Source organism: Anguilla rostrata, chromosome 17, assembly GCF_018555375.3.
Source record: "Anguilla rostrata isolate EN2019 chromosome 17, ASM1855537v3, whole genome shotgun sequence".
Taxonomy (NCBI): Eukaryota; Metazoa; Chordata; class Actinopteri; order Anguilliformes; family Anguillidae; genus Anguilla; species Anguilla rostrata.
Genome location: NC_057949.1, coordinates 14,876,272 through 15,020,450, shown reverse-complemented (window position 1 = coordinate 15,020,450; position 144,179 = coordinate 14,876,272). Strand labels below are relative to the sequence as shown.

The following is a 144,179-nucleotide window of genomic DNA, read 5'->3' as shown; positions in this document are numbered from 1 at the left end:
AAGAGCTAGCTCCTCACTGGTGCAAAAATGTAAGCATTAAACTGCAATGTCACACTTTCGACTGGAAAAAATAGACATAAAATACTATAAAAATTTCACAAAGGGGCAGGTCTTGGCACTTTTACAGAAGAACAAAACACGCTGTGGGGGGGGGGGGGGACATCAACCGCAACACGAATAAGAGACAGAATAACACCAGTCTGTAAAAAGTTATAAAAATAGAGACGCCAAAGACAGCAGATCAACAATAAAGGAGATCATTTGGACGAAATATTCATTGTTCTGATGAGATTCCAGGTAAGCCGGTCTGATTGTTGATACATATTAGATGGTTTGCGGCTACAAAATGAGAGTAGCCTATGTACCTTCTAACGCCGTGGTCTAGCTGCACTGCTGTAGACTCACATGAATTTCCACCAGAATATGCAGTGCACCATCCGCTGGAGACAAGCGCAGTTTAACCTGTTTTCTTGGGTCAAAAAAAAAGACCTGTTTCGAGTTTAACAGCAGTGAAAAACCCCTACATTTAAATTCAATGATTTCCTTAGAGTGACCCTACCATGAGGAAAGCTAAATAATTCCTTTTTATATTTTGATAAAAGCGGTATGCTATCAGGGTGCAAAAATGGTCTTCTAGTTCTTTTTTTTGTCTGTGCAGTCATGAAATCTGAATTCGTAATCAAAGTTGAGCACCACACTAGCATTACAGCGAAATAATCGATTGTTATGTAGTAAAATGAGCGACGTATGACTGAATAAATGCAGTCTCTTTGGACTGTGAAGTAGGAAAACGCAGTTATTTGCCAATTTGACGATGAGTGGACGGGTTCTTTCGTCTCGCAAAATAGATTTTGGGTTTAAAATTCGATGAAGAGGGATAGGGGTAGGGCTCTTTTCTGAGCCTGTGGACAGGGGGGTGCATATTATGAAGATTACACAAGCGTTAAACTTAAGATTTTCTATTGTTCCCAGACAAGAGCAATATTAAAACCAATTGCCACAGTCCCATGAACTCCGCATCGGACGAACCTCCTTCTGATTTTCAGTGTGCTTTTATGGCCACCTATGGGATGCTAATGTTGCGTGTAGCTAAACCTGCGGCTGGCCAGGGATTGCACAAGAGTAACCACGGCTGGCAAGGGAAAATAATTAAACTCTTTTTACATCTTGTGCCACAGATTTGTACGAAGCAGTATTCACTCACATAATAAAACATAATGAATAAGGTGTTTGGTGTTCAAGTTGTTCAAGTCTCCAAAAATGGTTAAATTCACAGTGAACTGGGCTAAATTCACAATTAAATGTTCTCACAAATGCCCTGCGATAGATTGGCGACCTGTCCAGGGTGTATTCCTGCCTCTTGCCCAATGCACGCTGGGATAGGCTCCAGCACCCCCCGCGACCCTGCTCAGGATAAGCGGGTATAGACAATGGATGGATGGATGGATGTTCTCACAAAAAGCAGCCTGAAATTGGCATTTTAAAAGCTAATCCTCTGACTGTACGTGCGCTACCATGACTGGCAGTGGCAGCAGTGAAACGTGGCGTGCCGACAGTTCCGCAGAGCAACGCACAGTCAGCTCCGGCGTCACCCGGGAGACGGGGGAGTTTCAGCCGGCCAAGATGACATCATCGCATCGCTCGCCAGTGACCCCTGCTGGTCCCCAGACGCCTGCCTGTTCGCCTGCACACGAGACGTCTTCCTCTTACTCACGTCTGTGTGGGCCAGGCTTGCAGACTGCTGTGAGGTAATAACAACTTCTGAGATCACGCTCTTCGGAGGAAAGCACAAGCTATGGGCAGCAGTGTAGTATAATGGGTAAGGAGTTGGTCTTGTAGTCTAAAGGCCGCAGGTTCGATTCCCCACTAGGCCACTGAAGTTGTACGCTTGAGCAAGGTACTTAACCTGCATTGCTTCAGTATATATTCAGCTGTACGATTGGCTGTAATGTAAATGCTATGGAAATTGTGTAAGTCGCTCTGGATAAGAGCGTCTGCTAAATGCCTGTAATATAATGTAATGTAATGTAATGATTGTCTGCAGAGGTTGGATGAATGGGCGCTGATGAAAATATGACTTTAAATTCCAGAATTGGGGAGAAAAGGGTAAAAGTGGATAAAAACATGTGCGGGGCTATGGGAAAGGATGAAGCGTACTAGCTGTTAGCAGCTCTGTGTTAAACACAAGTGTTGGTCTTAAACTGAGAGTACACTGTGGCAGAACATCTGGCCACAGTGAAAAACCACAAGCTAAAGAAAACATTAACGAAGTACAGACTCAGCGAGCACAGCCTGGCGACAGAGACAGGCCGACACAGGCAGACCTGGCTGCCCAGGGAGGAGAGGCTGTGCTCCCACTGCAACAAAGAGCAGGTAGAGACAGAGCCGCACTTCCTCATTAAATGTGAAAAATACAGAAACATTAGAGAACATTTCTTCCCCAGACTCACAAAAACAAGTCGCAAACTTCCCAAACCGACCCAAATCGCAGAGAATTCAATTTCTCCTGGGAGAGGAGAGGAAAGGTGCTGCCAAAATTTGTTTGCACAATGTGTGCCTATTTGTAATGTGTTTCCTTGTTCATAATTCATGACATTGCACTGTAGTTTGCATACATTGTGGTGTGTTTTACAAAGCTTTGGCAACACATACTGAAATACGTCATGCCAATAAAGCATTTTTAAAATTTAAATTTTGAATTTGAGAGACTTAGCGAGAATTGGGTCACTTTCCCCTCCTGCTGATAATTGAGCACACAAATTCTGGGTTCATTTGAATCAGGCTTCCAGCACTGCTACCAGCACAAGGCACTGAAGAGCAACCGGCTCCACCCAGAGAGAGACCCCCCGGAACAACCGGCTATCAAAAAACTGTTTTTACACGATATACACGAAAACACTACAACCACAATTGGCGCGAAGAAACTAAATTAAACAAAAATCTGGAAATGTACTGTATCCTAGGGAAGGGGAGAGGCAGAGCGAGGCAGAGTGAGAGACTGAAAGAGAGGTAGAGAGGGGGAGAGACGGAGAAAGACAGAGAGAGAGAGCGAGACAAAGAGAGACAGACAGATTGACAGACAGACAAAGAGAGACAGAGGGAAGGGGAGAGACAGAGAGAGAGAGAGAGAGAGAGAGAGAGAGAGAGGGGGACTGGAATACAGCATGGCTGCAGATGTCTGAGCAGCTGGTAGGAGAAGCGTCACGAGGAGAGGAAAGTGGGCCAGACGGGCGGGGCCTGCTACCCAGGGGCCCATCCATCCTGCAGGCCCCCAGCCGGGGCCCCGTGGGGACCAGAGATCCAGGGCAGTTTGCCGCACAGAAGCCACATTGGGGGTGGGGCACATGGCACACAACCTACCCCACTGAGAGGAAGCGAGCGACCTCACACTCCACCCCGACCTCCCAGAACCCGCCATCGGGGAATCCGCCATTCGTCTCAAGCAGCAGGAAGTGAGGTATGGTAAATAGGCACGCCGAGAGCATGCAGGGTGAGGAATCAGCATATCTCTGTCTGCAGCAGCACACGTGTGATGGCAGTGTAGCACAGTGGGTAAGGAACTGGGCTTGTAACCGAAAGGTCATAGGTTCAATTCTTGGGTTGTACTGCCGTTGTACCCTTGAGCAAGGTACTTAACCTGCATTGCTCCAGTATACATCCAGCTGTATAAATGGATACAATATAAATGCTATGTAAAAAGTTGTGTACATGCACTCTGTCTGTAGCTACACACGTGTGGTATATGTAATGTACATACTCTCTGTCTGCAAGCAGCGCACGTGTGGTGTATGTAATGTACATACTCTCTGTCTGCAAGCAGCGCACGTGTGGTGTATGTAATGTACATACTCTCTGTCTGCAAGCAGCACACGTGTGGTGTATGTAATGTACATACTCTTTGACTGCAAGCAGCACACGTGTGGTATATGTAATGTACATACTCTTTGACTGCAAGCAGCACACGTGTGGTATATGCAAAGTACATGCATTGTAGCCTTTCAAAAAGAGGCTGATGACTTTTCACAACTCTGTTTTCTGCCCAACTCTGCTGTGTGTGGTCGGGACCGCTCAACAGTAATGTCCTGTTATTCAGCCTTAAAAACAGCTGAATCACCCACCAGATAGTGCAACATTAAACTACCTCAGGGGACCAAAAAAATGACAACAATCCAAAGGCGAAAGTAAATTCTATTTTGAACACGTTAATTGAGCTCAAGCGCCAATTACGCGGTAAAAAAATTCCAGACGGTAGCGTCACCGTTTCCGAGACCTACGTTCAAAATGTTTTTTTTGTGGGGAAATATGTCATTCGCAAGATTTCTCACAAATGTTATTGTTGTGACAGTGGACAGCACCCCTTTTGGATTTTCAAACATCTGTAAAAGAGCATCGTGGGAAGAAGGTGTTTCAAACTCGGTCGCTTGGAGCGCGCTCGACGGGCTCCGGAGCGACTTCCCACCAGGTACAATTAAGCTGATTGGCTGAGGAACAAAAGGGACGCGGCTTTTCGGAGAATAAAAGCGCGGGGGGATCTCACACAGAGCTGAGACAGCGTGCTGCGCTGCACTGCTTAGAAGGGAAGTTATTTTTGGCCAAACGCCTCGGATTGTATTTCAAGGCGATGTGTGCGTGTGTGTGCGTGTGTGTGTGTGTACGCGCACATGTGTGAGTGCATGTATACCTATATCTAGCATATATATGTATATATATATATATATATATATATATATATATATATATATATATATATAGTCGCACTGTCGCCTCACAGCAAGAAGGTTTTGGAGTCTGTTATTGGTGTTTGTCTACATGAGGACCAGAGTTGTGACAATGAAAGTCAAGGAAGCCATTATGAGGCTGAGAAATAAGAAAAAAATATATAGGCCAAACCTTAGGTAACCAAAATTTCTTGGATCATCATAAAGAAGAAAGAGAGCACTGGTGAGCTCAGAAATCACAAAGAGCCTGGTAAGCCAAGGAAGACCTCTACAGTGAATACAATAAATTTACAGGCATTTGGTTGAACTTCAGCAGATAAGATTCTTCTGCACACTTCAGAATTAATTCTGCTTCTGCTATCAGCTGTTATATAATCAGTGCAGACAAGTGAGACAGAATCTGTGGCAGCCATATATGCCAAAACCAACCCAACCCCCCCCCCCCCCCAGGACATGGTGTTGGTTGGGGGGGTGCTTTGTTTCCTGGGCAGTTCCCAGTGGCTTCCATACTTTGCTCTTGCCATCACTCCGATGCACTCATATATCCTCAAGACCTTTTTCCAGAACTCTGCAGGCTCTTTTAGCTACTTCTTAGTAGACTGCAACCTGAATATCCTGTTTGTGCAGGAAACTAGTGATTTGCATCTTGCAGTGTAGCCTCTGTAGTTTCTGTTTGTGAAGTCTTCTGTGGACAATAGTCACCGACACCACACCTGCCCCCTGTGGAGTGCTTCTGATCTGTTGGACAGGTGTTTCGGTCATCAACAGTAGAGGTCATCCTTGGCCTACCAGACCCTTTGTGATTACTGAGCTCAACGATGCCCTCATTCGTTTTAATGATGTTCCAAACTGTTGATTTTGGTAAACTAAGCTCTGGCCTGACTCTTACTGTTTTTATTTTATTTTTATTTCTCAGCCTCATAATGGCTTCCTTGACTTTCATTGGCTCGAGTTTGGTCTGCATGTTGACTCCAGACAGACTCAAAAGGCAATCAAAAGGCTGAAAAAGGAAGCAATTGAACATACCTCATTTATCAGAAACACCTGTGATGCCTTTTATCCCAAATGTTATAATTCCATAAATTGGGGGGGACTATTCATAAAATGTGCGGTAATTTGTACATGGTGCAACCAAAATGTATAAACATACCCTTAAATGAAAGCGGAGAATGTGCATTTTGACCACATATTAAGTGTTTGATGCCAAATCTAAAATTGTTGTATGCAGAGCCAAATCAAGAAAAAAATACGCTCACTGTATATGCACATACACTGTTTATATACATATTGGTTTGATTTGGCATGTGATTAATTGGAAAACTTCCTATTGCCTTCTGATTGTTAGTAAACCATAGGAAGATATAAATAGCTGCATCAACTAGAGAAATATATTACAGATTTGGAAGTGATACTGCAATGAACGGGAAACTAATTTGCACACACGCTTGATGCTCTTTAGTTAGCCATGTTAGAATGCTCCTTCAGTACAGTACTTAATAGAGTGCTTGTGAAATAAGATGTGGCATCTTCCAGTTAAGTGAAAAGGGACGTTTTTCGCTAGATATGAGAATAGCTCAAGATAAACGTCAATCAGCTCGAGGCATTCGATGGAATGATGTGTCGACAAAATGGTTATGAATTCAAACTCTCGAATTGTACTGAAGTAAATCTGGCCTGCATTCGCCTTGAAAAGCAAGCCAATTACTGGTCTTTAAATGAACAATGAATCCAAGCACATTGGCTTCAGACAAATGGCAGATGGTTTGCCTGAGTTATTCATGAAGAGGATGTGTTCGAGAACACTTGCTCTAATCAATGGGGCATATTTGAATTAAATGGTAAGAATATTTGCAGTAGCCAATGGGGCATATTTGAATTACGCTCCCGTGGCTAAAACATTTCTGCCTGCCGAGAGAAATCTTGTTAGCGTCAGAGAGAAGTTGTTGGAATTCCATGAGATCTCCACAAGGATGAAGCATTCAGAATTTTTAAAAGCTCCTTTTAAGCCACTTTCCCTATTCAAACCGATGGGGCATGAATCCTAGCACACTCAGACGCTGCAGTCTCTTTTCCGCCTTCTGAAATATGTATATGTGAGCCTCAGCAAACATCTTTGAGGACTTGAGATATTGCACTCCGGATAGTTTATCCCACGGAAGATTGGATAAACTCAGGAGACACTAAACATTCTAAGATTTCAAATCTGGAATTACCTGTCATAGCTGTTCCTGATCATGCCTCCGTTCACTTCCAAATTCATATTATTCAGTACAAACACAATATACCTCTCTGTCAGTCACAATACGCACATTTTACCGGGCTGACAAATTATTACACCAAAGGCTGCGGCCGCTGTTTCCGTCTGCCTCCAATTACTTCCCCGAATTCTGTCAGCGTTCCGTCGATGAAAATTAAGCAAGAGATTAAATTAAAGCTAAAATTAAAATGAGGAGCCGCAATTAACGGGATTATCATGAATCACTTTGCAGCGGTGATTGAGTTTGTGAGAGGTTCTGTTCTGTGTCCCTAATTCGGGAAGCTCTTCCTGCCCCCGGTGGAGAGTAAAGGAATTGCACCCTCATTTCAGTTACAGCCAGACCCACTTCTGTCTGACCGTGCTCTCCCTCTTGCACTTGTATCCACCATTAGTGTACTTTCACGTGATTTTAATTGTCTCCCTGGACGCAATGATCTCACGGTTTTGTCTCGCACTCTGTTTGCAAAGTTATCATTTGAAAAAGTAACTACAATACTATCACCCCACAGTCTTCGTCAGTCAGTCAGCCAGTCAGCCAGCCAGCCAGTCAGTCAGTCAGTCAGTCAGTCAGTCAGTCAGCCAGCCAGCCAGCCAGCCAGCCAGCCAGTCAGTCAGCCAGCCAGCCAGCCAGTCAGTCAGTCAGTCAGTCAGTCAGTCAGCCAGTCAGCCAGTCAGCCAGCCAGCCAGTCAGTCAGCCAGCCAGCCAGCCAGCCAGCCAGCCAGTCATCCAGTCAGTCAGCCAGCCAGTCATCCAGTCAGTCAGTCAGTCAGCCAGCCAGCCAGCCAGCCAGCCAGCCAGCCAGTCATCCAGCCAGTCAGTCAGCAGCGTCAGCAGCCAGCAGCACAGGATCATCATCAGTCAGTCGCACTCAAGGCCAGTGCTAATACGTGGAAACGATGCTTGTTGTAAAGCGGTGCGTGAGGAGCCTCTTCCTCATGCTGTCTCGAACCCGACTCCCGCGGGATGTGATTCGGTAGGGCGTGCCGATTACGCCGCCGCGTTTTCGTTTCGGCAAAGCAGTTTCTCGGGCCGTAAAGGAGGCCGGCTCAAACCGGAATGCGCCGGCTACGGTTTAATTTGTGCAGAAACCGATGCATAATACACCGACTGAGATTGTGTTTATTTTGAGGGTGTGTGAATTAGCGTTAATTTGTTTGCTCGGTAACGATGCAGGGAGAATTAATTAGGGAAGCGTTGATGGGTGTGTTAATAAGTCTCAAGTGTGTAACGCTAATGAGCATCAGATACAGTGGGCTGACTTGTGAAGGTATGGGCTAGTCTGGGACATAATTAGCGAGCATCTCGGTCCTGTATCCCTGTTATTTATTTATGTCCACAGCCACAGACCCTACAAAGAGGGAGATTACATTGTCTCCGTTCATTTAGGTGGGGTTTAATATCGACTTATCCCCCAAGTCTGGAACCGAGGCTTTTTGAAAATGGAGATGTGCTTAGAGATTTTTCTGTGAGAATGGCAGGCTAGATTACAATGTTCCACACACAGGTACAGTACACTAACAGTGTTCCACACACACAGGTACTGTACACTAACAGTGTTCCACACACACAGGTACAGTACACTAACAGTGTTCCACACGCACAGGTACTGTACACTAACAGTGTTCCACACACACAGGTACTGTACACTAACAGTGTTCCACACACACAGGTACTGTACACTAACAGTGTTCCACACCACAGGTACTGTCACACATAACAGTGTTCCAAACAGGTACTGACACTAAGGTTCCACACAGGTACTGTACACTAACAGTATTCCACACACAGAGGTACTGTACACTCCACAGTGCTCCACACACACAGGTAGTGTACACTGACAGTGTTCTACACACAGGTACTGTACACTAACAGTGTTCCACACACAGGTACTGTACACTAACAGTGTTCTACACACAGGTACTGTACACTACAGTGTTCTACCAACTACACTAACAGTGTCCACACACAGTACTGTACACTAACAGTGTTCCACACACACAGGTACTGTACACTAACAGTGTTCTACACACAGGTACTGTACACTAACAGTGTTCCACACACACAGGTACTGTACACTAACAGTGTTCTACACACAGGTACTGTACACTAACAGTGTTCCACACACACAGGTACTGTACACTAACAGTGTTCTACACACAGGTACTGTACACTAACAGTGTTCCACACACACAGGTACTGTACATTGTGCGGTCCTAATGATTTCCCGGTAGTGTTGTTGTTGTATTCTATTGGCTTTTTTCCTGCGTTAAGTTAGCATTTATCTTTTTATCATCTTTCTCTTCACAAACTCAGTTTGTGGAGTTTTAGTTTTAGTGATGGCCAAACTTGTCAAACTGTGTAACTCTCAATAATTAATCTAAAAACCTTCTTAATAATTCATAACATTTGCTTTTAATCATTAGTCAAAATTAAGGACGCATTTTGAGTTCCTCCCATTCAGTCAACATTGATTGAAGCCATAGATCTCATTTTCACAAATGGCTTAGTTCCAGCCAATAGGCATCTACCCTTTCAGACTTACCCATTTCAACTGTCAGTCTATAATCTAACCTATTAAAAATGCATCCTCTTTCCCAAGTAATCAATCGTCATATAGCACATTACAGAAAACTAAAGAAGCAGGTGACTAATTAAAAGTCCAGGGTTATAAACAGAGGGGATTTTTTCTTCTTGGCAAGCGCCACTTTCTTATTCCAAAGTGGCTTCGAAAGGGTAAATCATCCTTCAGTGGGCATTACAAGTGTCTAAGAACAATTAACAGCTTATTACAATCCAGAAGGTTCCGCCTTATTTCAATATGCCGCACGGTGTTGAGGGAACTGACATTGCAACTCTGAGGCTGCGGGTTCAGATCCCAGGTGGGGCATTACCGCTGCGCTGTGCCCCGCAGGAAGGCACTCAACCCAAATTGCTTCAGTAAAATATCCAGATGTATAACTGGATTGTGTATAAAAATAATGTCAGCTGTGCAAGGGGCTCTGACTGAGACATTAAACGAAGCTAAACGCTTCGAGTGTAAATTTTAAAGTTTGGAACTAAACCGGCGTACACGTAGGGCCCCGGGACAAAGTCCGAAACTCCCCGATGCAGCATTTGTTGATGGCTGGGTTTTGTAATACATGCACCATAGAAGGTCTTCCCCAGGAAAATAGAAAGGGGGCCCCTGCACCTCTCTGTATTCCCCAGAAAGGGGGACCCTGCTTCTCAGTGCATTCTCCAGAAAAGGTGACCCCGCTCCCCAGTGCATTCCCCAGAAAGGAGAACCCTGCTCCCCAGTGCATTCCCGAGAAAGGAGGACCTTGCTCAAACAAAGTGTGGTGGGTTAGTAGATGGAGCACAGTATTCCAGACACACTGAATGGACACTGCAGTGATGCACTATGGGACGCATGTGACACCACCTACCGATGATGATGATGATGACGATGATAACGATGCCGATGATGATGATTAAAGCTGGATGTTTGTCACGGAAGTCTCGGGAGTCACGGATTCGAGATACATAATTTTTGCCATTATTTGACAGTTCTATGACTTTCCCTTTTTTTTCCAATGTCGTGATGTAATCTATTAATTCAGTTCATAAATAAGTGTGTCTTTCAACTCCGCGATTTCTTCAGTTTTCCGTGATTTGCTATAACGTTGCCGCGACTGCTCCACGACTGCAGCCAATATTTTCCGTGACAAACGCCCAGCCGTGCTGATGATGCAGGCGGTGTGTGCTGACACACACAGGAGGCTGAAGCCAATGGCACTCTCAAACGTGAGAGAGAATTACGGTCGGGTGGGAGGAAGGGTTTTAATCTGCACTGGCTCCTCTCTCTCTCTCTCTCTCTCTCTCTCTCTCTCTCTCTCTATCTCTCTCTCTCTCTCTCTCTCTCTCTCTCTCCCTCCCTCCTTCTTTTAACAGCCTCTTCTCCTCCTTTTTCACTTTTTAGTGAAAATTTGTTTTAAAAGTTGTTGGATTCTATTGATTATGTTTGCTTAGAAGTAGGTGAACTAGAGATTGCAATTTTTTAAGGTTGTTCAGGGCATACACTTGGATGGGGGGGGGGGGGGTGACATCCCTGCAGGTGCCCTGTAATAAGGGCTCCCAGTCGGTCGGTGACGTAGCTGCTGGGTGGAGTTTTCACTCGATTTACACCGGGCTTTCCCGCCAGCTTAGCCATAGAGCCAAGGGACAGGGTTGTGAAGAAAACAGTAGAAAACTGAAGAAAACAAAGGATAAAAACAACAGACCACACCATGTTTGTAAATCTGGAATTTGTGCAACCGTTCAGGAAAATGTTTTTAGCAAGTACTATGTCAGGAGATGCACCTGTAGCCAATAAGATGGCAGAGGTACAGCAGGCTAGTTATGGGACAGAGGAGTAGAGTGATATGTATGGGGGAAATGATGGTATAATGATGGATCCTTCCGTTGCCCCGGATCATGGTGAGATGGTAGCCTACATCGTATTCCTTGGAGGAGCTGAACTGTTTCCTTCCTTCCTTCAAAAACAGGGAAGATTATTGTTTTATCGGTTTATTTCCCACACTTGAGATCTGTGAAAGCATTGTTACAGGTCTAGAGGCATTGTCACCTAGGAAGAGAGTCAGACGTAAGAAATGGGCAACATCTGTGTGCAATGGATAAATGTCACAAGGGACAGATTCTTCTTCCTGCTTGGTTAGGTTCATCTTTCTGGTCATTTCTCCCTGTCTATCTAATGGTAGTTCTATCTATTGGCACATTTAATCTAAACAAGGGATACAGGAAAAGGGCACTAGCTTTAATAATGAGTTTATCAGTAATAAAACAGATTGGAGAATCTGCTGGAAGGGGGATTATGTACTAAGTCATGGGGCAAACCCAAGTGCTGTGGTGGCAACTCTTTTCTCACCAGGGTTAGACGTCAGCATTGTTTCTGTAACTGATGTTGGGCTGGGGCTTCTCTTAATAGTTAATGTAAAAAGGTAAATCTGATTTTATTCGTATTTATGCGCCAAATTCAGGTGGAGAAAAGGTACACTATTAGCATGTTAAAAAAAAGAATTGGTTAAATTAAATAAGGATAATATACTGGGGTCAGGAGGATATTTTAATTGTGCTGTTGATTTCACATATGATAAAAATTCTGAGGAGCCTCAATTGATTTTTTCACAAGTTCTGGAGAGACTGCTGGTGTAGCCTGAAATGACTTATATTCAGACAGATAAGAACCACACTTCTAGACAATATAAGTTGAATAAATGGTTTGGTGACAGGCTTAATGTTGTCAGGCTAGATCGGATCTATATGCAAAAAACAGCATAACTGTAGAATGACAAAATCTAGTATTGTACCATGCACTTTCTGAGACCACGTGCTACACAGTAAAATCTTCAGTGTTAAATCAACTTTTACCGAGTTCATACGGTCCCAATTGGACTTGTGTGTACTCCGATAGAGTTGAGTTAACACTGGACATTTCACAGCGCAGCACCTGCATGTCTGACTATTGCACAGATACAGCATCAATATTCATACTGGAAGTTCAACAATAAGTTACTACAGGATTTTTCTTTCTGCCAAGAAATGAGAATTTTTTTGCGATGAATAAAGAGGGAAGAAGGGATAGCATCAGTCATTAAGGCAGTGGTGGGACAATGGGAAAACACAAATAAGGATTTTCTGTCAGCAATATACATCTTTTACCACAAGAGAAATAGAAATACTGGTAGAGGGGAGAGGGGATTGCGAGGGAAAATTTGAACATAGCACAAAAAAATTATTGGTTATAATGAAAGAAACTTGCAGGACGATTTGTCACAGGTGAGGAGGGAGTTACGGTCTCTCTGGCGAGACAGGACTAATGGAACCATCGCTGAGGGCGCAGAATGCCTTTTTGAAGAAAACGGACGCTCCAACATATTCATTTCTGAACCCTGAATGGTGCATACGGGAACGCAAGTAGATGCTCTGTTTGCACCTCTCCGAAGGGAGGCTCTCGTGCGATTGGTGGGAAACGAGCGAATCAGCTGTGGACTTCCCTACTGAGCTGTTTAAGCGGGGGCAGTCTGCACCGTTCCTCTCTTGGCGAGGGGCGAAGGGCGGAGCTTGAAGCCGCAGTGGAACTACGGGAGCTCGCAGTGGCCTTTCGACAGATGGCGTCCGGGCATGCCTGGGGGCTATATGGGCTGCCTCCTGACTTTTATAAGAAGTTCTGGCGGCTGATTGGAGAAGACTTCTACACCGACCTTCTGGAATGCATAGCAGCAGCGGAAATGTCAGCGAGCTGTCGGAATGCAGGCCTGACACCGCTGCCAAAAAAGGGCGATTTTGTGTCTTTTAAAGAATTGAATACCCATAGCATTGCTATGCACAGACTACAAAATAATTCCCAAGGAGTTGCTCAACAGAGTGACACATCAGATTACTGAATATGGACCATATGTACTGGGTGCCTGGCCATCCTGTTAAAGACAATCTTTTCCTCATCCGTGACATGCTGGATATAGCCAAAGTATGTTGTTCAGACTTTGGTGTGGTCTCAATTGATCCAGAAAAAGCTTTTTGATCAGGATGCTTTGAATTAATTTGGATTTGTCATTTAATTCATTATTATTTAATTAATTTACAATTAAAAAGGATTTCTTCTCATGGGTGAAATTACTGTATAAAGGGGTGTCATGCATGCTTAAAGTTGGGGGGGAGGGGGTGGGGGGTACTCAGCAAGTCAGTAGCAGTGCAGCATGAGATCTGTTAGGGCTGTCTTTTGTCTGGTCACCTTTATGCTATGTAAAAAATAATAATAATAATAATAAGTTGTGTCTCTTCGGGGCCTTGTTTATTTGAAGAGTAGGGCGGGCCACTCAAGGAGGGTGGGCGGGACCTTGTTAATTTGGAGATTAGGTTGGCTTGTTTGTAGAGTGGGGCCTGTATGAGGTGGGGGGGGCGTTGTTTATTTGGAGAGTGGATGGGCGGGCCTTGTTTATTTGGAGAGTGGTGGTGGGGCCTTGTTTATTTGGAGAGTGGGTGGGCGGGGCCTTGTTTAATTGGAGAGTGGGGTGGGTGGGGCGTTGTTTATTTGGAGAGTGGGGTGGGCGGGGCCTTGTTTATTTGGAGAGTGGGGGGGGCTTGTTATTTGGAGCGGGTGGTGGGCCTTGTTTGTTTGGAGAGTGGGGTGGGCGGGGCTTTGTTTATTTGGAGATTAGGGTGGGCAGGGCCTTGTTTATTTGGGGAGTAGGGTGGGCGCGACCTTGTTTATTTGGAGAGTATGGTGGGCGCGACCTTGTTTATTTGAAGTGTGGGGTGGCAGCGCAGAGGCCGCTGTATCATCGGAGTCTGCTGGAAGGGAATAGCCTGTAGTCTGCTACAGGGAGCTGGGGGTCTGGGGCTGGACTGTCATCTGTTCCTAATGAAGCTGGACAGTTTAAGCATCACAGGCTTTTGCAGCTCTGTGTTGAAGGGCTTGGAGGGTTTTTTTTTTGTTTGTTTCCCGAGTCGGAGGATTATCCCCTCAGCCAGTGGGTTCTAGAAGAGCCCCTCGTTTGCAATCCTGTCCAACAACAGGACCCATTTGAATCAGAAGTTTTGGGGAACCAGTTCATTGACCCCTTCGGGTAGATGCTAATCATCGCCTAGATGTGAGCATCACAGAGACTTGGAAAAAGTTTTTTCTGTTAAATGGACGAACTACACGATAATGGTAGCACTTTGAAACTTAGTATTTGTAGTGTATCGTGTACCACTGAAGCTAGAACACAGAGTTTGTTGTTTCCACTCATAGTTTGGTTGATGGTGCACTGAATGTCTGAGGTGAGCAATCTCAGGACACCGGCATCCTGGCCACTAGGGGGCGTGTGTGAAGGGGGGCATCCGCAAGCCAGCTTACCTGCACAGTCCTGAGGGGCGGGCATTAAAGCCAGCTCAAGCTGCGGCAGAGCGGACTGGCCTTTATTCCTTACGGACCCCAGAGAGGCGATCAATGCCTTGCCTCATGGTGTCATGAAATACCTTGAGGAAAGTGACTTGAGGCCCCACAGGGACGAGCCCATCTCTGCAGCAGTGAACGTAACATCAGCGGTAGAGGAGGACGGGAGGCGGAGGAAGGGTGAGAAGTTGTAGGCCGGCTCCTCGTTTTTGCTTCCCCAGCTCTCTGAACTTTTGAGAACGTTGGGAAGAACGATCCACATTTGGTTTGTGCCAAAGTATCTCATGCGAATGATTAAGAAAATGTACCACAGAGCAAGTGACTGGGGGTCTTTAACACATCAGTTGCCGAATATTTCTGGAGGGTTCTTTATGAATACCCATTGCCTAAATGGTCAGTGGATCTTTAGTGGAAATTAGCACATAGGCGCGAAAGCATCAAAAGGGCCCCGGGTGCATTTTGACGCATTGTGCTGTGGGGAGTGTACCTTTTGTTCTCAAGTGGAAATGGTAGTTCCTCCTTTACAAGAGGTGATTGGTTACAAGGGCTGTGGCTGGTGTCGGAGGAGGTGCATAGGAAACAGGATAGTGTTTACTCCTGAACTTTTTGTGTATGGGCCTGGGTACTCTCTTGCACACAGACACAAATGCTGTTTAGTAAATTTCTTGTTTGGGCAAGCCAAGTTGGCTATATGGACAACCCAGCAGAACAAGGTACAGGGATCTGGTCCTGTGAACCCATAACTGCTTTTTAAATGTAATCTTTTATCTCGTTTATGAGTAGAATATTCATGTGCAGAGATGGTTCAAGACTTCAAGAAGGGTTTAAGAGAATCTGGTGTATACAGGAAGCAATCTGTGCTTATGATGGGGGAGGGGGGCACACATGTTTGCATTAAGGTGCTTAAGGTGTCAGGAATGTTTATATTTGTTTTTATTTTATTTTTGTAAATCTTTGTTTCTGTTTGTTTCCTCTAATATGTACTGAGGCCTTTTGTCTCGGCCAGTATTCTGTGATTGACGTGAGTGTATTAACCTTCATGCTCTGGGTGGTTGGAATAAAGGAGCATCAAAGCTCTCTCTCTCTCCCCCTCCCTTTCTCTCTCCCTCTCTCCCCGCCCTCTTTCTCTCTCTCTCCCACTCCCCCCACTCTCTCTTTCTCCTACTCCCCCCCTCTCTCCCTCTCTCTCTTTCTCTCTCCCACTCCCCCTCTCTCTGTCCAACTTTCATTCAAAATCTTTTTCCAGCTTCACCTTCATGCCTGTGCTGTATGATCAGGACTACGCTGCCCTGTTCGCACGGATGACTGTGATTGCATTCAGGGCAACAGCGCCAATATTATAAAAGCGAAAGGCTTTAATGAGTCATGGGTGATGTCACAGCAAGGGACTGGATCAAAGAGAGCAATAATAAAAGGGTAACCTCAGGTAATGAGAAGATGAGGATGAGGCATAAACTACGGCTAAATTTGATCAAATTGACGCGGAGTGTTCAGCAGCAGTGTTGGTTATTTATTCGCTTGTTTGTCTATATTTTAAGCAACTACAAACAATATTGAATGATGACTTTAAAAAAACAGAAGTAACTGCGGAGGTATCAAAGTAAATTCCCATGACAACCTGCAAAGTCTAAAAGACTGCTTTGAAAATGATGAATTTCTCTGTTCCCCGCTTTTACATAAGACAGTGTTCTCTCCTCATCCATGTAAACAAAGACAGATATATTTACAGGACGTCATGCAGATTTCTCTGGTCAAAGTTGTGTTGTGAGCTATGACAACCAGCAGGGCCATGCTGTTAAGTCCTGATGTTTTTTTAAGTAAAAACACACAAGATGTTACTGTCATCAGTGCCAATGTCATATTCAAATATACATCAGTGTTACTGTTTCAATGCCCATAGAGATTTTAGTTGTGGTGTGGCTGTTTTGGACACAGATTTATCGACAGGAAGCATGAGGAAGTGCAGAGTCCAAGAGCCAACATGGAGGATAATGAAGAGCCAACATGGAGGATAACCAACATGTACATATCTATTTACTCAAGAGAGGACTGTAAGACAACAATTGGAAATGAATGGAACAAAAGACAGCTTAAGACTTCAAATACATTTTATTTTTGTTATCAAGCCACACATCAACTGATTTTCTTGTTTGTAGTTCCTCTGTGTTTCGCTCACTTATTTTCTTCTTTTGCCGAGTGAACTGTGTGTGGAGAAAAAAAGAGAGAGACGGGGCTGCTCGTTTAAAAAGGGCGAGAGAGAGAATTCCACGGTGTGATTATTCAGCACGGCCCAAAGCCCCCGCTCCATCACGCCCAGCCGAAGACGGCCGCTCGGTGTCGAGCCGCGCGCCGCCAGCGCTAACGCGACCAGCTAGCATCTCACCCGGCAGCCGGAGCGCTGCTTAACCCTGCTGCGCTTTCACGCCGACAGGTTTTTCTCTCTCCTCATTTCGCCTCGTGTGTGCGGACAGTAGGTCTGGGGGTCAGCTCTATATTATAGAGCTGAGCGAGAGCGGCAAGCTAGCAACGTGTGCGCTCGGCCACAAAGCCGGCATTCGCCGATTGGTCAAATGCAATATTCCTGAGAATACATACAGGTAGCCAGCATTACATATGAAATCCATACGTGTAGCCCTTATTACATATGAAATACATACGTGTAGCCCTTATTACATATGAAATACATACGTGTAGCCCACATTACATATGAAATGCATACGTGTAGCCCTTATTACATATGAAATACATACGTGTAGCCCTTATTACATATGAAATACATACGTGTAGCCCTTATTACATATGAAATACATACGTGGAGCCCTTATTACATATGAAATACATACGTGTAGCCCACATTACATATGAAATGCATACGTGTAGCCCTTATTACATATGAAATACATACGTGTAGCCCACATTACATATGAAATCCATACGTGTAGCCCATATTACATATGAAATGCATACGTGTAGCCCTTATTACATATGAAATACATACACGCAGCCCATATTACATATGAATTACATACGTGTAGCCCTTATTACATATGAAATACATACGTTTAGCCCATATTACATATGAATAACACACATGCAGCCCATATTACATATGAATAACCCACATGCAGCCCATATTACATATGAATAACACACTTGCACATGCAGCCCATGCCCACCGGACCCTGGCACTGAGCCTTACCTCGGACCTCCAGCTTGCACTCCACCTCGTCCTCGCCCAGGTCGTTGATGGCCCGGCAGGTGTACTTGCCGCCGTCGAACAGGCTGGGCTTGCGGATGTTGAGGGTCAGCACCCCTTGGTTGTTCTGCATGAGGTACTTGGGGTCGTCCCCGATAATCATCTTATTCTTCAACCAGACGATCTTGGGCTGAGAGAGTGAGAGAGAGACAGAGAGAGAGAGGGGGCGGGGGGAGGAGAGACGGAGAGACAGCACGAGAGACAGTATGAGGCATTAATGATGGACCTATTTGGAAACAATTGTTAGAAAATCTGTACTGTGAGATCAGTCAAAAAACACACTATACTGTTATTAAAGAAAGCCTAAATAAATTGGAATCAACCATATAGGATAACCAAAAGCCACTTAGTAAACCTATCACCTACAAAGAACCGATCGAAAAGTTCCAGTCTCTAAAAAGCAGTAATCTGGGGAAGGCATTCCGTAGTATCCTAAATTCAAGAACTGTAACCTTCCTTAATGAGCACAATGTCCTGACTAAAAGTCAAACTGGATTTCTCCCCAATCATCGCTCCACCACCGATTATATTTACACCCAACACACCCTAATGAACACATCCACCAAAAAAGCAAAAAAAATCTTTGCACGCTTCACTGATTTCCAGATAACATTTGATTCGATTTGCCGCAAGGGATTACATTACAAAATTCTTCAAAGTGGTGCAAGGGGTAAAGATTCTGAGGTAATTAAAACAATTTACTCGGAAAATAAATGCAAAGTGAAAACTGGCAAGCGAAGAACAAAGTTCTTCACAGCAAAGCAGGGAGAGAGTGAGTGAGTCTAACACTTCGGCGTGTGCGTTAATGAGTTAGCGGTGCGGCTGGAACAGTCTCCAGCCCCGGGCTTTCTCCTACACGGCACGAAAATAAAATCCTTATTCTACACCGGGTACCTGGCTCTGCTGTCACTCGCTGAAGGAGGGCTACAGCAGAACCTAGCTCTGCTGGAGGATTTCTGTCAGAACTGGGCACGGACAGTCAATTTTAAAAAAGACAAAAGTAATGATCTTCCAAAAAAAAAAAAAAATAGCCAGATGTCAGGAAATAAGGTTCCAGTTTTTTCAAGGCAACCCCGCCCTAGAACACATATTAAATGACACCTACCTCGGTCTGAAAATGACAGGGAACTTTTCCAAGGCAGTGAATGCATTAAAAGAAAAAGCTTTAAGAGCTCTCTATGCTATAAAAATAGAACTTATATATATATATATATATATACATACATATATATATACCAATAAAATCTGGTTAAAAATCTTCCATACAGCCTATTGCGCTGTATGGAAGTGAGGTATGGGGTCCACTCGGCCAGCAGAGCTATTCTAAATGGGACAAACATCCAAGAAAAGCTGCAAGTCCAACTAGAAGGGCCAACAGCTCCAACAGCTCTTTACCTGGCTGACCATCAAAAAACATTATGAATTTGAAGTATTTGTTCACTTATTAATAATTTATTATTATTATTATTATTATTATTATTATTATTATTATTATTAGTAGTAGTAGTAGTAGTATTATAGTGGTTATTGTTGTTGTTACCACATTTAAACATAGAAACTATTCTGATTAATTTGCATTCATGCTCTGTTGTATTTCTGTACTTCTGTATGTACACATCGGCAATATTTAGTATTAGTGTATTTCAGCCGAATGAAGCATTTTTGTATTTGAAAGAGGGACAGAGAGAGACAGAGAGAGAGAGAGAGAATGAGACAGAGAGAGAGAGAGAGAATGAGGCAGAGAGAGAGAGAAAGAGAGCGAGAGAGAGATTGAGACAGGAGGCAGATCAAAATCTCACCTCACACACAACAGTACTCTCCTCTCTCACATTCTGTTTGTATCAGCGCACGTCGGCGAGATCAGTCGCTGCTCTGATCTTGTGCAGCTGGCAGCCCCCACAGGGCAACGCGCAAATTCAAACTCCAGGTTCATATTCATAACCGCAAAGTGGCGGCATCCTTATACGCTTTACATGTGACAGCATGATATATCACTCGTCATCCTAGATTAACCTTTGTGTTGACTACTTGCTTTGATTATTCTTGATTCATTGGTTAGTTTTGTGATAATATTATGATCTCTATGTCAGCAACACACATGCAGCTTGCCAGTGTATGAATCATGTCTGCATGTTTTGCCGGGTTCCTGTTTCCCCATTACAGGCATTCACAGGGATCATTTGAGTTTCCCAATCTGTGCTTCTTACTCCTGCATAAATGTGGCCAGAGAGGGGACTTAATTTGGTTATCCATACAAAGTGCAGAAGAAGATGGACCACATTTCCACACATGCCACACACACACGCATGCGCACACACACATACACACACACATGCATGCGCACACACACATACACACTCTCACACACACACAAACACGCACACACACACACACACACACACTCTCATACACACACACACACGCCCGGACCCACCTTGGGGAATCCGCGCACGGAGCAGCTGATGGCAGCGGTGTAGCCTGCAATGACGGTCCTGTCCACCAGGGGCTGCGTGAACTTGGGGGAGTGGCTCAGGTCCTGCTCCTTGAAGGCAGCCTGTTTGTGCACCAGGCCTGAAAGGGGCGGGGAACGGCAGGGGGGGCCGTGAGACGCCGTGGCGGGTGTAACCGCGGAAACGGCGGGCGTAACGGCGGAAACGGCGGCGCGGCGGGCGGGCGAGGACGCGCACCTGTCTTGGCGATGACGGCCGTGTTCTTGCTGAAGCCTGCCGATTCGCTGAGGCCGCAGATGTTCTCGCTGTACACGCGGAACATGTACTCGTTCCCCATGACCAGGTCGGACACGGTGCAGTGTGGCCGCCTGTTGTGCTCGTACACCATGAACCACTCCTGCGGGGGGGGGGGGGGGGAGAGGGGGGTTAGGGTGGGGGAGGGGGGGGAGGCACACAGCGGGTGGCACAGGCTGAGACTGCATGCATTCCTGATACTAGAACTACATACAAAAACAATCCAATCTTTATTTATACAGCACCCTTCAAAACAAAGTTGCTTCGCGAGTCAGAATTAAAAATAGCACTGCACAACAGGAAAGAAGGCGACATATGAAATACTTCAATATATACATACAGTCTTTTACCTGTTTTAAATTATTGCTTTCGTGATGGTTGCATTTGTCCCCATTATAATTTTTTTATTATTATTATTATTATTATTATTATTATTATTATTATTAACAATTGGATTGGTCCCACAAGGGTAGGCTGGGTCCTTGATACACTGGAAAATAAGACCGTGTACACCTGTGGTTTTCAAATTGTTCTGGGTATGCTGGTTTTTGTTAATATCTCCATTAGTTAAGGTTGTTGAAAACACGTTTTAATTTTCCAAAATAATTTTGCATTTTAACTATTTTGAGCGCAATCAATTTAAAAAATGTATTGTCTGTCTGAAGGGGTCATTCGTCATGCAGCACGTTACAGAAAATGAAAGCTTCCGTCGCTCCGACTGATTAACGTGGATTATTTATTCTTCATAACATAACGTGACCTTAAGAGGCTAACTCATCCGTCAGTAGACATTAACAGAGTAATTAAGAACAATTAACAACTCATTACTAGTCAAAGGTGTCAATTACGGTAGGAATGAAAGCGAGCGTCCACAGCGGGCTCCCAGGATTGAAACCCTCGTTATACGCGGTTGTTTTTGGAGTGCTGTGACGAATGAGTCACACTACTGATCGCGCTCTACGCGCTACTCTCAACAGCACCCCTCCAGTGCATCACAGGAATACGTTGTGAATAAAGTCAAACCCTTTCTCAGCCAATCAGCAAATTTCTTGATGAGATTTGTCAGCACTGGCCAGGAATCGTCCAGCAGATTGGAGAAAGCTGAGGACATTACCCTGCATGCCGCGCACCTGGATGTGCTGGACCGCCGTGGTTCAGCCCGGCCCCCTCGTCCTCCTCCTCTCACCCGTTCACTAGCCCCTCCTCCTCTCACCCATTCACTAGCCCCTCCTCCTCTCACCCATTCACTAGCCCCTCCTTCTCTCACCCATTCACTAGCCCCTCCTCCTCTCACCCATTCACTAGCCCCTCCTCCTCCCTCCCATTCACTAGCCCCTCCTCCTCTCACCCATTCACTAGCCCCTCCTCCTCCCTCCCATTCACTAGCCCCTCCTCCTCCCACCCATTCACTAGCCCCTCCTCCTCTCACCCATTCACTAGCCCCTCCTCCTCCCTCCCATTCACTAGCCCCTCCTCCTCTCACCCATTCACTAGCCCCTCCTCCTCCCACCCATTCACTAGCCCCTCCTCCTACCTCCCATTCACTAGCCCCTCCTCCTCCCTCCCATTCACTAGCCCCTCCTCCTCCCACCCATTCACTAGCCCCTCCTCCTCTCACCCATTCACTAGCCCCTCCTCCTCCCACCCATTCACTAGCCCCTCCTCCTCTCACCCGTTCACTGACCTTCACCGGCCAGCAGAGGGCAGTGTAGTTCTGACATATTGGCACAGGTCGGGTCCAGGAAGGAAGGGATGAATGCAGCGCACCCCAGAAGCGTCTGCGTGTAGCGCAGCTCAGAGCAGCTCGCGAGGCCCTGAGTGGGCGGCTAATCCGAGCCCACGCGCGAGCCGCAAACCTTCCCGCTGCATGCGCAATAAGCAGTAAGTCGCACCATTTGGTTATGAGGTCCAGACCAACAAGAACTTCTTGACCAAGAGGCCTTTCGGCACAACTGGTGCGACAATTTTAACCGTCCCACTAGAACACCGCTCTGTCCCGCAGCCCGGTCGCCGCATTATAAAAGTGCGCTACAGGGCGCTCCGTTAGCATAGCTAGCACCCGCTGTACACGTGTTGTTTTGTGTGTAGGAACATGAGGGTGGATAAAGATGGGGAGCTCCTCCGCGGTACGTTAGCTCCGGCGACACCGCCGTGTTTTTGAGGCCCGCTCCCCCCCCCCCTCGCTCACGTTGGTCTTCTTGTCGGCCTTCTGGACGGTGTAGCCGGTGATATCGGTGTTGCCGCTGTCCCGGGGCGGCTGCCATTCCAGGGCTGCGTTGAAGCCCCAGACGTCGGTCACTTTCACCGCTGTGGGCGCGCCTGGCTTCTCTGCAGTGGAGAGAGAGAGAGAGAGGGAGGGAGGGAGGGGCAGAGAAAGAAAGAGAGAGGAGGGGGAAAGAGAGGGAGAGGGAGAGAGAAAGGAGAGAGCGAGAGAGATGGGAGAGAGGGCGAGAGAGGGGGAGAGAGAGAGGGAGTGAAAGAGAGACAGAGAGAGAGAGAAAGGGAGAGAGTGAGAGAGATTGGAGAGAGAGAGAGACAGAGAGAGAGAAAGGGAGAGAGCAAGAGAGATGGGAGAAAGGGAGAGAGACAGAGAGGGAGAGCGAGAGAGGGAGAGAGAAAGCGAGCGAGAGATGGGAAGAGAGAGGGAGAGAGGGAGAGAGATGGGAGAAGGGGAGGGAGAGAGGGAGAGAGCGAGGGAGATGGGAGAAGGGGAGGGAGAGAGGGAGAGAGCGAGAGAGATGGGAGAAGGGGAGGGAGAGAGGGAGAGAGAGGGAGAGAGATGGGAGAAAGGGAGGGAGAGAGCGAGAGAGTTGGGAGAAAGGAAGAGAGAGAGAGAGAGGGAGGGGGGTCAGGTCTCTGATCCCATGTGCTGCTAAACGACGACGTGCCCACTCAAACGGCAGATTCAGATGGGCGACCGTAAGGCGCAGATCCCTCCTGTGCTTAAACTGGATCTGTACACACACACCGCTGAAATACTCCGGCTCGTCACTGTCCCTGATCTGACATTTTAGGGAGGGTCTCTGGGGGATACGCACTCCAAACAAAAAAGCCGCTAACGCCAATCTCCATCGGGGGCCCCCCCGCCTGCCCGCCGGAGGACCCTCAGCCAGGGAACGTCCCCGTCGGAAACGGTGTGCGAACAGCCGGTTCTGATCAGCGCCCGCGCGCAAGCGCACGTCCGCAGATCCGCTACCCCCGGGCCAGAGCGCCGAGGGCTTCGGTTCGACGCGGCTGGCCGTTTTCAGTTTCAGTCGCTCGCTGTTTTTCTCGCGAGGCCGAAACGGAGGAGCGCCGTGGATCTGCGCATTCGCCCCCCCCCCCCGGCGCCCGACGCAGAACCCGCCGATCCGCTCGGTGCGAAATCTCCAGCGATTCTCCCGCCTCAGCCTCGCGCGTACGATTCTCCCGCCCGCAATGCTGTTTTGCTACGCCGGCAGAAAAAGGGGTACTGTTGGGGCCTATTGTTGTTCTCTGAGCTGCAATTCCTATTAATGTTCCTTCACTGGGTCGAGTTTGCACCTTAGAATACTAATCTTGGTAAATGGTACAATGGGTGTACCTTTGATTGTACTGCCCCGATGACAAGCTACTGTGCCCCCTTAGCTGTAATTTTTTGCTGTAATTTTTCACTTTTATTTTTGCCAAAAAACCCAAATAATCTTCAGACGCAAGTTGTGTGTCATTGCTGGACATGCATAATCACTGCAAAGTAGGATATTTGATCGCTTAACGGTCCAGAAGGGCACTGAGTCAGGGCACAGAGTGAAGGCCCATTTCATACCGGCTTCTGCTCTTAATTACTGAGATTAGCCCGGTCGTTCAGGCGATCCGGTTACTACGGCTACAGGTCACGGGGCTGCAGCGGCAGGCTGTGCCCGCACACCCGGAAACGCTGTACCGTAGTCCAGCAGGCTGAAGGAGCGAAACAGCCAGTTAGAAAATGAAGAAAACCAGCCCTCCAGTAATGGAGGACCTCTGACACAAGGGAAGTCTGGGTAATGTAGTCATAAACCACACGGGAGACTCCCTGAGAGATACCAACCTACGACCAGGATGCGTATGTCGGCCTTGTCCTCCATGTTCTCGATCTTCACGGACAGGGTGTAGATTCCGGAGTGGTCCCGCTCGGCCGAGCGGATGAAGATCATGGTGTCGACCTCGGTGGTGCGCACCCCAAAATTCTTCTCATCGATGGGCTTCCCGTCTTTGTACCAGTTCACCACGGGGCGGGGCTTCCCCTGACGGGCGAGAAGAGAAGGGGGAGGGGGGGGGTGAGGCGACGCCGCCCGACCTCCACGGGACGAGGCTGCACGGTCGAGGGCATGCGCGACGGTCATGATGGTCGCTCACCTGGAAAGGAATGACCAGGTTGACCTTCTCTCCAACTTTCCTGATGTACTTGGTTCTCAGCTGACGAGGGAGACGGATCTTGGGGTGCTCTGAAGGAAAGAGGTGCAAAGAGAGAGAGAGAAACAATGAAACATTCAGACATCTTTGAAAACGACCATTAAAGGCACAACAGGTTATTTGAAACGGCATCTAGTGTCCACAATGGAGAACTTTGTGAGACACAAAGCCTCATGGAGAGAGCACCACCAGGGTGGGGCCAGAGTGATTCATGGGTTGATTAGCATACCTTGGTGTCCAATCACCATTTGGTTACCATCCAGGCCACATACATATGTAACAATGTCCATTTGTTTACCTGCCACCCAATCAAGTGCAGGAACCGTCATTTTATTTCAGGTGTGGGGTATAAAGCTGTAGCTTGTACCCATACAGAATTATTTTGTAATTGACCTGTCCTTGCTTTTACCCGGTATGTTTCATACTGTAAATATAGATACTATTAGTTGCTTTGTCGTCAAATTGCTCTTAACTTTAACTTTGGAACTACAAGTCTTACTTACAAGAAGGAAAAAATTCCTACTTTCAACTGTGAAACAGCTTTTTTGTGAATTTAATGCTTTCAGCTGTTTAGTTATCTTTTGACCGCTGTAATTGTAAACAAAACTAAAAAATCCACAAGAAAATTTAATAAGATTCCAGCTCCATTTTTATGTTCATCTAGTTAGCCTAACCTCTTGCTAAAGCTAGCTTAATCACGTAGATGTAGAAATGCAATGTTTTGGTGCAATAACCAGCTGTGACTACAGCTGTTGAAATACCATTCTGTCTCCTGTTAATTCATACCATGTAGCACCTCTCACATTTCATTAAGGATGGGCTCAACTGTAATCTGGCATTTCCAAATAATTGCAGTCAAGTTTTTGACTCGATCCATTAACTAAGCTCTACCATAGGTACGAGTGTGTGAGTGAACGTTGTGTGCGCCCTGTTGTAGATTGGCGGCCTGTCCAGAGCGTAGTCCTGCCTCTCGCCCCAATGCATGCTGGGATAGGCTCCAGCACCCCCCGGGACCTTGACCAGGATAAGTGGGTATAGATAATAGATGGAAGGATTGCAGTGAGCGCACATTATTTACAGTCGCTGTATGTGTGTCCCCAGCTACCACGGCAACATTTGGCACATGCACACAAGGTCTGCAATACCGCCAATTCTGGAAGCAAAAAGGAAAGGAGGAGGAGATTAAGTAACTGTCTCGATGTCGAAATACACGCCCACACCAGAGCTGCCCAACGGGAGCAGGAAGGACGATTCCAAGAGCCCCCAAAAAATTTAGCTGAATATATAAGCTATATGAGCTACCCTCTGTGTAAACACAGCTTTTAATTATGTTTAAGATTGCGCTTTAATATATTTTATGGCCCTTTTGTCCCTATACTGCGCCTGGCCCAGAGTAAAGTATTCTGCTTCTCCGTTTACATACTGTGGTTGAAGATGACGTGCACCTTAAACCTGACTCTATGCCCTTGGTGCCCTGTACTGTGCTGCTCGTTTGTGCCCTGATGGGATGGGAGCTGCTGCGCTGCTAGCTCACCTGATCTGCATAGCGTGGTGACGCTTCTGCGCTGGTGCGCTTAGCTGCTAGCCGTTAGCCGTTAGCTCACCCATGATCTCACGGATGGTGACACTCTGCTGGGTGTAGGACGGAGGGCTCAGGCCGGCGATGTTAATGGTCATCACTCTGAAGAGCAGCTTCTCCCCCGTGGGCAGGCCCCTCACCGTGCAGTGGTTCTTCTCCACCGGGTCCTTGGTGCCTCTGATCCACTCCGTGCCTGGGAGAGAGAGGGAGAGGAGAGGAGGAGAGGAGGAAGAGAGGGAGAGGAGGGCGAGAGGGGGAGAGTGAGGGAGAGGAGAGAGAGAAAGGGAGAGAGGTAGAGGTGAGAGAGAGAGAGAGGGAGAGAGAGGGAGAGGTGAGGGGGAGAGAAGGAGAGAGAGGGAGAGGTGAGAGAGAGGTGGGAGAGGTGAAGAAGAGCAAGAGAGAGGTGAGTGAGGGAGAGTGAGGAGAGAAAGGGAAAAGGTGGAAGAGTGAGGGAGAGGTAAAAAAGGTGAGGGAGAGCAAGAGAGAGCGATGGAGAGGAGGGAGAGAGGGAGCATGAGGGAGAATGAGGAAGAGGTGAAGGAGAAGAGAAAGAGGTGAGGCAGAGTGAGGGAGAGGTGAGGGGCGGAGCAGAAGAAAACAGCCGGTTGTGGAAAGAGGGAGGAGAGTGGAGGAGAGAAGACGGAAAGGGCAAAGAGAAGAGATATGATGGAGAACAGAAAGGAGGGAGGTCAGGTTGAAGTGAATTCTTTGAGGTCAAAGAAAAAGGGACAAGGAAGCAGAGAAATATTAGAGGAATATATTAATGTTAGTAATATTCTTGCAAAAACAAAGCGCATATATGTGTCCCTATAAATGTATAATCATACAGTATGATTCTGGGCTATGAAGAGGTATTGTTCATATTATTGGGGAGTAATCACACAAATTTTATAGCTATGAGGTTCATGTTGACTCTCAATGCATTCAGATACCAAGTACATTACATAGCACTTTACATGCTTATAGCTGATAATACTGCATGCGTAGTATGCTGGTAGGTATCATTGATATTGGTACAGTAAATGTGAACGTTCATGTCAGTATGTATGTATGAATGTATGTATGCATTAGGGTTGTGTTAAGTGTACTGTGAGCCTTCTTGACCTGCCTGCGAAGCAATTTCCCCATCTAGGACAGTAAAGGTATCGATCAATCGATTGAGGTCGGCGTACGAATGCATACCTCCTTCCACGCAGTACTCAATGATGTAGCCGTCAATGCCCCCAGCTCCTACCCTGTCTGGGGGGAGCCACTTCAGGGAGCAGGTGGTGTCCGTCACGTCCTCCACCGTGAGGCGGGTAGGCTCGCTGGTGGGGGCTGCGGGCAGGGCGGGGGGGGGGGGGGGGGTTGAGAGGGGGAGACATGTTAGCACGTGCTACAGCTGCTGCGCCAGTCTATCTCGGTGCTGTTTTACTTGGAGAGGACTGGAGGGAGAAGGGACCGGGGGGGGGGGCGCAGCACCCACCGATTGGCATGAAGGGTTTGGAGACAACGCTGGGCGGCGAGACGCCGATGCCGTTGACGGCAAACACCCTCATCTCGTAGAGGACGCCCTCGATCATCTTCTTGGTTTCGTAAGTAGTCGACTCGTAGATGTCGAAGTTCAGCTTTGTCCACCTGGAAGAGCCCTTCTTCTTCCTCTCCATTAGATAGCCTAGGGAAGAGAACAGCTTAGCGTGAGGAAGAGAACACAGACACAGTTTACAATGAGGAACAGAACAAAGACACAGCTTAGCATGAGGAACAGAACAGAGACACAACTCAGCATGAGGACCAGAAGAGACACAGCTTAGCATGAGGAACAGAACAAAGACACAGCTTACTATGAGGATTAGAACAGAGACACAGCTTAGCATGAGGAACAGAACAGAGACACAGCTTAGCATGAGGAACAGAACAGAGACACAGCTTAGCATGAGGAACAGAGCACAGACACAGCTTAGCATGAGGAACAGAACACAGACACAGCTTAGCATGAGGAACAGAACAGAGACACAGTTTAGCATGAGTATCAGAAGAGACACAGCTTACTATGAGGATTAGAACAGAGACACAGCTTAGCATGAGGAACAGAACAGAGACACAGCTTAGCATGAGGAACAGAGCACAGACACAGCTTAGCATGAGAAACAGAATAAAGACACAGCTTAGCATGAGGAACAGAACATACGTAGTTTACAATGAGGAACAGAACAGAGACAGCTTAGCATGAGGAACAGAACATACGTAGTTTACAATGAGGAACAGAACAGAGACAGCTTAGCATGAGGAACAGAACAGAGACACAGCTTTCTCCAGGCATTAGATCACACAGTTTCTCTTTCTTTAGTACACTATTTCCTTATTCCAATGAGTTCCTGTCAAAACTAGACTGTAGTGATGAGGTAGCGACAGCGTGTTATCAATAACTCACTAAGTTGAACCAGTTATAGTGGTTTTCCATAAGGAGGGAAAACATGCTAGTATGCTATATCAGATGAAAAGTGATTGACAGTACACGAGAGCTCCACCCATAATGGGGTTCGAAAAGCCTCACTTCCTCATCGCTGAAGGTTTAGATGCTTAATCTGAATTCATCCCATGTGAACAGAGAAATGGACGAGGTACCTTTAAGTGGTGCCCCCCCATCAAATTTGGGGGCTTCCCAGATGATCGTGGCGTAGTCCTCTCCCACAGCTGTGCATTTCACTGCCTCGGGGGGGTCAGGCACATCTGCGGTGGACAGAGAGGGTGAGACGGGGCCGAGAGCAGAAACTTGGTAGATTTTCCGTCCACGAGAACAACAAACAATAGTATTTATTATCTTTTCAATCAGACTCAATAGGATCTTTTTTCAACCATAATGCACACAAACTACGCAAGGCTAAGTGAGACATATTTTCTGAACAATTTATTAGCAACGCCTACATGCAGGATGGTCAAGAAAATAATCTGACGAAAATACAAATGTGATTCAATGACAAATGTGAGTCAATTTTATTTAAAAAAAATTTTATGACATTTTTATGACATTCTACACATGCATATGTATGAAGCTATGGCATGGCAGGGTTAGTTCAGGAGACGTAATGAATGTGTTCACCCTGTCTCAGAGAATGACATGATTTATAAATACACTGGTTAACCAACTAGCCTTTGAGGCTAACTCTAGCAAGATAATTGTTCTTGAAAACTGCTTCTTGACACCTCTTCCACATGCTCATTGAGTATTCACATAAATATGAATACATTGAGGTTTCTCAGTCCCCAAACATTTCCTGGAAGTTCTTCAAGGGACTACAACTGTTCAGTAAGTACCTCAACTGACTACAACGAATACAGCTTGCCATGTGCAAACTCATGATTCCATTGTGTCATTTTCTCCATGTTTGTGGTGAGGGCGGGATCGACACGGGAAACAGGAAACAGTGTCAGAGTGAAAGCAGAGGCAGAGGCAGGCAGGGTGCCCTGAGGTTGCCAGATTGGGCACCGGCATATCGGATGCTCTGATTCAGAGTCATACATTCTGATTCGCTAACTTCCCTAAAGCTTTAAAGGCACATTAAACAGACCTGTAGCAACACTGGGTGAAGCAAGGACAAATGTCTGCTCTACTGCAAGTAATCAACAGGCAGACAGAGCACTGAATCCATTTGTTTGAGGATTTGTCGGTGATTGCTGAATTCGCCAAACTGCGTTCGCAATGGGAAGAGAAGACTTGCATTTAATAGCAAGTCAATATAAAGGAAAAAGGATAAATCTAGACAGAATCCACAGCTTAATTCTCTGGCCAAGATTGGAGAGGGGCGGAGGGGGCGGAGGAGAGGGGGGGAGCAAGCTGGTTGAGAACTAATTTGGGAAAGGGTGTGAGGGGAAAAGACAGGACAGCTGCAGCAGCCTGCCAGTCAAATGAATTGGAGGGGGTCAAGACCGGCCCCCCAAGACCCAGACCCAGATATGTCCAAGACCAGCATTACCATGTACTGAGATGACTGAGACGGAGGTGGTGAATCTTCTGAAAAGGCAATGTTATGGCACAGATCAGTCACGGAAGCAGACGACAAGGCTAACCACAATGTCAGGGTTCTTATTTCAGTCTCTTGAGAACACCAAATGTGAGCAAGGCCCGCATTGGTAACAACACACTTAATTTTATAGGAATGGGGAGAGAGGGGCAATAGGGGCATACTCATCTTGCCCCGAAATCATAACCCTGACCCGGTCTGAGACACGGGGGCGAGACCGACGTCCAGCCCCCGGGTCAGGCTGACGCATTTTTCGGGAGGTCTCGAGACCTCAGGACGGAGACCCCAAACCCCCGGTACGCACCCACGATCCTGATGGTCAGCCGAGCCTTGTCCTCTCCGGCCGGGTTGGTGACGGTGATGCTGTACTGCCCTTCGTCGGACCGCTCCGCGCCCTCAATCACGAAGCTGCTCAGCGTCTTCCTGGTCTCCACGCGGACCCGCCCCTCCGCCTCCGACACCACCTAAGGGGGAGACGGAAGTTCGACGTGCCCCCTCGACAAATTTCTCGCGCTTTCTAGACTCGGTTACCTCATGCCCAGGCTCTGTCAGTAGAATCGGAGTGAAAATCAGTGGAAGATAAATCTTGCACTGATATCAGGAAGTTTTTTTTTAACCATACATAGAGTTGTCAAAAGCTGTGGTAAAAAAACTGAGGTTTAAATAAACGAAGCAGATGCTCTTATGCAGAGCAATTTACAGGACACTGCTATACAGTGCCCTTCAAAGTGATTGGCATGCTTGATAAAAATGAACAAGAAAAGCTACATAAAATAGAGTTAACATGCTACATTGTATATTCAAAAATGTTTAAAAATTGTATTCTTTCATACTAATACAACTGATCAGAGAAAAAAACATTTCTAACAAGAAATAATTGCATTTCCCCAAAATATCGATGTCATATTTTTGGGAAAGACACGACTGGGCCTTGGACGGTAGCCAAGTCTGGGAAAGGCGGAGCTATCTCACAGTGTCTCCCTTCATCCAGCAGACAGTGGGGGCGGGCTCTCCGGTGATCTCCACATCCAGGCGGAGCTTGTTGCCGGCGACGACCGTAATGGTGTTATGGGAGCCCACACCACTGGTGTCCAGGTAGATCTTGGGGGGTTCTGAGGCGAGTAGGGAGAGGGTGGCGGGGGGAGTTTACGACCGGAGAACAGAGAGATCAAGAGTCAAGGGGGTGACCGATTGGGGCACATATAATGATGCAATTTACCGTATGAAAACGATAATTTCTCGAGGGTACAGGACACAGTGAACAAACTTACCTTGGCGAGGCACGTAGTCAATCTTAATTTCTGAAAGAGGGAGAGAAAAAGACAGAGAGGTTAGTACAAACCAGTGATGATGTAAAAAAGGCAATGGCCACTTCACTTTACAACCCCCCCCCCCCCCCCAAAACCAACTTATTTATTCAGCGAGTCTGAGCCAAGCACTGAAAATAACCCATCATTACAAAGCACAGTAAAAGATGTTCAATGAATTCTGCTATTTTAAGATATCAGTTAAAACAGTGACGAGTCTGTTGACAGTCACATTTGCTAGAATTACCAGAGGAACAGAAAGCACATCAAATTCAAATTTGATCAGTTAAGGTCACAGCTCTGATGTTGATTTGAAGAGGCTAAGACAAGCCAGGTTGCTAAGTACGTAACTTTATCTCGCTAAACAACTAAATGACCTAACATTAGCTTGGTAATCTTATCATAATGAAATCTAGTTGGAGCACCCTTCAATTTGTGCACTGACTAACCACTGCTATGTGGTTGGCGATAACCTGTTAGCTAGCTGGTTGCACGTGGTGATGGGCGATAATACAATCTTCCTGCACGTGGTATTAATGCGAGACTGAACCCGGGTGTGGCAACTACAGTCAGCAGGTCTGTCCCTTATTGCATCCTAACAGCTGTCTAGTACTGCCAGGTTAATGTAAGACTTACTTAGTTACAACAGCGTTTGGCATTACTGTATATCCACACCTTGTGGGACAAGATAGAGCTCAAGGTATTCGGTGGGTGAGTTGGAGTAACAGAGACACTCAAAACATGTCTCCAGTATATTGACGTGACATAGCGTTTCCTTAAAAAAAAAATGTTTGAAACCCTCAGCACTGTAATGACCCCAGTGAATTTGGTATGACCCACACCACGGAGTGCAGTGCTTACGGTTTATTAACTCCCTGATGAACTCAGTAGCTCATCTTCCTCCTTTTTGCCACTCAGATAATATTGTCTGGGAATACCGTGCCCGGATTTGGCCGTCGGTATCTCACGGCTTTGAGAGAGTTCTGGACGGCGCGCGCTTCTCCGTCTCACCCAGGAAGTTGAGCTTGGCGGACAGGGACAGCGCGTATCCGTCCGGGACGAAGGTGTAGTCGCCGGCGTCCTGCGGCTTCACGTTGTCGATCGTCAGCTTGTGAAACCTGAGGAGAGAGGGTAAGGTCTGAGAGAGCCCTTCCTCCCGGAGGAGTGTAAGGGGCTCCTCGTGGCTCCTCCTCCCGGCTGTCTCACCTCCCGACGTGGGTCATCTTGAAGCGTTCGCTGGGCTTGACCTCCACCCCGTCCTTGTACCACTTCCCTGTCACCTTATCGTCCGAGACCTCGCACTTGAACATGGCCTGCTCCTCCGCCTTCACGGTGAGGTCAGCGATGCTCTGGAGCACCTCCAGCTGTTTGTCTGGGGGGGGGGGAAGAAGCAGTGAGATTTTTTTTTTCTTCATTTTTTCATTTTTTAAAATTTAAACTTTATTTACCCAGGGTAGGTTCGCAGAGCACGGATGCTCTTTTGCAACAAATTTTGACCTGAAATGCGCTGGAGCCTATCCCAGCATGCATTGGGAAAAGGCAGGAATGCACCCTGGACAGATCGCCTGGCCATTATTCTGTGACAGTTGTATTTTATATAATTTTATGATGATTAAAAACTAGTTTAGCAATTCAATTTACATCATTAACTCCCTGATGCTATTCATCAATTTATATACAGAGAGAGGGACAGAGAGCCAGAGGCAGAGAAACAGAGACAGAGAGAGCATATGACAGAGAGAGTTATGAAATCTGAAAGGAAAATGAGGACAATAATGATACATATGCATGTATATACGTATCTTATTGAATATCATGTTTGTTTTTCTCCCCATATTTCCATATGATTTGGTTATATATGTAAAATTTCGGAGGAAATAATGCACTTTTAAACTCAAATTTGCAATAGAGAAAGGGAGAAAGAGAGAGAGAGAGAAAGGGGGAGAGAGAGAGGGAGATAGGGAAGGAGAGAGAGAGAGAGAGAGAGAGAAATAAAGCGAATTGAATTGAGAAAGAGAGAGAGGGAGAGACAGAGACGGAAAGGGAGAGTTAGAGAAAAAGTGAGAGAGAGACAGAATGAGGAGAATGAGTTACCACACTGTCATTTGCATTGTTGTCATTACCACAATGTTGTTTGTATTTCATGTTGTTTGTATTCCTATTCCTGTTTCTGTGTGTACGCTTTGGCAATATCTACAAATGTATTTCATGCCAATAAAGCATTTTGAATTTGAATTTGAATTTGACAGAGAGAGAGAGAGAGAGAGGTCTGGGGTCCACTCAGTCAGCAAGACTACACTGCATGGGACCAGTTGAAACCCTACATACTGAATTCTGCAGAAATATCTTCCAAATACAAAGAAAACATCTAACAACGCATGTAGGGCAGAATTAGGCCGATTCCCATTGGTAATAAATATACAAAAAAGAGCTCTAAAATTCTGGATACATCTCAAATCAAGTCCCAATGACACGCTACAATCTAAAGCGCTAAAATCCCAAGAACTGACCCCAGAAAAGAGTCCCCTCAGTCAGCTGGTACTGAAGCCTACTAATTCTGTAACCCAAACTAACCTGCATCACGCTCAGACCAGCACTGCTTACCAGCCGTAAATCAGAATAACCCAAATTATGCAACAAACAAAAAATTTGTATTTGGAACATTGGGATAAAGAAATCAAAACACAAAGTCGACTAAATTGCTATCGAACCCTGAAAAAAGACTATACTCCAGCAGAGTATCTCTTCTCTGTCAGAGATACAAAGCAGAGACGGATCCTGACCAAATACAGACTCAGTGACCATACCCTTGAAATTGAAAAAGGCAGACACAAAAATTCATGGTTACCAAAAGAAAAACGAATATGTGGTCACTGTAAGACAGGAGAGGTTGAGACAGAGATGCACTTCCTCCTAAACTGTACAAAATATACAAATATAAGAAAAATATATTACCACAAATTTTCAGAAATTATAAAAAACTTCCATTCTTTATCAAAGAATGAAAAATGTGCAGTCCTTTTAGGACAAGGACCAACAGCCCCAATTGCGGCTCAATATGTCTCTTCCCATGCAAGACCTCCTTACTACGTGAGCTCTCAATCACGGTTGATGGCACCACAGTGACTGCCTCTCACTCTGCCAAAAGCTTGGGGGTGGTCCTGGCTGACCAACTGGACCTCAAGGAGCACATCAAGGCAACATCACAGTTGTGCAGATTCCTTCTGTACAACATCAGAACGATTTGACCATACCTGACGACGCACTCCACCCAGCTGCTCGTCCAGGCTATGGTGACCTATCGCCTTGATTACTGCAACTCTCTCCTTGCAAGCCTGCAAGCTTGTGCCATACAGCCACTACAGATGATTCAGAATGCCGCTGCCCGACGTCACTCCTCTGCTGCGATCACTCCACTGGCTACCGGTCACTGCCAGGATCCGGTCCAAAGCCCTGACCCTTGCCTACACTGCAGTCAATAGAACAGCCCCCATCTACTTGCAGGACATGATTCGATCCTATGTGCCTGCTTGACCACTCCGCTCTGCGGCAGCAGGGCACCTTGTAACCCCTCCCATCCAACCAAAGGGATCACAGAGCTTCTCCACCCTAGCTCCCCAGTGGTGGAACGAACTCCCCGTCTCTCTCTCCGAACCTCCCCCTCACTACCCATCTTCCGCCGTGGCCTGAAGACTCATCTCTTCAGACTATACCTAGACTAACTACCACCACGCTGTATATTTCACTCTAAATCCACCCCCCCCCCTTTTATGACACTTGTTATATGTTGCCCCATCCCAACACTTTTGGTAATTTGTATTTGTCCTAATACTGTAGCTCATTCTTCTGCCTAGTTGGCTTGGCAGAGGTTAGGTCAGAATAGTGTTCACTGTGTGAACTAAACTGTGTTCTTGGCTAGAAATAGCTGTACAAAATAAGTATTGTATCTTATTGAACCTGTGTTTAGCAGTTGTGTATGACCATGAAATGCACTTTTTGTACGTCGCTTTGGATAAAAGCGTCTGCCAAATAAATGTAATGTAATGTCTCAGCTTGAGTGACCATCCTACATAATTATATTTATTTATTTATTTATTTATTTATTTATTTATTTATTTATTTATTTATTTATTTATTCATTTATTTTTTATTATTATTATTTTCTTTAAATGCTTGTGCCGATTGAACAATATTGTTCTTGTTCTGTTTTTTTATTTTTATAGAATGTTCATTGTTATTAGTATTCCACTGTAAATATGTATTTTGAATTGATTTATGATGCTTTGGCAATATGTACATATGTATTTCCTGCCAATTAAGCAATTTGAATTTGAATTTGAATTTGAGAGAGAGAGAGAAAGGGAGAGAGGAAGGGAGGGAAGGAGAGAGAGAGAGAGAGAGAGAGAGAAGAACTCATAACAAAGTGATGTGCCCGGTCAGAGTTGAAGTCAGAGCTATACAGGGAGGTGTTAATAATCTGTATGAAGCATGAGGAGCATATTAACAGACATTCATATAGAAATGTGCGATAACATCACAGAGTTTTACACTCCACGCACAACTAAGAGCCTGCTTAGATCTTCAGATAAGCCCGAGCAGTAATAGACCTTTACTGCGAAAATGAGATTTTCTCTGTAAAAGTTGTAAGCTCCTCTGATCTCTTCAGGAAAATTGTTCCCAGGCCTGAGCCTCGCTTTTAAAAACTCGTTCCTAATTGACTGCTACACCCTTTTCACCGTTTTCGCTAATTCAAAGCCATTCTGCCATGTTTTCACGCTTTTAATTTGTCTGAAGTATTGTGCGGCCCTGTCCTTGCTTCGTTTCACCTCACGCTGTTTTTCTTACATTGCCATTCGTGTTCTTTTAAAAGGATTATTCACCTTCTGGGTTTAAAAAAAAAAAAAACCATTTCAGATTTAGAGTATGTCCTGAATTGGCCCAGACAGGTTTTGAGTGGGCTAAAGGATATTTAGATATATGCAGGAGTTTGTAACTCCCTCGTATTTCCCTCTGTGATTTCCGAGTCTCTGTGTGTGGCCTCCCATAACCCCCGAAGCCTTCTATTCCCACTGCTACTGTTCCACACAATGACCTGCAGTAACCTTTCAACAGCAGACCAGTGGCCGCATTAATGTGTGGACAGAGCAGGTGAGAATCTGCAGTCTATCCAGACGCCTCGCTGCTGGCGGATTCCATGTGGTAGAGCGGCTCTCTTGGCCTTGAATACCCAAACCCCAGGAAGGCTTTGGAAAAATAGCGATGTTTTGACAGCGTCCAAAAAGTGAACCATCCCTTTAACCTCTTGTGCACTTTTAGCTGCACATGTAGAAAAATGTGGCTAGATAGAACATTATTAAAGCTTTTGGTTGTTAAAGGGTAGAATATTAAATGGTACCTTCCACTTCCAGTTCAGCCTTGGACTGTCCCCCATTGGTGTATACGTAGTACATTCCGATGTCCTCCTTTTCCGCCTCTTGGATGATCAGCCAGTGCTTCTTGCCGTCCTTCTTGAAGCGGTACTTCCCGTCTCTCGTCAGCTCGACGCCGTCCTTCATCCTGAGCAACGGGAGGGAGAGAACGAGACAGAGAGCGAGAGAAAGAGAGAGACAGACAGAGAGACCGAGAGGGAGACAGAGAGAGAGAGAGAGGGAGAGAGAGAGACAGAGAGCGAGAGAGAGAGAGACAGAGAGCGAGAGAGAGAGAGAGAGCAAGAGAAAGCGAGACAGAGCGAGAGCGAGACAGAGAGAGAGAGAGAGAGAGAGGGAGCGAGAGAAAGGGGAGAAATGAGGGATTTGTGACGTCCGAAGACTGACGTAACAAGATGCGTTGTCTGTGGAAACTCGCCAGGCGTCAGGGGCGTTCTCGCGGCCGGGCGGATGGCGGGAATACTCAGAGGCTGTCGAGCTTACCATATGACGTTGGCGCCCTCCTCGGACACCTCCACCTCAAACTCCACCCTGTCTCCGACCACCACGTGCATGTCGTCCAGGAGCTTGGTAACGGTGACGGGGGGCTCTGGGGAGGGGTGGGGGGGGTGGAAGCATCAGAGACAGAGGTTTGGGAACTCACTTATTATGCTTCATCAACACAATTTTAAATCAAATGGAGCCTTGGTGGGATAATCAAAATTTGAGAGGGACGATCATTTTTTTGCCAAACTTTTTCTCCTGTTTTTGGAAATCGTGCTTTATCAGTGCTCGCTGCCGCAACCTCCATGACCGTGAGGAGACAGGCACATGTGACATCAACTGCCGCTCGTCATCATGCCGTAATTTGCGAGCGACGCTCACACAGGCATGAGGTGGAGGAAGACGTTACATGTGCTGACTTGCGGGGGCCCGGTCGACCAGCAGGGGTCACTCACGCGCGACGAGACACTACAGTCCCGGCCGAATGCGACCCTCCCAACTGTGGGCAACGGGACAGCCGATTGGGGGAACCAGACCGGAGTACTGAGCCAATCGAATGCGCTAAAACAGCGCCTTAACAGGACGAGCTGCCTAGAGGCTCCCTCTGAGTGTCAGTCGCTAAGCGTGCTGTGGGTGACGGCGTTGCGACTGATACCGTCGCCGCGACCGCTAAAAAAAAAAAGAAGGCGGAGGGAAGCGTTCCGAAACAGAAGGAGGGCCGTACCCTTGACGAAGACCTCCGTGAAGCTCTTGTCCTCGCCGATCACGCACTCGTAGGCCGCATCGTCCGCCAGGGTGCACCTGTTGATCGTCAGGGTCCTCTTGTTCCCCTGAGCCTCAAACAGGTACCTGACGGGACAGAGCGAGATCACGTTTGGTGAGATTCTGGAGAGGGATGGAGGTGCAGATTAGCATATAGCCAGTCGGGGAAGGGGGGGGGGTGGTGTTGGGGGCTTGCAGGGGTCGGGGGCTACGTATGGGAAATGTGACCTACTACTCGCCGACTGGGAACTGTAGTCCCCCTGACAGAAGTGGCTTTTTTTGGCCAAGCATTCAGGCCCAAAAAAAGGGACCGGAATGCTTGTCGGTAAGCTAACAAGCCTCAGGTGGCCACTTGAAAATACAAGGCTGGGTAAACAGATAAGATGAGAAATATCAGCTAGGGAAGTGGTCCAGGAGAAGGAAATAAATAAGGGCAGTGTCATGTTTATGGGCCAGAGCCCAGTCCCTCAGCAGCCCTGCTCTGACCTGCTGTGTGTGGCTGGAAGTGCTCTCCCACAGCTCCGCTGTTCCAGCCCTTTGACCTTAGTCACGTGATCCTTTGCTGCGGATGGACCCCCAGTGTGAGCGCTACACTTGGCTGCCCAAGCAGCTCTGCTCGGCTGGCCCTGAGTTACAGCACTGAACACCACCGTCTCACACACCAACACTCTCCTGAACGAACTCCCCTGAACACCACTGCCTCACACACCAACACTCTCCTGTACAAACCCCACTGAACACCACTGCCTCACACACCAACACTCTCCTGTACAAACCCCACTGAACACCACTGCCTCACACCAACACTCTCCGGTACAACCTCTCCTCTTACTGCAGTTCCCATTAGGACTGTGCTCATTCTTACAGCCCTAAACACACACACACACGTACACACACACACACACACATACGTACAGTACACAGACACACACACACACACACACACACACATTCTAAGCCTCTCACGCAGAGCACCGCTCCCGGTCCCAGCCTTACTTGGCGGAGGGTTTGATCTCCTGTCCGTTTTTCAGCCATTTTATCGGAGCGTTGATGTCGGCCACCTCCACGCACATCTGGATCCTCCTGCCCTTGTCCACAGTGTAGGCCGACTCCAGCTTCTTCAGGAAGGCTGAAATCAGCAGAGCATCACAGCTGCACATACTGACTCAGGACTCCTCACACCGTGGACCTGGCACACCACACGCCCTGGCTTCTGCTTTCAGTACAAAATTCCAACTGAAGTAATTAGGTCAAGTGAGTCACCTGCTGTTAATTTCCCCTCTCTTACCTGCCTATCATTCATGCAACCAATCACATTTCACAATGGATATTACTGTATTAGGGTCTTGAAATACTCACTCTCTCCTCATTTAAAACTTCATTACCCATACTACCTTTCTTTATGTATATACTTGTGTTTACTGAGTGACACCTGATGAAGTTGGTTAAAGGGAAGAAAGTATGCGTGCCTTCACAGTAATCTGTTCAGTTCTGCAAAAACAGTACGGAGAAAGAGCTGGGACAAAAAAGGGATTTAAGTTGAAAAATTCACACTTGTGAATGAAAAATGGTTTCTTTGGGGAGGGCACTTGTGAGGATGGAAGCTATAGAGCTGCACTCAGCTGAACCTGAGCAAATACATGACGCCCTGACCCTGCAAACCCCACGTATTCTCTACACCACCTACACTTACACCTACACCCTCCTATTCATTCACATATGCTATGGTTACACCCCCGCCACACCCACACATTCACACCTTCATATCCATCTGCACCCAGGTCCACACCCCTAACTCTCTGATCTACTTATCTATGTCTCTTCCAGAGCTATGCCTACGCCCAGGCCGACGCTCACATCCGCACCCGTGCCCGCCCTAACACCCACTCCCATGCCGAGGCCCGCGCCTCACCGTCACACTTTTTGGGCTCCACCCTCATCTTTTTCAGCCGCTTGAGCATGCCCCTCAGGTCCGTGATGCCGTACTGGAAGGCGATCTTCTCGTAGTCGCAGGGCTTGGCTTTCTTCAGGATCTCCCACACGTCCACTTCCTCCTTCGGCTCCTCCACCTTCACCTCCCTGGAACAGATCAATAATTACACGTTAATTACACGTTAATTACATGTTAATTACACGTTAATTACACGTAAATTACACATAAATTACATATAAATTGCATGTTAATTACATGTTAATTAATATGTAAGGGTGTCATAATTGTGTTTATTAACAACTGTCAGGGCTTAAAAATGAAAAGGAAAACCAAAAGCAAAAGGCATTTTTGCAGGAACAAAAATGAAAACCCGAAACAAAAAACAAGAAAAGATTCTGACAGCAACACCCTTTTAAAAATATAAGGCTGAACCGTGAGTACATTAATGCATTTTGAAGACAGATTTCCTTTGTCAGAACGTGAAAAAATCAACATCACTGTTCACGGACAAAGTCACCCGTTGGACGTGACTTGTGCAGTTTATAAAGCCAGTCCCGTATTTGACCTCTGTAGCTCCTGCTACCCTACACCATGTAAATTCTTGGAGTTCAGCAGCTTATTTGCTGTTCTGACGGGATCTCCCCCCTTAATTTCCCTGCATCGAAGAGCAGCTCCGATGTGGTTATTTTTTCATGGCGCTGTGCTGCATTTACCCTGCCAAGTTATTCAGCGCTAGCGCGGTGTGATATTGTCTGCCTGCCGCGTTTTTCCTCCTCCCCAGCATGCATTTCTTTTTCCAAACCGGGGGAGGGTGGTGATGGGGGGGCAGGCCTTCATGTAGGCAGTCGTAATTGAAACAGTCAAAGGCCATGTGAACCTTAGAGATCAACTGCTACACAACTAAAAAAAAAAAAAACTCTTCACTTTTCCCACGTTTATTATTATTTTCAGAAACATGGTCACAAAGATGAAGTTTTGAGCCAGGCTATTAGGCTGGTTTCAGTGTTTGGGAGGTGGGCGTAAAGGGTAGGAAATTAACAGGTTTTTATTTCGTTTTAACTGAATGATTATCCTCCTTATTGTGATTATTGTAATTATTATTGTTTGGTTATGTCAATTATTTCTGGGCATATTGTGTTGTATTTTATTTTTAATGTAATGCCTTTTTGTAAAGCTTTGGCAACACATGTGAGCAAGAAAGTCAAATCTTTCAGGAATCCATAGCCATCAAAAGCCAATAGCGCAGAACGAAAAGGATGAACTTGCTTTGTCACTTGGTTACCAAGCCTCAAGGGGGGAAAGGGGGGGGGGCGGAGAGGAGGGAGAGGGAGAGACAAAAGCAAACAAGCGACATGTCAAACAGACAGCCGATTTTGGTCATCCCACAGCGACCACGCGCGTTCATTAGCACACCCCCCTACAGTACAGCTAGAGAGCGCGCGTTCATTAGCACACCCCCCTACAGTACAGCTAGAGAGCGTGTGTTCATTAGCACACCCCCCTACAGTACAGCTAGAGAGCGTGTGTTCATTAGCACACCCCCCTACAGTACAGCTAGAGAGCGCGCGTTCATTAGCACACCCCCCTACAGTACAGCTAGAGAGCGTGCGTTCATTAGCACACCCCCCTACAGTACAGCTAGAGAGCGCGCGTTCATTAGCACACCCCCCTACAGTACAGCTAGAGAGCGCGCGTTCATTAGCACGCCCCCTACAGTACAGCTAGAGAGCGTGCTTCATTAGCACACCCCCTACAGTACAGCTAGAGAGCGCGCGTTCATTAGCACACCCCCTACAGTACAGTAGAGAGCGCGTTCATTAGCACACCCCCCTACAGTACAGCTAGAGAGCGCGCGTTCATTAGCACACCCCCCTACAGTACAGCTAGAGAGCGCGCGTTCATTAGCACACCCCCCTACAGTACAGCTAGAGAGCGCGCGTTCATTAGCACACCCCCTACAGTACAGCTAGAGAGCGCGCGTTCATTAGCACACCCCCTACAGTACAGCTAGAGAGCGCGCGTTCATTAGCACACCCCCCTACAGTACAGCTAGAGAGCGCGCGTTCATTAGCACACCCCCTACAGTACAGTAGAGAGCGCGCGTTCATTAGCACACCCCCCTACAGTACAGCTAGAGAGCGCGCGTTCATTAGCACACCCCCCTACAGTACAGCTAGAGAGCGCGCGTTCATTAGCACACCCCCCTACAGTACAGCTAGAGAGCGCGCGTTCATTAGCACACCCCCCTACAGTACAGTTAGAGAGCGCGCGTTCATTAGCACACCCCCCTACAGTACAGTTAGAGAGCGCGCGTTCATTAGCACACCCCCCTACAGTACAGCTAGAGAGCGCGCGTTCATTAGCACACCCCCCTACAGTAGGAGGAGGGGGTGGTGGCAGGAAGGGGGAGTGCCGATTTGAGAAAGCACCCCCGGGTTCTGCTGTTTCCTATTCTGAGTGAGTGGCACCGGTGACATTTGATGAGGCGTCTGAGAGCCAATCGATACAGCAATATGAGCGAAGGATCTGCACAGACCAGAGCAGAGGAGGATCTGGTGCGTTCTCAGAGACAGAGAGGGGATGGGTGGCACTGTGGGCAGAAGGGGAGGGGTGATGTGGAACTCTCACCTTTTCTTCAGTAAAGCGCTGAAGTCCAGGTCACCTGCATCCTCACTTGCGTCTCCCCTACCAGAGGAACCAGAGGGAGTTAATACATTACACACCGCACACGCGCATACACACCACACACACACACACACACACCGCACACGCGCATACACACCACACACACACACACACACACCGCACACCGCGCATACACACCGCACACACACACACCGCACACACACACACACACACACCACACCACACACGCACACACCACACACACACACACACACCGCACACGCGCATACACACCGCACACACACACACTGCACACGCGCATACACACACACACACGCACACCATACACGCACATGCACACGCGCACCTATACACACACACACACCGCACACGCGCATACACACACCGCACACACACACACACACACACGCACACCATACACACACACACGCGCATACACACATACACGCACACACCATACACGCACACGCACACCTATACACACACTCACACACACACGCGCACACATACACTCACACACACACACGCGTGCACACACACATACACAGACACATCACACACACGCACACACACACATACACGCGCACACACACACGCGCACACACGCACACACAAGCATGCACACACACACACATACTCACACACACTCATATATTCACACACCAAAAATTGGGTCAGTTCTTAGTTGAATACAGAACTGACAAATTCTAATTCAATTTTCGATATTGAATTCAAAATGATATAGTTCACAAGATATATCATCATTTGAAAGAAACTGCATTTTATTCAAAGATTTTTCAATGCTTAATATATTCCATTTGTCACACGAAACAAATGTGTGGCATTGAACATTTTAATGTATATATTCAAATAATTTTAATGACACCATTAAGATTAGCTTTTAGCACATAAACACAAATGCAGTTGCATGCAAGTCTGTTAATGCAGCAGACATATTAACACATTAAACCTAATAAGCTCTTACCCACTTTCTCCCGCTTTGCCTCTGACAATGAAAAAGAGTTTGAGAAGAGTGATGAATACTAAAGTACTGTACCATACCATACTGACTGTAGCCTGTGTGTACAGTAGAGCGTATCATACTGACTGTACCCTGTGTGTACAGTAGAGTGTATCATACTGACTGTACCCTGTGTGTACAGTAGAGTGTATCATACTGACTGTACCCTGTGTGTACAGTATAGTGTGTGTATCATATTGACTGTACCCTGTGTGTACAGTAGAGTGTGTGTATCATACTGACTGTAGCCTGTGTGTACAGTATAGTGTGCATACTGACTGTACCCTGTGTGTACAGTAGAGTGTGTGTATCATACTGACTGTACCCTGTGTGTACAGCATAGTGTATCATACTGACTGTACCCTGTGTGTACAGTAGAGTGTGTATCACACTGACTGTACCCTGTGTGTACAGTAATGTGTGCATACTGACTGTACCCTGTGTGTACAGCATAGTGTATCATACTGACTGTACCCTGTGTGTACAGTAGAGTGTGTATCACACTGACTGTACCCTGTGTGTACAGTACACCTGTAATACCGAATCAAACGCTTGCACACACACACACACACACACACACACAATAAGACTTCCATACTGGTAACATTGTGCATACGCATGCATGCTACGATCAGCCCAACAAGCACTCACCCTTTTCCGCAGACAACAGCAAGAAGATTTTAGCATCGGGAGTCGAGTGTGAACTATCGAGGGACCAGGCTGGCTTGCTGAGGTATGCATAAGAAGACACAGACGGCCTTGCACGTAAAAAAAAGCGACATGCACGTTCTCGCTGATACTCACGATCTTTTGAACGCTTCCAGAATGTTCCCGCTCCCCGTGTCTTCAGCAACTGACGAACAGAAGCAAGTCAAACGTTAAACGAGCAAACTGACACTCTGACACGCCAATATTCTGAATCGGGTTCACTGATTGGCTCAGTCAACCACTTTTTTTTCTGAATATTACAGGATAGCTACACACATTAACAGATTATTCTTATAGTGTTTATTCACAGCATCTCTTTATAAATCCTTCAAGTACTTCTTTCCTTGAGCAGCTACAACCGGAAATAACATGAAATCCGACAGCTATTACTGGAAATAACAATTTCTAAAATGCTAATTGTGTAATATGCACATACATATAGCCTCTTGAGGCTTAAGATTACTGTGCTGGAGTTACCTAAAGTGTGTTTTCTGAAGTAAATAATGAATGTGCTATTGCCCTTATAGCAGCCAATGTATAGCTCATTAAATATTAAATATTCTTTAAATATGTAAGATTTCCTTCATTGCAAAGAAAAAAGTTCCAGGCCAATCGAAAACATGCATTAAAACTGAAATAGAATTTAAAACCCCCAGAAAGTGAACTGTCCCCATTAAGTACTTTGCCGTAAAACAGCAGTGCCCCACCTGGGAATAAAACCTGCAGTCTCTTCTGCAAGCTCACTGGACTGACCATCACACAATGGTTCTGCAAAAAATCTGACCCAACTTGACTGGCATTCTGACGCTGGACAACTTATCTATATCAAATTATCTATATTAAAGTTTCAAAGACAATCTTTCATATTTAAAGGAAATATTTTAAAGTGGCCGTCCATGCAATTTCGTGACGTCCCTCGGCTCTGTGTGGAATTTGTGGGAAACACAGTTATTTTGTGGCACGTATGAGATATCGGCCTACTCAAAATAGTGTCTCCTGTTTATGGAAAGACGGACGTAACATTTGGTGAGGTCGGCCATTTTCATTCTGTGTATGGATGATAAAATAAAGATGAAATGACGATAAAACGATCCCCACGCACCTTCCACAGTCACTTCGAAGGTGCAGCTGTCGCACTTGTCTTTCGCAGTGACCTCACATCTGTAGCCCCCAGCATCCGTCTCCACGACCTTCATAATCCTCATCTCGTAAGTGTACACCTACAGGAACAGGGGAAGGAAGTGGGCCTTTACCCAGAATGCACCACTGACCAACACTGGCGCAAAGTGCAATTACTTACACTAAACATAGAGGCAGATATACTAGCACATCTCCAAAAACAGTGGCTGTGTGTAACCCCACCCCCCACCCAGCACACACAAACAGGAAACTTGCTCACAAACACCACAGCTGAATTAGATGCCCATTGTGCTTCAAGCCAGCTAAATAAAAGAGGACTGGAGAGGTGCTCAACAGCCAGGAAAACTAGAGAAAAAACTCCTTACACATCGGCGGCGGGTGAGGTGAGTTCCCCTTCATCGCCGTAAAACACTTTGAGCGTTCGGAAAAAGCGCCACATAAAACGCAAACGATTCGTTCGTTCACACATTCGTTCGTTCGTAAACTATGCGGGAGCTGATGATTCAGCCCTCACCTTGGTGTTCCGGTCGTAGGTCTCCTTGAACTGCAGGTGCTTCCCCGCCTTGCTGCCCAGGTCCAGCCACTTCCCCTTCAGCCATTTCATGGTCGGCTTCCTCAGCATGTTGGAGGCGTCCACCTTGGCGACGAACGTGATGTCCTTCCCTAACCGCGACGGACGCACAACCGTTAGCGTACAGCCGGCAACAGGCGACCGGACAGACCGGCCCTCCGTTAGCCGTGGAGGGCGCGCGCGGTACAGTTTACGGCAGTTGTTTACGAAAGAGGGGCGACTGGAGGTTAAAAAAAAAACCAAGCCGCTAGACGAGGATGGCGGTATGGCGGCGCCGGAGACTCACCTTTCGTGGCGGTGGTGCTGTCCGGCTTCTCCACGAACAGGCCACTGAGCTCCGTCTTCACTTCACCTGCGATTCAGGGGGATCACATGACAACACGCACTCTCCCCGATCTAGTCCTCTCTCCTAACAGTCGAGAAATGTGACTGATAACACATAACAGATCTTAATTTGTCATTATGTCTTCAACCAAAAATATTATTATTATTATGATGATGATGATGATGATGATTATTATTATCACCTCTGAGATTCTGAGGATGAATATTGGCATTATAAATGCATTAATTATTAGTTAAGCTGTATAAATAAACTAGAAACACAGGGTGCAAACCACCCTGTGATGCAGTGGAAAGTATCTGCAGATTAATGGAAGTTTCTTTATTGTTATTTAGCAGATGCTCTTTTCCAGACTGACTTAACCACTGTGTTCTGTTTACTGATTAGCAACTGTTAGCCTGGGTCAAATATACCCAGGAAGCAAATGCAGAAGATGCACAACAAACAGAAACGTAAAAAATAAATTTAGATGGGTGAAGTCACTGGTTATGAAACACATCTCTCAAAAGTGTCTTTCCTCTTTTACTAAAAGTTTAAAATGGCTCAATTTGACCCAAACCGAACACAAGAGCAAAAATGCAAACTCAATTACAGAGAAAGTAAAGCTGACATCATTATTCTCTGAAAGAACATTTTGCATCTTATAGTTTAGGTAGGGTGGGTCAGACCACATATTCATTTTTGGTTTTAAACCATGTATCACACTAGTTCCGTTTTAATTACATTATGTTGTACATAGAAATGCAATTACAATTGCATTTAATTACATTAATTACATAAATACTATATTTAAAGAGAATATGCTACATAACATACCATCTCTGGTTGGCATGGTTACTGTGCATGTCTATGTAGTGGTTCTGTTGTGTTGTTCTGTTTGCAGAACCTTAGTCTCAGTTAAGTAAAGAAGCTTCCATTGAATGACTGGACATAAGAGAAAGCCTGAAGCTCTCCACCCACTTATGACTGAATATTTCCTGCATCATAAATAAAGACATCTTCACATTCAGCTTCAATATCTGAGTTCCAAAAAGTATGAGTGATCAATTTAGTTTTTATTGAGAAATCTTTTCAGTGAGATCTCACTTTGAGCCCATTTGGATCTCACTCCTAAACCTTAAAAACTTAAAAATAAAATCAATCTTGGCAAATAAAGCCGTGTTTTGCTCCCACAAAATGTTAAAATTAAATTATTTAACTTCTCGTACTCCCTTTTTTTCATGAGGTTTCAGTTCTGTCGCTTACTTGCTTTTCACTTTCGTCCCAGGTCCTGTAATTTGTTTTGTCACAGCGACTGTGATATTTTAAATCAGCGTTTTCTGATATTTTCAAATATATGTGAAAAACTGCTGATACTCACCATCAGCAGGTCCATCTGAGAGAAAGAAGGAAAGAAGTGAAAGAACATATTAGGCACTATTCCTGCCAGACGCACACTCATCTTCCCCCTGGTGGAAAGTGTGAGGGTACGAACAGGCACACAGACACAAAATCACCATGACGATCCTCCGCCGGTCGTGGGTGTCGACTGATAAAGTGGACCAGCCACTTCAATGCTTGGAGCATTAATATTATTATTATTATTATTATTATTATTATTATTATTATTGTTGTTGTTGTTGTTGTTGTTGTTGTTGTTGTTGTTGTTGTTGTTGTTGTTATTATTATTATACATTTTGTAGTTTATAGTTTTACAGTTAGAGTTAACAATATAGGCATAAGGTAAATACGTATTGTACATATGTTTTAGCCACACTGATTGGCCTTTGAACAGCGAATGAAGACTTACATACTGTCCCGTACAAACCAAACTTCCAAATTCAGCAGAATTCATCGAGGAATTCCTGCTTGGAAAAGTTCATAAACAGCCAGAGGTCGATGAACTGAGGGGATTTGGCTGTTCCACGAATGTTATCGAAATGATATATAAAAAGACAACAAGCTATGATACAACATACAAAATACCAAATATATACCTGCATCATGTAATGAATATAAACTACTTCAATGATATATCACCCCGTTCTAGTGGTTAAAATGTATTGTTATAAGATAAGGTAAGGGGTTCAATAAGATATGCTTTATTGAACGCTGTGGGGTAATTTGTCCTCTGCATTTGACCCATCCTTAGTTACCTAGGAGCAGTGGGCAGCCACAGTGCAGCACCCGGGGACCAACTCCAGTTCTGAGGCAAGTGCCTTGGTCAAGGGCACCTGCAGGAGCACACCTAACATGCATGTCTTTGAGTTGTATGTTTTATAGTTTATATGTTGAATCACCAATATTGTCACATTTCAAAAATATACCAGCTGGATAGAGTAATTATTGATATATTTTTTGCATTTTACATAATTAAAAAAAAATGCAATTCTTAGTTTATATGAAAAGAACCTTTATTCAGCCATTAAAATGTGGGCAATCACGCGAAAGCGAGATTTAAGAACACAAATCGAGACTGAATCCTGAGTTTCCGCAGTCTGAACAGGGTGGGAGTCCGGGCAGTGGGGGAATGAGGTCATGTGACCCGCCACCTCACCACAGTTCCGCTCTCAGCAGAGAGTGCTCAGTCTCCGTCTGCTCTGCTGATGGCCCCGGGTGCCATCGGGGGGCGGGCCAGGCACGGAGACCCCCCACTTCATCTGTCTCTGTCTGACAGAAACACTGACTCCTGCTGACAGACGCCAGCCCTGCACGCGAGACCGGCAGGGTGACCGTGTCTGAGTCAGAGTCAGGGAATCCCACAAGCACAGACACGTATGTACTCATATACACACACACACATACCCACACACACACACACACACACTCACTCACGCACACACACACACCTACACACACTCACACACACACCTACACACACTCACACACACATGCACACATACACACATATACACACACACACACTTGCACATATTCACACATACACACTCACTCACACACACACGCACATACCAACACATACACATACACATACACACACACACACGCACACACACATACACATATTCACACTCACTCACACACACTGCTTGTTTTATCTCTTACTTTGCCCTCTTATCTGGCTCTCTCTGTCTCTCTCTCCCTCCCTATCTCTTCCTCCCTCTTTTTCCCTCTCTCTCTCTCTCTCTCTCTCTCTCTCTCTCTCTCTCTCACTCTGGCTGAACAGGAGCGTGGTAAACAGACATTAGCATGCAGTGACAGAGAGAGGCCTCACCAGCTGATCTGAGCGGAAGGCCTGAAGAGTGACTAAGAGGGACCTTCGGTCCCCACGAGTGGGGAAAACATGAAACTTACAGGAACACACACTCACTCGCAGTGCATGCCCCACATACACACATCGTGCATATGCATGTGACATGCCTGTGCATACACACACCCGTCAAGTGCGTACCGTACGGACATCTAGAGCGGCACAAACATGTGTGTAAACACACGGCAGCCCTCATAAGTGGCTCGAAACACACAAAGGCCTATCCGTACAGTCACTCATTCATAGATACAGAAACACACAGAGGCCTGTGCGTACAGTCACTCATTCATAGATACAGAAACACACAAAGGCCTGTGCATACAGTCACTCATTCATAGATACAGAAACACACGAAGGCCTGTGCGTACAGTCATTCATTCATAGATACAGAAACACACAAAGGCCCATACGTACAGTCACTCATTCATAGATACAGAAACACACAAAGGCCTGTGCATACAGTCATTCATTCATAGATACAGCAACACACAAAGGCCTGTGCATACAGTCATTCATTCATAGATACAGAAACACACAAAGGCCTGTGCGTACAGTCATTCATTCATAGATACAGAAACACACAAAGGCCTGTGCATACAGTCATTCATTCATAGATACAGAAACACACAAAGGCCTGTGCATACAGTCATTCATTCATAGATACAGAAACACACAAAGGCCTGTGCGTACAGTCATTCATTCATAGATACAGAAACACACAAAGGCCTGTGCGTACAGTCATTCATTCATAGATACAGAAACACACGAAGGCCCGTGCGTACAGTCATTCATTCATAGATACATTCATAACTAATGTTCAGACGCATCGCAGAAAACGTTCAGCATCTGCAGGCACACACTGAAGGAAATTAGCAGCTCTTTGACTGAAATGGACAGACCGACAACCACAGCAACCGACCGGACTCCAGATAGATGCAGTAACTGAAACCTGAAACCTGCATATCCCAGTGCATAAGTGCATAATCTCTGTGCGTGCACATACAATATTGGTATAAAAGAGTGTACATACAAGCACATATGCCTTACGTACACACACACACACACACACACACACACATATTTGTTCCCATGCCATCTTAGTGCACTGTGTCTCACCCTTTTTTGCAGGTTTTGTTTCTGATAATGAAATGAAAGTATTTTAACTGAGGGAAAGGAATCATTTGCAAACACAGCATAGATTAACTGTGTACAATACGTACAGCAGTAACTCGGGCAGGCACATAGCAAACGCTCACGGACACTAAAGACTCCACGGTGACTTTAGCACTGACTGACTGCCAATGCCTCTGAATCTGAGACATGCGACAAGCTTACTCCTGAATAGACACAGACATGTGCACTCTGCATGCACACTGAGATGCGCGCGCACACACACACACACACACACACACACACATACACACACACCACCTCTGTACACTGTACATGCCTCCCTTACCTGGCACTTCAGGTTTAGTCTCTAGTAATGAACAGAACATATGTTGTTGGACTGCAGCACATGGAGACTGCATTAACCTGTTTTTTTTAGACACTAATATGGAACGCTCGCATCCGTAGACACACAAACGCACGTGCAGTACCCCGTACGCACACCTGCACTCTCTCATACAGGCGTCTGCATCTCTGGTCCTGCAGAGCCACAAGCTCCGCCCGTTTCTGTTGTCCCCTGACAATCAGAACCCAGATCTGACCCTTCGTAACCAGGCGAAGTGAGGTAACCGTGTAATCGACCCCTCCGATTGGTTAATTAAGCACAGGGTAGAAAACTAGAAAGCCTGTGGCTCTCCAGGACCAGGGTTGTAGATGCCGGTGCTAATACTGTGTGTTCATATAGACACATCCACCACTATGCAGCACGCCTCTCTTACCTGGCTGTGCAGGTGTTGAATCTAATAAGGAAAGGGAAAGGGTTTTAAACTGAGATTGCAAAAGCATGCTGTAAAGTATGCATAAATCAATGCACACTCAGGCTAACAGATACCGTACTAATGCTGATTTCATACACAGACTGGCACCAATAGACTCGCTTACAGTTATCCAGATGGATAAGCAAACGGTATAATGCACACGCACATGTACACACACACGCGCGCACACACACACACACACTACCTCTGTACACTCCACTTGTCTCTCTTACCTGGAACTGCAGGTTTGAGCTCTGATAATGAACAGATAGTATCATTGTAAAGTTGTTCAGTATGAGGATATATATCACAGCGCATTTGCAGGCATATGCACAGAATTCATGTTGCAGGGATGCACATTCGTATTGACGCATACAGCACTTACAATACATAAAGTGCAAATATAAAAAGAAGTAATATTTTAGACAACCTTTATGTATGTTGTCTATTTCCAAAGGCTAATTTACCCATAACCCAATGGGTAAATGCACACCTTCAGGTACATTACCTGCTTTAGTGCAAATAAATCTGCATGATTACAGACACTAAATCTGCGTACTGCGCCGTTCATTTTGACATTATGTCAGACTACGAAACACTATGCGTTTACTGACACACATTCACATTACACAAAAGCACACTCACGCAGGACAGACCGTACGTAAATGTGCATAAAAACATGTTCATATTCAAACAGCACCCCAGTGCAAAGTGTATCATCTCCCTCTTTCTTTCTCTTACCTGGCTCTGCAGGTTTTGTGCCTGATAACAAAAGGTAAAAACAATACAGTATATAAATGTAGGTGTGGAGTTGAGTGTAGCAGCTGCCCTGTATATGCATAAAAGTAAACACACACACACATGCACACGCACGTACACGCAGATATAAACACACACACGCACGCACACACACATACACATACGGATACAAACACACACACACACATACAACACACATGTACACGCACGTACACACAGACATACTGTGAACACACACGCACACACAGACACACGCACACACTGATACAAACACACATGCACACACAGATATAAACACACACACACACACAAACACATGCACACGCACGTACACACAGACATACTGTGAACACACACACGCACGCACAGACACACGCACACACTGATACAAACACACATACACACATGCACACACAGATACAAACACACACACACACACATGCACACACACATACACACAGGTATAAGCACACACATGCACACACACACACACACAGATACAAACACACACACATGTACGCACAAATAAAAACACACACACATACACACACATATGCATATATACACACGCACGCACACACGCACACACGGATACACACACACATGCACACACAGATACAAACACACACACACACACATGCACACACATGTACACACATATATAAACACACACATGCACACACACACACGTACACACAGATATAAACACACACACGTGCACACACACAAACAACCATACAAACACCTTCTTGATTTCCGACTCATTTATCTTGACAAGGTCTTACCGTCTTCTGTTGGTGGAACTACTGGCACTGAAATATAGGATTGGGATATTGGAACTCATTTTGCTGAACTGACAAACCGTGTACAAAAATACACGCATTCACACAGGAACACTGGCACACACGATCTCTCATACACACCCCCACGTCACAAAACAGCACAGCAATGCAGATATGAACGTACATGTCTTAAAATCAACACATACAAATATCTTAAAGTCAAGTTTGCACGTCAGATTAGATTTTACCCTTTTCTAGAACTGAAAAGTCATTTATGACTTTAGAATTGTGGGTGGTTTAGGAACTGTGTGTAGACTGTAATCATCCACAGTTAAATGTGTAGATAAACACACATGAATCACTTTCTAATCTGCTACACAAATAAAAAAGGCTCCTGTTTCTTGATCTTGCCTTCTGAATCTGTTTCTTTCGCTAGCAAAAGGAACAAGAGAAATGCAGACGTTTTGAAAAATGGAATTGAAATCGCAATGAACGATTCACAGACACATGCCAAAACATAATCACACAGACGCACCCACACACAAACACATACACGCACACAATCAATGTGTAATAGCTGAAATGCTAATGTTTGAAGTGAAATTGCTAAAGCTCCGCTGTGGAGTTACTGCATCCTCTTAGCAGGGAGCGCAAATTAGCATTTCAATGTCAAAATGACACGGCCAGATAGAATAACCATGCAAATTAGCTTATTTGCTAACACTGTGTTCTAATCCATTGTTATTTCCATAACTTAAAGGGGCGGCGCCGTACTAAACTCTGAACGGAAAATTCCTCCGCTCGCTGTAGCCGCCTTCCTGAGACTGAAGGGAGAACGATAAATAAAATGGATATTACGACGCGGTCGTCGTATCAAAAGGCCGTTCTGTAATCACCTGGAAAGGGTTAGTTACGGCCCGTTTAATTTAACGAGGCGTGTAATAGAGCTTGTGTACTCGTGCGCTTGTGCACTCGTGTGCTCGTATACTTGTGTGCTCGTGCGCTCATGTGCTCGTATACTCGTGTGCTTGTGTGCTCGTGTACGCGTGCACTCACGTGCTGAAACCATGTCCGGATTTTTAATTTTCAAAACTGGTTTGGGATAATTGTTTGTTCTCGGCTATCCAACTTTCTTACTCGTTGGCTCAACTTTAATCAAAACGAATGCATTTCAAACCATATGATACGAAAATAAACATGATATAATTGGCAATCAAATTCAAGCAGACACACAGAGGAAAAAATAAGGAGTTCATTTAACCACAAGGTTAAGGTATACGCTAATACAACTGTAATTTGTCATTATCCCCCCCCCCCAAAAAAAAAACCACTAGAGAATGTAATTATTCATGTAACAATATTTTCAATCTGCAGCACATTCCCAAAAAAATGAGCCATAAAGGCTTTGTAATGCTACAATAAGGTATGATATTGTTATCAATATATTTATTAGGCAATCTAAAATGTAATAGTGCATTATAGGTAATTATAAATGGCATAAAGCTGTAATTATATGTGTACATTTTTAAAAACAAATAAGTCACATAACATCTGTCATAAGCAGTGATATGCTGTCATGACTGGATATAACAGGTGTTATATCGTGCTTACTACAGTGTAATGTAGGGTTTGTGGGATATGGCCCAAGCACAGTGTTTACTCTACTCTCACAGCAGCCTTCTAGAGAATTCCGCTGACATTAACATCATATTTACTCTCCCTGGGGGGTAGCCGGTTCACTACAGATGAGTTTGACTCGCGAGTTGGAAAACGGAAATGTCTCGCAGCGTGAGTCGCGTAGGTTTGATTTAGGGCATGCTCGGGGAGAGACTGACAGCCCTGTCAGAGTGACGTCGTCCCATTGGACGCAGAGCGTGGGGGGAAGGCAGGACGGAGGTAAACTGAGACCTGCCGCTGAGACTGCTGGGAAGAGAGGACAGAGCCTGGCACCGGGGCCATCGCTCTGTCTGTCTCCACTTTGTTCCGAATCCCAAGCGTTACAAACGCACGGTACGCACGTACTCTCTCTCTCTCTTTCACTCTCACTCATACACACACTCTCTCTCTCTCTCTCTCTCTTTCCCTCATACACACTGTCTTTCCCAGCCCTTATGAAAAAAACATCATGTGAAATTAAAAAATATTCAAACGTGAAAAAAGTGGACACTTTCACAAGTGAATGGCTTTTTTTCACATGCAAATAAAAATTTCCACATGTGAAAACAGAACTTGAAATCACGTGAAATTCCACAATTTTCACATGCGACCGACTTTTTTCAAATGTGAACTACAAGGGACACACTCTCTCTTACACACTCTCTCTCTCTCTCTTTCTCTCTCTCTCACACACTCGCTCTCTCTTTCTCTCTCTCTCATCTTTCTCTCACTCATGCACACATTTACATATATTAAGTCGTCTCCTCACAGGTACCAGTATGAATTGCATATTCATGAAATCTGCATGCTCCGCCTGACAGGTTCTTACCCTCTTCAGCAAGTGGCACTTCTGATGCTAAAAAGACAGGATTTCAATTTGGTTGGGGGGGGGGGGGGGCTGGAGCACGCACTGACACATTCATGCACTCACACACACATACACATGCGCACACACACACATACACGCACACTGACACAATCATGCACTCACACACAGATACACTCCCACCTCCCTAAATATACACGCAAACACAAACAGGCATATGCACAGCTACACAGGTACTGTACAAAATTACCAAGACGCAACAGAGCTGGGTATCGTAAGATGCCACACGATGTAAAAGATGTCCCAATAAAGGGATTTACAATGCAGATCACAACATAGGGGTTAAGATACATCTCATATCACGATACAGGGGTTACGATACATTACATATCCCGATACAGTTGTCCCAATACAACACGTAACCCAAAAAACCGAATCAAAAATCATTTATGAAAACATCACTAAGTACAGCAGCGGTTTATTGTGAAGAATCAAAGTGCTGTTGAAACTATACTTAAAGAATCCAGCCAAAAGCAACAAAACATACACTAAAGCCTTTGAACTTCAGTGGGCACCCGCACATTATGAACAATTATGAATACTTATGAATGCACCGCATTGGTTGTATAACTGCATTTTTCATGGAAATTAATTCCATCAACTATAACGCTATTTGATATGGTAATCAGCATAACAACACGTGAATTTTCAAGAGGTAAACTACGATATATATTCCAGTATTGCTATTTTGAGAACCACCCTAATATACACCTATCCTAAAGTCATACTCAAGTATTCAGGCGCACACAAGGTCTTACCCGCTGCCTCAGGTGGAGTTTCTAACGCTGGAAAGATGACAATGACAAAAATGTGCAAAAATACACAAGCCTGACCTGACTCACAGACTCACACTTAGTCAATCATGGAAATACATACGTTACACAAAAAGCTCTATTCATTGCCTTACAGTACCTTCAGTTTGAGGGTTCTTCTCTATCAATCAAAACAAATCATGAATTTACAGATTTTTGTATGTAGACATGAAAACATGACTAATTACAATGATTCATGGAGACCAAACACATGTGTCAAACACACATAAATCTGTTCAGCTGGCATAAATCAGCAGCATAGACCTGCTCCCAAAGGTGTTTCAGCTACAAGATCCTCTCGCAGATAATGAATGTGACAGTCCAGGTTATCATAAATGATTTGTAGATTAAATCCGTTTTAGTCAGGCTGTAATTCCGCATATACACTGTCTGAACTAATACAAAACTAAAGTAGCACGTTGATGCAACCATGGACTACATCCACTCAAAACTTTAGCCAGAACCTCACAGTATAACCCAGGCTCTGATGCACAACAAATAAAAAAACACTTTAACACGCTAAATTATAACCAGGATACTAATACTGTACAAAATGATGAGCATATTTGATAAACGATTTTCTGTTCCTAAGAGACACAAGGTGTCCAAATATTTTGCGAAAATTGTGCAACAAAGTGAAGGAGGAACCCTGAGGTTCTCTGGCAGAAGCTCAAAAAGTGTCCATTGGAATGGACAAATGGATCAAGAAGCATCCTTCCTGGTATTAATGCATGTTTCTGTTCCACAGAAGAAAAGAAACCAACACGTGCTTCTCTCCCTGCAGCAAGTGTCTGGATCGGCGGGAGATCCCTGACCATTAAGTTCTCACTCTCTTTTTTTGACAAACAGGAACAACAGGATCGCTGCTTTCAAAAGCCAAGATCAACAAATTGAAAAACAGAGCAGCTCGCAGAGTGGAGAAGAGACACAGGATTCAGACACAAAGATAAGCAGAAGGGAAGAACCCGGGATGGCTCAGATACTGGACAGGTCATGGCATCGTGCGCGTTTCAGAAGGCCATCCAAAGAAACAGAGAAGCTTCCAGAAGCAAGCGGTTTGTTTCTCATCGTTGCCGATGATGGGGGTGGAGCGGCGCCTTTACCACGGTGGTCTGTCTCCATCAGGAGAAGTCAAGGCCTCTGTCACCTGTCACCTTGCCAACCAAGAGAGCTGGGACCGCCTTCCGCCCAGCGAGTGGCAGAGATTGGGCGCTTTAGAAGACGCACTCTCCCCCTACTGAGCACACAGAAACCATGCCACGCGACGCCATGTCGCTCTCCCTGGTCATGCCTGCTCTGCTGGACCTAACTGCCCCCACGACTGAGGACACTGACACCACCGAGCCCAGAGACAGCGTGCCCGTGGCCCACAAAATGAAGGTCAACATGGAAGAACGGTCCGGACGTTTCTTAGCTCCAGACACTGAACGTTTCAGTCTCTGCTTACTTGCCTCCTGGATGTGACAGCAGCAAGTGATGCCATCATCGAGAATGATGATGATGATGATGATGATGATGATGATGACATCCAAGCGGTGCTAAAACAATCCAAAGGCTCCCTCTTCAGCGGCATCCAAGTGTACAGCAAGCTGAAGTTAAGGAGAACGTATCCAGAGATGTCAGGAGATGTCGTCATCCAAGAAGGCCCAATTCCAGCTCCTCACAAAATCCTCTCAGACTGCACATGCTTGCTTATTGCATGTAGTTGCAACTTCAGGAACTTCAAGGTCCACTTCTGTCTCAAAAATGTGTGTGAAAAATTAACTCATCTAATACAAGCAGGTAAAATGAGATAAACTGGAGTCCTTTAATTCCCTAACTTAGCCTAATCCGATTGCCATCAAGGCAGTATATGCAAATTGGGTTTGATACAATTCCCAATTACACACACGATTGTTGATAAAGACTTAAATGAGGCATATTGAATAGGTCTGGAAATGTAATGACTTTAGGCTGGTGTTCCTCTTTAACACATATTTCTACATGTGTAGAACTGAGAGGGCGAGAATGGCATTGCGTTCTGGTCCACTGATGTTTTTTCCAAAGCAGAAGCCATTTTCTCTGGATTTCCTAGCAACTCCAGCCTCACAAGCTTTTGTGGAGAAGGTATTCAGCCTCACAGGTGACCTTACTCAAGGAAAACCTAACAGAGCCAGGGTTCATCTCTAAAGAAATGAAATCCTGAAGCAGTAACTACATACAATAAGCGTGTATGTGTAGTCTGAGAGGAAAGACTTCTAAAGTGCACCTAAACTGGCCAAATCCAAATTATTGCTCACAACTACAACTGAGAAGCAGCAACAAGTAAGGTGCTCAGATCAGAAGGTAAATATTATATTTATTCTGTGCTGAATTATAAAAAAATGAGTGCTAAACAAACAGCATTCAGTTGAATACATTAACATTTCTGTTTTTTACTGATGTATGAGAATGGTGCACACAAACATTTTGGCAATTTGGCATGTGTCTAACAGCCCAAACATACAGCACACACATACAATACACACATATGGCCCACACACACAGCACACACATACAGCACACACTTACAGCACACACATACAGCCCACACATACAGTACACACATACAGCACACACTTACAGTACACACATACTGTACAGCACACACATACAGTCCACAGATAGCGCACATACATGCAGCACACAAATACAGTACACACCTACAGCCCACACATACAGTACACACCTACAGCACACACATACAGCCCACACATACAGCCCACACATACAGTACACACCTACAGCACACACATCAGTACACACATACAGCCCACATATACAGTACACTCATACAGCCCACATATACAGTACACACATACAGCGCACACATACAGTACACACATACAGCCCACACATACAGTACACACCTACAGCACACACATACAGCACACATACAGCCCACACATACAGTACACACATACAGCCCACACATACAGTACACACATACAGCCCACACATACAGTACACACATACAGCCCACATATACAGTACACACCTACAGCACACACATACAATAAACACATACAGCCCACACATACAGTACACACATACAGTACACACATACAGCCCATACATACAACACACACATACAGTGCTTGTATAGTGTGTGTGTGCATAACTAGACAGAGTGTATAATATTTAGGAGTCCTGATATACATGCAACATTGTACACTAACATCCTATCACACCCCCCCCCCATACACATACACATACACATGCACACACGCACATATGACACTGACACAGGAGATACCATTGCTGGTCATTTCATGTTCAAACACGCTGTACATAGTGAAATCCTGCCACAAATATTCATTTCCAAGTATTTTCAGATGGCTAACTGCCAGCATTTATACTACAGACACCTCCATAAAAACACACGCGTGCCAAGTCCGAGGAACGTCTCCCACATACAGAGTCTGACTCGCGCTGCTATACCGATCACAGACGGTCCTCACACTGCACCACAAACAAGTGCCGCATCACGTAGGACGGCGAAGCAAACGTGTGCCGTAACCAATAGGCTGGACATGCTTGCTAAAGACTGGTAACAGGGTCAGACAAGGCATTTCCAACTCCCACAGAAAGGGCCGTTTTTGAAGAGCAGCTAAACACAGAGAGGACTGTGGGAGGACAGGCATAAGACTGGAGAGACGGCAGCAGGTGCTTCATACTGAATTTTAAAACATGGCAGGACAGGCGAGTCCACAGTTACCCAAAATAGACGTTTCATGCTTTCGGTTCTTACCTTCTTCTGTCGGTTTTTCTTCACAGAAATAATAAATATGATTTTAATATTAACAAACGATCGCAAAATATACGGATTCTACTAGCAGGGAATGTTCACAAGTCACACACACGAACGCACACACACTCACACACACTACATTGCCACTTCTCTTACCTTCAGTTTGAGGCTGTATTACTTTTGTTCAAAAGAAACAATTGAGGCATTGATGTCAGTACATGTTAATGATATAGCAATGAAAACACACACATACACACGCTCACACACACACACACACACTCACGCACATATGCACACACAAACACTCGCACACACACACACACACATAGGCACGCACATAAAAACCAATTCACAAAGATACAGTGAGGCATACATACAGTTACATTTTTACATAAAACGATCACACTAATGCAACGTACTACAGTACATACTGCCTGTATAAAAAGACAGGAAACTGCATATGCGAGATTTTTTAAATCCTCTCACAGCTGCATTCCAACAACCTGAAAACAGACGTGCATTTGTCCTCTACCAATCTGCCAACGGCCCAGAACGCCCGCCAAAATTCCCCTCCCCTCAAAAACCCTTGAGCGGCCTTTCCAAAATTTGTTGGCATTTCTTTAGGGGAATTATTGCCTAGAAATAGCCACCCCCACGGGGCTCCTTCCTGCCAAACTGGCCCAAGCAGTTTCACTCTGCTCCACCATCACCCTCTTAGACCTGATTGGCTGACCAGAAGCACCATGAATCCGCCTGCCTACTCTACACAGGTCTGAGGGCTACTCAGCAGTTAGCCCACCTACCCTCTCCAAGAGGTCCTCCCCTGGCTGCTACTCACAGGAACTTCTTTTCTACAGGGGTACCTCAGGGCTTCATCTTCGGCCCGCTAATCATCAGCCTGAGAGCTCTGACGGGCAATGCTCAGGAGATTTGAAGACACACTCTCCTCACCCTCTCGATCACTTACGGAACTTCATTATTAATGCTGCAAACCCCAGCGGTGTGGTGACATCAATATCTCTCAGATTCCCGGGAGGGAGTGTCGGGGGTGGGGGTTGTAGGAATGCTACTTCACATGCTTTTTCTCTCCTATTCAACAATTTACCTGTGCCTTATAGTTCATATCTGATTCGACTGCAATCACATCACACCCACCTTCAGAGTAGATGTAATTGGTTAGAAAACTGGGCTGCATCCCAGAAAGTGGGTGGGCTTTATAATTCTGAACCATACCACTACGTGGGATCAGCTGTTCCTTCAAGCTCCTGATGGATAAGGTCTGGATACGAGCGCTGGAAACTGACTGTACACCAGTACTCCTAACCCAAGACACTTGATTGAAAGTGAACCTGAGAGTTTTGTGAATGTCTTGACAATCCTCTCTCAGAGGAAGTGACCAACACCTGCTTCTCCATGAAGAACACCCAAATAATCCACAGTTGCCCCTCCCATGGGCTCCCCCCCCCCCCCAAAATTACATGGCAGAGGCTTAGCCGCAAACAACCCAGTGCTATTATGAGCTGCCTACCTTCTCTATGGTACAACTGCAGCATCATCAGTACAAAAGCACTTATGCACTCTAAGACACTCTGGATGAGAATAGCTGCAATGTATTTGCATTTACCTACTCTGCAAATCCACCCCCAGACAGCAAACCCACTCCCTGTTTTCCACGTGCTTCCGAATATGAATATCGACTTGGCCAGGCAACTGGGTTTCACCGAAAATCTGTCTGTTGGACTGACGCTTGGTCTCTGCTGAAGAAGACTTTTGCGTATGGTTTAAATGTAATTTAGCTCAAAGGTCATTTGGTTTGAAGGGTTTTCAAATATATTTCTGCTAGACTCTGCTCATGTAAAATTGTCTGATGAACAAGTGTTAGTGAAAGATTGTGATTATGTGATTGCAATTGCCTCGGCGTTCATAAAACAGATTACACACGTGTGTCCTTAAAAGGACGTCCCACGTTAACGTGTGATAACACGTGTACACGCATTTATTCGATTTTCTACACAGATGGTGAATATGACTGCACCCCTCACTAAAAAAAATAGGACAGATCTCAATATTTTCATCAAAACTGGTCTATCTGCATTAAGTTCGCATATATAAGGTCTTAGGCTTATTTCAGTAAGTTTTAAAATATTCCAACAATATGGTTATTGCAGGTAGTTGATAAGTGTTCATTATAATTCATATCATATTTACTGAATTTTTTAGTAAGGTAAATGGAGTTCAGTATTCATTGCTGTAACCTTTTATCTCATTTTATGCACAATACTGTATTGAAGAAAATACAGTAAATTATTATTATTATTATTATTATTATTATTATTATTATTTTACAAAATGACATTAACATTTGGTAACTTCAATGTAGTTTTGATCTGTCATTGTTTATAAAATTTTCAATTTTGAAATATGAATCCTTGACATTAAAAAACATTTACTATGATACAAGTTTAAGTATGTATTCAATGTTTCAATGTTGGAAATATGACTGGAAATATGAAGCATCCTATTTCCAGTCATACTGCCCAAATAGCAGCATGCAAGCAGGGAAGTTTTATTCATTTTGAAACTATGCATGGTTGAAAAATAAAATTAGCATCCCGGTTCTTGCCCAGGACCTGGGAAAATTGTAAATTCTGCGTAGTTCGCCAGGCATTTCAACCAATCACAAAAGGGATTGGTTGGAGAACAGATGCAGCAAATGCGACAGCAAATCCCATAGCTTGCATGAGGAAACTGACTGACGTGTGCAGATCAGTTTCCCATATTTTTTAAGGAAAATATTATCAGTGTGTGCTTCCTTAAGCATACAGTCGACATGCTTCTGTCTCTCTCTCTCTCTCTCTCTCTCTCTCTCTCTCAATTCAATTCAATAAGCTTTATTGGCACGGTAAGGGTACACTTACATTGCCAAAGCACACACTCACGTGACAAACATAACAGACAGGCAATAACAATTTAACTACAATAAACAGAAAAATATGAAATCCAGACCACAGAAATAAAATTCTACATCTAGAAGATAACGTATACAAAATGGCAATGAACTATAATAATAATAGCTATCTCTCTCTCTCTCTCTCTCTCTCTCTCCCCCTCCCTACACACACACAAGCGCAAAACTATACTCTAAACCAGCATTCCTACAATTGCACATGCATACAGGTATGTCTGTATGCATGAACGTCAATTCTAAAATCACATCCAGCGCCTATCGGAAGTCGAACAACAGTGGAATCACACTGCCTTTCCATCAAATGCTCTTGGAAAAGAAAGTTTAGGGTCCTTTCAGTTTACAAGGCGTGTGACAGCACTCTCGCACGCGTACAAACGCAAGCTTAAAGCATGTCCGCGTGAACGCTTACCATCTTCTGCAGGCGGTTCCCCTGATAATAGAAAGATACGTTCTCAAAAAAAAAAAAATATTTTCAGAGATGCGCATAGAGATTCTGCTATAGATGTGCTTACTCCCTCCCAACACCCATGTTATCTGCTCTACAGCCTGTGTCCAATCGACGTTTGTCCTTAACTTTGACTTATAAGTAAGCACAGCTTTTCTTAAACTGGAAATTTCCAAACCCATGCTTCTGAAGAAAAATTGCTTTTAACTGAGTCAATGTAAAGGACGAAGGGGATGAATAGGTCTCTAAGAGAAGCTACAGGGGCAGCATGCAACCCCCACTGGGCACTCTCAGTCTATTTTCCACAGAAACGTAGTTTCTGTGCCTTGTCAGTGCATGCCCTTACCGTCGTCCTCTGGGGGTTTTTCTGAATGAATGAAGGAAAACAGTGACACACAAACGTTACACACAGACGTAATGCTGGGCCAGTCTGGTGATGATCGTGGAGATTGACGGACGGATGGACAGACAGGCGCGCTGCAGTCCTTTTCCTACCTTCCACTTTCTCTGAAAAAAATGAGAAAAATAAAATCCTTTAACAACAATAGCAAGAAAACTTCATTCAAAAAGTTTTTACGTGTTGATTTTTAATTGATGTCAATAATAATAATAATAATAATAATAATATCCTTCGGAAGTAATTTAAAAAGTGTTTTTTTTCCTGCTGATGCTGTTCTATACACTTACCAGGAGGTGGCGCTGGAGCTGTTTCTTCTTTCTTGGCCTCTAAAAGAGAGAAAGAGTTCAAATGTTTATCATTTATCATACAAGTTCATCACAGGGACAGGTTTATGTGTCAGAGTCAAGTACAGCTCTGTCAAGCACACTGTCACAGCCTTATCTGTTCGAACCCCTTTTGTCAGACCACTGGAGGATACAAAGACACACTCATCACACACTCATCCTGCTCATGATGCAGCTCACACATGGAATAAACTTCCTACACACATAAGAAACAGCAATACATGTCGTTCATTCAGAACTTACCTGAAAGTGTGGTTAAAAGACAACCAGATGTGTGACCATGTTCTGTAATATCCCAACATATGTGCTGTCTGTTTTATGCATAACGATATTTGTTTTAACGTATTTGTATTATGTCTGAATTTGTATTTTGTATTTGTTGTTTTTAATGTACCTGCCCAGGGACTACAGTTGAAAATTAGCAATGCTGGCTAAACTGGCACATTTACGGAAATGTTTATTAATGCGCACTGTCCCTGTAAAAATAAACTAAATAAAGTAAAGTAAAGACACTCAGCACACACTCAACACACACTAATCACACACTCATTATACACTCAATCTGCTCATGACACAGACACACTTATCACAGTAATAATAATAATAATAATAATAATAATAATACATTGTCCTTGTGAAATCATTTAAAAAGAATGCTTCTTTATTGTTGATGCGGTTGTATATACTTACCAGGAGGTGGCGCTGCAGCCTTTCCTTTCTTGGCCGCTAAGAGAGAGAGAGAGAGAGAGAGAGGGAGAGAGAGAGAGTTCAAATGTTTATCATTTATTATACGAACTCATCACAGGGACAGGTTTGTGTCAGAGTGAAGTACAGCTCTATCAGGCACACTGTCACAGCCTTATCTGTTCGAACCCCTGCTGTCAGACCACTGGAGGACACAAAGGCACACTCATCACACACTCAACCTGCTGATGACACAGAACCACTCATCACACACTCATCACACTCAACCCGCTCATGACACAGACACAGTCATCACACACTCAACCCGCTCATGACACAGACACACTCATCACAGGTGAGGTTCAGAGGTCAGACTGTGGGGTTCAGAGGTCAGACTGTGGGGTTCAGAGGTCAGAGTGTGAGGTTCAGAGGTCAGACTGTGGGGTTCAGAGGTCAGACTGTGGGGTTCAGGGGTCGAACTGTGGGGTTCAGATGTCAGAATGTGGGGTTCAGAGGTCAGCCTGTGAGGTTCAAAGGTCAAACTGAGGGGTTCAGAGGTCAGACTATGGTGTTCAGAGACCAGACTATGGGGTTCAAAGGTCAGGTTATGGGGTTCAGTGTGGAGCAGCAGTCAAGCCGTGTGCTGAGCAGCCTGCTGACTCTGCATTAAGGGATAACGGATGGGGTGAAACAGAGAGCCCGCTTCCTCCCAGCATCCATCACTCTGAGTTATAAGATACGGCCATTGGCCTTCACCAGCGACTCGCCCTCCGTGACCGGCTCCACCTCCTGCTTTAATTCTGACATACTGTGCGTCAGGCACCTCTATTTTTGGTAAGGTCTGTCGTCCAGGCGGCCGATCACTTAAGCGGCTTCAGTGGGTTTTTACGAGGCCTGGAAACAGAACAGACAGGGAGGGGAAAACTGGGTGACCAGGCCGCTGCGGGTGGATGGACATTAGGGGGGATTTCAGGGTGAGCGGACCCCTTTGTTCACCCTCGTTGAGGAGCAGGGGGACTCTCGAGGAGAGCAGAAGGCGTGAGGAGCTCGCGGACAGAGTCACGTCCAACTGAAACGCGCAGCAGCGATGGCTTTTGGGAGCAAGGGCTGCGTTGGTGTAAGCTTTTAAAGATGCAGAACCAGTCTGCAGACTCTCTCAGCAGGGGAGAGGGGGGGATTAACATTACTGCACTAGGCAACTTGACAACTGCAGAGTAAAATGTTCAGTGTTAGTTTAACTCTAACAGTTATACCCAGAGGGGCTTGCTGGTCCAAGAGGGTTCAGATTTACTCTAATGTACTGTCAGAGTTGACGTAGCTCTGAAACTTTTGGCTGTGCATGATCTGGGAGATCCTGCAACCCTGACCAGGAATAAGCAAGTAAAGATAATGGAAGGATGGATGGATGGATCTGGGAGAAGGAGGGGAGAGGGTACTCTGTGTGGCATCACCCCTAGTGACAGTGTTGCCACTTTCAGCCCTGGAGACGAAGGAAGAAGAAAAGGTGAAGGCTTGGAATCTCCATGGAAACCATCTCTCTCTCCTGTTTGAAACCCAGCCGTGGCAGAGCTAAACTGGGGTTGGCCTCTAGCTTAACATTTATACGTGCTTGTTTCTAGGGAACGATGACATGCTGTCCACGATTGTATGAAAGGCCATTTGGCAAGTGACATCAAACCAGACCAACAAAAACAAGGAAGGTGTGAATTTTACGAGCTCATTGTGTGAGTCTTTCCCACCTTCTCCGTGGCCGTTCAACATTCCAGCACCCTCCCCCCTCCCCATGCCCCCCCCCCCCCGCCTGCCCCCCCCCCTCTCTCGGGTTACGGCCTGTCAGCGCTCTCTCCGGCTCGCCTCGTACGTTGCCCCCTCGCCCCATTCCCAAGCCTCTAACGGCGGCGATAAGTCATTGCGCTAGCGCGGGGCTAACGTTCCGAGTCGCCGCTAATGCGCAATGATGCTCGATCACCGCGGCGCGCGGCTACGCTAACGATCGCCGTGCGTCTTCATTTGCGCGCCTGTCCACGCTCTCCGCGTCCGTTCGCGTCTCGTAATTGGCTTCCCGTCCCCACTGTCCGTATCCGCGTTGATCTTGTCGCTCCCTCTCACCGTCAGATCTGCCTAGTCCACTGGCTACAGCGCTACGCCCGAGAGGGTTTCAAAGACCGCGGTAAAGGTAACGCGTTTCCGCGGGGGCGCTAAGCTAGCTTCTCCCGCTATCTTCAGTGAGAGGGTGGGGTTCTGCTGCCGTGTAATGAGAAGCATAGAAGTCCTGTAAAAGTGGAGAAATGGATAGAAACAGGGACCCAGCGGAGAGGAAGAGTGGTGGGAGTGATGTGCGGCAAGGAAAGGAGAAAATTAAACAAGCACGAGATGAGAGAGAGAAACTGCTTAGAGACAAGATGGAGAGGGAGAAATTGCTTAGAGGGAAGATGGAGAGGGAGAAATTGCTTAGAGATAAGATAGTTGGGTATGTATTAATAAATTTGTAAATGGGGATATTCAATGGAGGTTGAAAATATCTAAAAACTCAGAAATCTAGAAAAATATTGTAAAATTTAAAACTTTTACATTTTTTTTTTTTTTGAAATCAGAATGCATGTACAATCCCTAGAACCCATTCAGTTTAAATAAATAAAAACCATAAAAAGCAATCAGCACTTCATCTTAGTCATGTGAGTTTCTATTGGCAGCTACAATTTTGGCTCCCGCTCACAAATTTTGTGTTTCATGTCAGCAGGGATTTCATTTTAATAGCCGGACACCCTCCTAATATTTCTCACCTGCAGGTCTCCGTATCTGGTGATTCGGGACACAAAGTTGGTGTACTGGACCATCTTCTTTCCACAGCGCACATAAAGGCTAAATTTCACCGCATGGACTCCTGAAATCTTTCCCGGGAGAACATTTGTGGCTGCACTGGTGTCATTCTCGCTGTCGTTAAACATTGAGGAACCGCCGCAGAGCACAGGCCAATGACAGGACGGAGCACTGAGACGTGAGGCCACGGAAAATGATCAAACACTAGATTCAAGCAAATGAAGCTGATGGACAGAATCAGTTTGGTCATTTTACTTCAGAACGAGGGGCACGGGTGGTAAGACGTCCCAGACAGCAAGCAACGTCGGGCCAACTTTTGAACCCAGCAGTGCCTACTTCGGGCCAGAATCGGCCCAAGGCTCCGGCCCGGAGTCGCTTGCTTGACCATACAGTCAGCAACAAAAGGACCACAATGGAAATAAGCTACTAGCTTTATTGTGTCTATCCTTGATAGTTTTTATTTTAAATAACGTGTATGAGAAGCTGGCTTCAGATGCATGTTTTTCTCTTTAAAAATTATCGAATAAAATCAACCAATCAATCAATCAATCAATCAATCAATCAACACAAACGATGAAGGCGTGACTCTGCCAGAGCTGGACTCGGAGTCTGTTTGACGCCGGCGTTTCGGAACATTGGGGAGGACTGGCTCCTGCTCGGGGCATACCGTAGGAGCGCGATGTCTCGGTTGTCATGCTCTCAACGACAGGACAAGGAAACTAACAGAACGAACGGGTAACAGGATCCCCCGAAAGAGCGTCGGCCACATCTCTGCGGCCGTTCGTCTAGGGAGGCGGGGAACAGGTTTAAGTACGGCGACCTTTCGTCAGTTAATCCCGGTTCTTGGGTAACGGACGCGATGTGCTCGGTTTAATTTAGTCAAACCGTTAAAAAAGCAAAGGCTTCGCACGTCTTAAGAGAACCGTGTGGCTTCATGCCACCACGAATAGAGGAACAATCAAAACAGTCTAGGCTGCTCAACAAGACGCCAGCTACGTGGGAAAGGGTCAAGTAATCTGTGCAAGGTGAAACCACGATTGCCATCTGTTCATAGCCGCTGGCACTCAGAATAGTACTGCAACAATGTATTTCTGCCATTTTAGGTGTTTCTTATCGATGCCTGCCAAAGCAGGAAATCCTAAGAGGTATCATGGCATTGTTTATTAAACCGACTAGTGATGTTGTACGTGTAGTTATGTTCATTTAAGTGACATAATCAGTTTTGTCTCAGTTTTACTCAAATGGCTTCAAAGTTCACAGTTTTACAATCCATCCTCGGGCCTCTCCAGTGTGTACTCCACTAAACAGTGGTGCAGAGGGTAGCACTGTATCAGCAAGAAGGTCACAAGTTCGAATCCAGACTTTTTGTGTGGCGTATACAGTGAAATCAGTGAAATTAGTGACAGTGTTTTGGCTCGCTAAACTCAATAAACATGTGCATCATACCCGTCCGTGCCTGTGTGGTTCTGCAGACTTGTTACAGAGACCAATTTTGTTTGGTGGTGTTGAAAAAATAAAGGCATGAAATAATGAATTTGGACCATTTGGCCATTCATTAGCTACCCCGATCTTTCTCGGCCTCAGCCTCAGCATTATGTTCCATTTACATGAGTTTCACACATTTATAAATGTACAAAATTTTGTATGAAACATTTAGCTAAATGTTTTTTTGTATTTAATTAAAAACATTTAGTTAATTTGTGAAATTACCGAAAATTTGTGAAATTTTCTTGAAACTAACTAAATTAGCATTTAGCTAAATATTTAAGTTGTGGTTTTATACATTTTGTAAATGTTCAGTAGATTTATCTAAATGCTTCATACATTTCATACATTTAGCCTAATGATAAAAACCATTTTATAAATTAATAAATGTTAATAAATGTGTTATTAAGGAGTCAAGGAGTTAATGGACTCCTTAATTAAACTCAAAGTTCCAATAGTCACTGTTGAGACTGAATATCGCTTCAGTAATGATTGTATGCTTATGAGAACTTCTGAAAATCTTTCCTTTCGTTGGAGCATCCATCATATTTTTATCATTCCAATATATTACAAGCATTAACATTTAAGCCATTTTCCTAAGTGCTACTGAAAACAATGTGAATTCAGATGATTAATTAATGCTTAATTAATAGTTTGTTAACACAATGCATATGCAGCACCAGAGCTGCATTGTAGCTCTAAACCATGCAGTTTTGATGTGCAGTTTATTAAATACATAAAGCACAAATTGATTAAAGCTTTTTACATCTGCTAAAGGGGATCATTTAGATAATCGCTATTGCATTATTTTTGATAGGTATCGTAATTAAATTTTTATAAGATGACATCAGGGAGCCATTGACATCATGAGGCTGCCCTCTGGTACCATTAGCCCGAGTGTCTTCAGCATCAGACAGTCTGCGCTGTGCAAACGTTTACATTGCCAGCTTTTCTCACTGACTGGCAAAGCAGAAGCAGTCTGCGTAAAGCACAGCATGCGGCTGTTTTATCCCAAACATAGGAGGATGCATTCTACAGGAAAATTCATTCATTTAATCGTGGCAGCAAAACCATGTCTCAGCACATGCAATGCCATCTGTTCCCTGTGCATTTCCCTGAAATGGGACTGTAAAGTATCACTTATTTATTTGCATTTTACACTTGTTATACTGTTTAACTTAATGCTTTCTCGTAGGAAAACTGCAACAAAATAAAGTATTATTATTATTATTATTATTATTATTTACTATTTTAACAAATAACCTATAGCATTGCAAACCTGTGGACAGAGCAATGTTTATGCCTGGGCTTAAATATCCCAAGAATCTGCTTCTCCCACGTCCTCACGAGATCCTGTACACATGAGCAGCCCTCTGCGTGAAGAAAATAGCATCCCGTTGCCGGTGCTGAATTTATCTTTATCGACATATCCACCTATGTCCCCTTGTTCTGCTGACAGATCAGAGTCTGAAAGATTTTTGTGTAATCCACTTTATTAATCCCTTAAATCCCTAATCCCTAATCCTGTCTATTAGACTCTGTGAACACAGTTTGGAACAGTCCTGCTGACTAAACTGACTGAAAAGCCAGTACTTGGTGGGGGGAAAAAAGTAGGATTTTGTGTACTGATCTGTCTGGTGTTGAATTCTGACTCAGCTGGTTCCCCCCCCCCTCCTTCACCCACCCCTCACTCCACCTCCATGGCTAGCATCCACAGCCAGCTTTGGCATTATTAGAATTCAAAACCAGCCAGCCGATCAGTACGCGAACCTTTAGGAGCCATATTCTATCCGGTATCACAACGCTACTATGGCCGCTGCTGTCGTGTTCGCAGCGTGCTAAATGCACTCGTAGAAAACCACGGTCCCTCCTCTTTCTTCCTCTATTTTTGCCTCCGCCTCTCCTGACCTTTCCCAATTCTGCTGACAGCCCCCCCCTCCCTCTCCCTCTCCCTCTCCCTCTCTCTTTCTCACTCTCCCTCTCTCTCACTCCCTCTCTCTCTCTCCTTCTCCTCAGTGTAACCTCTCTGGAATCTGAATTTACTTAAGCTCTCCTAAAACCCTTTTACCATCCAGGCTTCGATGTTGAAGAATGTCCATTTCTGTGTAGATGTAAAATAATATCTATTGAATATTTTTAAGATACGTAGGCATTTTGCAATGCACCGTATGTACGACAAATGGAGAAATATGTCATGGATTGTTATATTTCATAAGCCTGTTTCAGATGTGGGAAAGAATCTTAGTTTGCAAACTAGCCACATTTTCCTTCTATTTTGATAATATACACTCTTCCCAGGATAATAGACATTCTTCCCAGAAAATACAGTATGCGTGTGTGGGTGGTTTCAGTCCATAATTTGATAAAGTGGTTGAAATGTATATTAAAAATGTGCAACAATAAATCATGCTGCATTATTTTAAGCACTAATGTAACCCAATTCTAAGTCACCCTCAGTGATGTGTTAACAATCTGAATAGTTTGCTTCTTCAGTCTTAGTGTGTATCTCTTGAGTTAACACTATACTGAGAGGGGGATTAGTTAATATCTTGTGATGTCCATCCCTTGGCACGCCAAGACAAACTACCGCAGGCAGCAGGCTCACTAGATGAGGTCTGGGTTTATGTTTAGTTGATATGTTTAGCCCTCAGAAGGCAGAAACAGGTGCGTAGTTCAAATAACACACTGGATTCACACCGCCCTCTCATGACACACTTACTTAGCTTCTCACTCGCTAATGCAAGACAAATCAGCAGAAACATACACACACATGCACGCACACATAAACGCACACATGCAGGTGCACGCACACATACGCGCACACACACACGCAGGTGCACGCACACACACACGCACACACACACACGGACGTGCATGCACACACACACACACACATACACGCACGCACACACACATACACACACTCTTACAGACACACACACACACACATGCACCCCGCATGCACACACAAACACACGTGCACACACATAGAACATACACTCTCTATCACACACACACACACACACACTCTCTTACAGACACACACACACATGCATGCACGCACACACGCATGCGCAAATACACTCTCTATCACATACAAACACACACTCTCTTTCAGACACACTGAAACTCACACATACACTCTCTCTCACATACTCTTGTACACACACAGACACTTTCACATACTCTCTCCCACACTCTCTCTCTCTCACACACACACACACACACACTCTTACAGACACACACACAAACTCACACACACACTCTCTCTCACACATACTCTTGTACACACGGAGACACTCTCGCACACTCTCTCCCACATTCTCACACTCTCCCACACTCTCTCTCTCACACACACACACACACTCTTACAGACACACACACAAACTCACACACACTCTCTCTCTCGCATACTCTCGTACACACGCAGACACTCTCGCACACTCTCTCCCACATTCTCACACTCTCTCACACTCTCTCACACACACACACTCTTACAGACACACACACAAACTCACACACACACATACACTCTCTCTCACACATACTCTCGTACACACGCAGACACTCTCACACACTCTCTCACACTCTCTCTCTCTCTCTCTCTCACACACACACACACACACACAGAAGCACAAAAATAAACCCAGCACCCATGCCACATCAGGACATCTGGGCCCATTCCCCACCTGATACCGTAACATCGATAGGCTTTATTTGCAGTCCATTTGGATCACTGCGCTCAGCACATATTTGTGGGAAATTAGAAACGGTTTGTGCCGTGGGCAGCGAGAGAAACGGAATGAGGGTCTCAAGAAAAGCCTTGTTTGTGTTCCCTGTTGATTTTGTGAATCTGTAACCAATCTGAAGACAGAACAGAAGAACAGTTTTAGAAAAATCCTATTTCGGTATTGAACTCCGCGTGATTTTTGTTTGAATGAGAAAGCAACAGGATATGATAGAAGATGAATCCCTGGGATACAGGCTGAGGGTGCATAGTGCTTTTTTAGTAAAACGGTCACGGACGCAGGAAGGAATTTTCCAAGTGCGGCTAATTGGAACGAGCAAACACATCAGACGATTCAAAAAAGGAAGGCCGCAAAGTTTGATAGCGAGAGCCGCTATTTTTAACGCTTGGCGCGTGTAGCTTAGCGTTAGCGGCATCGCCGCTATTTGGCCGGCGTCCGCCCGAGGCTTGGGTTGGGGGGCGATGGAGTTTCACCGTTTTATGATGAGAGACGCAGAGGTGGGAGGAGAGCTGGCAACGAGGAGGAGGAGACACTTCAGCTGCTCCGTGTTTCAGAGCGAACTTCGGTCGGCCGGACCCAGCGAGATGAGCGATGGGTGATAAACAGGAGAGAGAGAGAGAGAGAGAGAGCGGAGAGGGAGAGCGGAGTGGGAGGGGTGAAGTGAGGGAAAATGTACCGGAGGAGCGGGTGGAGGAGGAAGAGGAGGAGAGCCAGGAGAGAACTGCCACGGATATTTATTTTAAAGTCAGTTCTGGTTATGAGCTGTTTCCGATGATTGTTTCTTTTTTTTATGCCGTACAGCAAATATAAAGTGGGGAGCGACGGGAAGAGCAATAACTATGTCCGAAAGAAAGGGAAGAGAGAGAAAAGAGAGGGAGCAGAACAGGCACATGTAAAGGGGGCATGCCCATTTTGCCTCTGATGGCTAGTTGCTCCCCTGGGACATACTGTAAATTTATTCTAAATTTATTTGAGGGAACTTTCGAAAAATCTAATTATCACTATCAACAAACAATACCAATACTCCTCACCACCCCCCATAAATTAAAGAAGCCAGTTCAGTCCTACACTTCTGAACTACTGCCCTCTGTACCTGGTTATGAGACTGATGGGCTGAAGTAGGTAATGTTAATCTATTAAATCAGTTATTGACCATCTAAATCTCTCTTGCTATCACTCTCAAGTTCCCATGATAATTATTAGAGCGATAACCAAAATGATATTCAGTATATGGATGATAAAATGGAATATCATAATTAACTTTTCGAGGTTTGCCTATACGTTTACTTTTCTAAGGTGCAAACTACGTTTCTTCAACAGAATCTTCTTTTTCTTATGGAGTTCTTCTGGACATACAACCTTTAAGGTAGATATAAAACTTCACTTCACCATAAGCCTCCCTGCTCCTGAAGTTGATCTCATTTAGCTAAACTAAACTATATATGCTTTTCATTATGTTATTAGGCTTAAGAGATGGCCTCTATTAACACTGAAAGTCTCAGAATGCTTCAGTTTCAGAGTTTCAAGAACCGTCACAATCATAAATGTTACCTGTCACTTGCTATGAACCTGATTTAAACTACAAACTGCAGTGAAAAAGTAATACTGTAACACCTCTACCAACGTTACCAAACTAATATGTGTGAGGGCATTTAACTTGCTGAAATTGTGCCATATTGGAAAACTAAATTGTTACAATGTAATAATCAAAAAAATAATAATTTTATTAGTCTGGTTAAACTGTACAAGTGATGCAACCTAAGGAATATTAAAAAACAAAACGTATACATAAACGACAGTAAATAAACATCTACACAAAGCATTTTAAAGTATATATCGTAAGTCATGAATGAAACAGAGACGAGCCCTTGATGCCTTTAGTTTAGTGACACACTCTGCTGTCTGGAACTGATTTCTGACTTGGGTCAAGTTCAGCTGGCATCAGGTTGCCATTGCTCAATTTAACTTGAACATAGTTTCTAGTTGCATTGGGAGATAACAATTTATATGCGAGGTTCATGCTGAATTCATGCTTTTTTTCTGTGAATCCCAGTGACAGATTGTACAATTGTATACAGAATTTGCATTAGACTCATTGGCCTCTAATTTCCTGAATGGACAATGCATTGCAGGTGATACGTGCTGCAGCTATGAGATAAAAAATGATGGATAGAACCTGTAGCTTTAGATGATAAAAAGGTGACACTGAAAAGAGAAGAGGAAATTCAAAATTGAGTTTCAAATTCCATAAAGCTATTTTAACCAGCATTTTAACCTGAATTAGAATTTTTAATTTAACATTTCGGGAGTCAGAGGGAGAGAGAGAAAAATGCAAAGGATCAGGAACACATGACAGGGAAATAGCGAAAGGGAAGAGGTATAGCATATCAGGAGATAGCTATATCCAACAGTGATAATGATGATAATTATGACAATGTGTACATTCCATCTGAGAAGAACCCCACCTTCTCACCTCTCTGACTGTGAAAATAGAGAGGAAAGGAATGACAGACAACAAACAGCTGACTGTGTAGGAAAGCAAGAGAGAAAGGGATGAGAATATGAACAAAGGGAGATTGACAAATTAATGTTAATCACCATAGGGATAAAGTAATATTTGTGAAAGCCTGTTTTACCTAACTGAAGGCAGATTATTTAAATTAGAAGTTTTTTTTGAGGTTTACAGGGATACAGGAGAAGCTTTTCATGCAGGGAAAAAACATAAAGAGGGAAATGGGGGTTAAATTAATTAATCTTTTTAAAAGGAGCGGGTCAGGCCTTTGTGATATGCTACTGTAATATGATATCCAAATGCAAGATGTAGCATTGATAGGACAAGGACAGATTGTGGTGGATAAGGAAAGGACTGATTGAAGAGAAGAGAGATGAAAGGGAAGGAGGGAGGAGAGGAGAGGAGGGGACTAAAATCTTTGGCTTCCTGGTTTTTTGAAAAATAATAATAATAATAATGTTCAAACCGTCGTAAGGAAAACTTGAAGAAACGGGGTGAAATGGTGACGGGAAACCCAGCGGAAGACGGGAAGAGCTGTCCGCGTCGGATGAGCGGCGCTTTAAGGCCGCTTCCTGGAGAGACAGCAGGAGAGCCAGCGAAGCGCTCGCTCAGCATCTGGCGGAGTCAGCCGGCACTAAAGCACCCGCTTTCCCGCCGCGAGGAGACGTCTTACAAGAAACAGCCTTGTAGCCGTTAGGAAACCAGCCTTGCTGAAAGGGGGGGGGGAGCGGAATGGATGGTGAAGGACCGTAAAGCGCGGGGACGACGGCCAGCGGCTGAAAGCGTCTGAGCGAGTCTGGAGCGACGGGTAAAGACATCTGAAAACGTTCGGCTGGCAAAGACGGCGGTGTGTCAGACGAAGAGTTTGCGAGGAGTAGACGTTAGCCTGCCTGGGGCCCTTCGGTGAAGCATGGTGGCGACGGTCTGGAGTGCAACATCAGCCAACGGCTGATGGGAAAAAAAATCGATGGAATTACGAATGCTGCAAAATATAAACAGGTCGATTACCTTCGAAAAAATAACTGATTGGAAAAAACTTTATCTGTCGGCATGACAACGACCCCAGAGACACTACAGAAACAGTTAAGATCTGCTTACTGTAGAGCTGAAGTCTACAGATGCTACTCTCACTGCAGCATTAGTCTGGCCACCTCAGAGCACCGACCTCAACAGACCTGGAGCTGTGTGGGATCGCTTGGGCAAGGAAAAGAACAAAAAGCAGGCAATCGAACAAAGAGTTACCCAAATCCCACAGGAAGCTATGAAGAATTTATCACAGGACTACTTGAAACAATTACACATCAGTCTACCAAAGCAAATAGCTTTTGGAAGGTTTTACATTCCAAACGACAGTGGCCACATGAAATACTGAAAGTTTACTTTTTTATAATATAATGTTGTTACTTTTCATTATGTTGATGTTTCTTTGTGTTTTCTTCAAAGTTATATAGTGGGGGGGGGGTTTCGGAACAATTAAACACTTACTCGTGTGGAGTCCAAACATTTGCATACCACTGAACGTTAAAAGGAAATTGTTAGACAAGCTGGCATAACATATGCAATACCCTGGGACCACTGCTTGGTCCAACACATTTACCATCATGACAAGAGCAATAAACTCAAAGTCAGACTCACTGCACGGAGCCAAATTTAGGTGAAGTGCACAGTTTGGAACCGATAATACAACAGAATGATCACAGACAGCGTTATAGCTGACGCCATAAATCATGCTAAAATGATGCAAATCCCCTGTAGGATCACGCTTAAAATATTATGATCATTCTGGACTTACAAAAGCTCATTAAACTAAAATGCACAGGAAGAGAATTTACGGTCATAAACAGATGTGAGGAAAAGATGTGTATTACTGTATATTCTTCAGCCTCAGTAAAAGAAAAAGGGAGGACTTGACTGAAGCTTTTATCATTTTAAAAAGATGAACAAAGGTGAGGCATGAAGGCTATATCGTGCTGGGCACAGAGCGGTAGATCGTGGGTATAAATCAATTACTCAGTTTCACTCAGCATTTGAAAGTTGTTGTTCAACCGGCGGGGCTCTTGCCCCAACCCTCGAGAGCGCTTCGAGAGCCGTCTGGTCTCCCCCACCTCTGCGGTCCAGCCCCTCCTTCGTCATTGCCTCCACCCTGCCCACATCTGCCGCCACCTGCTGTTCCCCATCACCGCCACCCGGCCCCACCCATCATCTGAGCCACATCACATATCATATCTTGGGCATAAACTGGCTGACATGCTGGTCACCAGTCGGCACCCTGAGCCGACCAGAGGAGGATGGGTTTCCCCCTTGAGCCTGGTTCCGTCCAAGGTTTCTCCCCATCTGCCACAGGGAGTTTTTCCTTGCCACTGTTGCCTTAGGCTTGCTCCTGTGGGGGTTGTCTGTAAAGCGTATTGTGACAACTGTTGTAAAATACGCTATACAAATAAAATTTGATTGATTGATTGATTGGTTTTTTTACACCCAGGGATTGATAAACAAACGCGCTAAATTTCTGTGATTTGCACTTGAGTCTGAGGGCATCCTAGCAGCTCAAAGCAGTGATATATTATTTCTAAGATGGACTGAGGTACCACGGATCACCGCATACGCACGCACGCACACACACAGTGTGCGGAGAGAAATCCCCAGGTTTTCAGGGAAAGCGCAGCGCAAGCGACGAGTCCTTCGCGTGTCTCAGAAACGTCAGCGGTGCTCGTCTGAACTTCGAGCCTGAGACCCGCTTTTACCGCCATCTTGCATGGTAATGAAACACATCAGAGAACCGCGCGGATACCATCAAGGGAGAAGTCCTGGGAGCTTAGCGTTAGCGCTTCGCGGCCCTACCGTTACACCTTCTCACGTTGGCTGCGTCAATTACAGACGCGCACGAGTGCTTCGTGGAGGAGGATGGTCTTTATGTCTGAACTGTCATCGGGGGAGAAGGTCGGCCCAGGACTCATCTGTCTGCGTGTAAATCCATCAGTCGTGAGGGCACGCCAGGACACAGAGATTCATCTGGATGAGGCGTAAGGCTGAACTTGCCAGGATGAAGCAGTGACGTGCACTGCTTCAGTGCATAAGACCACGTGGGTGTGTGTTGCGTCTCTGTGTGCGCGTTTGTCGGTGTGTGTGTGTGTGCGTGTATGTGCGTGTGTGTGTGACTGTGTGTGCGTGTGCGCCTGTTTATGCATGTGTGTGTGTGTGTATGTTTGTGTGTGTGTGGGTGTGTGTGTGTGTGTGAGCATGTGTGTGTGTGTGTGTGTGTTCATCATTTTCTGTCACGTCACACTGAGCTGCAGTCTCATTGAATTTTCCTGCTCACCCAGTCATAAATAACTTACATCACACAGCTCATTGGATCATAAAGGTCACAGAGATGAGCTGATTGGTCCATTAAAAAGTTAGTGGCCTTATACTATATTGGGCGACTGGTCACTGGGGCATATGGCTGTTGGAAATAATATTTTATGATACCTATTAGCTATAGCTAATAAAGTCATGTTTTTGTGCATAAATTTAGGCAATTTTGTGGTTCTGCATGTGCATTGCAGCTGGGACAATATTCATGATATGCATACTGGCATAGAGCAGAACATTGGTACTCCTGAGGAGCAGATCTTGCGAATTCATTCAGAAATACATCAGCAGTCACAAGCATAAAATGTTAGAGTGTAAATGTATAAATGTTCAGTGTTAAATCAACTCTTACAGAATACATACGGTCCCAACTGGACCCAGTATATACTTTGTTACAGTTGAATTAACACTGGACATTTTACTATGCAGTACAACAAGGAGAGCTCGTTAATTAATTGACTTCTTAAGCACTGAGCATTCATTAGTTACCGCATCCGCAACAGGAACTGACATCAATGGTAGAAAAAAGAAAAACAATATTGTGAAGACAACACAGAGAGCCAAGATGGCTTCTTGTTTTTGTGCGTAGTCAGCCGATTTCCTTTGCCCACTGACATCTCTTTTGAAAGTACGTCCTGCGTTACGCAGTAAAATGGTCAGCATTAAATAAACACAGATGGAGTATGTTTATCTCCGATGATTGACGTATGTCATATGGTCTCTACGGCCATATGTCACACAATATCTACTGGAATCTGTTGGGGTTGAATTTAATGCATTAGTGCATTTGTTTTGTAGATCCATGCCAAGTAGATGGTGTTTCAGCACAACAACATGCGGATCTCAGTAGAGCCACTTCTACAGTACTTTAGACTGTACTGTGCATCAAAATTACAGCAACATCAAAATTACTGTAAAATCTAAGTTATACATTTTTTAAATTGCCACTTGCTCTAATAGCTTCCACAGTACTTTGATCATGTGGATCTGAAATAACCCAAGACGACTGCACACTGAATCCTCCACACCTGTACTGGTGAAATAGCAAAGAAAAAAAAAATGTTTTGTGCAAATTAATTCCCATTAACCACAACCGTATAAAAACACACCCAGTCCTCCAAGACGGGCTGAGTTGTTATTTAATACATGAAGTATATTCAATGGGAAAGCTGGATCAACATTTGAGGATCTGCAGAGATTAGGACTTCCTGTTTGCCCACAGGCCTGCTTGTGAGTTTGACCTGCTGCTAACCACGTCTGGAAAGTTCTACACGAGTGAGAAATTCCCTGCCGTGAAATGTGAAAACTTTTTGGCGGCTGAAAAAGAAATATTGCGATACTTCACTGCGTCGTGTTAGCCTAGCTTTACAGGGACATACAGGCTCGGCTTCAGGGTTTCCACGGCCAAAAATACTGCAGTAATATAATCGGAGGATAAAATCATCTGACTCAAACTTGGTGGTCAAATGTCTGCATATCAGCCTTTTTTTAAATTTGATTGCTTTCCAGAAGGACTATAATGGTTCACTGGTTATCAGGAAGTCGCCGTGTTCAAAATATATTTTTCTGCCAATAAATGCCAGGCATTCTAAAACATAACCAGTGTGCACTGCCTGCATTTTCTGAGCTGTTTTTCAGAGCGTGGGTTGGCAGGGGGATTCTTTTTTTTTTTTTTTTTTTTTTTTGGAGGGGCAGCTGGGATAGACGGAAAGAGGAGGGGTCAGTAATGTAATATCGGGGATGTCGTCATGTGGCATCAAACGCGAGGGGGGCGGGAGGGAGAATCAGCGAGATTGGAAACCGTGCGGGAATATCAGAAGACAGAGGCGCTAAATTCATCCTGACAGGCCCTAAAAATCATCCAAGGCCCCCAATCTGTTCACCCCTTCCATCCAGAGGCTTCTAAATGTGTGACTACAATTTAATTTTTTATTAATTTATCCTTTTACTCATCATGTAGGTGTTCTTCTTTATGTATACACTGTTAATTAATATATATTTTACTGCTATTATCATATTGTTTGAAGAGAGCATTTGACAAAGAATATCAACAATTTAGTAATTACTAATACACTTTGAACTTGACCTTGCGAAAGTGAACCAAAAAGAACAAAAGCACAAGGGTAGAATATGTGAGTCTATACTTCTAAACTTCAAACGTGAATTAAATTTAAGCCAGATTTCACTTCAGTAACTTCACTTTGATCTGACTTTGCATGGCCAATTTAAGCATGCTTTTAACTTTCATTTTCTCAGTTTTCAGCGAACGATTGAAAGACAGAGCAAAGGCATGGAACTCATTAACTTTGTTAGTTAGTTAACACTTGACACATACTGTATGACCCCAAAAAAGGTGGTCACACAGGCTTCTAAACTCTCTTTTCTGAACTTCTGAACTTCTGAACTCTCTCTCTTTCTCTCTCTCTCTCTCTTGCTCTCTCTCTCTCTCATATTCTCTCTCTCTCTCTTGCTCTCTCTCTCTCGCTCTTTCTCTCTCTTTCTGTCCCAACCTCCGATCAATCTTTCTCCTATTTCACTTTGCCAAGTGATTTACATGGAGGCCCTCGTGTCTCATTCACTGTTGAAAAGTGGAAGACAACAGTAGGAGCGGAAGTCAAGTCGTATTTTAGACCGTCCGTCTGAAACACAAACAGCACTAAATACAGACAATAAATCTTCCCTGACACATGGCCACCTTCTGCAAACATATATGGACCCTTCAACTGATGGCGCTATTAATACTATTACTGTCCAAGCACTTTATCAGAGCAAACGTATCTATAGCAGCACAGCCTGTTTGGAAGACAGAACTTCTGAGAACTGGGGTGTGGAGAAGGTAGACTATCGGGGACCTTATAGAAGTTTCCAGGAGTTTTCAGACTCTGGAGTGTAATTCTATATTTTTTCGCCATGCAGTATTAGCCTACCGCGAAACGCCGTAGGAAAACATCTCATGTTTCCTCAAGCTGAAGAGCTATGGTCTGGCACAGTCCACACAGATGCTGTGTATTCAGGAGGATGGATATGGATACTAAACTGACATTGCATGGCAGGCCATGTTTCTTGGTTAATGTCCATGAAGTATGCTGTTCAGACATTACAGTATAATCAAGCAATTCACTTTAGGGTAAAATGTATTCATCGATCGTTTACATCGAGGCCTATTTTTCACACCAGAGCAGTGCAGGTCAGGTTCTTCGCAAGATGGATGACCAACAGTGTCAAATCAGGGGTTCTAACGCGAGACCCCAAAGTCGCAACTCGCTGTTTTAACGTCCGCTCCCCCGGCCCTCGCCGCTGCAGCCAAAACTCGGGGCTCCAAAAGCGCTCTCCCGGACAGCTGTTCCATCTTTTTCCATCTTGCACCATCGACGCGTCTCCCTCCCCGCCCCTCCTCCCCGTCGTTAAAAAAGGACTGGCTGGTAATCCCTTTGGCTCGTGAGGGCGGCACGGAGCTTGGCCTCGGCCTTACGGACAGCCCGCGCGGGATGCGTTCAGCGATGCCCTTAGTTACACACGGGAAGAGCGGGAATGCGTCGCAAGGCCTTAACAAAGCGCCCCGCAGATCTTGCGAAAAGGACTTAAGTCAAACACTTAAGAGGAAGATAATCAACAGCTGTAATCAGAAGTAGTTTAGAGGAACAAACTATTTCCAGAGTTTTGGCTTTGCAACACATTTCAAAAATATGTATTTTAATTCCAAAGATAACAAATATTATGGTAATACATAAAACAAATAACAAATATGATTGTTGTGAACAAAAATATGTAAATAGGACTTTTCCTAGACAAGTATATTGTTATTAATTTATGGCATTAACAGTCAGAACCAGTTCAGAATGAGCCAGAATGAGCCTTCTGTTCCAATAAATTAAGCACCTTTAGTGTACTCTGACAACTATAACTACTGTTCTAAAAAAAACCCGCCTACATGATCAATCATCATTCTAGAGCTGAAGTTTCACAGGTAGAAAAAAAAGACCCCTCTGTTCATCTATAGTATGTGTCCGTAACTCGGTAGTACACGTCAGTCCGTCAGTCTGTTTGCCCACTGTTCCTCTCAACCTAATTCCCAAATCACAAAAAAAGATGAAACGTCCCTGACCTCAAAAACAACATGGCCAGCCGGAAAAAGACCCACAGAAGGGCCAGTTAACGAAGTGGCATTTGACAGCACACACGTTGTGAGCTCCTCCTTAATGGATTACATCACACCCTGTGTGCTTTTGTTTTAATCGTGAAATGCCTTAAACAGAAACCAGTGAGCAAATCTTAACAAGGAATACGTGCACAGCACATGACAACGGCAGGATTCACGGGGAGGGAAATAAACAGGTCTTTAAACACATTCCCACCCGAGGGGAACAGAAAAGAGACGGAGAGACAGGGAGAGGAGAGGGGGACGGAGGGATGGACGGACAGATAGACATAGGAGGACAGAGAACGAGTGATGGATGGACAGACAGAGATAGGAGGACAGAGAGAGAGAGATGGACAGACAGACAAAGAGAGGAGGATAGAGAGAGAGAGATGGACAGACAGACAAAGAGAGGAGGAGAGAGAAAAGCACGCAGGCAGGATGTAGCGAACGGTGCACGCCACGTTTAAAAAGTGGGAGGAACTCGAGGAGCGAGCGTCGGCGCGGGACAGCCGCCGCGTCCTTACCTGGCTTCTTAAGTACGGGCATGGCTGCGCTGTCTGACTCTTCCTCTCGAGTTCTCCGCTCGTCCGTCCGTCAGTCTGTCCGCACCACTTTCCTTCATTCCTTTTATCGGCTGTCTCACTCACTTATCCCCCCTCCCCCCACCCCCCCTCCTCCTCCTCCTTTCTCAGGTCTCCCACCCCCTTGAGAGAGAGAGAGAGAGAGAGAGAGGGAGAGGGAGAGGGAGAGGGAGGGAGGGTCACTTGAAACCCCGGGGGGAATCCAAGTCTCCCAAGGAAAGCGGGAGTTCCCGCCAAGCGAGCGAGGGACAGGGCAGGGGAGGTGAAACGGGGTCTAAGCCTGCGACCGAGAGACCCGGCGGGAGGGAGAAACAGGTTAATTGGCCGCCTCGTTAGGGCCCCCGGGCCACCGCCTCGTTTAGCTGGCAGACGCGCTTCTTTGATCGTCTCTAACGCGGGCCCCTTTTTTCCGACTGACCGTTGCCGCGGAGACGGAAGCTGGAGGCTTGCCTCGTCACAAAAGCGAGATGTGAAGTCAGTGTGAGATGTGACAGTTTAACCGTCTGCCTGTGATGTGACAGTTCAACCATCAGTCTGAGATGTAAGTGTTTTACAGTCAGCCAGTACACCAAGGCCGTACGCTGCATCATATACTTTATTTTTACCAGGGTGGGCGGAAGGTCTCGTTTCTAGTATAGTATCAGTACTTACCCAAGAACCTTATGAATATTTTTAAAAGGTGTTTGCAGGGTTGTGGCGTTCCCATATTTTGGGTTCAGCGCGGGAGTCTGCAGCCCGGGCTCAGGAGAGACGCTCAGCCGGCTGATCGTGGTTGTCGCTCGGTGATTAACTGATGAACCGAAGCGGCCGGCTACACGGTTTGTGTGTTTCCCGAAGGTGAAAAATAAAAAGCAGCAGACCTTGCGGCCCTCCAAAACCGGGGTCGTAGAGCTCCGCTTCAACGGAAACATCTGCGAGGGGTCGTTTGCGCAGATCGTTTCGTTTGTATTCCATTAAACGCTTTCGTATTTAACACAGAAAAGTACTTTCACGCGCCGAACCTGGCGACGGAAGACGCGTTTCTCCGCGAACATCTGTCTGGGCGTTTTTTTTTGTTGGCTTTTTTCCGCAATAAGACAGGAACAAGTCCTTCTCTGACCTCCGTCGCTGTTTGAAATAAAGCCAGGGAGAGGCGCAGATGGGCTAATTATTAAACTGCGATGCGGTACCCGCTTCGCTACATTGTAATTCAGCTCTGTGAAATGCATTAAAAGACCTCGTTGGTGGGATACTGGTTATGAATCTGTTGAATGTGACGCATTATAATTGCTCTGAAGTCAGTATTGTATCACTTCTTTTGTGGTTTTAACACTATTTAACATCCTGATACATTTCACTTCTCAACCAGTTGCTGTGATGCCTGGCTATGCTTCCATCATTAGAGCTACATAATGAAAAGATTATTATTATTATTATTATTCACAGTTGTAGAAGTATTATTCATTGTGTATGTTAAATGTTATTATGACAGTGATTTTCAATTGTGTGCACACTAGTGTGACTTTTGACATCACCTAATTTTTATAATATTCACCAATTTAAAGTGACTCTGTTTCATGGAAAACCCAGGGCTAAAGCTTAAGTTAGCTTGCCAACCCAGTAATCGCTTTGTAGTATACCCCTCTGGTATAAACAGGCTCAGTTCAGCCTAAACCGGCCCAGTCTGGTCTAAACAGACTCAGAACTCAGAGTGGCCATAAAACGCTCAGTCTGGTCTAAACAGGGTGGCCTGGCCTAAACAGGTTCAGCCTGGTCTAAACAGGTTCAGCCTGGCCTAAACAGGTTCAGCCTGGTCTAAACAGGCTCAGTCTGGCCTAAACAGGGGCATTGTGGCCTAAACAGACCCATAGTGGTCGTAAAACGCTCAGTCTGACCTAAGCAGGCCCAGTGTGGTCTAAACAGACCCAGTACGACCTAAACAGGTTCAGTCTGGTCTAAACAGGCTCAGTCTGGCCCAAACAGGCTCAGTCTGGCCTAAACAGGCTCAGTCTGCTCTGAACAGACCCAGTGGAGCCTAAACAGACTCAGTCTGGTCTAAACAGACCCAGCATGGCCTAAACAGGCTCAGTTCGATCTAAACAAGCTAACTTTGGCTAAAACGGGCTCAGCCTGAACTAAATAGGCTTGGTTTGGCTAAAACAGGCTCAGTTCGACCTAAACAGGCTCAGTCATATCTAAACAGGCTCAGTCTGCTCTGAACAGGCCCAGTGGAACCTAAACAGGCTCAGCCAGATCTAAACAGGCTCAGTCTGCTCTGAACAGGCCCAGTGGAACCTAAACAGGCTCAGCCAGGTCTAAACAGGCTCAATCTGGCCCAAAGATGCAGCTGCTTTTGTGGGCCACTATTCTACTGCAGTGGGGTTCACCCATGGAGGTATCTGGCATCCACAACTCTGGTCTAGAAGTGCACTGTGGTCTCAAGCTAAACAGCTGCATGTGAATGGCCATTTACATTTGAATTCATTACACATGCTTCTCACAGATTACAATGAGAGCTAGCCATAACATTTTATATATGGTACTATAAGCATACCAACCCCAGTTATTCCTAATGCGAATATCCTGTACTGGCCCTGTAATCTATGTAAAAGTGTTTCCCGCTGTCTGTGATGCTACTGTGACTGTGGGAAAACAGAGACCTGGCAGTTAAAATTCATTTTTATAAAACAGTTTGAATCAAACACCCGTGGAGAGTCTACCAAACCTTCATTCTGTGTTCAACACTACCTGCAGGGATGTGAGGTTTCTCAGAACATGCTGAGCTCCTGGGCCTTCAGACAAAAAAACAAGACACCTTGCCAAAGACTTCTGGGTGCCCATTCTTGGTAACTTCTTTTCTTAGTATGTTTTTTTTTCCCCAGAAGACACATCATTAGGTGCTGAACTGCAAGGTCATAAATTAAGGGCTGGATTTTTTTTCTGGGATGTCACAACAACATTGAAGAAAGGAGGGGGGAAATCAAAGCCAATCCTAACTGTATAGAGCTTATCAAGCATCTTCGTGTGTAATTTGAACACCGGTAAATACGCTTGTGTGATAAAAAAAGACCACGAGGTCTTGTCTGGTTTCCACGAGGCACCCTATGGCCTCGTGAGTTCCTTTATGTCAGATAACCTTTTCACCTTTTATCAAAGCAAAGCACGGTGGCGGGTCAGAGGTCGAAGGCTGAACAGTCAATCATCCGACCTTTCGTTGGCAAATAAATCTCTTCTTCTCTCAGTGCCTGTCAATCACTCTCACGGTACGCCGCTCTCTGTTCTGGAAGCACCGCCGTCAAAATAGTCTCGTCTCTGCATCGCTAACCCCCTCTCTCGAGTCAAAGCGAACACTCCAGTGTGCTTTCGGTGTGTGACTAGCCAGCATTAGCTACAGTCATACACGATGCGTACACAAACAAGCCTTTATCTTCCTCGGGCCTAGTTTAATGAGCTGTATCCCCAGGGCGTCAGTCAACATGCTAGCAGTGCCGTCGCCGTCGCAACCTCTTTCCTGCTTCTGAATCAAATCGGCTCAGGCCGTTCGCCGCGCTGCGATTCGCTTCCCAGCATCCCCCTGGCCGTCCCTATGGAAACAGCGGGCCGACCTGTCCGTCTGCATTAGCCGAGTTTCCCCGCGGCTTTTACGCGGGACATCAAAACGTCGCAGGCTCCCGCCTTGCGCCGCGCGCCGCGCTCCTCGAGAGAAAACCTCTGGAAGCGAAGGACGCGCTTTGGCTTTGATTGTGCCCCACCCCCCCCCACCCTCGCCGTTTGGGCCGGGGACCGGGTGGAGAGCAGGGGGATGTCTTTTTGCACGCAGTTCAAGAAAATAATTGACACTTGTCTGGCCCCGGGACAAGAAACACTGCGTCGGCTTTGAGAAGCAACGTGCGGACATGTATATTTAAGCGCTTCTTTCTCCCCTGCGTCATTCCTTCTGTTCAGACAGAAAGCTCAGCAAGGCATTCGTAGCCCCGCCGCGCCAATAAACGGCCTTTTGAATTTTAATTTGAAGGAGAGAACTTAAGACAGAAAGGGAGACGGGGATTGAAGACTGGCTATTTTTAGTCGCTGCAATTTGAGATTCAGAAATCCGGAGCGAGCAAGGGGAGGGAGGGGGAGACGGAGGGAGGGAGAGAGAGAGAGAGAGAGGGAGGGAGGGAGTGAGGGGGAGAGGGAGAGAAAAGAGGTACTTTAAACTGGAGGAGGTGGAGACAGACTCACTCTTTGGGCACTTGTACAGACAGATGGGAGGGAGGTGTAGCCACAGCTAAAATGCTAGAAATGACATAATAGAAGGCCCATTTCTATTAAATTTTATTATGCTTAATTGTTTTTATTGCAAGGACGAGCACTGTCAAAGCCAGGGTCATGCTATTGTTTGTTTGTTGTTTTACAGTACCTCATGTTCTCAGTGGAAGCAATTACTTAGATATAATTCTATTATATCTAAGTAATATCTAAAGATTTTTTTACAAATCGTTTTACAGGATTTTTAATGATTTTTTTTGTAGCTGTCTGTAATTTCCCCAAAGAACCTGTGGTTGTGTAGGTGTCAGGTGCAAACTAATTAAGAGCAGTTGACTCCAGTTTTTTAAAGTGAATTACTGCATATTTCACTTAAGGGCATAGTGTGCAGTTGGTTCACGCAGATAATCTTTCCTGTTACGTGCAGTAAGTACATAATGCAACTACGTTTCAAAACACACTGTTATCACCATTGACTGTAATTAACCAATTAACAGATTGAACCATGACAGTCACAGCTGCACTAATGATAGACAGGTGCCCCGATAAGCCAACCTGGAGCCAATTTGGAGAAAAGGAAAACACCCTCAAGGTACAAACACTTACTGCAACAAATACTGCATGTTTTTTTTTTTTGTAAAAAAAATCAATGAGGCAAAGTGAGGATGTCACCGGATCGCGACACAAAATCTATCCCTTTTTAATTGGGCAGAAATGAGGACGAGGCACCAAAGCCGGGCTTCTCTGATTTCTGCTAACCGGTGCTTTCCATGTATAAGATTACGGAACGTTATATCAAATCAATACGGCTGCCAAAGGGGTCCGGTGAAGTCCCGTCGCCAGCGCGCCTCGCGAACCTCTTGCTCGCTGAAATTCGAGGTATGAAGCACGTCTCCAGCGCTCAGCCCAGCTGAGTTCCAGAGCGGCGGAGGATCAGCCACCGAGCGCGCGCTGAGCGCGTCCGCTATCCCAGCAGGCTGTGCGTTTGTCACAGGCGGGGTGTCAGCGCCGGGGGGGGGCCGCCGCGTGTTTCCCCCGAAACCGTGTTTACCGTCCTCCCGGATTAGCGCTAGTGCTTCCCGCCGTTGGCGAGAGGGCCGTCGTTCGTTTCTGGCACCGGAGGGCGCGGCCCTCGTCAGGCTCTGGCGTCCGTTCTCTTTCACCTCCGTGCGGTTTAATCAACCGAACTCGACAGCGCCGCCGCTTAATCTGAGCGAGGAGACACGGGGTTGGTCACCTCGTGCGGTGAGGGCAGCGTTTTATGGCCCAAGCACACCCTGGGGAGACGGCTAGTCTTCCCAGGTGTGTCTGTAGGGGATGCGTTTGCACACGGGCCGGCTTTTAGGGGCTGGATAAATGATGTCCTGTGATGCAGGAGCCTGTGGCCTGCTTCTGTGCCTGTGAACGGATCATCGTACTGAGCTCTTTGCAATAAAAGTACTACTATTACGACAACTACTACTACTACTGCTACTACTATTGCTGCTGCTACTGCTAATACTACTACTGCTGCTACTACTATTACTACTACTGCTACTACTACTCCTACTACTACTACTACTGCTACTACTACTGCTACTGCTACTGCTACTGCTACTACTACTGCTACTACTGCTACTGCTACCTCTACTACTACTGCTACTATTGATACTACTACTACTACTACTACTGGTACTACTACTACTGCTACTACTACTGCTACTGCTACTACTACTCCTACTACTGCTACTGCTACCTCTACTACTACTGCTACTACTACTACTACTACTGCTACTATGGCTACTGCTACTACTACTACTGCTACTACTACTGCTACTGCTACTACTACTACTGCTGCTACTACTACTACTACTACTACTAATAATAATAATAATAATAATAATAATATGCTTTACTGAATCTCTTTTCATAAACCCAAAATGCTGTATATAGTAGAAAGTGCACAAATTAAATTGAAGAAACACTAAAAATATTATCACATAAAGCAGCAAACCCCATAAACCCCCATAAAATCAAAAACAGAAATATTCTCACCACAATTGAAAGGAAAAGTTTTAATCTGTCCGCCTCCTCTTGATTGTGACACATTTTCTGACTGTAGTTACAAATGAGAAATAAGCCTTCTATAATTTAGCCTAGGAATATAATTCTGGTCAATAAAGGATTCGGATACTTAAATGTGGCTTTCAGAGATAGGAGCATGTTAGTTCCAAATGACCTCCAGTCTCAATTTGTTTGCAAATCAGAAGTCCAGCTTTATTTATTAAAACTACTGAGAGATTTTTTTTTGTAGTATAAAATATATTTTTTAGAAGTATTTGCAGCGTTACTAGCCAAATATATATATTAATGAGTGTACTATGCCTAATTAAATTACCTAACGACTAATTAGCTAATTAGTTGACTAACATTATGGGTAGCCACTTCACCAAAGAAATTGTCTTACACTGTGTACCAAACAAATCAACATATCATACATTGATCATACAAAGAAATCAAAATCATCGCGGTCATACGCAACATAGTAACGTCAGGCCTACTGCTGCATTGGTTGTTTTGAGCAGTCCAGCAGCGGAGTGAATACAGGCAGGCGAGGCTGTGTAGAACTTTCGCATAAGCAGTCGAGACGCATCCGAGCCCTTCTCGACGTTTCCTTTCTGCGGTCACGGGTAAGATCCCCGGCTCTCGTTCAGAATATCTAAATTAGCACACATTAAGCCAGAGAGCAGGCCGAGCTGCCAGCTGAAGCAGAGCAGCTAGGCTATATTTAGGCTAGTCACACATTAACACATGCCCAGCATTTACTTTTTCTTTTTTGTGTCGTATTTAAAAAAAAAAAAAAAAAAACACAGGTGAAAACTGAAAATAAAGAAAATAAAATATTGCAGAATATTGTGCAGTGCTTATCTCCATATCTGCCCCTCCTACAGCTGTGATTTTGGATTTTGGAGATATAGGGCACCTAACATGGTTTAGTAAAACTGAACCAATCGATTACCTGCTAAATCAAGCAATGCAAGAAAAACACCGTCTGTTTAGCCAGAATGAATGATTCGTTGTGCAAGCCCACATGGTTTTCTTGCTAGTAAACTACTGGCGATTTGTATTCTCAGCTGATATTTGTTTGACAGTTTGACCCAGTTAGTTAGAAAGCAGTTGCCCTACTTGATTCTAGTTGTACGATTACAAATTACAAGTTAGTCATTTGGCAGGTGGTTTTAACCAACTAAAACATTTTATTTAATTAAAAATGCTGCATTTCATATATATATATACACACAAATATATATACACAAGTTGCAATCAATGAGTGCCTCTAAGTGCATGCTGCAAGACCTGCAAATGAAAGATATAATCAGTGTGCTGGTAATTCTTGCAGTTTACATAGTATACCCCATCTGTAATTTGGATGAAGGATGTAGCAAGCAAGACATATAGACAACCTCAATCTAAAACCTGATTTATTTAACCTGGCTACTGTAGAGGGATCAATATAATAGAACAGCATTGAATTAAAGTTCCCTTTTAAGCACTATGTCTCAATAGTTTTTGAAAACTAAGTATTCTTTTGTCAAATAATTCAAACTACCCATGTGGTTGCTCCTAGACAGCCCACGGATAACATTTCAATCAGTTTCCCAATGCTTATTTCTTTTGAATGAGAAACACAGCAAGAAATGTGCTGTTATATGTTAACATTTGAGCACTGTATCATACTTAAATGCTACTATGCTACTGTATATTTTTGCAGAAACAAACATGGAACCATGACATTTTTACATTTAGCAGAGGCTCCTGTCCAAAGAAATTCACACAGTTTACGTGAAATCCATTTTTACAGCCGGTTGGATATTTCCAGAAGAAATCAAGGTTGAGTACATATTTGAAGGCCCCTACAACAGAGCCTCGCGTGGGAACTGAACTCACAGTTGGAGTTACGAGCCCACTTCCCTAACCACTGCGCTGCGCCGCCACCATTAGCGGAAGCGGGCACTCCGTACGACGCCTCAGCGCATCGCGAATACGACGAGATAAGAGCAGAGCATTCGCCGCGTTTCTCCTACTCAGAAGCGCATCACTGCCAAAATGTTTTGGCTGTCAGTCTTCTCTGGGGAATTTGACTTATCTGCAGCGTGTTATTTATTTATTTATTTATTTATTTTTCCTGACAAAATCCTATTTTTAAAAAAAGGCAAATGCGCAGTCAGGCAGTACTTATAAGTCAACAGTCTGTAGAACTACCGGTGAATCATGCAGCTCCGCTTCTAATAATAGCGGCGCGGTATGATAGGCGAGCATTGTCCTTCCTGAAGTGTTGAGAGAGAGGAATGCACAGGCCTGGCTGAAAGATTGGCCGTGTATATATATATTGGTTTCAAAGGGAGAACACGTGAGACTTGCGCGGTGTCATGCTTCACACACGGTCTCCAGCATTCTACGAGCTCCGTAACACGAGAAGAAAGAGCGAGTTTTATTGGAGGATCATTCGGTCATAAATGCCCGGCTCGTATTCAATTCAATTTTATTCGTGTAGCGTTTTTTTTTTTTTTTTTACAGAGAACTGTCACAAAGACACTTTACAGAGTAGCGAGGCAAGAGACAGAGGAAAAAGAGCAAGCAGAGCAAACACCAGGCCTGAAACCCCCCCCCCCCCCAAATAGGAAGTACTTGAGGTAAAACATCCCAGGGGGGGAGAAAAAACACACCAATGGGAAAAAGTCTCGAGAGGAATTCAGCTATAGAGGGGGAGCTCATCCTCCACTGGCTAGCCTGGTGTAAAGTAGGAGACAGCAAATAAAATTGGTTAAGCATGTTACAGCTGAGGTTAAAGCTAATAGGAACAGACCATTTGGATTTTACAGAAAAAAGAGAGAAGCCCATTCTGTTAAGCAAATGCAATTGCAGTTATGCACTGCATTTCTCAAAATGTATTCATTCGTGATCTAAACCGGGGGTAGTCAGTCGTATCTGAAGAGGCCCAGTGTGGGTGCAGGTTTTTGTTTTGGCTCAGCACTGCAACACCTGATGCAACTAATTAACTAATCATAGCCTTGAATCGAGACCTTGATAAGTAGAATCAGGTGTCGTAGCGCTGGGCTAATACAAAAACTGCTCCCACACTGGCCCTTTTCAAATGAGATTGGACAACCCTGATAAAAACCTGCACCCACACCTGCCCTTTTCGGATAAGGTTGGACACCCTCGATGAAAACCTGCACCCACACCGGCCCCTTTTCGGATAAGATTGGACGCCCCTGGTCCCAACTGTGCGTGGTGCACAGAGCAGTGTTCCAAGGCGACTGCTGATCGGTCTGAAGGGGCGAGTTGCACCGATGGCTCTGAGAGACTGAAGCAGGATGGCCTCTGATTCTGTGAATCCCCACGCTGCTTCACCAGGGAGCTGCTCCCTTAGCGAACCGCTGCTCCTTCGCATCGCGGCTGGCTGTTCGCTATGACGTCACTTTGCCGGCAGTCTGACACTCACAGACACGTCACCCGGAGATTCACAGACACGTCACCCGGAGACTCACAGACATGTCACCCGGAGATTCACAGACACCTGAGGGCATTTTGCATTACCCAAAGAGCCAATTTTCATCACAGGGAAAGAGAACTCTGCACATTTTACGCTAAGAACAACAACAAAACATAAACTTCGTTCTGGGCTTAGCACCAGATAGAAAAGTCAACAGAAGGGGAATAAAGGCCTGTGTTCTGAGATTGATTTATTAGTTACTGGAATAGGTAAAATACATAAATAAATAAACCAAATAATTGTTTAATAATGACATGTCCTTAAAATTGCATGTTACTGTACATCATTTGCATGTTTTATAGTGAATTCCCACGTGTCTGAAACCAAACGGTAGTTTTTTAAATATATATAAAACATATTGTAAGATGAAAATTGTTATGGACATCTCCTAGAATGGTCCCTTCCTTCCCCTATACTGCACCAGTATAAAGGGGGGATAACATTTTTGAACACAAAAAATTTGGAGTGTTTGAGAGGTTGATCAAATGGCATCAGTACTGCTTCAGTCTTGTTTTATTTCCCCAATCTAACTACACCTAATTCAGGTCTAGGTTCTGCTTTCCTGTCAGCAAACACAACCCAAACTAGCTGTGCTGAACAGCAGTTAAATCTGCAGCCAGACTAAAGTTGTTTCTGCCTGTTTTGTTTATGTTAGGACTGATCCCCACTACACACAAAAAAATGGCATTTCAAATAGGAGACTAACTGAACAAGTTGACCTAGGGTGACATCTTGTGGTGGAGTAAATGAATTTTCAAAGCAAAATTAAAATTCCAGTTTCTGCCAGCAGTGGGCGTTGTACACAAAGCTTCTCATGGTGTGCTTCAAGCGCAATACATTTTCAAGCTATTTCCCTGCAACATGGCAGCAAAACACTAATAAAATCGACTGAAGGAGCAAAATTTCACCTACATTTAAGAAACTGTTTTCGTACGGATTTGGAGGATAGCATTAGCTCCTAATGAATGTATAAAGCAAATGATAATTTTGTTTCTTCAGAAATGCAATGACTTTGGACAGAACAGTGTATCTAAGGAGATTAAAAAAGCAGACAGTTGAACGGAAAATTCCATGTTTTAATTCTTCTAATCAAAAAGAAAACTCAAAGGTGATTAAATGCCATTGGCATCTTCTGTCTGAAAATGAAGAATTTGGGGACACCTGTGGAGACAGAAAAATCTGGGTGATTTTCCATATCCCTCTGTACTACTATTGCGAAAACCAAGTCTACTTGGCTAAATGGCATGGGTAATCAGAAAAATAGGACCAGCAGAAAATGTGTCCATTGGCTGGGATTCAATCAACATTTGCCCTTAACTTTGACTAATGACTATAAGCAAGAATTTTTTTTTTTTTTTCCACAAACACAGTTTGGTGAGTTAAAAAGCATTAAACTAACATGCCAAATTGAATTTGTGAAGAAAAAGTGTAACAGTTGTGTTTGCTTATGGCAAATTAAGGGAAAATGTTGCAAAAAGGATTTAGTTTTCAAGTCAAAATTAAATTAATTGTAATTTTAAAAAAGTAAAGATGACAAACAAGTGGCAGTCCCAAGGCACTCTTCATGGTGAAGTATAAAGCCTTTATTCGAACACGGAAAGAGAAAATTTAAATGCGCCAGATCTACAGTATGCGTTGCCGCCTTTTTGGGCAAATGCTGATTGGATAAGGACAATTGTTGATTGAATACAAGCCATAAAACATTTTAAAAGGGTTCCATTTTTTACTCATTTAAATGTCACTGTGGCTTGATCTATATTGGTGAAGAAGCCACATGGCAGGAATCTCTGCCAAAATGGGGAGCTCAGGACATAAGAGTGCTGTAAGATGAGAAGACATCACCAGCTGTAGTCAGGGCCACCCTCAGGGTGAGGGGGGACGGTGGTTGAGGGGTGGGGGCACTGGGTACATCCTTATCTATGGTCACTGAAAAAGTTCGAAAACCCTATAAGAGGTGATATTGGTAAGGCACATGTCCTTACATTGGGAAATATTCTGTGAATATTTTCAATTCATTAAAACCGACAGTCTTTGCAAAGACAATCATCTGAGCTGCTTACTTGATGCTATAATGCTAAAATGAACGGAGTTTCTTGCCGTTTGCTAAGAATTCTGTGTTGTGCTTGAAGACAGTTCCTTCTGTCTTATCAATCAATCCCCCAATCAGTCAGTCTTCGTTTATACAGCACATTTTGTACACAGGCCTACAATCCAATGCGCTTCACAACTAAAAAAAAAAAAATTTTTTAAATAAGATGAAACATAAAAAGACAGTAAAATGGATAACACAAAAAATAACAAAATCGTGGAAACCCAAGACACTTGAACAGTGATTATCATTTACCGCTCAAAGAAGTATGTTTCCTTTTTTATTAGTCAGGTTACTTCCAGGTGCTCAGGTCAAGTGCTGATTGAGAGCGACACCTGCGTCTGATCAAAGACTTGTGTCTGAAACAACTCTGGGTTGGATTAGACTGCATTTTCCTAAACTTTGACTTGCAGTTGCACTTTTTTCAGTCTTTTTTCAGTCCTGAACTTTATTTTAGGTTATTGCGAAAATTCACAGCTTAGAGAAAGCAAATGTTCAAATAGTTTTTAAAAATGTTCTACAAACGTTTTGTAGTATTGAACCATTTTTTGTTTTTTGGATTTACAGTCAAGGTATAACTAAAAAATACTACTTTACTGAATAATTCAATCAAATGTGTACTTTATTTCTTTATGTTTTTTATCAATTTACAGCGGTTGTTTCCAAATTAATCGATACTAGGCTGTGTAATTACATTTTATATGCCGATCTTGTCACTCTTCTGTAGTGTGGTTAATTATACATTGGGCTTATATCAGAGAGGTCCAGTCCAGTTTTTTTTTTTAAATCCAGTCCAGGTTTTTTCCCCCCCGAGTCCAGTCCAGTTTTTTTTTTTAAATCCAGTCCAGGTTTTTTTTTAAATCCAGTCCAGTTTAAAAAAAAATCCAGTCCAGGTTTTTTTCCCCCGAGTCCAGTCCAGTTTTTTTCAAAAATCCAGTCCAGGTTTTTTTTTTGAGTCCAGTCCAGTTTTTAAAAAAAATCCAGTCCAGGTTTTTTTTCGAGTCCAGTCCAGTTTTTAAAAAAATCCAGTCCAGGTTTTTTTTAGTCCAGTCCAGTTTTTTTAAAAAACTCCAGTCCAGGTTTTTTTTTTTTTTTTGAGTCCAGTCCAGAGACTGTAAAAAAATTTCCCGTCACACATTGCTGCTAGTCCCATCAGACAAAATGGCAGCTGTGTGGTCAGCTAACCTCGTTCTTTCAATATTATTGGCCATTAATTTATTAACTGCTCAGTTTGTGAGCTGTAACAATGGTAGAAGGGTGAGTGAAGCCTGACATATTTTTCCTCGCTGGTTGAAAATTCTATATTTTTATACTTTATGTTATGTTTTCCGGAAATGTGACGCTATAGCCATCGACCTGCTAGTGAGCTGGTGCTATTGCATTGCTATAGCTAGCTTACTTGCTAGCAAGATGGAGGAAGTTCGCGGTGTACATTGTCTGTTATTTAGTAAATGCAAATCACTTTCATTATTCTTAATGCCTATTTTTTGTTGTGAGCTTAGCCTAGCCCTCTGCCGGCTAGTGACTCTGCCAAGTGAGCTATCATCCTAGCTCTGACTGTATTCACGCAGTGAACGCTTCAGAGCTAGAACGTTCATCATCCAACCGTCTACAGCTTCAGTAGTATAACGTTAGCTAGCTATTTGCGCTAGCTTTAATTACATTTCTGTTGAATTCGTTGCACATTTGTAACGGAGCCCCCCTAGCATTTTGGGTGTCCTTGTTCGTTTGTTAGCCTGCTGTAAAAGCCATTGGTGATATGTAGCCGGTGTAAATTGTGTCGTGTCCCTTCAGACAGGAGATGGACTTGACACCGACACGGGTTTCTCTATAACTGTAGAGCATTCATTCGAACTAGGTGAGTACCATTTGTCCAGCGTCTACTGTCTTCCCCGTAATTGTTTTTTAAAGTGTACTTGTGCACTGTTAAGTCGATACCATAGGATGTTTTAGCGTCATGGCCCTTGTGTGTCCTCTCCCTCCGCAGATGATTCTCCACGGTTCAGAGAGCGGGGAGTTATGGTTCTGAAGGGGGCCAGGGAGACGACAGTCTCTCTCTCTCAAGCCCAGCTGTCAGAGGAGGACAGAAACATGCTCAAGGTGTGTGCGTGTGTATGTGCATGTGAGTATTTGTGTGTGTGCATGCATGTGTGTGTGTGTGCTTGTGTCTGTGTGTGCATGCATGTGCGTGCGTGTGTGCGCGCGCATTCGTGTGTGTGTGTGTGTATGTGTGTCTGTCTGTCTGTCTGTCTATTTTTTGTGCTTGTGTGTATGTGTGTCTGCACGTGTGTGTGTGTATTGATCATTTTCTGTTGCGTCACACTGAGCTGCAGTCTCACTGAATCTGCCTGCTCATCCAGTCAGAAATAACTTGTATCACACAGCCCATTGGATCATAAAGGTCACAGAGATGAGCTGATTGGTCCATGCTCTCTCATGAGAGCACACATTAACAGCTCTATACAGCTGGTACAGGAGAGGCTGTCCAGCACGCCTAGACAAACTGGGTCTGAAAATTAGTATTTCCTGATTAACCAAGAGCCGCCACCTCTTATTGGGGGATGTGACCAGCACATACAATTTGGCTTTTAAATCCCTGACCATTAAGCTTTTTTTAGGTGCATTTTTGAAGCTGTATTGCTCTGTGGTGAATGTGCATGCTGTGAACACCTCTTAAAATTGTTAGTTTGACGAATGCATTGCATCATGGGTTTTCAACAGGGGGTCCGCCAAGGTACCACCATCATGTTCTCCCACCCCTCAGCCCGCAGTCGCAATCTCGAATTCTCAGTTATGAAATCTGACTGTTAATGAGGTTAAACATGCAATCCCAGAACTTCAGTACTCACAGAGAACTGGAGTACACTGCTGTATATTCATATTAAATGTGCTCTGATGATCAAAAAAGATGTTACTTAACAGTGTATGGGCAAATTTTACTCATTTTTGCCACTTTCAGATATTACAGTATTCTTAAAAAAATAAACATTGCTCTGAAATTTTATATTTTCCGAAAAGCTCACATATTTACAGTATGTTGCAATCTCTTCCATTTCCACAAGTGTAAGACAAGAGTTTAAACACTGTCTAATAATAAGTTGTATCATTTTATTTGTTTAAAGTTAAGTTAATCCTTATTTTTTTAATAATCGCTTGTTTTATACCTTTTCAAGCAGGCATTTTTGTAGTAATATTGATTCAATCTGTTTGCGTTCTGTAATTGCTTCTCTATATGCTATTTTCCACTGGTGGCGTTGGGTGTGACAATCCCATCGCGCATTCAAATGTGATGATGCACACACAGGAACTTGCATGCCGACTGTGAAAGAGCAAGCACGTAAAATCTAAAAGCATCTTTAAAATCTTGATCTTGATGTTTCACGATATTACCTTGACAGACAACATCATTAGTTGTCTAGGCAGTTCTTTCTCCAACATACACTACCACTGAATTACCTTCTAAGAAAAATCAGCACTCATTGTGCCTCATTTACAAAACTTTTCTTTAATTATTCTTACTCTTGTTTTTAAAAATGTCCCTACGAAAAACCAGTATTAGATTTGACACGTGCAGATCTTTGTTTTTTGTGCATATCCCAGTATGTTAATTGCTGACTGTTTGCAAATTTTATGCATAATCCTGTTCATTTGATTAGCATAAGGAAACAGCCAGGAACAAATACAAATAAGAAAAAAATGATGAATGGCAAGATCTTCCTGCAAACGTTCTTACACACAGTGTACGATCGAATGTGATCGTACACGATTTGTGGATGAGGCCCCATGTGTTCCTAGCAGCAGCTTTGTTTCGAATGGAACCCTGGTATTTGGAGTGTGAAAACAAACTTTTGCGAGCACCAGTCAGCGCAGATGTCGCCAAATCCAGCGTAACTGAAGAAGTGAGGATATACACTTAAAATGGCACCTGCCTTCCCTCTGGTCTCCAGGAGGTGGCAGCAGTGGACGGGCTGTACAGGATCAGAGTGCCCAGGATGTCCTTGCAGGCGGACAGACAGACCGACCGGCAAAGCGACGGCTTCCTCTCTGCTTTCGTCCGAGCGGTATGTGCTTCTCTTCAAAGTCCCATATATCCGCTCACTCATTAACTAGGACGCTGTCATAGCCTTCTTCCATTAGAGTCATTCAGTTCAGAAACTAACTTTCTCATCAAATGGCGCAAAGCCTCAAACATTGGTGGAGGGGGAGTAAAATTTCCCCTCAGTCCTATAGAAACATCTGAAGATATGTTTCATAGTTAATCTATTTGGGTCTATAATGTTCATTTATATGATTTTAGAGGAAATAAGGTTGCACTAGACACGTAGTTTGCAGGGTTATGAACCATTAACTGGTGAGGCAGAAGATTATGTTGGTACATTTTAGTGTACAAGACTTACTGGGTGGAAATCCATCAACATTCAATGTGAGAAATGCACACCTTCTTAACAGCTGCAAAATGTTTACATACAGTGCCCTCCAAAAGTAGTTGGACAGTCTATTTTAGCTGTATGCTCAAGAAATTCATATTTCAGATCAAAAGATGAATATAAGACAAAAGTAGAGAATACCAATTTTGAGTTTTTGTCTCGGTACTTTTGGAGGGCACTGCATGAGCTGAGACAGGTTTAGAGTCTCTAATGTGAGTCATTTTATTTCATAATTGTAATTTCACGAACCATTACATTGCATTACATTTATTTGGCAGATGCTTTTAACCAAAGCAATGTACAATAAGTGGGTCCGATAAGGTACAGTACTCATTATGGAATGGTTATTCATAGCCATGAACACATTAAGTGCAGTTCACACTGTAAGCATAGGCTAGGTCGGAGAGTAATGAACCATTCTATAGATTCTGTTTTCTGCCATTTTAGTATGGGATAAGGGGCTGTGGTGAGATGGTAAGTTTTTGACATTACGTTCTCCCTTACCCATAAATGAACCACTCTTCTGAATTCCCTCCCTGACTCTTAGTGCTCAATGGTGGAGTCCCACCTCAGTGATGTCATCACGCTCCACACTGATGTAATGGGTTACCTCATCGGGGTCTCCATCGTGACCATACCAGGGGCGTGCCACGGGGCGGAGGTGGAGGACGAAGTCGACCTGGAAGCGTTCAACACCACGCTGAGCATCATGGGACCCGTGAACGCCCCCGCGTGAGTTTCTCTCTCTCTCTCTGCTGCCCCCTGTCTGCGCCAATCAGAAACGTGTTTGTTAGAATGATTTCTGTTTTTTTATCTCATTTTGTTTTGTGAGGTTTTCTTGGGTTTCGGTCAGTTTCACTGAGGAGTCCTTGTTAATTATGTTCTTACCTGTCGGGCTCGCACGCTTGCTTTGAACCTCCCCAGGTTGACACTAACGCGGGAGAGCGTAACCCTCCGGGCCCTTTGCTAATTGACCCACTTCTTCTGACAAATTATGACCTCGTTTTTCAAGGGCCGTCGGTTGGAGACGGTCATTCAAGCTGCCGCAACGCTGTGTGAAACCTGCTGAGAACAGCCTACAGGAAGCTCGCAAACCACTTCCTTTCCAGGGGTTGCAAAAATAGACAAACTGGGCCTGTGTCTGTCTTCACTGTAGCATTCGCCACCGTACTGCCGGGACCATACCTAATGTTTAAAATTTTTTTTTTTTTTTTATCTTCTCAGTTTTAGACTCATTTGTAGTTTTCTTTACCCTGGTTGTGAAAGTATTTTGTCGAACTGCACTGTTGCCTCATACCTGTATTCTCCAATCTCTGTCATCAGTAGAGGAGTTGATGTGGTTGTTAAACGCATATTTCTTCACCCTTTAAATATAAGGTCAGGTGATACAGTTCTACTCTTTCCGTCATTCAAAAACCTGTTCTCCAGCTTTCCCAGACCCCCCGCTCCTGGGGAGTCTTTGACAGGCTTGGAAAATGGCACGATGTGAACTGGCCAATGTGCCACATCTAAGAGAACAAGCGTGCAGGACCATGTGACTTTGTTCTGTGTGGCTCATATGAAAGGGTCGTATATTAGCCTCTGATTGGTCAACCCTGGGATTCTGAAGCCGCTGGTGTTTCTCCCTCCTCTAGGCCTGAGACGGCCCTCTTCATCGAGCGCATGGAGCAGGAGATGGAGAAGAAGGGGAAGAACCCTCAGGAGCAGAAGTCCTTCTTCGCCAAATACGTGAGTGACCCCCCCCCCCATTCCTGCTGCCATTCCCCGGGCTCCGGGGCTCCCCAACTCTTCCCCGCTCCACTCTTCTCCTCCTCTCCCACCACAATGCATCGGCCCTTTTTCATTTACACCACTTAGCTTTAAAATCACTTCACTTAAACGCCATTTGGCTTGAATCACATTTAGCTTCAAAGCCACTTAGCTTTAACACCACTTAGCTTCAAAGCCGCTTAGCTTGAATAACACGAAGGCTTAACACCACTTAGCTTTCACTTCCCTTAGCTTTAACAAACTTTGCTTGAATTACACTTAGCTTGATTAACACTTAGCCTTAACACCACTTAGCTTTTACAATACTTAGCTTCAACACCAGTGAGATATAACACCACTTACTAACATTTAGCTCTAACACCACTCTCTCTCTCCCTGTCTGTGATGTGTCTTTTCCAAATCAGTGGCTTGAATTTGCTGGGTGTTGTGTAGTTACACGTTGTTGTTTGTGGTGCTCCTGTGGGTGTTGTGTAGTTACGCTGTTGCAGTGCTTCTGTGGGTGTTGAGTAGTTATGCTGTTGCAGTGTGCAGTGCTCCTGTGGGTGTTGTATAGTTACACATTGTTGTCTGCGGTGCTCCTCTGGGTGTTGTATAGTTACACTGTTGCAGTTTGCAGTGCTTACACAGTAGACTTGCAGGCCTGTGTGGATGTGTTATAAAAACCGTTTTAAACAGTGACACATTTAGTTACCAGATGTTTAAATGTAACAGTCAGCTCTAATGTAAATTGGCTCACAGCTCACACTTTTTTCTCTTGAAAACTCGTGTAGCAGTCTGAACTCTGTGAGCTCGGAGGATGCTGACATCAGGAGATTTATGATGGTTAAAAATACGAGGTTGCTTGGCGTGCATCTGCGGAGTGCGTCATCGTGCATGGCGTTTTACAACGTCGTGATGCGCAGTTTCACGCAGTCCGTCCCGTCGAACACGTCTCAGTGAAATACAGAAGGATTTTCCAGATGAATCGGTCTGTATTAATTACCCAATTAGATATGGAATTTGCGGATTCAGGCCACCTTCTCCGCATTGTGGAAACCGTGGGGCCCGTGGGAACATTTCTTAAGCTATGTTTTGCTTGGCGAAACTCTCCCGGTGTGCCATCAAGCTACAATTCCCAGAAGGCACTTCACCAACAGCTCATCTCATCGCATCTTTGCAATGAAGTAGGGGAGCTTTAGCTATCCATTTCTTCAAGGTAAAGTTCAACAGGTAGAAACATATTGATTCAGAAGTACCTGCACAAGTGTAGACGATTCATTTTGAAATCATAAATATAATGACGAGTTGCAGTAAAAACCGATGCCGATATACTTGTGGTTTTCGCCTACATCGTCGTGTGTTTTGTGCTCTGGGAGTTTGCAGTACCATCTGCAGACGGTAATAGATTTTTTGGGTGACTTTGTCCTTTAACTCTGAAGGCTTAAACAAATAGATTAGCCAGTGCAGAGCGATAGCTGGTGCGGTCCTGCTGTTCACTGTATCGCGGGCAGTATTGACCTTGTTTGATAACGTGAAGGTTAACTCCTAGCCGAGTTTATGTGCCGTACAAACGAGAACTCACCAGAGAACTCGCGACAGGTAAGGCTGGCTGACACACTGTGAGAATCCTGTCAGCGACAGATCGGACCCTGTTGTGTTGTCACTGTGTTATACTTGTGTTAATGGCTGCACTGATGATCTGTGGAGTTTTGGTGTGTTTAAGTGAGGCAGTGCTGATGTGTATAACTGCTGTGCACTGTGACTGTTTAATGTGCCTGTGCTGTGTGCTTGTGTGTGTTTTTGCTGTTTATGGCCATGCTGTGTGGCTGTGCTGTTGTGTGTAGCTATGTTGTGTGGCTGTGCTATGGTGTGCTGTATCTCTGTGCTGTGTGGCTGTGCTGTTGTGTGTGGCTGTGCTATGGTGTGCTGTGTGGCTGTGCTGTTGTTTGTGGCTGAGCTGTTGTGTGTGCGGCCAGTGGTCGTGCTAGCCCATGGAATGCTGTGTCTTTGGAACGCTGGACATCTCAAAATCTGTTTGGCTGCGCTGTGTGGCTGGGCTATGTTGTGCTATTTGGTTGTGCTACATGGCTGTGTAACTGGTGCTGCACTGTGCTGTCTCTGGGCTGTGTTGTGCTGTGTGGCTGTGCTGTGTTGTGCTATTTGTCTGTGCTGTGTTGTGCTATTTGTCTGTGCTGTTTGGCTGTGCTGTGTGGCTGGGCTATGTTGTGCTATTTGGTTGTGCTACATGGCTGTGTAACTGGTGCTGCACTGTGCTGTGTCGCTGGGCTGTGTTGCGCTATTTCTCAGTGCTGTGTTGTGCTGTGCTGTGTTGTGCTATTTGTCTGTGCTGTGTTGTGCTGTTTGGCTGTGCTGTGTGGCTGTGCTATGTTGTGGACATGGCTGTGTAACTGGTGCTGCACTGTGCTGTGTGGCTGTGCTATTTGTGTTGTGTTGTGCTGTTTGGCTGTGCTGTGTGGCTGTGCTGTGTTGTGCTACATGGCTGTGTAACCGGTGCTGCACTGTGCTGTGTTTCAGTGGTATTTGATTCTGGGAGGCGCAGTGTTCCTCATGGCCACCAGTTCGGCACAGCCCCCAGCAGGGGGAGACAGAGAGCAGAACTGATTCCCATTTATTTCAAGTACTGTCACCCACTCCACTCATTCACTGGCGCATTTGTGTGTTACTGTGCTTGTGTAGCGCACTGCGCATGCATGTGTGTGTGTGTGTGTGTGTGTGTGTGTTTGTGTGTCTGTCTGTCTCTCTCTCCGTGCGTCTCAACTCCACTCTTTCATGGCACTCGGGGGTCTGGGTCAGCTGGAGGCGATGATGTCACATTCTTCGGTATGTGTGGTGTTAGTCACTGCCCACGCATACGTCCACTGAACCGAGCCGCACTTCCTGTGCCCAGGGGCGTAGCGACAGGATCCAGCCGTGTGGTTAATTTAGCCCTTTTGAAGAGCAGGCTTTCAGAATTCTGAGTGTGTTCTAGAACACTGTGATTGTTGCATCGGCGACGGAATGTTCAGTTCAGAATATTCCATTCCATTACATTACATTGCATTACAGGCATTTAGCAGACGTTCTTATCCAGAGCGAATTACATTGTATCCTATGATAGACCTGGATATATACTGGAGCAATGCAGGTTAAGTACCTTTTGCTCAAGGGTACAACGGCAGTGTCCTACCGGGGGAATTGAACCTGCGACCTTTAGGATACAAGACCAACCCCTTTAGTCATTATACTACACTTCTGCCCAATCTCAGTTTGGAACGTTTTAATTTGTGACCTCACACCCGAAAGGGCGTTTAAAACTGTGCTTTAACGGGCGCAGCTGGAATGTGCAGGGGAGTCGTTTCCATCTGACCCAGCGCTTGCTGCTGCTCTCCACTCTGTCGGTTTCCCTCAGGTGGACTTCTTCAGAGGCCCAGTTCCCACAGCGTTTCTCCTGCATTTATAGCTCCCATTAAGCCATGCATGACTGTTGGTGAGATAAAGTCGTGGATCAGAAACAGGCCTACAGCTCAGATCAGAAACAGGCCTACAGCTCAGATCAGAAACAGGCCTCAGATCAGATCAGAAGCCTGGGAGAGTCTGAGCAGGGCCCTGGGAACCTTCAGCACACCATCCTCTCACACCCCATCTCTCATACTCACAGTTTCACACAATATTAGTCTCTCTCTCGCTCTCTCTCTGTTGGAGAGCCACCCTTTCTCACTTTCTCTCTTTCTATGAGAATCCTTCCTGTCAGTAGATGGTGTGAACCATAACATGAGATTGACCATCCTTAATAAAATGGGCGATTGATTAGCACTAGTACTAATTCTAATCCTAATCTGGATTATTGAAACACTTTTTTGTCATAAATTGACGATAAGTGATGAAATTAGCAAATTCACGTGTTCAACTGTTTGTCACAGCATGTGTATACCTATATTCAAGTGTGTGCTGCATTTAAAAGGACACTTAATAAAATGTTTTCTTTTTTGTCCCTCCCTCCCTCTCCCTCCCTCTCCCTCCCTCTCTCCCTCCTCTCAGTGGATGTACATCGTGCCCCTGGTTCTCTTCCTGATGATGTCAGGAGCTCAAGATCAGACAGGGGGCGGGGCCGGAGGCGGAGCGGGCAATGGTGGAGGCCGATGAAAACTCCTCACCCACCAATAGTAGTTCAGGGCTCAGACACCACCCAGTTGTACATATTGAGATCACGAATTGTCGCGCAGTTCAATTGAGTCAAAACTCTAATAAAATGCTAATAAAATAAATTCACATGGACTGATTTTAAACATTGTTTTTGACATGACATGCATTTTCTTATTCTGTCTGAAATAAAATATTTATTAAAATCATAAAATCTTCTGCTTGCCCTTTTGCCACCGTGACCCTGACTTGGACTAAGCGGTTATAGAATGGATGGATGGGTGGATAAAATCTTCTATGTGCTTTCTGAACTGAAGAGAACACTCCGATCTCTCCAAAAGGAAGGAGAGGAGTAGAACCTGAATTTGACAATAAACGTTTATTGGAAGCTATAGAAGTTTAAACACCCCAATAGCAAAGATTTTCTAAGAGACAAAGCCATTTTCGTTTGTACTGAGAGTAGTTCGGGTGTTGGCTTAGTAAAAATAACCCTCGTGACTGCCTTACCCGTGCGGGCCATCTGTTGCTCAGCCCGCTCGGTGCCACCGGCAGTCTGAAATGGGTCCAGTCCCATCGCCTGAACGGGCACCTCCATTCAGTAGCGAATTTAGCCCGTTTCCCTTCCTCTGACCAGTTGAAAATGTTCGCTGCAAACCGCAGCCACACACATTGAGACCAGTCGCTCCCTATTGAGCTCAACACTAATTGCAGTGGGCACCCAGTTGTTTTAAGGTAGTGCATGTTGCCGTTTTGATCAGAGAGGGGGCTCCCCCTCTGGGCTCCCGTACCCCTGCTCTGCAGCCGCTTTTGGGGTGCTGTGGGCCCTGGGGACCTTGACGCACGGCCCACCCAACGCGCTGACGGCCGTGCTGAGGTGCGGGGGGCTCAGGGAGATTAGCCCGGGTTAGGGGGCGCTCTGAGAGGACGGCCTCCCGCTGGGGGGCTGTCACACGCGCGCTGCTCAGAACAGCGGGGGGGGGGGAGGGGAGCGTCTGATGACTCTCTCTCAGCTTACTCGCTCTCCTGCCTTTTCTGTTGATGACGATCGGTTCCTGATTTGCTGTGTAAACAAAGTTTCGTTTTTATTTCCCTACCCCCCGCCGGTCCTGCTCGTCCGGTTTCTCCCCCCTGTAAGAGTAGCGGGGGATTAGCAGACCCCAAAGCGTGGAGTCCTGAGACAGAATGTTCCGGCACCTCAGTGTCGGCACTGCCTGTCCCTGAGCCCCTGTCCGTCAGAGTCCATCTGTCCATCTCTTCATCTGAACCAGTGCTGTGAGTTCCGTCTGTCTGAATCAGTGCCCTGTCAGATTCGTCTGTCTGTCTGAGTCAGCGCTCTATCAGATACGTCTGTCTGTCTGAGTCAGTGGCCTGTCAGATCCATCTGTCTGTCTGAATCAGTGCCCTGTCAGATCTGTCTGTCTGTCTGTGAATCAGTGCCCTGTCAGATTCGTCTGTCTGTCTGAATCAGTGCCCTGTCAGATCCATCTGTCTGTCTGAATCAGTGCCCTGTCAGATTTGTGTGTCTGTCTGAATCAGTGCCCTGTCAGATCCGTCTGTCTGAGTCAGTGCCCTGTCAGATTCGTCTGTCTGTCTGAATCAGTGCCCTGTCAGATCCATCTGTCTGTCTGAATCAGTGCTCTGTCAGATTCATCTGTGTCTGAATCAGTGCCCTGTCAGATCCGTCTGTCTGTCTCTCTGAGTCAGTGCTCTGTCAGATTTGTCTGTCTGTCTGAATCAGTGCCCTGTCAGATCCGTTGGTCCGTCTGAATCAGTGCCCTGTCAGATCCGTCTGTCTGTCGTGTCTGAGTCAGTGCTCTGTCAGATTCGTCTGTCTGTCTGAATCAGTGCTCTGTCAGATCCGTCTGTCTGTCTCTCTGAGTCAGTGCTCTGTCAGATTCGTCTGTCTGTCTGAATCAGTGCCCTGTCAGATCCGTTGGTCCGTCTGAATCAGTGCCCTGTCAGATCCATCTGTCTGTCTGAATCAGTGCTCTGTCAGATTCATCTGTGTCTGAATCAGTGCCCTGTCAGATCCGTCTGTCTGTCTCTCTGAGTCAGTGCTCTGTCAGATTTGTCTGTCTGTCTGAATCAGTGCCCTGTCAGATCCGTTGGTCCGTCTGAATCAGTGCCTGTCAGATCCGTCTGTCTGTCGTGTCTGAGTCAGTGCTCTGTCAGATTCGTCTGTCTGTCTGAGTCAGTGCTCTGTCAGATTCGTCTGTCTGTCTGAATCAGTGCTCTGTCAGATCCGTCTGTCTGTCTCTCTGAGTCAGTGCTCTGTCAGATTCGTCTGTCTGTCTGAATCAGTGCCCTGTCAGATCCGTTTGTCCGTCTGAATCAGTGCCCTGTCAGATCCGTCTGTCTGTCGTGTCTGAGTCAGTGCTCTGTCAGATCCGTCTGTCTGTCTGAATCAGGGTGCCAAATCCGTTTGTCTGCTCAAATGTCACCTCCATCATCTGTACACAGGTCCCCCCTGCCCGTCTCTCCCATTTTACATTACATTTATTTAGCAGACACTTTTATCCAAAGCGACATACAAAAGTGCAATTTCCCCCGAGCTCTGCCGTACGCCCTGACCATCCCGGGCGTATCCTACCCCCCCCCCCCCCAGCTGACTCCCCCAAACCAGGTGACCGAGCCCCTTTTCTCAGAAAAGCCCCGAAGCAGTGTAAACACAGGCCTGCTGAATTCCGTCCTGTCGCCCCTCTTCTCCCTGCCCCCGCCCCCCCCCCCCTCCACCCTGCTACACCTGCCGCTCCATCCCGGTAACTCCGGAGCGAGAGGCGCAGGGGGTGGTGAGAACAGCTGTCCGAAAGAGGAGAGTTTGAATGAGCCAACGGAGAAATGTGTGCTCATTTGTTAGTAAAGAGATATGTCAGTGTGTCAGTGGCCTGGGGGGGGGGGGGCGGTATACATAGCCGTGTGTAGATGCCATCGGGAGTTATGGATTCACCGCTCTCACACAGAGCATCGCGCTAGCGTCTGATTTCAGCATTAACCCACCTGTTGCGCCTGATTTATGATCTTACTGAGATTTTGAAGTGAGCTAATTCTCGTTCATCATGCCACAGACATTAAGAACACATTAATATATTATAACATATCAGAACGCAACCTGAAGAATCTCTTGTAGTTCATTTTGTTAATTCCCTTTATGAATTTAAAAGCCTCAGTCAAATCACCCCTGGGTCTCCTTTCACTGGGCTTGAATTGATTAAGCATCTTTTGTCTTTCCTCATAGCTTTTATCTTTCAAACCAGGAAATAATTTGGTTGCTCTTCTTTGAACCTTTTCCAGAGCCTCTATATCTTTTTGTAATACGGTCCCCAGAACTGCACACAATACTCCAAGTGTGGTCTACGAAATTTATTGTATAAAGATAAGTATAACTTCCTTGGATTTATACTCAATAATTTTGGCTATATATCCCAGCATCCCGTTGGCCTTTTTTACTGCTACAGTGCTTAGAACCTGAAAGGCTTTGATGAACCATTACTCTGAAGTCTTTTTCAAACTGAGCACCTTCCAATTTTGTTCCTCCCATAAAATAATCCTGCCAAATGTTTTTATTTTCCCACATGCAGAACTTTATATTTGGCTATATTGAATTTAATTAGTCAATTCTGGATTGTATTTAAATATTATTGGAGTACTTTAGTAGATTCCAAACTATTAGCTGGGCGTCCCAGTTTTGTATCATTGGCTAATGTACTTTATATGTCCCTGTCAAGGTCATTAATATATATGAGGAAAAGCAATGGTCCCAGCACCAATCCTTGTGGAACTCCACTTCCAACAGTTCCCTGCTCAGATAATATCCCTCCTACTACAACTCTTTGTGTTCTACCCTGTAGCCAATTCCAAATCTACTCTGAAATACATCCTCTAATTCCTATTGTCTTGATTTTACTAACACGTCTCATCTTATCAAATGCCTTTTGGAAATCTAAGCATATAATATCATAAGCCTTGTTATAATTAAAACACTTGATAGCTTCTTTAAAGTGTACCAGAAGGTTTGGCAGGCATGACCTTCCCTTGCAATAGTAGAGCTGATCTAGGATCAGCTTTCCAGAACACATCCTAACCTGGTCCGTTATGCTCTAAGCGGCTAAACTGATCCTAGATCAGCTCTCCTGCCCGGAGACGGTTCCTGAACGCAGCCCCAGCCAGTCTCTCCAGAACGCTCTTCTCCAAACATGCAGGATGAAAAGGGAGGAGTATATCTGAGGGGCACAAACACATCGATCAGGTGACTGGGTCCAGGAATACCTCTGGCAGCAGGAACAGGCTCCTCCCAGCAGGAGGGTGGAAATAAGAGTCCACCTCAGGGTCTGTATCAGCTCCCGCGGAGGAGCCGTTACGTAATGCAGTTTCACCGGCTTGGATCGCGCTCTCGTTCCCTTCTCGGTTTTGGGTCGTCTTTTAGAACCTCCAGGGGGTTCGCTGTTTGGTGACCGTGGTAGAAGCCCATGTGGGGGTGGGGGGAGAAGGGGGAAGGGGGGGGCAGCTGCCTTAGCCATCCCGCGACTGACGGTTTGTGCAGTGCTACCGGTTTTTCACGCCCCAGTGCTAACCGAGAGAAAGAGGAAAAGGAGGACTGTGGAGCGAGGGATTGGTAGAAGGAGAAGGAAGGAAGAAAGAAAGCAAGACTGGGAATGTACAGCTGTCCAGTGGAATTAAGATCACTATTCCCATCACTTGAAATCCAGAACATACACACTACATGCCAGGCATTTACCCCCCCCCCCCCATATACACACTCATACACACTTCATTCTAAGTGATGATGGTAACGAGATATGGTCATTAATAAATATTATCATATCCTTTCATGTACATGTGTACGGCATTTGGCATTCCCAGCCCTTTTCAGATCAAGCCCAGCATATTCTCTCACTATGTCTTATATACCCTAAGGTATTACCCAAATTTTATGTCCTGTCCTGCCTGTCTCTCAGTTACTTTGTACCATAAATTTTACCCTATGTCCTGCCCTTACTAATCTATCTCTCAACCAGTTTTCCTGCCTGCCTGTCTGCCTGCCTGCCTGCCTGCCTGCCTGCCTGTCTGTCTGTCTGTCTGTCTCTCTGTCTATCTGCCTACCTGCCTGTCTTTCTGTCTGTCTGTCTGCCTGTCTATCTGTCTGTCTCTCTGTCTCTCAGTCTGCCTGCCTGCCTGCCTGTCTGCCTGTCTGTTGGTCTGGGTAATTGGGTAATGGTGAGGTGTGGCATAGGGCAAGGGAGAATGGTGGGATGAAGCTCATTTTATTTTTCTTTTCAATATGTTTTAAGATGAAACTACAGCTTTGGTTTTGTATTTCTGGAGGAAGGCAAGTGGCTTTGCCATTTGTAATGTATGCAAAACCTCAATACAATTTTTACATAGCATAAAATCCTGTTATAAACATGCTATTGGTTTCATTGTAACTCCCAATGAATTTTATGAATGTTCCGGAACAAGGTTATCATGCAACAAGGCAGTGACGGAACCATTTAGGCAAGGCTGGATGATTTGCTCCGAAGGATATCTGATATCTGTTATCTCTCAAAAAACAAACTGCCTGATGGACTGTCTCCTTTCAGCAGGAGAAGAGGAGTTCAGAGAATTAGCTTTACCTCTTAGATTCGTGCATCCGTGGTCAATGAATCTCAGTCTCAATTCATTCAGTTCTGGATTCATGAATCGAATTGCGATTCTTTTTGTGTTGAATTGAATCAAAATGGAATCAACTCCCTGCCCTCGCGCATTTATTGATTCGTTTGGTTGTGTGGTTGCCGTGGCCTCTCACTGTTGACACACTCATCTGTCGGTGAAGTTTGTTTGGGGATGGTTATTTTTGAATGTTTTTTTTTCTCATTATAAACTTTTGGCGCGGTGTACAGTGAATATTTTCCCAGGGAAAATGAATAGGAGAAATGTTATAACTGGTCTTGCTTTTTCTAGAAGATTCATTTGTGAATGTTACTCCTGTCACAGCCACATTTGTTTCCTTGATAGACTATACCTGGGACACCAGGTTTTTCAGTCATGCTGTTATAGCACTTTATTATATTGTTATAGATTTATTTAAAAAGACCCTACAGGCAGCTCCAGAGTTACTCACATCCTCTGTTCTTTAATATACAGGAAGCTCTGGTTGGTAATAAGAGTTTCAGTTGCAAAAAATTGCAGTTAATTCATGAAGAATCCATGGACAAGGAATCCATGGCCTCTGCGTAGTTCTTGGTCATGTCCCTTTATGTATATTCAGTATACCAAGATATACCAATACACTGAACATATCAATTGCCAAAACACAAGAGTGAGAACTTTTATTGTTAAAAATGCGGTGTTCAGTATCTGGTTGGTCCAAATAATCTGTGGTTACATTCAACCGTTTGGGCACTGATGTCACTACTAGGAAAGAGAAGAACTGCTACCTTAAATACAGGAGGGGAGAAGTTCCCACTCCCTTAATTCCTAATGTGGGCAGGACCCTTCAAAAGGGGGCTGGACGTCATAAAGTATCAAGGAGGTTCAGCAAAGGTGTGACTGCTGATTGGCCCAAGCCGGCTGCTCATCACGTATCCTTTTCAGAGCACCGCATTTGATTGATTGACAGGCTGTATAGTGACAGCCCCCGCTGCGCTCGGTGCTCACGTGTTCCTTCGCTCCTCAGCCACCGAGCGCCCGCGAAGGGAAAGGTCACGGCCCTGTCAATCACCCCAGTCCGACTCCGCCTACTCTGTCATTATCACTGCAGTGACTGTCAGTGTTGGGGAAACTATTCTGCAAGAGACTGACCAAGAACTACACAATGGCCATGGAGCCCTTTTTACCTGACATCCTCATGAATTAGCCGCAATTGTTACCAATAGGAGCTTCGTGTATTTAAGAATAGAGGATTCGAGTAACACAGGAGTATAACTACGCTGTAATCGTAGTTGCACAACCTTCCAATTACTTCACACTGAAAGAAGTTGAACTACTGTCAAGTTTCTAGGTTAAAGAACACAGCTGTATAACAAAAATAATCTTAATTTACTTGCTGAAATCATTGGTATTTAACATCCAACATCACAGGGTGTACAGTAATCCAGCCACTTTGCAAGAGAGCAATATCATGCTTATGATCATTCTTATACTGTTATAAAAACTGTCGATCAGATGTCTGCAATGCCTCCTACTGTGTTAACCAATCACATCTCAATGGAGTGTGATACAGTTTCATCTCATTTCATAAACTATACACACAACAGCTACCATCAAACTGCAGCAAAAATTAAACTACTAGTTTTATTATATGTAGCTAAACCGGTGACTGCGCCTTTTCATCAGCATTGATGTGGAGCTGGGGTGACCTGTCTGCACACAATCACTTCATTTCCCACAATGCTCCGCTATCGATCCGGGAGAGCGCAGACTAGCACCTGCTCTCCTCTGAAGCTGGTGAGGTCACCACTGCATCTTCTCACACTGCAGCTCTCCAGTCAGACTCGCAGCTCAGACTGAACGTTCAGTAAACACACAGAAAGAAGAACAGAGAGATGAACAGAAGGTCAGACTGCATCAATCTATAATGTCAAATGGCTCACTGAGCTTCAGATGCTAAGGATAATTTGGAAATAATACACGCATTGTGCTTGGGCAGTAAGCGTGTTGACTTGGATTATGAAATAATAGGTTGTGTAAGTCAGAATTAATTTGCGCACCAAGAGTTGCATAACATAGCTTGTCTTATGAGGTGGTGTTAAGCACAGCTGTCCTCTATTAAAATTCCTCCTGTGGAGGAAATGTGGCCCTCGTTGTACACGGGTCCCAGGACCCCGCGGGTTACGACCGGCAGGAGTTTCCATTAAAAGTCAAAACGGGGACGTGTGAAACGCTGCCTCGTCCTCATTTACATATTCACCTGCCCCATCAGTCACTCCAGGGGGGTCGGAGACCATGGGTACACATAAAATAAATCACGTAAAAAAAAATTTTTTAATAGGAGAGGCCCTGCATTGCACAGCCTCTATACAGGAGCCTTTAAGACACTCTATTTTAGAAACAAGCATTTTTTTGTTTTTCTTTTTGATGCCAAGAAAAAATTTGGATCCAAGCTGATCCGCCTTTGTGCCCGTGACTGTCGGTGGGGTTGTGCTGTTGCCCATATGTGCAACAGCATTTACATTACATCTCATTTACATTACATTACATACACTACATCTCTCAGCAGAGGCTCTTACCCAGAGTGACAGAGAACATCAGCGTTCCCTTGGCGACGGCGTCCACGGAACGCAGCGTTGAGATCCTTCATCTCAGTGGGACTTCCTGATAAAATTAAAGTCAAACAAAATAAATAAAAATTCCAAAATGGGAAAAAAATTATTTTAGAAATCGTTGAGTGGTGACTTCACTAAGAATGCCTGGCCATATTTTATTAAGCCGCTGTAGACCGAATTTCTAACAAATGCATTTACATATTTAATATCTTCATATTTACTGCACTTTCTTCGTTGTTTTAATTAAATGAACGTATCCAGAAGTATTACCGAATATATCATGTATTAATAATATTATTATAGGGATGTTAATATAATAACGGTCTCATTCAGGAGCCCTAATTATATTACTGTTTCATCACGTCCACCATAAGCTTTAGGGTTTGTCCCCTCTGTCATTGGGGCAGCAGTAGATGGAGGGTTGCCAAGGTGACACAGCCAGCGGCGGACGCGTGTGAGAACGAGGCTTGTGTCCGCTCCATGCGACACCCCAGCGATCCGAGGTGTGTGTGAAGCAAATCGACGCTGCGATGTTTGTGGAATTCCCCCCGCTCTGCTTTCAGGGGGTACACAAACACCCATGTGTCTAATTTTAGGGTTCTTCAGCCTTGCCAACGGCACCTTCACGGTCCACAAAGGGCTCCCCTGACTGGCTGACTGACCTTGTGGCTCCTCTTTGTGTTCCGCTGTCATCACGCCTGTGGGCGCATTTACGCACCCCTGCCATAGTTTGGATGAGCACGGTGTGTATGACTACGCCTTGCACTGAATATTATACTGATCACGGTATCTGTTTTTTTTTTGCATCTCATTATCTCCATCCTTCCGAAACCAATCTCACTACCTTGTCACAGGTGGACAACAATCGCCATGGGCTCACAGAATAACAATTTCAGAATAGCTAAGTTACACCATTGCTATTTTGTAGACACCCCCTAAAATATTAGCATTAAAATATTGCATTTTTGTGCAAACATAACTCAATTTAAATCTAATTAAACTGAGTGTGTCTATTAGGCTCTTTGAGAGAAGGTTTGAATCTTGAGCAATCTGCCCAGTGGTGAGTACATGTTGTTGGAATTACAGTAGACATATACAGAGCTGGAGCAGTTGTCAAAGATCTTTGTTGATACAATTTGATGGAGAGCAGGCTGATGTTAGCGTTTGGGCTGATCAATTTCATTTCCTGTCTTTTGAGGCTTTCAGCAATCATTTCACTTAAAACATATGTATTAAACTACATTTTACAGACATTTTGGCACAGAAGTATGTTCAGCTCAGCTTTCTCACACTTTGCATTGTTACTTACATTAAGGCCACAGGCTATAACAGAATTAACATAATATGTAAAATAATTGTAACAGAACTGTAACACTGAATACCATTACCCTGAACATTGTAACAGAAATGTAACATTAGAGGCTATTACACTGTGAAATATTACACTGAATTTTGTTACACAGAGTTCCGCTGGCATCGTTGGTGAACACAGGTTTGAATTCCTCTCATCCGTAAACACGTTAGTAAAAGAACTGTGTGGTGCAGGAATTCTGGAACAGTGTGTGTGTCTGTGTGTTGGGGGAGGGGAGGTATTGATGCACAGGGGTGGCCCCCTTGGTCAATCAGACATACTGAAGCAGGACATGCTCACCTCCATCTTTCCACTTTTTCAAAGAGACGCTTCAGTTTCACGAGGCTCAGATGACAGAGCCCAACCCAACGCCACCTCCACATCCGTCCCCCCCGCCCACCAACCCACCCATCCCCAAGCCCCCCCCCCTCTATTTCCCTCATTCCCTTTCGCCCCAACCACCCCCTCCCCTTTTTCCTGAGGGAATAAGAGTTTCCCCGACGGACAGACCGACAGACACTCGAATTAGGAGACCCTGTCTTCAAGTGCCCACAGACTGCATCATGCCCGAGCCTAAGAAAACAGGTAGGACTCCAATCGCAACCCACAAGCGTAGGAACGCACACACACATTAATCAGTACACACACTGTATAAACTGCTGCTGTGTAGTTGACCACTCAGTCTGAGGGAATGGGCAGGAAATATGGCCAGTGTGTCTAAATATGACATCACGTTTTCAGATGGTACATTCGGGTGAGGCAATTCCCTATTCATTTTGTCATCTGGGATACAGAGTGCGTTCACAGTTGCGTTTTTGTATTAATTGGATGATTCAGCACATATCATATGAAGATATATCACAGTCGCAAGGAGATAATACTAAATATTTGAAATGATAAGAGTATGAGATTATCAATATGCCAGAAGGGTAACTGTTGGAGTACCCAGTTAGTAAAACAAAAAAAAAAGCTTGTTACCTGCAGCTATGTAGCCAGATGAACAGATAAAATGCAGATGAAGATTTCAGTGTGGAGCTAGCTATCGCTCCCTGTAATATGAACATACAATAGATACATTTTGCAACGTAATAGAGTGATACCAAGTCTGAAGCTTTGCTAATGTTAATATTAAGTGGAAAGTCTTGGAGGATGAGTCATGGTAAACCGGTATTGCGCAGACCATGGAAGTCACTCCACAGAAACACACACTGGAAAAGAGAGAGCGTGACGCTTTTGTTTCATGGTGATAGAATATGGTTCCGTTTGCATTTACTGTATGCACAGTGCATTGCCCTAAAAGACCAAAGAGAGGAGCAGGACGCACAATGTCGACACTCATCGCGGTTGGCGACTCCGATTACAGCAAAGATTAATCGCCTGCTCAATCCAGGAATGAAATCAAACACTGATGACCGCATTCAGCAGTGGAACTGCAGATTTCACCCAACATAATTACACAATCAGGACAGATCGCTCTGTTCAGTGTGTTATTCACACAAAAGTACGAGTGCGGAATTGCAATGGTATACTGGTCTGTGTGCCCAGTAAAGAGAAGAGTAAAGAAAACATCTTGTGAAAGCTCTCTGGGAAATATGTGCAATATACAGACCCTTTGTACTGCTAAATTCACAGTGTGACAACGGCTTGTGCACAGTGTACTGAACCACTTTCTCTTTACAGTTAATAAACAGTAAACAGAGTCAATCAGCTCTGTACTGTGTTCAGTGTGCTTATTTGAGCACCAGTGAGACTTATTGTGATTTTACCAAACTGTTCCAACATGTGTTGGAATCTGTCTGATCAGAATATGGTAGAATTTTTCAAGTGTACGCATATGCCTCTATCTCTCTCTCTCTCTCTCTCTCTCTCTCTCTCTCTCCCATAATCAGAATCTCTGTAATTTCTACAGACCTACTGGTTACCTTTCTTTTTGGACACATTGTCAGCACTGAAAAGCCATTGAAAACAGACTCATGATATCCCCTGTGATATCTTATCTACTACTGAATAGTTACATAGAAAAGGGACACGGCAGAGACTCTTCCACTGAAGATGCTGTAGTTCTGATGAAGCGGCTCTATTTATAGTAAAAATAACAGGTATTCTGAGCTTGAAAGCCACCCTCTGCAGTCGACATGGCCGTCTCTACTTGAGCTGTTAAATTCAGTCAGAGGGGTGTCCCGCAAATGGTTGACAGGACCCGGGCTTTTCCCCGTCAGTCACGGAGGGTGTGAGGGAATGGGAAATCTCTGAGCGATTCGTAATCCATTCCTGTTTTCTGGAGCACATCCACATTGCGCTTTTAATATACGACCAAGGTCATTAATCTCCATTCAGCACTGATCAGACAGGGCCTTCAGTGGCCGATGTCAAACACATACTACACTTCTCATGTTATTAATATACAGCCAGGCTATGTATCTCCATTCAGTCCTGATCAGATGTTGTTTTGAGTGGTTGATGCTTAATACATACCGTTTCTAATGTCCCTGAAGACAGAAGTGTGCTATGCTACCATGTCAAACAGAAGCATGCTATGCTACCGTGCTAAGAATCCCAGTATGCTAATCATGCTAATCAGTATGCTAAGGGCCTCCCTGACTGACTGTCTGCCTGCTTGGGTCAGGGAGGCCCTTCCCAGGGGTACTTAGCACGGTAGCATAGCATGTTTCTGTATGATTAGCACACTGGGATCCTTAGCACGGTAGCAGGGCTCTAACTTAGCACTGAGATCTTCACACATAGCATTTCTGTTGACGATTTATAGCATGTGTTATTTTAGTGTTCAGTAGCAAGATTTTGTTGTTACACACTCACTCTCCTCCATTCATCAGCTATCCTAACATTTATGCATTTTCTGATGATTATTTTTCATACCAGGATATTTAGTTTCAGTTAACCACTCACCTCTCCTTCTCTCACTCCACATTCTGATTCTGATGTCCCTCACCCTACATCTCCTTCCTCCTCAGCTCGCCCCCCCCCCCCCTCCCCCCCCGAGCCCTCTCCCACCCCGATCAGTTCTCTCCTCTCACTTTCCTGGAAAACTTCTCCTCTCTCTTCATGTCCCTCTCCTATTTCTCTCCTTCTTTTCACTCCTGGCACCTTCTTTCTTCTCGTATTCCTGCCCCCTCCTCCACTTTATTCCAGTTTTTGTCATATTTTTCGCGTCCCCCCCCTTTTCCTGAAGAACCGTCAGGGAAAACGTTGCTCCTGCCCATTGTCCCAAAACCCGAATCCAAACTGGCACACTCCCCTCATTGCTCCCGTCTGCTCTTTTTCATGCGCTCCCCTCTGTCTTCCCCTCTAATGTGCATACATTGCTCTCGGTCTCCGCCCTCCTCTCCCTGGCTCCCGTGTTAATGAAGAGCGAAAGGGTCCACAGTAACCCAATCCCCCAGCCGGGGGAACCTCTGCCCTCTTATTTCTGGGAGGGCCCCCCCCGGCTTGATTTTGCCACCTGATTTATACTTACTTAGCGCAGCATTTACCGACAGCGACTACAAGGCAGCCTGGAAGCTCTTATTTCAGAATTATCGGAGCGCCCGCGTGGCGCGGTCCAGAATTCTGAGTATTTAAGGCCAAATATAACCACGAGAATGACAGGGCAGGGTGAATTTTCATCTTTCAGAGAAAAGAGCGTCCTGTTGACTGTGTCGGTCCAGCTTTATCTCAGGTAACTTCCCGTTTGACAAGTCATCCACCAATCTGTGAACTTTGTTTCACGTTAAACCAATCACCCGTGATGGACTGTTTTCATGTCTCTGTCCCCCCGGTTCCTCTTTCATCCACCCCTCCCTCTCCCCATCGTTTTATTTTTACCCATGAATCATTCCGTTGGTCCATTTGCCGGTTTCGTCTTGTTCCCCTCCCGAGCGTGTGTCTCCTCCTGGTTACCGTGTGACCGGGGCCGATGTGCAGCCCGGGCTCCGCCCTCCTCTTGTCTCCTGTTGTCGGGGACCCCGCTGGGCAGTGACTCGGTGGCAATGCTGATCATCTCTCCGCCCCCCACAGGCATCTCAAACCCGATACGGACGGGTGCATTTTCTCGCATCGGGGGTCGGGGATCGCGAGCGCGGTCCGACAATCTACTTTTCTGCAGCGTCAGGGGGTCGTTTGCCTTACCTGGAAAAACGCTCGAACCGCGAACCCACCTGTCAGCCGGGGGTCAGTGGCTTGTCTCCGTTTTTAGGGACGAGCCTCCAGCACATGGGGGGGTCTGGTAGCCGAGTGCGCCATTCTCTGATGGCTGGCCAGCAGCGATGAGCCAAAGTACACTAAAACCTCCCTTCTGACAAAATAACGAAACAATACGAAATACCTTCCAGAACATTCTGTCTGGAAACTAAAACCAAAATGCTGGAGATGTAGGTTGCTTTGTTTTTTCCACTGTGGTAATGAACTAATGCACACACATGCAAATACACATTTCAAATACGCATGTGAAATTGTGAAATACTCCCCCCCATTCATCTCAGTGCTCTTACCCTCATCTGTTCCCCTTGTTTACATCTATATTCCTCTGTCTCCCAGTCAATCTCTCTGAGTGTCTGTTTATCCATCTGTCCATCATAACGGAGCTTTGCCACTCATCTCTCTGTGAGCCGTGGGGATTTCCCTGAAAGATCAGGTCCAGTCAGCCGCGGAATTTCAATCTCTCCTGCCTCGTTCTCTCGCTCCCTCTTAATAACCTGGGCTGTGTCTATAATCACAAGGTTACCCAGCTGTCTTATGCAACACCTCCCTAAGATCGCCGCGACTCAGGGTCAGGGGGGTCGCATTGGAGAGAAAAACTACAAATAAAGTTCATGAATCTGCAAACTGGTTGATGAACATGTGCTTATCTGTGGAAAATTAGACGGCTGCACTTAATCAAATTTCCAGCATCGTTAATAATAACAATATAAGCGTTGCTGCAACACGCCTCTTCCCTGTCAAACAGACCACGTTTCCATCCCTCTGATTTTTCACCACATCTGTGACAATAGAATATTGTTATTTTTTATCAGCTTATGAGTTTTGCCAGCTTCTACTCATATTTATTGTTGGACCCTATGTTCAGCACCACAGGCGTCACGGTACAGCAAGAAGGTACCTTTACCTTTCTGTGTGGAGTTTGCATGTTCTCCCTGTGTCCCTCCAGGTACTCTGGTTACTCCCAAACACATGCAGGTTAGGTTAATTGGAGAGTCTAAATTGCTCCTAGGTGTGAGTGAAATGGAGTGTGTGTGTGTGTCCTGCGATGGACTGGTGAGCTGTCCAAGGTATGTTCTTGCCAATGCATGCTGGGATAGGTTTCAGCACCTCCCAGGAATAATCGGGTATAAATAATGGATGGATGGATGGATGTTCAGCACCTCCACAAATAAGGATTAGCTTATAATATTTGGGAGATTTTCTCATTTTAGGATTCTATTTTGATACGACCACACCTTTCCACATCTGAACCATGCTGTAATTCCTTCAATAACAGTCAAAGAACAGCATAAAAACATCCGGATGCAGGTAAAAGGACGTCTGGCTCACAGGTCTCTGGATGTTCTAATCTTTGAATCTGAGTTTGAACACTACTTGTCAGAACAACTGCTACAGGAAACACATTTCTGACTCTTTCCTCGTGACCTTTCTGTGATGCTCCCTGTAGCCTTTTAAACTCCCTACTAATACACTCCTCCGCTCTGCAGTCTCCCCAGCCCCTCCTCTCACACCCTCACAACCCCTCCTCCCCTCTCCTTCACTCCCCTCTCTCCCTTTAAGGGAGGATTTTGGGAGAGCGGAGCCGAGAGGTGATTGATGGGGTGACCTGTCATCGCCCTCATCGGGTCCCAAGCTCGGATGACCTTCAGTCACTCTCCCTCTCTTCCACAACACCACTTTTACTTATTTACTTAGCCTTTATGGGCAGCTCGCGGCAGCGTGCACATGCGCCGGTACGCCTCAGCACGCCCGCGGGGCTCTGTGCGTTTTAAGGGGAGCGCTGTGTTGGGGAGGTGCCATCGCTCAGCGCGTCCCTCAGAGTAGCGTCCCTTCTGGCATCAGGTTGGACATCGATCTCCGCGCCACGGCGAGCGTTACGCCGCACCGCTCCACACGCTGTCTCAGCACTGCGCGGCCCCAGCATAGTGTCCATTCCAGTCATCGAGTGTCTCTGTGCAGGGGCGACCATGCCGGGCACTGTGGATGCTCCATGCTGGGTTATTTAGGGAAAACCCTCATTGCAGCAAAATTCTATTTCTAAGTTCTGCCTGTAGCTTTAATAATGCCAGGACCTTCTTTTGTCAGGAATTTGTTTGCACAGGGGGCATGTCTTGTAACTGTGCCCAATTTTGGAATCAATAAACTTGTAACAACGTGTCACAGGGTGTAATCGTAAACACGGTCTTTGCCCCATGTCTCCGGAACATTCCGCCTTACGTGGACGCACGTCCCTCCGGTCCTCTGTGTGGTTCAGGGTGCCTTTGAGGAGGTATTGCCTGCTCAGGCTGTCCTCCAAGCTTCTTTCTTCTCAACCATGAATTCCTTTCTGCGGAGGGGCTAGCAGTCTGCCCATTCTGCCAACTCGTGTTGCCATGGCAGTGGGTATCGATGGCTGCCGGTGGCGCCAGACTAGTCTTACAGCGTCAGCAAACCAGAGACCGTTTCAACGTTTTTCGGATTTTCAGGGATTTACACAAGCCGTCTCAGACGTCTGCGCACCACCGCATCCGGGTCCTTATCTTACCAGAAGGAACAGCGCCAGTCCACGATCTGCTGAGACGAACCAGACTTGATGCTCTAAAACTCGACGTGTCAAAGCACCTCCAGAGAGTGTCTACGGTCGCGAGGGAGGTGGGGGAGGGGATGTGATGTTCTCTTTGCAAATCCATTCACATGTGGACCCCAGTATGGGTGTCCCCTAACTCGGTAGTGCCTATTGGGGATCTGCGTAAAGAGGGTGCATTTATGCTTGTGGGTTCTCTCTGGAGAGAGCGGCGTGCTGAAGATGGCAGCCTCATTTGGGCCTTCAGCCATAGGGTGACCTGGTGATGAGCACGTTCTCCGCCCCTCTCTCCCCGTCCCGTGGCAAGGCCTTCGTCGCAAAAAAGGACTCTTCCCAGAATTCTGAAGAAAGTCAGCATTCCGAAAAAGGACAGACAGGGTTTGAGGAGCTGGAGAGCAGTGCGGTTGTTATGACCAAAGTGCCACCTGTCCCCGACAAGCTACCCGGAGGTGTCAACACCGCCGAGGCGGGCAGAGTCATGGATTGTCAAGAAGAAGCATTGGAGCTGAACTCTCGAGGCTATCGGGTGGCCGCCACAAAGACGCGCTTTCTTGCCACCCGAGAAGGCCTGGCCGTGAACGAGTCATGTGGAAACTTGAGTTCTCACGTGTTCAGGTGTGTGTTCCAGGCGGGGGGGCGTGTACCGGCCATTCCGGCGGCTCGCGTCCCGCTGCACCGAGGACACGCGGTCCTCACGCCACTGTGGCCCAGCTGTCCGGCGTGCGTCCGCGCAAAGGCGTAGCAGCAGTGATCCATCCTCGGTCAAACGTTAGGCAGAGGGTCCTTTCTGAGTTAGTGCTGGGAGAACATATGCCATTTTATGGCCATGGCATAGAATCTATGCTTATAGGGAATAATATAGTCCAATAAATAATATAATATAAAGTCTTCAGACTATACCTGGACTAAGTATCTATCACCACTCACCACTGAGATCATTTATATCACTTAAATCCCCCTCTTTCATGTTACACATGTACCTTCATCCAGCACTTATATTGTACTTTGTATCATTACCTTGACGTTGTAGCTTGTCATGCCTCCTAGTGTGGTTAGGTCAGAGTTATGTTTACTGTATGAACTGGACGTAACGTGTTCATGGCTATCTGTTACAAAATGAGTATTGTACCTTATCGGACCCGTGTTTTGTAGTTATTCCAATAACCTTCTGTATGCACTTATTGTGCGTCCTTTTGGACAAAAGCGTTTGCCAAATAAATGTAATGTAATATCAATACAATACTACAATTCAGTGCGTCCAGGCAAACACAAAGTGAGTGAGCATCATAACATATACAGTAGCTTACTCTCTTAACATCCTTTGAGTTACATGGAATGCTACACTGCCAAATTAATTCAACATCAATTCAAGAAATCAAGCCTCACAAAAACTAAGACCTGACTCCCTGGATGAGGTACGAGGGAAATGGGTAGTTTACAGCTCGTAGCAAATGCAATACAAAAGCATTTTTTTAAATGTGTTGTAAATGTGGATACGCAGAATGTTCACTGGGTAACACTCAAAGTAAACCCCTTTAAATGTTCCAGCGTATTGGTACTCTAAATCTTCTAAGCCGGGAAGCTGACCCCGCAAAGCTCGGTTGTAATCTGGTGCAAATTGCATTACAGTATATCCTTTAGTCTTGGTTATGTAGTCCTTTATCATTGCCTTGGAGATCTAATCTGTTTGTAATGACTGCCCTAAAAGCCTTGGATGTTAATTTAATTGACGTTAAAGGGTTTTTTTTTCCTATTAACACTGTTTCCACGGTTACAGGTGCGAGGCACATCACCCCTTCTTCACTCGCCACCACCGCGCGAGCATTATCGCCTCTCTGCGCGGTTACACACAGGGCTGGTTATTCACCTGCCTCTGGCCCTGGTACTCACATGGTCCAATCTGGGAGGGGGGGGGGGGGGGTAAACCACAACCTGCCACTCGCGCAAACTGTACGTCACCTAGGAGATCATTGCGGCTCGCGAAATCCATACGGTTGAAGCGGTCGGGGAGTTTCTAAATTAAAACAGCGGTAATGGAAGACCGCGGCGCCCCGTGCTCCCTCCTGGCTTCGGCACATCTGTAGTTAAATCGCGGACTGGCAGGCGGTTTCCAGTGATTGTATTTACGACGCTTTACAGTCTTTAAATGTTACCGAGAGCTTTTACAAACAATTCCGCAACCGTACATTAACAGGCTCGCGGGGTGCTGACAGTCGGTTGCTCGGAAGAGGCAGCACATGTCGCAAAGCCTCCCAGGAATTTGCTGCAGTGCCACGGTCGTCGTGAATTTACGGTTGCGCTGAGTGGCTCAGTCAGTGGGTCTGGTTTTATGCTCTTCTGTGCAGCCTTCGCTGTTGTTGCTTGCTGTCAAACAGAAATTAAATAAGTCATCAAGCTCAATATTCTACTATGTGAGTAAAATGAGCCAATGAGCAGAGAGAAAACAGTGAGAGATTCTTAGTAGCAGCAGAATGTTGCTCTTGGTTTTATTTAAAATCTTAAATTAACCTTTATTTTACCAGGAAGGATTTAAGAGCACATTACATTGCTGAAATAAAGATGCTAGGCTAGCACACCTAAAAAAAAAAGATGAACTTGCGCAAGAGGAATAGGGAGATAGGGAGATGGAAAACACTAAACAAAACACCACGAAAAACACTAAACTAAAATGTCCTCTAAATATCCTCCCCCCACCCCCCACCCCCTCTCTGTCAAAAGCACTGTGATTTGTGTGCGTGTAGCGCATGTAATTTTAGGCAAGGCATGCGTTTAAGTGGTAATTCTAAGCTGGGCTGGTATGAGCAAACTACATGAAGCACTGCTAACACCTAAAGCACTGCATAGCGCACATGCCAAAGGATGATGTAGAGCATGTGACGGAGAAAGGATAAGAATAATGGCCTAACTCACGGAATTACGGTGTCCTGCGAAGGACACGAGGCCTAGCCCGGTGCCAGCCCCAGAAGTAACTCGATCCTTCCACTTTGCGGATTGCGCTTGATGATAAATGCTGGCGAAAAGCTCCTGTCCTTCACACGCCTTAAGCCAAGCCTGTATCTGTTCATATGAGACCACCATCGTGCATATACTGTCACTTTCTTCAGTCAACATCTGTCCTTAATGTTGGCTCATAGCTAAATGCGCTGGTCTTCAAAATTACAAAGCCAGCAGCCTAAGCACAGCAGCTTCAGTACTGGCTACAGTGCTGTTTACATTTTTAAAAAGCTAATAACTGTATTTATTTGTAAACACAGTTTTAGAATGGATGAGAATAAAATCTAGGTCTGTGCATTTAATTGAAACCTTCTCTTCTCTTTATAGGAAGGAAATCAAAATCTGGAGCTTCTGCAGCAGGTAAATTGGCTGGAATTCTGCAGCACATACCACTCATACTAACGTTTTTGGCTGCATGTTTCTGTGTTTGTGAGTCACATAAACTGAAGTTACTGGATTGTGAAATCACGGTTCTTTCTGTCACTCAGAATCATTCTGGGAAAAGCCGTTCTCTCTGAAACAGCTGGTCTCTTGTGTGTGTGTGTGTGCTTGTGTGTGCGTGTGTGTGTGTGTGTGCGTATTTGTGTTTCTGTGTGTGTGCATGTGGTGCCTGCGTGCGTATGCGTGTGTGTGTGTGTGTGTGTGTGTGCGTGCTGTTTCTGTGTGTGTGTTGTTTCTGTGTGTGTGTGTATGTGTAGCTGCTGTGCAGTGAGTAGGGCAGGCTTACCTCTGTCTCCTCTTCTCTTCCACGCAGAGAAGCTTCCGGTCTATGAGCCGAATATTCCTGAGCCCACCACCCGAGCGGATCTTCTGAAATGTAAGAGAGTGATTTTCCATTTGGTCAGTCCATCCAAACGTATCAGGCTTTGGTTCCAACCATGCAATTACACACCTGATTCTACTGATCGGGTTGCCTAGCAAAGTGGTTGATTAGTAGAATCAGGTGTGTGTAACTGCTTGGTTGGCACAAAAGGGGGGCGACATAGCTCAGGAGGTAAGACCGATTGTCTGGCAGTCGGACGGTTGCCGGTTCAAACCCCGCCCTGGGCATGTCGAAGTGTCCTTGAGCAAGACACCTAGCCCCTAACCCCTAACTGCTCTGGCGAATGAGAGGCATCAATTGTAAAGCGCTTTGGATAAAAGTGCTATATAAATGCAGTCCATTTACCATTTACCAAAGCCTCCACCGACACCAGCCCTTTCTGGATAAGACTGAGGACCCCTGCTTTAAGTTAGCACATTACATTGAACAAATGAAAATGGAATATGTCTTAATTAATATGTTAATTAATAATTAATGTAACCAAAGGAGAAGAAGGCTCATTAATACATTTTGCATAGTAATTAACGATCATTAGGGGGTCACAACTGTTCCCTCAGGCTGTGGCAAGTATTTACATATTGTTCAGGATAATTTTCACTAATTTTAACTTTCCTCTTCCTACATGATTTGGTGTTAATGTATTTATTTCTCCCTCTCACTCAATTCCAATTCAATTAAAGTGAAAAAGCTTTATTGGCATGACGTATGCCAATATATATGTTGCCAATGCTTTACAAAAAACACATTAGAATGTATACATAAACTGCAATACAATATGTCATGAAATATAAACAAATAAGCATTTAACAAATACATGCAAATACATAACTAAAACTAAAAACTAAAAATGATTAGCTGTAGAATAATGATAATTAATTTTAAAAAATTGACAATTTTGCATAATATTTAATGATCATTAAGGATCACAGCTGTCTCTCAAGCTGTGGCAGGTTGCTACATATTGTGCAGCCAAATTTTGGCAGCACCGTTCCTCTCCCAGGAGAATCTGAATTTGCAGTAATTCGGGTAGGTTTGAGGAAGTGCGGCTCTGTCTCTACCTGCTCTTTGTTGCAGTGGGAGCACAGCCTCTCCTCCCTGGGCAGCCAGGTCTGCCTGAGTCGGCCTGTCTCCGTCGCCAGGCTGTGCTCGCTGAGTCTGTACTTCCTCAGTGGTTTCCTTGTGGTTTTTCCACTGTGGTCAGATGGTCTTCCACAATTAATTCTCAGTTTAGGGCCAAATAACATGCCAATTTGCTTTGATCGTTTTGAGTTTTCCAGTAAATAATGTAACTTTGTTTTTGTTGTGTGATGGTTTGGTTCATTCTAATTGGATTATTTGGAACAGGGCTGTTGAGAGGGCTCTTCTCTGGGCTCAGTTCTTGGCATTTCAGGGCCTTGTAATGGTCAATGGGGGTCGCTGTTTTTTTTTTTTTTAGATCTTTCCAGAATTTAATGGCTCTTTTTGAGTGTTAATGAGTAGGAGATATCGGCTCATTCTAGCCTGCATGCATTGTTTGGTGATTTTCTCTGTACATGGATGAAGTTTTTACAGAACTCTGCATGCAGGTTTTCAGTTGGGTGCTTATCCCAATTTGCAAAATCTTGTAAGTGGACCTCACACTTTTCTGCCATATAGTGCAATTGGTTCATTTACTAGATTCAAATATTTTGAGTCGAATCCTATTTGGTATAACCATTTTATTTGTTTATTTATGGCATAATCTCCCCCCTCCCTCCCCCTTCTCTCTCTTCGCCCCTCCCTCTCTCTCTTTCCACCCTTCCCCCTCCCCCGCTCTCCCCCCCCAGACTGGCTTCCTCTCTGCCTGGATGACAGGACAGCTCAGAAGATGCTGTGGATTTCAGAAGGGGGCAGCAAGGTGACGCGTAAGGAAGACGAGTCCGTGTGCCCGTACCCCAACAGGCCCGAGCGTTTCGACCACTCGCCACAGGTCAGCCCCGCCCGTCAGAGCGTCTGCTTCATTCACTTACCACTTATCCGTCTGAGAAGCCTCATTTAACCAGGCTAGTCTGGCTAGCCGTGTCTCCACCGCCGTGCTAACGCCGGGCTAGCCTGCGCTGCCACTTCCTGTTTTTCATCAAGCCACTTTCAGGCAATGTGCTGGATCATCCGTGTGCCTTGTTGGACCAACCTATCAAAATGAACTCGCAACCAGATCCAAATGAGGAGATTGCCTGTCTGCATGCAGGTGTTTTCAGTGACCCCCGCCTGCCTCCTGAGTCCCTCTCCCCCTCCCTCCCTTCCCTCCCCCTTCCCCAGGTGCTGTGCAAGGAGGGCCTCTGGGGCATCCGGGGCTACTGGGAAGTGGAGTTTTCGGGCTGGGTGGTGATCGGGGCCATGTACGAGGGTGTGGGGCGCAAGGCCCAGGATGGGCCGTGCGGCCTGGGGGAGAACGAGGGCTCCTGGGGGGTGGGCTGGGCGGGGACCTGCTACCAGGCCTGGCACAACAGCGAGAACGTGGACGTGGAGGCGCCGCTCACCCCCGTCATCGGGGTGTACCTGGACCAGCCCGCCGGCGTCCTCAGCTTCTTCGCCGTGACGGGGGAGGAGGAGGCGCAGAAGGAGGCCAAGCTGCTCCACAGGTACAAGGCCTCCTTCAAGGAGCGCCTCCTCCCGGGCTTCTGGGTGGGGACCAACTCCCACTGCTGGATCCGGAAGAAAGCAGAGTGAGCGAGGGAGAGGGAGGGGGAGGAGAGAAAGAGTGAGAGAAGGAAGGAAGGAAGGAAGGAAGGGGGGAAAGATGTGTTTAAGTTGCGGAGGGAGGGTAGTGAGGCGGAGTCCTGATTGGCTGGGGGAAAGGGTAGAAAATGAAAAATAAAAAACGTTTTAAAAAATGTAAAATATATGGGGGACGGGGATAGTATGGAGAGTATGCAGATATTTATGGAATGACAGAAGGGTGTTTCTTTCCCCTGTTTTAATAACTGCATTCTTCTAATTCCTCCTCTAAAAAAATAAATAAATAGTGATTACAATGATGGTGATCAAAGTATATGGCTGTTATATTTACTACCATTATCACTGTTTGGTATTCTTGCTACAGTATAATTACAGATTACAGTAGATTACTATCTATGTATGATAGATATACTATTTTAAAATTGTGTTGGTAAAATTATGGAAATTGGAGAAACTGCTGTTTTGTATCTGAAGTGCCAGTATTCATGAATGTATCCACATTTTTGGGAAATTAAGTTTATGAATAAATATGAATTTATGAACCATTCATTGTGCATTGGGTAATATTCTGTCATATGGGTGTGGATCATCAGATATTTGACTTTGCATGTTTGGACTAATTTCTTTTTTTAACAGCTTTTAGCCTGATTCCCATTTCACATGCAGAATGGGTCTGTTTGATTTTGCAGTTGCCAGGAAGATATGACAAGGTGTGTAATGTGAATATGTTTACACAGATGATTTTTGTAGAGCATGGTTTAAACTTGTAATAACACTGGTAGAATATCACTCATATTTCTTTACCTTGACTTGTTCTGAATGACAAAATGATGCAAAATTAAAATTTTCAGCACTTGCATAACATGTAGCACTGCTCTGAAAAAATGTATGGCTAACCAAGAATGGACACTTATCTAAATTGCTTTTTCTTATGTATGAACAGGAAGCCAAAGAATTGTGTCAATTTAAATATGCAAAGGATAACTGTCCTATTGGCCTATCCAGGGTCTGACTTTGACGGAAGAAAGAACTGCAAATTACAGTGCTATTCCTGTTGTAAAATACATATTATAACATAGGATTACACTGTATACAGGATTAGGAAGAAAATACTATTGAATCTGCCTTTTAAAAATGTATTTTCTATAGAGAATCATTATTATGCATAGACTTAAATTCTTCTCTGTGGATACCAAGCATCTGATTGTGACAGAAAACATTTGACATGAGCCAAATGAGGAATAAAACTGGGAAAAAACGAGATTTCAGTTGGAGAAAATTTAGAAAATATTTTTTTAAAATCAGAGGTCCATTACACAGAGACAGATTTCAACATCGTTGACGCAAGAAATGCAAATGAATGCACATCTGCTCATAGCAGATTGCATGATGGGACTCCTGCCTTCCTCTGGCTCAGCGTGGCTTTTCTCAGTGTTACAGAGCCTCTGCTGGAGATCTGAGGTACTGCATGCTTTAAAATCTGCTAAGCCTCAATGTCAGGCTCTCATCTTAACATCGCTTAAAAATGGAAAGCTTTGGGTTTTCACACAACTATGCTGAAAAGTGTATTGGACAACGATATGAAAACTGGAGGCATTAATATTTGACTATGCCTTGGGACCGAATTAAACATCAAGATTCTCATACATCAATTCAGAAACTTTGGTCTGCATTCGATCAACATTTGACCGTAACTTTGACTTAAAATTAAAAGCAAGGGTTACACGTTTTCCACACAAACTTTGTTTGACTAGTTATTATTTAATAATGGCTGGACTCACCAAACTTAGTTGTGAAGAAAACATATATTTTTTCTTTTAATACTTAAAAGTTAAGGACAAATGATTGAACCGCAGCCAAAAAATTAATTATTGTCATTACTATTATAAGACACTCAATATTACACGACCTCAGAAACAAAATAACCAAAACCGGCTGATTGATTTGGCTTCTTTATTTCAAATGTACACGTACATTTAACGGCTTGAAATGTCGGGAGATTCAGCAGGCGCAGCTCTCTTCCGGACCCATCCCTCGCTCTTTCTTTCCTTTCTCTTTCCCGTAGCAAATCTCTCTCTCTTTCGCAGCAAGTCGGGCTTTACGCTTTATTTCAGTCACATTAATGCTCCGCGTCGTGCGGTCGGTCCTTGTGAGTCCGCGCAGTGCTTCCTAAAAATCACTGGCGACCTCGATAAAATGACCAAAAAAAGGCTGTAACAAATAAACATGTCGTGAGCTGTATTTCCCGCCAAAAGAGTAAATTATATTAATTTATACGAATAAATCTGCTCAGAGAAAATTTCTTTTAACAATTACTTTATAAAAAAAGAAGAAAAAAAAGGTGACAGGTATTGGCGCACCTGTTTGCAATGCTGTGTGAACCCTCACTTGGAAATGGCAACACTACTGAATCCTCTTCTAGTGTTTATGAGATTAGTGAGCATAATGGGGAGGAGCCGTCTCCAAGAAGACCAAAAATGGGGGATAAAAATCTTTTTTTTAAAAACATCTATCTTTTTTGGGAAATAAAATCATTTTCTCTGGGCAACTGTATTAGTATAAAAGAACGCAATTCATTTCAGCATACAATGTACAGTGCAGTCCGCAAGTATTTGGACAGTGACACAATTTCTGTTTTGACTCTGTAGTCTAGCGCACTGGATTTGAAATGAAGCAATATGAGGTTAAAGTGCAGAGCGTCAGCTTCACGGGTATTCCCCATACTGGGTGAACCATGGAGTAATTGCAGCCATTTTTATATCCCCCCCCCCCCCCCGACCCCAAAATTTTAGGGAACCAAAAGTAATTGGACAATTGGATGCTCAGTGGCTTATTGGCTGTGTGTAGTTCATGTACAAGGAAACTAACAAAAGGTCTAGAGTTGATTCTAGGCGTGGCATTTTCATTGGTCTATGGTTGTCCCTCAATACACGGACCAAAGTGTCAATGTTAGAGTTCTAGAGTTGATTCGAGGCATGTCAGAGTTTTTTTTGTGATTGTCTTTCAACATGAGGACCAAAGAAGTGTCAATGCCAACAAAGCAGGCCATCGTGAGGCTGAAACTGCCTGCACTTTAACCTCATATTCATAGTTTAACTTTCACTGTCATTCAACGTGCTGGAGTGCAGAGCCAAAACAACAACAAAGAATTGAGTCACTGCCCAAATATTTACGGACTGCACTGTAGCTCATTACTTGAATTATTTGAAATGGTTTTCTTTTGGTCATTTTTGTCGAGGGTGCGAGTCAATCAGCCAGGTTATATACACGTCGTCGCGGTCAGTGAGATGCGTGATAGAGTGCAGTCGGCATGGTCTCTCATTATCGCTGTTGCAAATGTATCCCACACCTCAGTCTGCGTGCTGTCAGTAAGTCTTCGTCACGGGTGTCAACCCCCAGCGCTGGAGAGCTGCAGTGTCTGCTGGGATTTGTAGTTTCCTTTCAGTTCCGGCCAATTGCAGCCTTGAGAACAGGGGGGTACAGACTCTCTAGCCAATCAGTGCCAGCAGACACAGCAAACCTTCCAGGACCGGATTCGGACGCCCGTGGTTTGCGGGTATACTCTGAGAGCAGTTCACAGTCAGTCAGTCAAGTCCATGAATCCAAAGAGTATACTCTCAAGGTATCAATGTAGTGTACAACGGTCTCTGTATTAGTGTGCTCTACGGTAAGCATGTTGGTATGGAGGGGTTTACTGCATGAGGGTGTCCGTAGTGTCCAGAGGGTGTGTGCGTGTGTCTGTGTCTGCGTGCGTGTGTCTGTGTGCGTGAGCATGTGCGTGCGTCCTCTCTCTCTCTCTCTCTCTCTCTCAGTGTTTAAGGGAGAAGTCCCCCGTGTTAAGGCGGGGCCGGGGGAGTCCTCCGAACATCTCGGTGCCGTCGGTGGCTCCGGGTGCGAGCAGGGCCTGCATGCTGGCGGCGATGTGGTCCAGGTCGGGACAGCCGGACTGGGGGGGGAGGGGGGGACAAAGCGGTTAACATCACAAAACCAGACTGGAAAAAGAGTCCCATCCACATTAACGGACATACCTACATACACCTACACCATACCTACACAGGTGCTGACAGCATCATGGTTCTGTATATACACTTACACATGCAACGTGGTCAGGCAAGTTGGTTTGCAATAAGAGAAGTGATTCAATAATGGAAAACAAGATCAGGTTTGGCTACATGAACTGAAGACGAGCTCACACAATGCAGCACCAATATCTTCGATGTGGAGTGTCTCACCTTAGAGCCAGAAATGTTGAGAGGGCAGATTCAGTAGAGTATAAATTAAATAAATTGTGCGATAAACAAAAGGTCTTGCGTAAGAACGGCGTAGCTTCTTACGTTTTTTTTAAATCCAAAAATGTTACTGCTTTTTTCACACTAGCTGTAGCCAGAATATTTCTGTAAATCTGACCTGGCAAACTGGAGGAACATCTTGCATGGAAAATCGACTCAAGCTTTGTTTGCACATGATGCCAATAGGGAAAATTTCCGGAACATTTTATGGGTTAAAATGCATGTGTGAAAGGGGCTGGAGAGTGAGAGAATGAAAGAGAGAGAGAGAGAGAGAGAGAGAGAGAGAGGGGGAACTGACCCGTTCTCCGCTATGGCTGTCTCCCTGTGCGGCTCGGTTGCCCCGGTAACCCCACACGGGCACAGTGACGGGCAGCGAGCGGGCGATTGACAGGGGGTGGTGCGAACGGGAGGAGAGAGAGAACTGTCCCACTGCCATGCTGCGAGGAGGGGGCGGGGCGTCTTCACTCAGCGACCCTGAGGAATGAGGGTAGACCGTAACACAACCAAATTTATTCTACCCATACCCAACCACACTCACTGCAACTCAACCATACCCAACCACACTCACTGCAACTCAACCATACCCAACCACACTCACTGCAACTCAACCATACCCAACCACACTCACTGCAACTCAACCATACCCAACCACACTCACTGCAACTCAACCATACCCAACCACACTCACTGCAACTCAACCATACCCAACCACACTCACCACACCTCGACCATACCCAACCACACTCACTGCAACTCAACCATACCCAACCACACTCACTGCAACTCAACCATACCCAACCACACTCACCACACCTCGACCATACCAAACCACACTCACTGCACCTCAACCATACCCAACCACACTCACTACAACTCAACCATACCCAACCACACTCACTGCACCTCAACCATACCCAACCACACTCACCACACCTCGACCATACCAAACCACACTCACTGCACCTCAACCATACCCAACCACACTCACTACAACTCAACCATACCCAACCACACTCACTGCACCTCAACCATACCCAACCACACTCACTGCACCTCAACCATACCCAACCACACTCACTGCAACTCAACCATACTCAACCACGCTCACTGCAACTCAACCATACTCAACCACACTCACTGCAACTCAACTATACCCAACCACACTCACCCACCTTAACCATACCCAACCACACTTACTACAACTCAACCATACCCAACCACACTCACTGCACCTCAACCATACCCAACCACACTCACTGCACCTCAACCATACCCAACCACACTCACTGCAACCCAACCGTACCCAACCACACTCACTGCAACTCAGCCATACCCAACCACACTCACTGCACCTCAGCCATACCCAACCACACTCACTGCACCTCAGCCATACCCAACCACACTCACTGCACCTCAACCATACCCAACCACACTCACTGCAACCCAACCGTACCCAACCACACTCACTGCAACTCAACCATACTCAACCACACTCACTGCACCTCAACCACACCCAACCACACTCACTGCACCTCAACCACACCCAACCACATTCACCGCACCTCAGCCATAGATAAACACCAAACCATGCCCTAGTTTGCCCTGTCTTACCATCCGTGCTCTCCTCTTCTCCGTCGGACTCAAAGAAGGGCTCGCAGTCCCGAGAAAGGGAGTCTTCGTCCATGGAGAACACTCCTGTGGGGCACCCGGATAAAGAGTCCGAACTCGGCACCACGCTTGGTTTTTAAACACATTTCTCAACACGCTGAATACCATGTAGAGATCAATATATCAGCTGTTGGAGTGGTGGATAATGTTTTGGTGCCATTATTTCATTTTGTTAATGATTTGAAATGATTTTTTGTTTAGTGCCTCAGTAACACTGAACATACATGTGAAATTTTCCACATCTGGTTTTTTTGTAAATATAGCTTGTGTACATGGTTTTGAATTGTGTTACATTCAAAACCAGTAAGCATAAGCAAAAAATAATAATAAACAATAATTATGCATAAACAATGGAAGAAAAAAAATAACACTGACATGAATTATTTTTAGGCTCCCCCAGTCCTCCCTCCCACAGAGGTGAAGTGGGCACTTGTGATGTCACAGGAACCTCACTCTAAGCGCTCACTTCCATAAAGGGCAGAAGGGCTGCAGTGCCTTTGCTTGAGGCCTTGCTTGCGCACGCTCTCCTCAGACAGGCCAAACAAACGCAACGCATCAGCGCCCCGGCCTTGCACCAAGCTGAAGAACTTGGGAGGGCAAACAGGCGGGTATAACAAAGAACCAGGAAAAAGACCGGTGAAGCCTTTAACTCCAACGACGAAGAGTGGAATTCAACGCCATTCCGCGTCACGCTTCGGCCTTCCGAACGCGAGTAGGACCTCAGCGTCATCCCGCTCTTCCCATAAGACTTTTGTGAGCTTATTTCTCACCCATAATGCAATGCAGGTGCTCGGCAAGCAAACAACGCAAGAGCAGAGATTACAGCACAGCGTGCCCGTGCTCACATAATGATTAATGGAAGTGAACCTGCAAGCAGTTGTGGGATAGCTGTAATAAATCACCTGCGGTTATAACAGCCCTGCTCTGGAGGCTCTCTTTGCTTTTAGTATTTTTGTGTGTTGCCAAATGTGGCCAGGGAAACAAATTACTTCCAGCAAAATCGATAAAATTAATGTTGGGATGTTATTTAAACTGTGTTCTGAAAAACAGGCAACCGTTTTCCCACTAAATGTACACAATGAAATTACGCAAACTTGGTTTTATGTTTGTGAGCCGTTATTTAACCACAAAATTAACACCATTAGTTATACTGCATTGACGATTCATAGTTAGCTTTTCTCTTCTAGTGCCCCCAGCATTCAAATTCTATTCACAGGCTTGTACGTTAAGCAAATGATAGCCCAGGGTGTTCGATTAGTTTGAACCCAGCTGCTCGAAGGAGCTCCACTCATTAATGGAGTTTTTCTGAAGTCAAATGGGCAACTCGGAATGAAGTGGCAAACAGTGAAGAGGTTACAGCAGGCCGTGGAAAGAATGCATTGTTCTTTGCTAAAATAAAAAAATATCTAATGGAAATGGTGTCTGTAAAATCATGGAAAAAAAAGGTTTGAGTCGGCCCCTCCTCTGGCTCCGCCTCCCTAGATGTCACTCAACCCTGAACGTTCTCACAGACTTTCTGCTCAGCTCAGCTCAGCTCTTTCCTTCAGAAACGAACCCGAGCATGGACACAGACACGGCTGCAGTTCACACAGCATCCCTTAGGGGGCGCCATCTCTTCTCTTGTGCAGGAACTACATGCAAAGAAAAGGATCCTGGGATATCTCCTTACTCCCCAGTCTGCAGAGCGACAGGCCCGGGCCGGGGGGCTGTCCCAGAGCATGCCTACCCCCTGAGGCAGGGGTGTCAGGTTTCAGTCCAGCGGGGCTGTGGGGTCCCCTGCTTGCAGCAATCAGCTGACTCATTTAAGCTGCTCATTGGCTAAAGGCCCAACAAACCCTTTTTTTACCCCCCCCCACCCAATCCAGGCCTAAACTGGCTGCTGACTGAAAGGAAAGAACAAAAACATGGACTGGAGTTTGACACCTCAGCCCTTAGTGATAGTTTTGTCACTAAAGTTTGGAACGTTCTGGAATGTGGTGGCGCAAGAACGCAAATTTTAAACGGAAAGGTCTCCGGCAGGGCTGTCAAACTCCAGTCCTGGAGGGCTGCAGTGTCTGCGGGTTTAACTACAGTCCTTTGGTGAGTCTCAGCACAAGCGATTCATTTTAGTCATTGATTGGCTAAATAGTTTGCACACCTTGTTCTCAAGGCCTTAATTGGCTGCTGATTGAGAATACACCAAACACCTGCAGACACTGTGGCCCTCCAGGACTGGAGTCTGACACCCCTGGCGGGGGGGGGGGGGGGTTAGGGTTAGGACTCAGAACCCAGCACTCCACTGCCCACTTCAGGCGAGAAAGCTGTCACTGACAACAATAACCGAAACTGAGCACAACTGTCATCATTCTAAATTTATAATTTGTCTCAACTGCTACTTGTGTACGCGAGGAGCCATATTATTTATATGTGCTTCTCTCAACAGTGCGCAGCTGCAAGTTGTGGAATAAAATAACATTTTCTGCAGCAATCCATTTCCCACCAAACCAAAAACGTGCCACTAACCAAGGGAACATTCTAGAACGTTGGATTACATCATTACCTCGAAATGAGGCAAGCAAATCTTCATCAGTTACCTGTCAGTGATTTAGAGTGCATCCTCAGTGAAAGCCAATGGCCCTGGGTACGAACTGGATATGATGCTGTGCTTTCTGAGTACTCCCTCCCTCCCTCCCTCCCTCCCTTCTTGCCCTCCCTCACTCACTCACTCACAGGTGAAGTGAGCACTTCCTGTCATTCTAACATGACTCAAAGGGCTCACTTGCAGTGGGGCAGGAGGAGGGACTAGGGGCTTCCCACTTGAGCTGGGGCGGGAGGAGGGACTGGGTACTTCCCACTCGCAGTGGGGCAAAAGGAGGGACTGGGTACTTCCCACTCGCAGTGGGGCAAAAGGAGGGACTGGGTACTTCCCACTCACTGTGGGGCAAAAGGAGGGACTGGGTACTTCCCACTCGCAGTGGGGCAAGAGGAGGGACTGGGTACTTCCCACTCGCAGTGGGGCAAAAGGAGGGACTGGGTACTTCCCATTTGCAGTGGTGCAGGAGGAGGGACTGGGGGCTTCTGCTTTAGGTAAAACTGCATGCAGTGGCTGCCTCCACGCATCACCACTAGCCTAGCGGAGCTAGCACTGGAGAAGGCTGGGCAGACGGGCGGCTTCAGGCCAACAGAGCCGTAGCGCTACACAGCCACACCGAGGCGTCGGCCGCCAGTCAGAAAAACTCACCCGCAGTCTCGTTCAGGTTCCCCCTCCTCGATTCCATGTCTTCTTCCTCCTCCTCTTCCTCGTCCTCGTCCTCCTCTTCCAACCCGGCCTCTCTCTCTCTGGCCCCCGCCCCCTCCTGGGGCGCCGCCCTGTCCCGCTCCCGCTCCCCGTTGCCGTTGGCGTTCTGGCCCGCGGCCTGGCCAATGGCGGAGCTGGAGCTGTAGATTGACGGGTAGCTCTGCGAGTAGAGCCGCGAGCTGGGGCTGACGTTCCCGGTCCCGGCCCCGCCTTCCCCTGTCAAGCCCTGATGGACGGAGAGAGAGAGAGATCGAGGAAGAGGGAGGGAGAAAGAGACAGAGAACAAGAGAGAGGGAGGGAGAGAGGGAGAGAGTGAGAAGAGGTGAAAAGTGAAAAGGGGAGGATGCTGGCTCGCTTTGCACAGAATTGTGAGACAGAGTAACTCATGCATAGCTGCACCCATGCTCTTGCCACTCCAATGAAATGCATTTCATGCATTTTACCATGACAACCTCTAAGTATCTCTAGCTAACACTGTGGGACACAGAGTTCGGGAGCAACGTCAATCAAAACTGCAGGGAACTCCAATGAAGAGGACATCACAGATTAAGAGAAACAAGACAGAATGCACAGAGAGAAAGACAAAGAGCACCATGATGTTTGGGTATTTTTACACAATTTGGTTTCACCATGTAGAAATTATAGAACTTTTTATACGTAATCCCCCATTTCAAGGCACCATAATGTTTGGGACAAAAGGCAGCAGTGTAGCACAATGGGTAGGGAGCTGGTCTAAAGGTCACAGGTTTGATTCCAAGGTAGGACACTGCTGTTGCACCCTTGAACAAGAGTACCTGCATTGCTTCAGTATGTATCCAGGTGTATAAATGCATGCAATGTAGATTCTATGTAAAAGTTGTGTAAGTCGCTCTGGATAAGAACGTCTGCTAAATGCCTGTAATGTAATATAATGTAAGTCGTCACAGGTGTTTCTGATTGGTCAGGTGTGTACAATTGCTTCATTGGTGCAGCTATAAGAGAGCTTTCAGTATCAAGTTTTGATTCTAGCCTTTTGTTTGTCTTGGAGTCTGTTTTGCCGTTTGTCAACATGAGGACCAGAGTTGTGCCAATGAAAGACAAAGAAGCCATTATGAGCCTGAGAAAATAAGGAAAAGACAGTCATAAAGACACAGACCAAAGCTTAGGCTTCATTAAGAGAGAGAGAGCACTGGGGAGCTCAATAATTACAAAGGGTCTGGGAGGCTAAGGAAGATCTCTACAGATTATGACCAAAGAATTCTCGCCATAATGAGGAAAAACCCCCAAACACCTGTCAAGGTAGATCAGAAACACTCTTCAGGAGGCAGGCGTGGATGTGTCAGTGACTACTGTCACATGAAAACAGAAAACCTCACAAACAGAACTACAGAGGCTACACTGCAAGATACACACCACTAGTTGGCCACAAAAACAGGATGGCCTGGTTACAGTACACCAAGTACTTAAAAGAGAGTTCTACACACATAAAAAGGTTTTGTGGACAGATGAGACCAAGATTCACCTGATGTACCTGCTGATAGCAGCAGCAGAATGAATTCTGAAGCGTACAGAAACATGGTCTGTATTTTCTACTGTGAACTTGTGCCGTTTGGGCATTTTTGCTGCTGCACGTTACATGTTGTATCGTCTTTTATTTCCGTTCTAACATGAGCTGAACCAAAACAAATTCCAATCAATTTTATGTCGATACGGCAATAAATTACTTGACTTGAACTTGAACATCTTACCCGCTCAGGTTCAAGCAAATGCCTCCAAACTCATTGGATGGCATTTCATCCTACAGCAAGACAACAAATCACAAACATACTGCTAAAGAAACAAAGGCAAGGTACCGGAAAATTCTCGGCTGGCCAAGTCACTTCCCCCGCCTGAATACAATTGAGCATGTGTTTCATATGCTGAAGACGAAGCGTAAGGCAAAGGATACGCGACAAAGTGCTAAACATGACTACTCACACCCAAACATTATGGTGCCCTGAAAAGGGGGGGGGTATGTATAAAAAGTGCTATCATTTGTACATGGTTAAACCAAAATATATTTTAAAAATACTGTTTAATAGAAGCAAGGAATCCGCATTTTAACCACACGAGAACTGCCTGATTACAAATTTTAAATTGTGGAGTACAGAGCCAAATCAAGGGGGGAAAAAAGTGTGTCCCAAACATTATGGAACTCCCTGCAGAACAATTACAGATTCAGAATGGAACAGACAGAGAAGAGGAAGACTGAAACAGACACAGCACACGACTACAAACGCCAGTGTTGCAGACAGAACCACAGCCCTCTTACCCCACGGGTTCCAGTCTCAGAGGGCGTGTCCAATCCCAGAGTGGCTCCGCCCCCGTCCCCGCCCCCACCGCGCGTCTGCCTCTGCGCCGTGAGGACGGAGGTGGAGTGCAGAACGGCGATGTCGTCCACGTAGCGCCGCGACGACTCCGCCAGCGCCCCCTGGCCCCACACGTGGTAGGAGAAGTCCCACTTCCTGCTCCCGGGCCCGCCTCCGCCGCCGTCCCACTTCCTGGTGCCGTCTCCTTCTGCCGCCAGCGACCGGAACTTCTTGCTGGCGGTCAGGATGGCCAGGTCGCAGCCCGATTTCTGGCAGTAGGCCTCCGCCGCGGACAGCAGGGCCAGCCAGCTCTCCCTGTGGTTGTCCGGGATGTCGGGGTCGGAGGACTGCGTGATGCTCGCCATGACGGGAGGAACGGTTCGGGGGCCTCGCCGAATTTGCTGGTCAAGAATGAATTGCTTCTCAAGGAAATGTGCAAATGTTCGCCAGGTTTTACCTGCTTAACGGAAATGACTGACTGGAAGCTAGCTTATGGGCAAGGCTCTATGGAGATTGACAGCTTCAAGTGGACAGGGCTCTCGATAAGTTCCACTTTATCACTGGTGATATGTACGGATCTGTGTCAGTTTTATTTAGTTTAGTTCTACAGTATATATCCTACTTGTCTGTGAACTGCTAATCCTCGTATAGCTTTTAGTGTACACTTTTCTACACCAGTGTGTGTTCCTTGTACATAGTCATGTGTTCCTCTTCTCTTCGCTTTCGTCTGGGTAGAAAAGTTCCTGGCTTGCCTTCGTTCTCTCAGCTTCGAAACATCTAATTTAATTTACGGTTCCAAGTTATTTTCTTTGGTTATGAATTCCTTTGCTGTTTCTCAGTGCAGTATGAAAGCATTACAGTGTCTAAGCAAGTGCACATTAGTCCTTACATTCAGAAGACGAGCCTAATTACAAACGCCAAACCACAATCCGGTGCGTAGACTCAATGTGTGAAGTGGCAGTGTCTATGGCAACAGAGAAGAGAGGTATAAAATCACTAGGAGAGAGACTGAAGGTTTGATGATGGATGTCACCTAGGGAGAAAAGACAATCCAAGACATTACTGCACTGATAACAGATTACCACGAGATAGATTACTCCAGCAAATACACACATAGACCAATGCACAAGTATTACACGGTTTGTATTCATTTTGCCTAATTGTTGCAATGCTTGTAACGAAAGCAGGTCACAAGAGAAAATAACGCTCACTCTCACTGTCTGTCGGTTTGAGAAGTTTCAGGTCACGTCCATAACACACATTCTCTGTTTATACAGCGCCGACGAACTCAAAATGTCTCTATCTTACAATAAACGCATGCAAAATTCTGTGCACAATATTGCATAATATCTGATCACGGTAATGATACTCCAACGCCATGGCTCTGAACCGGGGCCCCTGCTCATTTAATTCCGGTCAATGTCCAAGTGCGTGCTTGCAGCCTCGGTTGCGGTGAATTAATGTTCGCGGTGCATTGTATGGCATGGTCGTACTTTATGCTTACTTGCCTCGCGCGGTGCAAACAAACAACTGACTGTATTACCCCCTGCTTCCATCCCCTTCTCGCGCACCCTGTATTCTCCCTCCCCCTCAGTCTCACGCTTTTAATAGCATAACAAGCTGCACTGCCTAAGCTTTGCTACGTGACATGACGTGCCCCTGACTTCATAAGCTTTTTCACTTTTGGCTCTGCAAGGTTTGGAGTACCCGCAAAAGCCGATTGTAGATAACAATATTACTGTACTGATACTGGAGCGACGGCTGCGTCTGATGTTTGTTTGTTTATGGCAAGCTAGCTATCTGGCTAACTCGCCAGATATGACTACCCCGCCATCGCATTTCGCCGCTATTTCACACTTTACAAACGTACGACTTAAAATTATGCGGCGAAAAACTCTGGAAGTGCCTCTTTACTTACACTTAACGTGCCCTTCTTCAGTTGTGCAGCTCTTTCTTTTGCTCACTTTATTTCTTTCTGTCTCCCACCTTCTCAGCAGCTAGCTCTCTCCCCCTAGAACCACCGACGTAGCTACGTCCCGTACAGTAGCAACGCGCAGCTCGCTGTCTCCAGTTTGCCCATACGCGCATGCTGTAAAGAACGTGCGGGCTCGTTCTCGCTGCGTGAACAACGGGCGCGCTCATGCCTCATTGCGCAATGTTTTAAAAAAAATATTTTTTACATATATTTATTTACTGTGTTCAGGTAAAATCAACGTGGAGTTGTCCTACAAAATAGTTGTTAACTGTATAATTGGTATCTGGTATAATCTGGTCTAATTGGTAAAAACGTTTTCAACGTACAAAAATACCCAGTAAGTCACACATACAAAGTGCTATCTGTAAGTTATTCAAAGTAACTTGGCCTGTGTGTACAAGCATACAGTACATTAATGGGGCAAACATATCTCTGGATAGGTTTGTAAGATTCAACATTTATTTAACAAGCATTAATATTAATAATTTTTATATGTATTTATTTATGTATCCCCCCTCCCCCGCCCCCCATATGTATGATGTATGCGCTGTATCTATTTTATAATTTGAGTTTATTTTAAGTTGCACATATACAAGAAGTTGACAACCAAGTAAAAACATATCCTTTCTGGAGTCTACGTATTCATTGGGGGGTTTGAAATATTCATTTATGTGATGTCTTCTTCCTGAATGCTATTTTTGTTATTTGACACCTTGATGTGAGACAAAGTTTGAATGACCACATTCTCTTCAGATGGTAAGATGAAAATACACAGGGCCAAGTTACTTTAAATAATTTAGAAAGCATTGGGTAGCATTGCTTTGGGATACAACTTGTTCAATTTGTGAGAGCGAAAATAGTCAATTAATATTGTTTCTTGTAACATGGCCTGATTTCGATATCAATATTTTTTTTTATGGCAGGCCTAGGTTTTATCTGACAAGTTTGAATGAATGACTTATGGACAGTGCTTTCTATGTGTAAGTAACTGTCTATGTGTAAGTAACTGGCAATTTTTGTAGGTTGAAAATGTGTTTTTCTTCAGATATCATCATCCTTTT

General features: G+C 45.2%; 4 protein-coding genes and 1 long non-coding RNA gene across 6 annotated transcripts; 2 read left to right on the top strand and 3 right to left on the bottom strand.

Moving 5' to 3' along the window:
* Positions 1 to 16,981: 16,981 nt before the first annotated feature.
* On the bottom strand, positions 16,982 to 47,272 carry mybpc2a (myosin binding protein Ca). Its single transcript, XM_064315459.1, has 26 exons — positions 47,168 to 47,272; positions 46,825 to 46,973; positions 46,273 to 46,390; positions 45,267 to 45,315; positions 43,424 to 43,480; positions 40,775 to 40,941; positions 39,859 to 39,991; positions 38,825 to 38,949; positions 38,101 to 38,206; positions 37,587 to 37,747; positions 33,398 to 33,563; positions 33,203 to 33,309; positions 32,156 to 32,185; positions 31,857 to 31,996; positions 31,189 to 31,348; positions 29,488 to 29,592; positions 28,346 to 28,534; positions 28,063 to 28,197; positions 26,906 to 27,073; positions 25,245 to 25,333; positions 24,937 to 25,132; positions 23,080 to 23,219; positions 20,835 to 20,994; positions 20,582 to 20,718; positions 18,091 to 18,277; positions 16,982 to 17,092 (listed from the first exon to the last, which is right to left on the bottom strand). The coding sequence occupies exons 2-26, from the start codon at positions 46,930 to 46,932 to the stop codon at positions 17,064 to 17,066; spliced, it is 3,162 nt and encodes a 1,053-aa protein (XP_064171529.1). The 5' UTR covers positions 46,933 to 46,973; positions 47,168 to 47,272; the 3' UTR covers positions 16,982 to 17,063.
* A 17,177-nt stretch (positions 47,273 to 64,449) lies between these two features.
* LOC135243828 (uncharacterized) lies at positions 64,450 to 84,612 on the bottom strand. The gene is made up of 5 exons (XR_010326802.1): positions 84,490 to 84,612; positions 65,914 to 65,949; positions 65,167 to 65,205; positions 64,826 to 64,986; positions 64,450 to 64,464 (listed from the first exon to the last, which is right to left on the bottom strand). It is a non-coding gene; the product is annotated as an uncharacterized LOC135243828 (long non-coding RNA).
* A 12,911-nt stretch (positions 84,613 to 97,523) lies between these two features.
* Positions 97,524 to 106,928, top strand: emc10 (ER membrane protein complex subunit 10). Of its 2 annotated transcripts, XM_064315404.1 has the most exons (8): positions 97,524 to 97,655; positions 98,193 to 98,256; positions 98,386 to 98,498; positions 100,346 to 100,459; positions 101,373 to 101,557; positions 102,460 to 102,553; positions 105,110 to 105,212; positions 106,613 to 106,928. In XM_064315404.1, the coding sequence occupies exons 1-7, from the start codon at positions 97,560 to 97,562 to the stop codon at positions 105,194 to 105,196; spliced, it is 753 nt and encodes a 250-aa protein (XP_064171474.1). In that variant the 5' UTR covers positions 97,524 to 97,559; the 3' UTR covers positions 105,197 to 105,212; positions 106,613 to 106,928. The 2 variants fall into 2 exon arrangements, with proteins under 2 accessions (XP_064171474.1, XP_064171473.1); XM_064315403.1 differs by lacking the exon at positions 105,110 to 105,212.
* Positions 106,929 to 116,778: 9,850 nt separating this feature from the next.
* Positions 116,779 to 129,847, top strand: zgc:195001 (uncharacterized protein LOC567531 homolog). The gene is made up of 5 exons (XM_064314578.1): positions 116,779 to 116,893; positions 126,390 to 126,422; positions 126,817 to 126,879; positions 128,691 to 128,833; positions 129,163 to 129,847. The coding sequence occupies exons 1-5, from the start codon at positions 116,872 to 116,874 to the stop codon at positions 129,571 to 129,573; spliced, it is 672 nt and encodes a 223-aa protein (XP_064170648.1). The 5' UTR covers positions 116,779 to 116,871; the 3' UTR covers positions 129,574 to 129,847.
* A 1,674-nt stretch (positions 129,848 to 131,521) lies between these two features.
* On the bottom strand, positions 131,522 to 143,237 carry akt1s1 (AKT1 substrate 1 (proline-rich)). Its single transcript, XM_064314576.1, has 6 exons — positions 143,062 to 143,237; positions 141,107 to 142,176; positions 138,760 to 139,042; positions 135,483 to 135,566; positions 134,170 to 134,345; positions 131,522 to 133,528 (listed from the first exon to the last, which is right to left on the bottom strand). Exons 2-6 carry the CDS (start codon positions 141,506 to 141,508, stop codon positions 133,391 to 133,393), a joined length of 1,083 nt encoding a protein of 360 aa, XP_064170646.1. The 5' UTR covers positions 141,509 to 142,176; positions 143,062 to 143,237; the 3' UTR covers positions 131,522 to 133,390.
* Between the last annotated feature and the right edge of the window lie 942 nt (positions 143,238 to 144,179).

Excerpts from the sequence above, each read along its gene's own strand:
- mybpc2a (XM_064315459.1), bottom strand. The coding sequence starts at position 46,932 with ATGCTGAGGAAGCCGACCATGAAATGGCTGAAGGGGAAGTGGCTGGAC. Across the intron at positions 31,349-31,856 it reads GCTGGATGAAGGGAGACACT|GTGGTGTCGGAGGCGGAGGG; the intron begins GTGAGATAGCTC and ends TCTCCCCCTTAG. Across the intron at positions 28,535-29,487 it reads TGGGGGGGCACCACTTAAAG|GCTATCTAATGGAGAGGAAG; the intron begins GTACCTCGTCCA and ends TCTCTTCCCTAG.
- emc10 (XM_064315403.1), top strand. The coding sequence starts at position 97,560 with ATGGCAGCTGTGTGGTCAGCTAACCTCGTTCTTTCAATATTATTGGCC. Across the intron at positions 100,460-101,372 it reads TCTCTGCTTTCGTCCGAGCG|TGCTCAATGGTGGAGTCCCA; the intron begins GTATGTGCTTCT and ends CCTGACTCTTAG. Across the intron at positions 101,558-102,459 it reads GGACCCGTGAACGCCCCCGC|GCCTGAGACGGCCCTCTTCA; the intron begins GTGAGTTTCTCT and ends TCCCTCCTCTAG.
- zgc:195001 (XM_064314578.1), top strand. The coding sequence starts at position 116,872 with ATGCCCGAGCCTAAGAAAACAG. Across the intron at positions 116,894-126,389 it reads GCCCGAGCCTAAGAAAACAG|GAAGGAAATCAAAATCTGGA; the intron begins GTAGGACTCCAA and ends TTCTCTTTATAG. Across the intron at positions 126,880-128,690 it reads CCGAGCGGATCTTCTGAAAT|ACTGGCTTCCTCTCTGCCTG; the intron begins GTAAGAGAGTGA and ends CTCCCCCCCCAG.
- akt1s1 (XM_064314576.1), bottom strand. The coding sequence starts at position 141,508 with ATGGCGAGCATCACGCAGTCCTCCGACCCCGACATCCCGGACAACCAC. Across the intron at positions 135,567-138,759 it reads GAACCTGAACGAGACTGCGG|GAGTGTTCTCCATGGACGAA; the intron begins GTGAGTTTTTCT and ends GGTGCCCCACAG. Across the intron at positions 133,529-134,169 it reads ACAGCCATAGCGGAGAACGG|TCCGGCTGTCCCGACCTGGA; the intron begins GTCAGTTCCCCC and ends CTCCCCCCCCAG.